The 125,741-nt window shown below is 43.1% G+C and overlaps 3 protein-coding genes, 1 long non-coding RNA gene and 1 other non-coding gene across 9 annotated transcripts; 2 read left to right on the top strand and 3 right to left on the bottom strand.

Moving 5' to 3' along the window:
- Positions 1-4,291: 4,291 nt before the first annotated feature.
- On the top strand, positions 4,292-26,611 carry LOC124871465 (glycerol kinase-like). Of its 4 annotated transcripts, XM_047370778.1 has the most exons (20): positions 4,292-4,472; positions 10,905-10,978; positions 12,709-12,815; positions 12,912-12,989; positions 14,505-14,584; positions 14,685-14,822; positions 14,900-15,009; positions 16,091-16,157; positions 20,568-20,603; positions 20,740-20,807; positions 20,896-20,938; positions 21,023-21,103; positions 22,029-22,107; positions 22,210-22,306; positions 22,418-22,502; positions 22,577-22,697; positions 24,113-24,256; positions 24,500-24,586; positions 24,681-24,755; positions 25,626-26,611. In XM_047370778.1, exons 1-19 carry the CDS (start codon positions 4,419-4,421, stop codon positions 24,752-24,754), a joined length of 1,623 nt encoding a protein of 540 aa, XP_047226734.1. In that variant the 5' UTR covers positions 4,292-4,418; the 3' UTR covers position 24,755; positions 25,626-26,611. The 4 variants fall into 4 exon arrangements, with proteins under 4 accessions (XP_047226734.1, XP_047226735.1, XP_047226736.1 ...); XM_047370779.1 differs by lacking the exon at positions 24,681-24,755 and having other exon boundaries at positions 24,500-24,600; XM_047370780.1 differs by lacking the exon at positions 24,681-24,755 and having other exon boundaries at positions 4,295-4,472.
- A 1,750-nt stretch (positions 26,612-28,361) lies between these two features.
- On the bottom strand, positions 28,362-43,915 carry ddx18 (DEAD (Asp-Glu-Ala-Asp) box polypeptide 18). The gene is made up of 14 exons (XM_047370777.1): positions 43,762-43,915; positions 33,163-33,333; positions 32,956-33,078; positions 32,498-32,633; positions 31,802-31,902; positions 31,518-31,717; positions 31,295-31,409; positions 31,045-31,184; positions 30,809-30,970; positions 30,571-30,723; positions 30,376-30,489; positions 30,246-30,302; positions 29,998-30,175; positions 28,362-28,663 (listed from the first exon to the last, which is right to left on the bottom strand). Exons 1-14 carry the CDS (start codon positions 43,865-43,867, stop codon positions 28,518-28,520), a joined length of 1,902 nt encoding a protein of 633 aa, XP_047226733.1. The 5' UTR covers positions 43,868-43,915; the 3' UTR covers positions 28,362-28,517.
- Positions 32,717-32,852, bottom strand: LOC124872007. Its single transcript, XR_007039180.1, has one exon. It is a non-coding gene; the product is annotated as a small nucleolar RNA SNORA13 (small nucleolar RNA).
- Positions 43,916-52,219: 8,304 nt separating the features above from the next.
- Positions 52,220-67,772, top strand: LOC124871349 (actin-related protein 3-like). The gene is made up of 12 exons (XM_047370610.1): positions 52,220-52,434; positions 56,392-56,447; positions 56,519-56,643; positions 57,992-58,102; positions 59,219-59,314; positions 59,411-59,518; positions 61,157-61,300; positions 62,095-62,268; positions 62,654-62,746; positions 62,904-63,029; positions 65,569-65,652; positions 67,127-67,772. Exons 1-12 carry the CDS (start codon positions 52,391-52,393, stop codon positions 67,220-67,222), a joined length of 1,257 nt encoding a protein of 418 aa, XP_047226566.1. The 5' UTR covers positions 52,220-52,390; the 3' UTR covers positions 67,223-67,772.
- Positions 67,773-103,291: 35,519 nt separating this feature from the next.
- LOC124871687 lies at positions 103,292-109,654 on the bottom strand. Of its 2 annotated transcripts, XR_007039082.1 has the most exons (5): positions 109,634-109,654; positions 105,330-105,390; positions 104,598-104,674; positions 104,348-104,509; positions 103,292-104,238 (listed from the first exon to the last, which is right to left on the bottom strand). It is a non-coding gene; the product is annotated as an uncharacterized LOC124871687 (long non-coding RNA). The 2 variants fall into 2 exon arrangements; XR_007039081.1 differs by lacking the exon at positions 109,634-109,654 and having other exon boundaries at positions 105,330-105,422.
- Positions 109,655-125,741: the final 16,087 nt, after the last annotated feature.

Raw genomic sequence — 125,741 nt, 5'->3', positions numbered from 1 at the left:
AGAGAGGAGACAGGTGTGGCAAGCAGGTGAGACTGTAGAACAGCTGAGGAAGAGGAAGGCAGAACAGTTGAGGACAGGAGACTAATTAACACACAGGAGCTGAATGGAGATAAATAAAACCCAGGGAAAATCTAACAGATGACCCACTTGACATGTCCAGATAGCACCAGCTAACTGGACACCCAAACAAACTACAGACAGGAACAGAAAACAGAAGGACCAAAGGATCTAGAGATGCTGCTGCTGCTGCTGTGGATGGAGTAAAACAACATGGCCGGTGCATCCACCAGGGTAACATCCAGCTGCAAGCCTCAGACAAAGAGGTATCACAGCCAGGTTGAGCACCACAGTTCTAGTCATCCCAACATTGCGGTTGGAACCGCAGAAGAACACCGACCTTCCCAGCAGAGCTCATAGCAGCAGCAGAAGACCCACTGCAAGAGCACAGGCAAGGTATGGGGAAAAGCAGGATCCTAGACAGGCTGCAGAGAGACATCTCTGCTGTGGGACCTCCACCTCGAGATGTTCTTACAATGTTATATGACAGATCAACCAACCAGCTCATAACTGTGAAGTGGAAAGAAAACTATTTTAATAATTATATCCTGACCTGCATTTTATAGTCTGAAAACACTAAATAAAATTCAGAGAAACCACCTGCCTCCAGAGGTCACCCAGTCAGTAACCAGAGAGACCAGCTGCGTGTGATTTAACCTGAGACTAACTGCAGATGTTCTGCTTCTGGCCTCAGAGGTTCCTCAGAGAACAACCAGCATCATGAAGACCAAGGAACACAGCAGAGAGGTCAGGGAGAAAGTTCTGGTTCAGTTTAAAACAGGGTTGGGCTCTACAACAACATCCCAAGCTCTGAACATCTCCCAGAGTTCTGTTCAATCCATCTTCTGAACCACCTGCAGACCTACCAAGACATGAAGGTCCACCTAAACTGGTAGGCTGGGCAAGGAGAGCATTAATCAGAGAAACAACCAAGAGACCCAAGATAACTCTGGAGGAGCTACAAAGAACACAGCTCAGGTGTGAGAATCTGCCCTCAGAACAGCTGCTAGAATGCAAGAGATGTGAAACAAAAGCCGAAAAGTTGAAAGAAAGCTACAAAAAGTCAGAGATGTGGGGAAGATGGATGGAGCTAAATCCAGGACAACCCTGGAAGAAAACCTGGGACTGAGGTGGAGGTTCAGCTTCCAGCAGGATGACTGCCCTGAACATACAGCAGAGATACAATGGATGGTTTAGATTAAAGCACATTCATGTGTTTGAATGGCCGAGTCAAAGTCCACGCTTAAATCCAACTGAGAATGTGTGGTAGGACTTGATAACTGATCTTCACAGATGTTCTCCATCTGGTCTGACTGAGCTCTAGCTGTTTGACAAATAAGAATGAAGAAACCTTCAGTCTGTAGCTGTTCAAAGCTGATAGAGAAAAAAACCCTGCAGTTGGACCTGCAGCCACCAATGGTTTCACAAAGTTCTGACTCAGGGGGCTAAGACATGAGAAATTTCAGATTTAAATTTGTAGAAAGTAATGAGAACTAGGTTCTCTAATAACCCTCTGAGTCCTTCACAGAACAGTTTCATTGCAAGGCTGGGGATGATTGTAATACTCTTTGCTTCAGCATATCTGACTCCCTGTTTTCTAGATACAATTCTCATACTTTTGTACAAAATACCCACGTGTTTAACTACAAATGGTACTGACTGAAAACCCTGCAAGTCACAGACTTGGTGAGTAAATGTCAAAGACACAGTCCACCTTTGTTCCAACTTACCGGGGTGAGTTCTAACAATAAGACACAAACAGCAGAAACAAGTGACAGGCTGCGGTTCTGCTCCATAAAGGAGGTGAACCGGTCAGGTCCTGCCATCTGCTTCTCATCTACCTAGAAGAAAGTGGAATAATACTTGATTACATGCACACACAACGTTTTTCAGCTTGTCAAAGACCTATTTTAGTCTCTCACCTGCCTGACTTGTCAGTTCTCACCTGATGTGGAGACCCTCCACAATAGATACCTGCAAAGACCAGTAGATGTCTGCTGCCCAGCTCAAATATTCAACGACCATCTTTTCTTGTGTTTCAGAGAAAACTTTGTTGCTGCTTCTGTAACCGACTCTGGGAAGATGACTGAATCCCTGTTTCCTCTGCAGAGTCTGCAGAGATTTACAACATTAAAGCAAATCTCAAGTTCCTCTGCAGACCTGACTCATCAGAAGCTGTTTCTGGTTTGGTTTTGCAATCATCTCTGGTCTCTCCTGCTCATAATACAGGTCCTTCTAAAAAGATTAGCATATTGTGATAAAGTTCATTATTTTCCATAATGTCATGATGAAAATTTAACATTTATATATTTTAGATTCATTGCACACTAACTGAAATATTTCAGGTCTTTTATTGTCTTAATACGGATGATTTTGGCATACAGCTCATGAAAACCCAAAATTCCTATCTCACAAAATTAGCATATCATTAAAAGGGTCTCTAAACGAGCTATGAACCTAATCATCTGAATCAACGAGTTAACTCTAAACACCTGCAAAAGATTCCTGAGGCCTTTAAAACTCCCAGCCTGGTTCATCACTCAAAACCCCAATCATGGGTAAGACTGCCGACCTGACTGCTGTCCAGAAGGCCACTATTGACACCCTCAAGCAAGAGGGTAAGACACAGAAAGAAATTTCTGAACGAATAGGCTGTTCCCAGAGTGCTGTATCAAGGTACCTCAGTGGGAAGTCTGTGGGAAGGAAAAAGTGTGGCAGAAAACGCTGCACAACGAGAAGAGGTGACCGGACCCTGAGGAAGATTGTGGAGAAGGGCCGATTCCAGACCTCGGGGGACCTGCGGAAGCAGTGGACTGAGTCTGGAGTAGAAACATCCAGAGCCACCGTGCACAGGCGTGTGCAGGAAATGGGCTACAGGTGCCGCATTCCCCAGGTCAAGCCACTTTTGAACCAGAAACAGCAGCAGAAGCACCTGACCTGGGCTACAGAGAAGCAGCACTGGACTGTTGCTCAGTGGTCCAAAGTACTTTTTTCGGATGAAAGCAAATTCTGCATGTCATTCGGAAATCAAGGTGCCAGAGTCTGGAGGAAGACTGGGGAGAAGGAAATGCCAAAATGCCAGAAGTCCAGTGTCAAGTACCCACAGTCAGTGATGGTCTGGGGTGCCGTGTCAGCTGCTGGTGTTGGTCCACTGTGTTTTATCAAGGGCAGGGTCAATGCAGCTAGCTATCAGGAGATTTTGGAGCACTTCATGCTTCCATCTGCTGAAAAGCTTTATGGAGATGAAGATTTCATTTTTCAGCACGACCTGGCACCTGCTCACAGTGCCAAAACCACTGGTAAATGGTTTACTGACCATGGTATCACTGTGCTCAATTGGCCTGCCAACTCTCCTGACCTGAACCCCATAGAGAATCTGTGGGATATTGTGAAGAGAACGTTGAGAGACTCAAGACCCAACACTCTGGATGAGCTAAAGGCCGCTATCGAAGCATCCTGGGCCTCCATAAGACCTCAGCAGTGCCACAGGCTGATTGCCTCCATGCCACGCCGCATTGAAGCAGTCATTTCTGCCAAAGGATTCCCGACCAAGTATTGAGTGCATAACTGTACATGATTATTTGAAGGTTGACGTTTTTTGTATTAAAAACACTTTTATTTTATTGGTCGGATGAAATATGCTAATTTTGTGAGATAGGAATTTTGGGTTTTCATGAGCTGTATGCCAAAATCATCCGTATTAAGACAATAAAAGACCTGAAATATTTCAGTTAGTGTGCAATGAATCTAAAATATATGAATGTTAAATTTTCATCATGACATTATGGAAAATAATGAACTTCATCACAATATGCTAATATTTTGAGAAGGACCTGTAAATTACAAACAGTTCATGGATAGTTCTGCTCTACTCCTTGGTCTGTCACATAAAATTCCAGTAAATACATTAAAGTTTGTGTCAGGGTGTGAATATTTTTGTTCCTGAGCTGCAGACGTTAATCAGGGTCTCATCTTTTAAAGATAAACTGTATTTTTTAATTTAAAAAAGAATTTGGTTTATTTCCATCAGTGATAAAATATAAAAACATAAATTTGGAAAAATAAAAGCCTGAATAATTGTGACTAAACTACAGATTCATTTGTGCTTTTTAACATTTGTCAACCAGATCAGGTGATCTGAAGTCCACCTGCAGGAGGAGGAGGAAGGGGCGTACTTTCCTCCCTGCAATATCATTGGTCGTCGTCAGAGGGTTGAGCAAACAATGGTTCGGTGATCTTCGGCCGGTTCCGGAGCACCGCGGCCCCGGTGGTCCCGCCCCTTCTCTTGAGGGGCCCTGCTCGGTATTACAGGAAAATCAGAAAGAGGTTCGAGTCCCGGATCCTCCAGAAGAGCAGCAGAAATGGACCCGCTGGTGGCTGCTATTGACCAGGGAACCAGCTCCACCAGGTTTCTGGTGAGTGGACCGAACCGAACCACTAACTTAACTCTTGGTTTTACCACACAGGGTCGCTAAACCGCTAGAAAGAGTCAGAAATACAGAAATAGTTTGACCCGAAACTACTGATCAGGAGGATTTTAGTCACTGATTTCATGACCAACACTTTCCTCTGTCTAAAAGTTTTTACTCAAACCTCGTTTTTAAAAATATTTTCCCCAAGCAGATTTTCCTGGAAACCTTCAAAGTGATTTTATTCTTCAGGTTTTCTTTGGACTTCTCCGCCTTCGTTTTTTATTCTTTTTATTGGTCATATAACTTAGTGAGGGTGGGGTGCTGCTGAGGCACTTTATGAATTATTCATGATCATAGAGAGCATCTCTATTAAAGCAGGACCTTTGGCACTTTGCTGCTCTGGAGCACAATGTCAGGGTGGAAAGATATCAGCAATGACCTTAGTTCAAACTGATTGAACTAAATTGTTCAATCAGTTTGAACTGTTTGTGAAGCAGGAGAACAGAATGAGTTTGAAGATGAATAAACATCTTTGTCCAGAAGGTCAGTCCAGGTCCATGTCAACGTAGTGGCCTGATGACCCTCAGAGCAGCCGACACACGTTCAATGTTTCATCTACTCATCGCTTAGTCGGAAATATATCCATCCATCATCCATCCATCATCCATCCATCCATCCATCATCCATCCATCCATCCATCATCCATCCATCATCCATCCATCATCCATCCATCATCCATCCATCATCCATCCATCCATCATCCATCCATCATCCATCCATCCATCCATCCATCCTCCATCATCCATCCATCATCCATCCATCCATCATCCATCCATCCATCCATCCATCCATCATCCATCCATCCATCATCCATCATCCATCCATCCATCATCCATCATCCATCCATCCATCCATCCATCATCCATCCATCCATCCATCATCCATCCATCATCCATCCATCCATCCATCCATCATCCATCCATCATCCATCCATCATCCATTCATCCATCCATCCATCATCCATCCATCATCCATCCATCATCCATCCATCCATCCATCCATCATTCATCCATCCATCATCCATCCATCCATCCATCATCCATCATCCATCCATCATCCATCCATCCATCCATCATCCATCCATCCATCCATCCATCCATCCATCCATCCATCATCCATCCATCATCCATCCATCCATCCATCCATCCATCCATCCATCCATCATCCATCCATCATCCATCCATCCATCCATCCATCCATCCATCCATCCATCATCCATCCATCATCCATCCATCCATCCATCATCCATCCATCCATCCATCCATCCATCCATCCATCCATCCATCATCCATCCATCATCCATCCATCCATCCATCCATCATCCATCCATCATCCATCCATCCATCCATCCATCCATCCATCCATCATCCATCCATCATCCATCCATCCATCCATCCATCATTCATCCATCCATCATCCATCCATCCATCCATCATTCATCCATCCATCATCCATCCATCCATCCATCATCCATCATCCATCCATCATCCATCCATCCATCCATCATCCATCCATCCATCCATCCATCCATCCATCCATCCATCATCCATCCATCATCCATCCATCCATCCATCCATCATCCATCCATCCATCCATCCATCATTCATCCATCCATCATCCATCCATCCATCCATCCATCATTCATCCATCCATCATCCATCCATCCATCCATCATCCATCATCCATCCATCATCCATCCATCCATCCATCATCCATCCATCCATCCATCCATCCATCCATCCATCCATCATCCATCCATCATCCATCCATCCATCCATCCATCCATCCATCCATCCATCATCCATCCATCATCCATCCATCCATCCATCCATCATCCATCCATCCATCTACCTACACATGTAGGTGGACACTTTCCAGTTTATTCTTGATGAGTTTTTGGTTCTGCGTTTGTTCACTGGGATAAATAAAATAATAGGTGAAGGTAGCTTCTCCGAGCACAGGGGGAGGTTGAGGGTCCTCACATTGGCAGCATGACCCCAGCGTGTGCGGCACACCATCACTCTCAGTCCTTTCTCCTGGGATGCTGCTGAATAACTGAGAACTGGACTTCATGTTTGTCACTAAAACCTGGAATCGTGACATGTTTCCATTTTCTGAACTTAGTCTCCATGAACTTCCCTCGGACCACTGGCAGAGAACATTTAAATCCTGTTTCCACTGTCAGGAAATACTATTTGAATCCTACTCCACCTGTGAACCATCTGCCTTCCCTCCTGTGTCGTCCTCCTAAGGACCATTTATTAGTTGGGTTTTCTGCCACGGCCCAGTGCTCCTCAGTTCAAACTCCAGCTTTATTACATCACACCAGAATAATTCAACTACCTCACAGTTTTTACTGCTTTTAATGGCAGTGGACTTTGAATCCTGGATGAAGGTGATTTAGGTGCTGAGGAGCTTCCTCATAGATTTACCTGGACCTGCACAGGCAGTTTGGACTCAGTGGACCAATTCAAGTGAGAAATGAATCTGTTCACACACTGAGGTGTGAATCTAGAAGAGCAGAAGAAAAGTGGAAAAGGGACAAGCGTCACGTGTCTTCATCTGATCTTTAAAGAAGACAGTCAAGGGTTTAGACAGTGTTTATCCAGTCCAATCCAATCAAGCTTTATTTATAAAGCACTTAAAAACAAACACAGATGCAAGATGCTGTACAGATAAAAACAAAATATAGATAACACTTTTAGAAACAGCATAAAACCAGCATAAAAACAACAGAAAACTAACATAAACCAGCATAAAACCAGCATAAAGTCATGATCCAGATCTTTGGTGAACTTGCCACATTCATTTGGTTTAATATGAACCAAGTTCATAAAGTTTTTTGGGGGGAAACTGAATTCAGATCAGATTCCTGTTGATCCTTGAACTCCTTGTAATCCTTGATCGGTGGGAGACTGAAGATAGAGCAGAGTTTGGACAGAGTGTGTTCGAAACCTTGAAGCCCTTTCTGTTTTCCACCCAAGATCCAGATCTCCTAAGAATGTGTGAGGGTTAGAGCAGAACAAAAGTTAGTTGTTACAGAACTGCAGTGAACCGGGTCAGCTGGAAGAACGAGGTGCAAAATGTGGCTCTGCAGAGGTAAAATGTTCTGGTGAATTTCCAAAGAGAAGACAGGAACTAATTGTCCAGTTTTTCCTGAACCAGAATGACTCTTAGTTCACTCCGTCAGACTGACAACGTTCCTGTTGTTGGATCAGAGGGAAGAATCCAGCAGAACCCAACCTGAGCTTGATGTTTAACTTTGTTTCCAACTTGAGAAAAACTGATTTCTATTTTAACGTTTAATCTTATTTTCCATAGGAAGCTAAGAGGGAATGTCTAAAGAATTCCAAAGCATTCCCACTTAGCTCTGGAGTTGGAATGCTTTGGATCGGATTCTGAATTCATGGTTTTCTGATCAAACTGGGGCAAACAGGTTTTTCCAGGAAGGTTTTTAATCAGTGACTCGTTCATTCAGCAGATCTTTAACTTCTAGTGAAGCGACTCGTCTTCGTTACAAAACAATTTTACATGACAGGTTGAAAAGAAAATACCTGCTACATTTTATTTTATTTCGTTTTGTGACTTTTTATTTTCCTGTTCTGGCAGCTTGGTGGGTCAGGTTACCTCTCAGTGTCATGGCAGATTAGGAGTAGGACAGTGGGACATTTTCTGTTAAATTAAAGGTCCGATTAAACTCATCTGGTTCAGATAACATGTGAAAAGAAATTTCTAACTAATATTTGAACAACAATGTCATCGTGATTTCAGGTCAAGTCAGTAACTGTCAGTTATGTATGTATGTATGTATGGATGGATGGATGGATGGATGGATGGATGGATGGTGCAGGAGTCCATGAAGATATAGGACAGTGGTGGAACCACTGATGAGATGTTTGCACGGGCAGAGATGAGGAACATTCAACTTTGCTCTGCACAGCCGCGCTCCAACGTCCACAGTATTAGAACAGCAAGCAGAGCGGTTCAATAACATTCATGCACAAGTTAATACATTTAGACCAACTGGTGGTGATCCTCAGTCTACACCTCACCCTGCCTAGACTAGCAAAAACGCTAAATAATAACGGTAAGAACGAAATTCCTTGAGGTCAGCTTTTCTCTCTTCAGCAGACTTTTAGGTGTAAGAAAAAAAGGGGGGGTCGTGGGAGTAGTCTGCATCCATAAACAACTCAAAACGGTCAACTTCTCCTCCGTTGTCCAAACGGGGAAAATATGATGAACCGTGGCAGTCGACTGGAACAAAGGATGAAAATTTGTCTCCTTGGAACAGAAACCTCTCTGGTTTACTTTTTAACTTCACCATGGGTCGCAGTGCAGTTGTCGATCAGGATATAAATCTTCTGATCTTTTTATATCTGACAGATTTCAGCTTTATCAAGCTCTTCCAGGAAAGCCATTGTGAAGAGCAAAGTGAACCCGCCCGCGAGCTTCTGTGTCTCCAGAGATTCCATCCTGGCGCCGTATCAACAGGACACTACGGCTGGAAATGGCACTTAGTGTTAGCTTCAGCTGGTATTTATCACCTCTGGTGGTGAGGTCAGAGCTGCAACGTATGCTGAGGAGTAGTAGTTCGTTTACCTCACACAATGGCCAATGGCCCAACACTTCCATCTTCTATCTCACCTGTTCCTTCCTGGAGAAGGTTGAGTGGTGCTGACCTCCAGAAGTCATTGGGCGAGAGGTGGGGCGCCTCCTGGTCAGATCACCAGGTTATCACACAACTTTTATTGTTGATTTATTGTTGTTTGTATATTGTAATAGTTTCCAGGTCAACAGTCTTAATGTGCAGAATATAATGTGTTGTATTTCATTCTGCTCTTCATAGAGTGACAACAGGAGCATGAGAGGCTTATATTAGCTGATCGGTAGCTCCGCTGTAGTTGGAAAAACTGTGTTGCCTAAATAAGACGATGGGGCTCCTTTAGTTTCCACATCTGGATTGCTCATGTTTGTTGCAACCAGAAGAAATTTTTCAGATATCCAGTAATGAATAAAAAAGTGCAGGAAGTCTTTTGTCAGCCAGCTGACCAGCAGTTATCACTCTGTGTTCCCTCAGGCTGTTTTCTCTGATGGCTTTTTAAAATGGTTTTAACCTTAAGAAACCTTAGGATGGAAAACTGTAGTTGTTTTAAAACCAAAACTTATGAAATCTGAGTATTCCTTGACACCAGAAACCGGCTCATGCCCATTCAGGGCTGTTGATGGAGATGTTTTGGAGAAGTCAGGAGGAGGTGCTTTGTGTCTTTATGGATCTAGATCAAGTGGATGATAGAGGCCAAAAGAGCTGCGGGAGTGTATAAAGAAGTCAGGAGTGGCAGGGGAGTATGTGAGGGAGGTGCAGTGAGACAGCGGTGAGGTGAGAGGTAGGAGTGATGAATGTATTCAAGGTGCGAGTGGGCAGGGAGCATCCAGGGAGGAGGAAACATGGAAGAGCCCAGGGAAAGATCATGGAAGTACTGCAGAGGACTGGAGGTGGACGTTAGGGAGAGCAGTGACCAGAGGAGAATGATTCACTGTAGAAGGGAAAAGCTGATAAACCTTGTTGTGAAAGCTTGTATTTTTCTTTTGTTACATCAGACGCCTTCGTCTCTCCTTCTCTGCAGCTCCTGAATCAAAGCAACTTACTTCCTGTTTGACTGTTGGCTCATTGACTTAAGGGTGAGGTGTTTTTCTGCCCAGTTATCCCCACGGAGAAACTGGTTTTATTCTTACTGATTGGTACTCTGAGATGACTTGTATCAGCAGTTGGTTCTGTACACATATGACTGTAAAATGTTTAGGTGTTTAATTTAATTCAAGGTTCCTATGCAGTTCAGGTCCGAGGTCTGGATAAATATGGAAAAACGAACGTGGTGGATTGGTTTTAAAATACATTTCACGAACTAATCAAGCAGAATTGTTGTTAAATTGATTATTGAGGAAAGGAACTTCTCACAGATGTTCCTTCAGTTCATCTGCATTTTATCTGCAGGTCCTAACTGAAGTCTTAACAAAACTGGTCAAATTAATCTGCTGAGATTGTAGAAATGTAAAAATACTAAATATTAAACAATGTGCAGGAGGTCCATTACCTGGTCTCACTGTGTGAGTGTGTCTACAGCTGAGCTGTTGGGAGGTCGGGTTCTGTTCGGGTTCTGAGCAAATCTTCACCTTCATGTCTGAAGCTGAACTAAATCCAAGTTATGATAATAATCGTGTTTCCAACCATCTCCTCTTGTGCTTGTCTTCTCATCTTCCAGCTCAGTCTGGTTTCATTCAGACCCAAGCAGCAGCTCAGATGTTTAGTTGTTGGATGAAGATATTTCAGCTTTGTTGCTGCTGTGCTGGTCTCTGATCAGCTGCTTTTCTCTGCAGGTTTTCAACACAAAAACAGCTGAACTGATTAGTCACCACCAAGTGGAGATCAAGCAGTGCTTCCCAAAGGAAGGGTGAGACATTGGTCATTTACATCCGTTTGCTTTTATGATTCACTGAAAAACTCCACTGAAACTGTCAAGATTTCCACTCCTTCAGATAAAACACAGAAGTCTGCATAACTTTGCTTCTGAAGTTCACAGAGACTCTCAAAAAGTCCAAAAAGCTGTCAGAGTTAACATTCAGAACATTGTTCAGGAATCCTTCTGTAATCCGTCTGCAAGGTGACACTCATTCAGAACACATCTTTTAGGGTAGGAAACCCCAGCTCTGTTTGGATGACACCATGTGGAAGGTTCGATTCCAGGACAAGATGTAGACAACCAAACCTGGACATCAGCTAAAGCAGATGAAAGCAGTGTGTGTTTAGCTGTTGTGAAACTGACTGTCATCTGCAAACATCTACAGTCGGACATACACTGAGTGTATTGATGAATGAAGAAACACCTACAGAACATCTGAGGCAGAAATGTTACTGTGCTTTTTAAGAGAATGGGTCGAAAAGTTAAAGTGGGTTAGCTGAGACAGACATGATTTATGGGATGGAGAACTTTCTTTGCTGCACCAACCCAACTCTGTCTACCCAGCATAGCTTAGATTTGTTTGGCAACCAGAAAGGCTGCATGTTATTAGCATGTTTAAAAAGCTAAACATACATTTCCTGTTTAAGTTGGAAATGATTTAGTCTTAAAAACCTGGAATTTTACGTTTTTAGTTTGTTTCCAGTTTCATCCGGACATTTTGAACAGACATCAGGAAGTGGAGAAGTTCTAATTTTGTTCTGATCTTAGCTGGTTTGATCCAAACTGTTTCGACCTGTTTTCAAAGTCGGATCTCTTTCCTCTCTGCTGTTGTCAGTTTAGAATTGGACCAGTTTTTATAGTCTTCCAGACTTTATTGAGTCAAAGGTCAGGTGTTTTTTATTTCATTGCTGCTGCTCTGTTCAACATGCTGTACATCCAGGACCCGGTCTCTCTCTAAAAAAGTTATTTTCTAAATGAACCAGAACCTTAAATCTGTGAACAAATTCAGAATCTGGTGCAGGAACAACCACCAGAAAAAGCCTGGATGGAGGTTTGTCCAAGGAATCTGCTTTCATTGTCACTGAAAAGAGGACAGCTGATGTTTCTTCTTCTTCTGTGAAGACCTATAAACAGTTGTTAACATGTTCATGGAGGAAGGAGGAACCTTCAAGCTGATTTTGGATATTCTAGTTTCTCTTCAACTGATTGGATGTTTTATTGTATCTTGTATGTTGGAAGGTTTTTCAGGGTTCTGAAGCAGAAATGATGATGATTGCAAATAAACCGGGTCATTTCATCCTTAATGTGATGATTGTCGGGCCGGCTCCTCGGCAGAACGTTACTGACAATAATGACACACTGGCTGGAAGGACATGGCAAATGTGGCCATGAAGGGTGTTTAAATCCTGAATATTCAGAATATTTCACTGGGTCAGAACCATCATCTCACTCTAAGCTGAAAATTCTGTGGTGAAATCTGAAATAATCCTCAAACTTAAACTGTGATTGTGGAGAAGCTGGAAAAGGGATCAAGATGATAACTGGGTCAGGAAAAGTCCAACTTCATGTGACCCGTTTAAACTTTGAATGATGGTTCTGATGAAAAGGATGGTCATGGAACTCCAAACAGGCCTGGGTTTTCTCACTTCTTCCCAGTTTTGTGCAAAACTGTTGAACGTATTTTAACCAAACATCCTGGCTGTTTGCTGCGTTTGGCCCAGATGGGTGGAGGAGGACCCCAGAGAGATCATGCAGACCGTCTATGAGTGCATGGAGAAGACCTGCCAGAAACTCAGGCAGCTCAACGTGGACATCTCCAACATAAAAGGTGGGACACTCATGCTGCATTTTTAGATTGTGAAGGCGAAGCTGGAAGCAAGTATTGTTTGAGTTTCATTGGGTTCATGTTGTGGTCGGTCTGCAGCTGTGGGAGTGACCAATCAGAGAGAAACCACCCTGGTTTGGGACAAAGAGACCGGAGAACCGCTCTTCAACGCCATCGGTGAGTTCAGCCAAAACCCAGTAAGAACTGGTTTCAGTAAAAGCTCCAGGTGCTTGGAAGGAAGCTTCTCCAGCAACCTGCTCAGTGTGACAAAAAATAAAATGTAAATGGACTGAACTTATATAGCGCCTTTCTGCTCAAAGCACTTTACACTAGAGCCACATTCACCCAATCGCACTCACTAACGCTCACACATTCATACACCGATACGCAGATCGGTAGGCAACTTGAGGTTAAGTGCCTTGCCATGGGGCACATCGACATATGGCAGGAGGGAGCTGGAATCAAACCCACAACCTTCCGATTGCAAGACGACTACTCTTCCTACTGAGCCACAGTGTGTTCATGGTCTGGTCCGAGTGATCTGGTTTGAAGGTTTGCAGCTGGCTTCAGGGAAAACATGGACTTTATAAAATGAAGTTCTTCAGATTCCAGCAGGTTTGGTTTGTTTCACGCTTTTCATCAGTTTTTCCCATGACTGGACTATTTATTTGAAGGCTGCAGTGTGGCTTGGTTCTGCTGCTCTTCACTTCACGGCTCTTGTTAACCTTTGGGCCCAAACATACTGTAGTGTAAACAGACAGGTTTATTTATTTGAACGAACCTTAATTTAACCAGGTGAGTTAACTAGTCCTTATTTTCAACACCGCCTGGATGTTTAGGACCAAATGCTGGAAACCTCAGGATGAAATCAGCTGGAAGCATCTTTTAATCAGGTGTGTCTGAATCATTTGATTCTTCGCCAAATCCCCTTCAAATATACGGCTACAGAACGGAACAGAGACAGGTGTTTATATTTTTATTAATCAGATCCATCCTAAACTTCATCAAGACCTCCAGCTCTGGACCTGCTTAAGGAGCTCCAACTCAACTGAGGTGTCCTAAGGAGAAACTGTTCATTAGTGAGAGTAGAACGGAGCTGGAGATTGGTAGCCAGACCCACACCTATGGTCATTTACCTGAATAATGACCTGCACTCACTGATAGAAACAGGGTGAGGAGCCCAGAGTCACTGCTTCTCTGCATCGAAAGAAGGATGTGGTTTAGGCTTCTGGTAAAGAATCTTCTGCAAGCTCTGTTGGTTAGGGGTTTCAGACATGTGACACTGGAGGGAGATCTCAGGCCAGAGCAGGACTCACTGGAGAGTCTATGGATGGGTGGATGGATGGATGAAGAACAGTGAACAAGGGTGCAGAAGGCCACCTAAACACCATTTGTCCAGCTTTTCTCCAAGATGAAATCTGCTGAGGTTTGCAACATCATCAAAAATCTGTTATTTATGCTTCTTTTGTTTCTGTCCCATGTCCTCATGTGTTCAACCTCAGGTTCATCTAAAATATGTTCAAGCTACTGTTGTACTTTCTGTAGGACCATATGTGGTCTCCTGGTAACATACTGACTACATGCTTATTGACATAGTGGACAGTTAGCTAACATCCACCCAGGAGAGGTTTGGTATTCCTAAATGTGGATGTTTAATTTCCTCTCTGTTCCTTTCTTTGCTTCGTACTGCAGTTTGGCTCGACCTGAGGACACAGTCCACGGTAGAGAGACTCATCTGCAAAACTCCAGGCAGAAGCAAGAACCACCTGAAGGTAGTAGATGCTGTTAGGATGTTTAAACTAGAGGTCAGGGAACCACTTAGGTTAAACTGTTGTTGTTCCTCCTCTGGGTTTGACTGGACTCGCCTTGCAGCATAAAACTGGACTCCCCATCAGTACCTACTTCAGCGCCGTAAAGCTGCGCTGGCTGCTGGACAACGTGGATGATGTAAACAAAGCGGTGCTGAGTAAACGAGCCATGTTTGGGACTGTGGACTCCTGGATCATCTGGGTAGGAGCAGTAGGAAAGCTGCCTCTGGCTCCAGGTTTCTAGTCCCGACGTTTAAAAACACTTTTTATTTCTTTCAGTGTCTGACGGGCGGCAGAGACGGAGGGGTCCACATCACAGACGTTTCCAACGCCAGTCGCACCATGCTCTTCAACATCCACACCATGGACTGGGATCCTGAACTTTGCAGGTAAACCGATGAAACATGAAGGTAGCATGTCCTCAGCTGGACAGCTCCATTACAACCAGCGCAGCCTTCTTCATATGGACTCCAGAACCTGGATGACCTTCCCACAATTGTTCATGTTTTAACTTCTGGAGGTTGGACTAAGCTGTTGTCATGATATGACATCCTGGGACTTGGTTTGTGTTTTTGTGTTAACTGTATTTAGGTTTATGTTTTCCTTTATTGTTAATTAGTTCCACCTGTCCCCTCTGCCTCCCTGCCAGCTTGTCACACCTGTTCTTAGTTTCTGTGATTACCTGCCTTTGTTTCCTCCCTGTATATTAGTTGGTCTGTGGTCTTTGTTCCCCGCTGGTTTCTCCATCACTATTCCTCGTCACTACCCTTGTTGATGTTCAGTTTTGCTACGTTGGAGAACTGAGTACTCATGTAGGTTTTTTGGCTCTGAACTCGGTTATGTACCTGCAGTGATTTTTGTGACGCTTTTGACGGTTTTGGAATAAAACCTCAAGATTAACTCATCATGCGGCTGCCAAGCTCGTTTCTGCACTTTGGTCCGATTCAAACACATAACGTGATAGCTGTAAAGCTTATTAGTGTTTCCCATGAATGTTTTGGTGGCTTTTGGTATTTTAAAGGTCACAGGAGACTTCCAAGTGTCTGGAATACGTTCCCAGAAGTGTTTGGAAAGGGAGAAGATACACAGCATTACTGAACAAACGCTGAAGACTCTGTACCCTTGATCTTTTTCATCTATATTTTTGGGTTTATTTTGGATTTGATCCTTTCTTTGTAGCAAATTAGTGCATGTTGGGTAACATGTTGGGTAACATGTTGGGTAACTGTGCATCTCCAGGTCTGTGATACAGTCCAGACCTCCATGTTCTGATATTCTGCTTTCAAGCAGCTTTGATCAGTAGTTCTTGAGGCTTACTGCAGATTTTTATTGGTAGAATCATCTGGAAGCTCCAGACCTCAGTGATTCTCCAATGTTCCAACTTTTTAAGGCTCCAGCTGGCAGTTTGCAGGTTTGATGTGGCTTCAATGATTCGTTTTGACTCGGCTCCCCTGTTCTGTGTTTTTCCAGTTTTTTTGATGTCCCGATGGAAATCCTGCCCAAAGTCAGAAGCTCCTCTGAAATCTACGGCCAGATGGTGAGCTCTGTCTAAGTTCAGAACCTCCTTCGAGTTTGGGTATGGATCAGAACCACCTTATGCTGTAAATACAGGTCCTTCTCAAAATATGAGCATATTGTGATAAAGTTCATTATTTTCCATAATGTCATGATGAAAATGTAACATTCATATATTTTAGATTCATTGCACACTAACTGAAATATTTCAGGTCTTTTATTGTCTTAATACGGATGATTTTGGCATACAGCTCATGAAAACCCAAAATTCCTATCTCACAAAATTAGCATATCATTAAAAGGGTCTCTAAACGAGCTATGAACCTAATCATCTGAATCAACGAGTTAACTCTAAACACCTGCAAAGATTCCTGAGGCCTTTAAAACTCCCAGCCTGGTTCATCACTCAAAACCCCATTCATGGGTAAGACTGCCGACCTGACTGCTGTCCAGAAGGCCACTATTGACACCCTCAAGCAAGAGGGTAAGACACAGAAAGAAATTTCTGAACAAATAGGCTGTTCCCAGAGTGCTGTATCAAGGCACCTCAGTGGGAAGTCTGTGGGAAGGAAAAAGTGTGGCAGAAAACGCTGCACAACGAGAAGAGGTGACCGGACCCTGAGGAAGATTGTGGAGAAGGGCCGATTCCAGACCTTGGGGGACCTGCGGAAGCAGTGGACTGAGTCTGGAGTAGAAACATCCAGAGCCACCGTGCACAGGCGTGAGCAGGAAATGGGCCACAGGTGCCGCATTCCCCAGGTCAAGCCACTTTTGAACCAGAAACAGCGGCAGAAGCGCCTGACCTGGGCTACAGAGAAGCAGCACTGGACTGTTGCTCAGTGGTCCAAAGTACTTTTTTTGGATGAAAGCAAATTCTGCATGTCATTCGGAAATCAAGGTGCCAGAGTCTGGAGGAAGACTGGGGAGAAGGAAATGCCAAAATGCCAGAAGTCCAGTGTCAAGTACCCACAGTCAGTGATGGTCTGGGGTGCCGTGTCAGCTGCTGGTGTTGGTCCACTGTGTTTTATCAAGGGCAGGGTCAATGCAGCTAGCTATCAGGAGATTTTGGAGCACTTCATGCTTCCATCTGCTGAAAAGCTTTATGGAGATGAAGATTTCATTTTTCAGCACGACCTGGCACCTGCTCACAGTGCCAAAACCACTGGTAAATGGTTTACTGACCATGGTATCACTGTGCTCAATTGGCCTGCCAACTCTCCTGACCTGAACCCCATAGAGAATCTGTGGGATATTGTGAAGAGAACGTTGAGAGACTCAAGACCCAACACTCTGGATGAGCTAAAGGCCGCTATCGAAGCATCCTGGGCCTCCATAAGACCTCAGCAGTGCCACAGGCTGATTGCCTCCATGCCACGCCGCATTGAAGCAGTCATTTCTGCCAAAGGATTCCTGACCAAGTATTGAGTGCATAACTGTACATGATTATTTGAAGGTTGACGTTTTTTGTATTAAAAACACTTTTCTTTTATTGGTCGGATGAAATATGCTAATTTTGTGAGATAGGAATTTTGGGTTTTCATGAGCTGTATGCCAAAATCATCCGTATTAAGACAATAAAAGACCTGAAATATTTCAGTTAGTGTGCAATGAATCTAAAATATATGAATGTTAAATTTTCATCATGACATTATGGAAAATAATGAACTTTATCACAATATGCTAATATTTTGAGAAGGACCTGTACTAGCATTAAATCTAGCTTGTACGCTAACAGACATGGCGAGTTCAGGTTTAGTTTCAGCTCCGGTTCTAGTTGTTTGAGCAAAGGTTTGATCCTTAAATCTGGGCTTTAAGGGTTCAGTAAACATCCAGGACCGGGTCACAGGGGCAGCAGACTCAGTAGACACCCAGACATCCCTCTCCCCAGACACCTCCTCCAGCTCCTCCGGGAGGAGCCCAAGGCGTTCCCAGGCCAGCCGAGAAACATAGTCCCATTTTCCACTGGCTCGATTTGGCCCTACTCAACTCCACTCAGCTCGCTTTGCAAGCGTTTCCATTACAGTTTTTTCTATACCACCACCTACTATTTTGGTCCCTGCTCCTAAGCAGGTCCGACCGAGGCTGAGTAGGGACTAGATGTGACGTGACCAGACTGCTTTCCACTGATTGGCCGCGGGAGGAGGAGAAACGAGAAGGTTTTTGTTTAGACAGTGCAGGGAAAATCTAATAAAACTCAAGAGCAGCTACAATGATATTAAGGACCACAGTGGCCGGAGCAGGTCATACATGTAATTTGACCATTTACGGGTCATAAACCAGCCTGAAGGCTGACAGAAAAGAAAAAGGACAAATCACCTTTCTGAATTACATGCAGGCAGAGCGCTGCATGTAATAACATCCTAAACCAGCTGATCACACATAAAATCAGCTGTTCAGAGGCACAAACATTTCCCCCAAAACACACAAAACTAAACCACCACAAAACAAGGTTTTTGGTTCAGAAATGTATTTACAATCCTTAAGTGGACCATCGTCTGCAGGAGGGAGCAGTCAGAGAGCAGCTGCCCGTAATCAGACTGCCTGCATCGGATCAAACGGGAGAAAAGCCCCGGTGAATCCGCGGAGCACGAATATCCAGCCTAAAACTAACTTCACGCAGTTTTGCTCTTTAAAGACCTCGTCCTCGTTATTGCCATGGCTGAAACTTCCTCATAAAGCCCAAAGTTGTAACTTCTTCAGGCAAACGTTGGAGCTTCACCATCCAGACAGCAGCATCTCTCCTCTCTGCTCCTCCTGCCACCCCCTCACATCAGAACCCCTCAGCCTTATTTTATAAGTTCTGGCTGGGATGTGGTCCAGATAATTATCCCAGTGGATCATTTTAGACATAAAAACAGAAATAAGGCATTCTTGCATATACATTAATACAAACGTTATTAGTATTTAGTTTATTTATGCTTTTGTTTTTATTTATTTATTATCATTTCATGCAGATTACTTTAATGTGACAACATAACACAGTAACGTTAATAGCAGCACAGCTACACTCATGGCTGGAGGCGGGGCTTCAGTCGCCATAGCTTCAGCCGTTGGGAGGTCAGTGGAAACACAACAGTTACCGTACCAAGAAGAGCGAAACCGAGTGGTGCAGAGCCACGCCGGCTAAAACGAGCCTGTGGAAAAGGGGCAATAGTCCCTCCAGCGTGTCCTGGGCCTCCTCCCGGTGGGACGTGCCTGGAACACCTCCCGGGGAAGGCGTCCAGGAGGCATCTGATAGATGCCCCAAGCCACCTCAACTGGCTCCTCTCGATGTGGAGGAGCAGCGGCTCTACTTCGAGCTCCTCCCGGATGGCCAAGGTCCCCGAGCACGCCAGCAGGACTACATCATCTGCAAAAAGATGAAATCCTCTGGTCCCCAAACCAGACCCCCTCCGGCCCTTGGCTGCGTCTAGAAATCCTGTCCATAAAAGTTATGAACAGGACCGGTGACAAAGGGCAGTTCTGCCGGAGTCCAACATGCACCGGGAACAGGTCCGACTAAGTGCCGGCAATGTGGACCAAACTCCTGCTCCGCTTCTACAGGGACCGGATGGGCCCTAATAAAGGGCCCCCGATTCCATACTCCTGGAGCACCCCCACAGGGCATCACGAGGGACACAGTCGAATGCTTTCTCCAAGTCCACAAAACACATGTGGACCGGTTGGGCAAACTCCCATGAACCCTCAAGCACCCTGTAGAGGGTATAGAGCTGGTCCAGTGTTCCACGGCCGGGACGAAAACCACACTGCTCCTCCTGAAGCTGAGGTTTGACTATCGGTCGGACTCTCCTCTCCAATACCCTGGCGTAGGCCTTACCAGGGAGGCTGAGGAGTGTGATCCCCCTGTAGTTGGAACACACCCTCCGGTCTCCCTTCTTATAAAGGGGGAACACCACCCCAGTCTGCCAGTCCAGAGGCACTGTCCCCGACCGCCACGCAATGTTGAAGAGGCGTGTCAACCATGACAGCCCTACAACATCCAGAGATTTGAGGTACTCAGGGCGGATCTCATCCAACCCCGAAGCCCTGCCACCACGGAGCTTTTTAACCACCTCGGTGACTTCAGCCTGGGTGATGAAAGAGTCCAACCCCGAGTCCCCAGCCTCTGCTTCCACCAGGAAATATGTGATGGCAGGATTGAGGATAAGCCAGACTTATCACTAAAAAACAAAAAATATTTTTCTCTTAGAGTTGTTGGTAAAAAGAACTGGACAGAGCATTAGTATAAAAAGCAGCCAAAGTCCAAAGAAACACTCTGACAGGCCTACAGAAAGCCCAGAAAACTGTGTATAAAGCCCAGAAAACTGTGTATCCGGAGCATTTTACAAGAATGTCTAGATGATTGGAAGGATGACTCAAATTTTTGCACAATTATGCATTTGAAATTGAATGTGATGCTGTCCAGAACTAAATCATTTTCCTGTTTCTCTAGAAATCTGGCTCGCTTGCAGGGGTTCCAATATCAGGGGTAAGGAATATCATGTTGACTTGTCAGGAGTTCTGTCAAAGTGCTGCAGGTTCTCACACTTGGAACGGTTCCTCTGACATTTATCACATGTTGTGGAGAAGCAGGAAGAAACTTAACAGTCTCATTTTCCTGTCAGTGCCTCGGTGACCAGTCGGCAGCTCTGGTTGGTCAGATGTGTTTTGAGGAAGGTCAGGCCAAAAACACGTGAGTCATGATTTCAGCAGCAACCTTTCATCACATTCTGTTTAGAAACAAACTTTGATTTTTCTTTGCATTGAATTCCTGTATAAAGGTACGGGACTGGATGCTTTTTGCTCAGGAACACAGGAACAAAGGTAAGATGTTTAAAGATCTGTGGAAGCAGCAGTTAAAACGTGATTCCTAACGGTGGTTTCTGTCTCCTGGGGTGATTCTGTCAGCCGGTGATGTCCGACCATGGCCTGCTCACCACTGTCGCCTACAAACTGGGGAGAGACAAACCTGCCTGTTACGCACTAGAGGTGCGAGATCTTTGTTTTTCACTCAACGTGTCTTAACATTATGACCAGAGACGGTAGACCCAGTTGGCATCCGAGAAACTTCATGTCCTTAAAGTTTATGTTAAGTCATTTATTCAGCAGCTCTGAATAAGGGACTGATTGATCAGAGCATCCCAAAGTTGTAGCTCCGGGATGTTCTTGTCTGCAGTGATCAGGACCAACCTACCCACTGCAGGGGCTGGAGCTGTACAGTGTCATGGATGACCATTGATCACTGAAGGCTGGCCCGTGTTGAGGATCTCTGGGAAGAACGTGAACCTGTGGAGGCAGTGTGTTACAACGCTCTGCAGGGAATCCCCACCAACCAATCTTCCAACTAATTGATCAGCAACTAACCAAGCAACCCGCTAACCAACCAAATCACCCCTTAACTAAGCCCCCCAACCAATCAACAAATCAATTCTTGAATCCTTCTTCACCTCGACAGACTGGAGCATTGCCCTCATTACTGACCAATGGACCAATGGGTGTATCCCACCTTTTCCAGCTGGGAAACCTGTCGTTCATGTGGGTGGTGTTTTGCCATGTAGAACCTTTCCAATCATTGGTGCTGCCCGAGTCCAGTCCTTCATGACAACAGTGGTCTTGGATGGCAGTGGCTTCTTAAAGTAGGATTAAACTCTGAGCAGAAATGTTGAAGGAGTGGTTTGACAAACCCAACAACCAGTCCGAGATGTTGAAGGAACCTCCAAATTCGCCATATCCCAATCTAATAAATAAAGGCTCCGCTCCTGTCAGCCAGATACCACAGCACACTTTCAGAGATCCAGACGACTCTACAAGGAGATAAGTCAGAAGAACCTGCTGAGTTAGGTGGTCATGATGTAATGGCTGATATAATTTCTCTGCATGGTCAGTTCTGATTGGGCCTGATATCTCTCTGCAGGGTTCAGTTGCCATAGCAGGAGCAGTGGTTCGCTGGTTGAAAGACAACATGTGTATCGTGAAGTCGTCCTCAGAGATCGGTAAGTCCATCTTCCATGAACCCAGAACCCAGGAACCGTCTGAGTGTAACAAGTTCTGTGTCATGGAGATTTCGGTGTTTAAACATCATCTTGTGGTTTCAGAGCAGTTAGCAGCTGCAGCAGGGACGTCTTATGGCTGTTACTTTGTTCCAGCTTTTTCTGGGCTATATGCTCCCTATTGGGAGCCAAGTGCCAGAGGGTGAGACAGTCTGCTGTTCCAACACATTTTAACTCTCAGCTGCTGGTTTAAGAATCTCTGGAACTATGAGTCCAAAGTTTCTAAAAGCATTTAACCTCATGTTCTTTCCAGTATCATCTGTGGCCTCACACAGTTCACCAACAGGAAGCACTTAGCCTTCGCTGCCCTGGAGGCCGTCTGCTTTCAGACCAGAGAGGTGAGCAGTGATTAAAAGCCTTCAGCTCTGCAGAGATCCAAACAAGCACTCATGCTCCATGTGATGTCTGTCAGATCCTTGATGCCATGAACCAGGACTGTTGCATCCCTCTCTCGGTGCTGGGCGTGGACGGAGGCATGACGGGGAACAGGTTGCTGATGCAGCTGCAGGCCGACATCCTCTGCATTCCTGTTGGTAAGAATCACAAACATCTGGCTGTGAAGACGTGTGGGGAATCTGCATTATGTTCCAAACTGAAAAATGGTGCAATGGTGCCTCCACATCATGGATGAGTCTGTCGTTGTAAACACAGGACCCCTCCTACATTATGGAGCTGGTCTTCATCAGGTTCTACAGATTCCACACTGTCAGTATTCAGTAAACAAAGATGGAGCCAGAATGGAAACGCAGTCTGTGAAAAAGTGAACCTCAATCAATATGGAATTTATACTGGGTGTACTTTCTTCTTACAATGAATGTACAGTATCTCAGTGTCACATTCCTAAGTGAAGGTAGGATGGAGGGACGGACAAACAGTTGGATGGATTGATGGATGGATGGGTGAATAAATGGATGGATGGATGAATAAATGGATGGATGGATGAATAAATGGATGGATGGATGGATGAATAAATGGATGGATGGATGAATAAATGGATGGATGGATGAATAAATGGATGGTTGGATGAATAAATGGATGGATGGATGGATGAATAAATGGATGGATGGATGGATGAATAAATGGATGGATGGATGAATAAATGGATGGATGGATGAATAAATGGATGGTTGGATGAATAAATTGATGGATGGATGGATGAATAAATGGATGGTTGGATGAATAAATGGATGGATGGATGAATAAATGGATGGATGGATGGATGAATAAATGGATGGATGGATGGATGAATAAATGGATGGATGGATGAATAAATGGATGGATGGATGAATAAATGGATGGATGGATGAATAAATGGATGGATGGATGGATGGATGAATAAATGGATGGATGGATGGATGAATAAATGGATGGTTGGATGAATAAATGGATGGATGGATGAATAAATGGATGGATGGATGAATAAATGGATGGATGGATGGATGGATGAATAAATGGATGGATGGATGAATAAATGGATGGATGGATGAATAAATGGATGGATGGATGAATAAATGGATGGATGGATGAATAAATGGATGGATGGATGGATGGATGAATAAATGGATGGATGGATGAATAAATGGATGGATGGATGAATAAATGGATGGATGGATGAATAAATGGATGGATGGATGGATGAATAAATGGATGGTTGGACGAACGGATTCAAAGCTGTTGTATTAAATTTCTTTTTTATGGACTTTATCTCCAATGAAAAAGATAAAAGCTGAATGATTTAAAGAGTTACCTTGGATCTTAAAACCGGTTCTGTCAAGAACAGTACCCGGTCTCAATCTGGACTTTACTCCTAACTTTTGACCCAGCCACTGTTTACCTGCTGTGTCAAAAAACAACAAAGTTAAATAAAAGTCAAATGATTTTAAGTAGTGTGTCTGATGTACAGTTTCACATGCGCTGGGTTCGTTTCTCCTGTCGTTGCTGCTTTCAGTGCGACCCACCATGGCAGAGACCACAGCTCTGGGTGCCGCCATGGCAGCGGGGGCCGCTCAGGGGGTGGATGTCTGGAATCTGAATCCAGATCAGCTCCCACATGTCACATCTGAGAAATATGAACCTCAAATCAACACCGAGGGTAAGACAACGCAAGCACCTCAGAACACAAGGTAGAAATCATGATCTCTGAGGATGGATTTACTTTGTTTTTTCATCATGAACGTATTTTATGTGATCTCAGTAATTATGTATTTTGTAGACTATATGTTCATATAAGAAATGCAATAATAATAGCTCTGTTATAGTAAAGGGAATTTGCTGCCATCTAGTGGCTGCTTGTGTAATGACAGAGAATCCAAAAGGATTTTCTTTTTCTCCACAGAGAGCGAGTTCCGCTTCGCTCGTTGGAAGAAGGCTGTCCAGAAGGCCATGAACTGGGAGACCACAGAGACCAGTTGCACCAGTGATGGTATGCAGCTCAGGGTTGGTAATATTCGCCTGAAGCCATTGCAGGAGTCTCACTGAGATCATGCTGGATGCTCTCTCTCATTGGCTGAAAACAGGTGTAGAGAAGAAGACGAACGGCGCCCCCTGCTGGATCCCTCCCACCCTTGTCCCCATCAGAGTGGACCCCTAAGGTCCGACCGATATGCTGCATGTTGTCAGGAGTTCTGACATTAACGTGTTGGAGTTGTGATGGGTCGATGCTGCATGAGAACTTTCACTAACAGAGTTCTGATGAGTCTCGCATCACAGACGTTTTTAAAACCAGCAAGATTCTGCTGATCCGGTCTGATCCAGTGCTTTAAAGGCGAACTGATCCAACTTAAATCTTTGTGCAGAACACACACATGACATCAGGCTTTATGTAAAGAGCTGAACCAGCCGTGTTTGGCTGCAACTGTGCTTCATCTTGTTTATGTTTGCATGTTTCCGTTATTAATAATTCTTTGCCGACCTGTTGCTGATGTTCCGTCATTGTTGCAGCTGCAAACTGAAGCTTGAAGCCCAATTTGTTGTTATCGGAACCTTTAAAACCTGTCCTGATCTAAACAAAGAGCTCCTGCTCCACTCAGCAGGTGGTTTGAGGCATCTCATCAGTTTCCATCCTGGACACCTCCCTTTTTAAGCAGGGGTCTCCAACTCCGGTCCAGCAACATTTAGATGCATCCATGATCCAACACACCTGCATCAAATGATTGGCTTATTACCAGGCCCCTGCAAACCTGCAAGACATTCTGAGGACCAGGGTAGCTCTCAGGGACTGAAGCTGGAGACTCCTGCTTTAGAGGTTTTTAGGCACTTCCAACTAGAAGATCTCAAGGTAGGCCTACAACTTGCTGGACGGCAGTCGTTTAGAAACCCTTTAAACAGCAGCTGAGATGTTCAATGACAGACCAACAGCAGGTCAAGGTTTAGAGGTTTCTCTTGTCTTTAACCATCAGGAACCAGGTGTCAGGTTGTCAGTCTGTTGTCCTCATTGAAACTTCTCCTTTTTCCCTTCACAGGTCAGCAGCAGGGATTAAACTGAGAGCTTGAAGATTTTGGTGTGACCAAAGGAAGACGACTGAGCAGGAGAACAACTGGAGGAAAATTCAGAGGGAATTCAGGACTTTAGTTCAGGATGTGGCCTTCCTCTAATCCGGTCAAAGATGGATTTACAAACCAACCTTGGAGCTTCTGAAGGCAGCCAGAGGACATTTTATTGAAGGTTTACTGAGACCATCCAGTCAAAGGGACATTGTTTTGCTTTGAGTTCTAATCAAAGGTTAATGTTGAACCCTGAGCAGAATCTCAGTCATTTCAGAGCGAGCAGAACCACCAGAATCTTTTCCAACTCAACTTTACACTTTTATTTGCCAACCTATCATCCTGGACATTTGATTACCCTTCTTGGTGGAGGTAATTTGGTTTTCAAGGTTAGATCACACCTTTTGCTTGTTTCAGAACCTTAATGTTAGTCAGCTTTTCCAGAACCAGTTCGGATCTGTGTTTGGGATCATTGTCCTTTTGGAACAACCAACTGGGTCCAAATTTCAATCATCTAGCTGCTAAAGTTGACTTTGGAGGTAGTCCTCGTTCTTCATTATTCCATCCACTTTGTGCAATGCACCATGACCACTGGCAGTAAAACAGCCCCATAGCATGGTGCTGCCACCACCATGCTAAACAGTTGATACACTTTTCAATGGTTTGAAGCTTAATCCTGACTCCACCAAACAAACGTCTTGTCATTGTGTTCAAACAGCTCATCGGTTGTCTCCTCTCAATTAGCCAGACTGTAGCGAGGCTTTAACAGGCTGGGGCATCCGGTCTGTTTTACTAATTATTTTTAAGTTTAAGACAATGAATTTTTAAGTTTCCAAAAAAAGTACAAACCCATCTATCTGTTTGCTTTTAATCCTTTTCATAGTCTGATGTATTTCATTTCCTGAGTTATATCGCCACACAAAGGCCTGGCATAGCTACTGCAACAGACTGGATCATACTTGAACATGTTTTCACTGAAAGCCCGGGTAATAAGAATCCCTCATAGCCCGGACCATTTATTTAAATCAGAAAACACCTTCATTCCAGCAGATACTACATTACTCCATCAGTCAGTCAGTCATTTTCTACCACTTCTTCCATAGTGGGTCGCAGAGGAGCTGGTGCCCATCTCCAGCAGTCTATGGGCGAGAGGCAAGTTGATAAGATTATTAGCTAATAAATGTTTTTGTTCTGCCGATAAATAATAGATGATGAGCAGCTTTAGAGTCATACAGTTGATTCATTCCTTCCATTATTCCTTAAGCTGCTCTGGATCCATAAGCAGAAAAAGTTTAAATCATTATTTTACATTGAATTTTTTAGCAACCTGCATCAGGCCAGAGTTGTTGCTTTATGTCTCCATTACAATAACTACTAAACACTGATGAACACACTAATTTTTCTTTTATTATCATCAGACTCAGATGGTTGAAACCTGGAAATGGTTGGGGTCAAACGATGGTTCTAAACATATCATTTCAATCCCTATTTAGGAACCAAATTAGGTCCAATTTCCTTCTGGGTGACACAGCGCCCACTGCTGGTTGACATTGTTTTATTACTTCTTGAGCTGGACAGATTAGAAAATGCAACCAGGTTTAAATGTTCTCAGCAACTTTCATAATGTTTTAGTCTAGATGAAAAAGGAACCAGCTGGACCTTCAGTTTGGACCTCATCTGGTCACCGAGGGGAAATAAAACAAATGTTCAGACATGACTGAAACATCATTGGAGCCCATCTTCATGATCTTTGTGGTGTCATCCTGGATTGTGGTTCTAAGGCCCACTGGACCTCCCTCCTTCCCCTTAGCATACATCCTCAGGGTGCTGGACGTCCGTGGTCCTGCAGGGTACCTGATGACTGGCAGGACCTAGGCATAGACAGGTTGGACTTTGTTTTTACTGTTCAGCTGGTGCCTTCTGGTAGTTCAACCACTTTGGTAGCAATCATCGTTATAACATAGATATATATACAGTGGGTCGTCTTTTACACAGATAACGAGTTCAAACAGGTGCAGTTAATCCAGGTAATAACTGGAGACCTGGAGGACTTCTTGAAGAAGAACCAACAGGCCTGAGAGAGCTGGGATTCTTACTGGTTGTTAGGGGATCCATTACTGAGGTCATGCAATAAAATGATCATTAATTACTTAATAATCACACAATGTAATTTTCTGGATTTTAGTTTTAGATTCTGTTGCTCACAGTTGAAGAGCATCTATGATAAAAAATGAAAGACTTCTAGAAACTTTGGAGGTGGAAAACCTGCAGAATGAGCAGCGTATCAAATACTTGTTCTCCACACTGTATATATAGATATCTCTATAGCTACATTTTACTGTGAGGGGAAATATTTGAAGGAAAATGAAATTTAATTTCTATTTTCAGTGTTAAATAATTATGCAACGATTCACTGGTGATCATTTATTTATCGTCATATTTTAAACACTGAACATAAATGTGAAATAAATGAGCAGTTTAGCAGATTTAGAGGAGAAATGCGTCCTTGTTGTGATACAGTGATAATCTGAGGTAATCTTTACTGATTTTATGATGATGGACCAGATCAGACATCTTCTTGTTCTAATCCAAGTTTGAAGTCATTCTGTGGTTTCTATGTTTGAGGTGTAAAGGTCCTTCAGAGCTGCAGGAACATGAAGATGCTGCATCCTTCTGTGTCTGTGGAGCAATAAAGTTCAGAAACAAACAGCTGCTGATTTTCAGGTCATTTATTATAAATGTTTAACAGACGTGGATTTACAGGATAGGATCAGAGGAAGCTGCATCAGGAGCTTCTTTACTACAATGTTTATGTGATGAAGGTGCATGGATCAGCGAGGAGGAGAAGGAATCCACCCAGAAGGTGGAGCTCAGCGAGAAAACTGTCTCCTGTCACTCTTTCCTTTGTTGACATGCTTGAAGATTCTGGATTTCTTCACGTTCTTGGACTTCTGGTATCCAAACCCGCCTCCACCACCTCGTTTCTGCAGCTTCACACCTTTGCTGCTGTGGACATCTGGAGGAGGTGGTCAAGAACAATGATGGTTTTCTCATGCATGCTGTGGTGGCCCCTACTGTATGAAACGTTTATTGCCCAGAGGTATCTCAGCCTCCAACGACGGTTTCCACCCGGGTCCTCAAGCCCCAACCTGCATGTTTTTCCCTGCTGCTCAACACCTGATTTTAGAAATGGGTCATTTGTCAGGTTTCTGCAGAACTTCACACCACGCCAAGATCTGAATCAGGTGTTGGAGCAGGGACACACCTGAAGCCTCCAGGAGGTTCGAGTTTTTGGGACCACTGAAGTCCAGTTGCATGATTTATTAAAGACTTTGTTCTATAAAGGACCTTTCTTTCTGGAATATAACATTTTCTGGATCCCAGATTTAAAACCATTCAGGTCCTTTTCTTCAAAGTTTCTAAATCGGTTTAATTTATGAACATATGAATTATTCTTTCGAATTGTATCTGCTGAGCATCAGATCTGTTCAGGTTTTTAACTGGTCTTCATCTCCAACAGCTCTTCTGGTTTAACCGTTTACATTCTGGAACTGAAGCAGGTTCTATGAATGCTTCTGGGCTGTCTGGTGTTTCCACTGTGGCCCGTTTAGATAAGGTTCTCCTGCTGCCTGCAGAAAAATAACTAACCGACCCAACAGCAGAACTACCCCCTCTATGAGGCACCTCCGGCCCATAACATTTAGCTGAACAGCCCATTCAATGAGCTTCAAGCAGCTGAGGTCGGGTCAGAACCAGTCAGAAACCAGAGCTATGAGCATCAACCTGAGATGCTTTCACAGCAGCCTCAAACATCTAGAGCTGGCCACGCTGCATCTGTGCTGGAGATAAATGGAGCTTTGTCTCCAACTACCAGCTGCTGGGCAACACATGGGTCGGTACCGCTGCAGGGGCCGGATGACCTGGGGAGACCCAAGCTTCCAACTGGGTCCAACTGGTTGAGTATTTCTACCATTTTAATTACACCTTCAGCTTAAAATAAGGGCCCAGCAGAACCAGTCATTACAGATCTGACTCAGTTTGGATCAGCAGACATTCACCATGAGCTGACAGAGTCCAGTTCGCTCTAATCAGAACCTGAGAACTGTTCAACTTTCATATCCGACTGTTTAACATGGACCAGGCTCTAACTAACAGAAGCATCACCAAAGCCCAATAGTTTCTTTAAAGGTACCGGTACCAGGGAGCTGTAGAAGTTCTAGCAGGTTAAAAAGAATTTCCCATCCTTTGTAGAAATTAAAGGAGCAGGTCTCAGAAGAACAAACCGGACCACCTGTTTCTCATGATCTTCACGCCGACAAACACCAGGAACTCCAGCAGAGCAAAGGATACTGAGATCCACGTATGGGGGGACATGGAAGCCGAAGGACAGCGCCACCATGGGGAGGTTCAGGGTGTTGACGCTGTAGATCTGTTTGAGCGAGTGCGAGTCGTACGCCCTCACGTAGGACTTGTAGGCCTCCTGGGCCGACTTGTGGAGGTAGTAGTTCTTCTCGATCAGTTTCTCCAGCTGAGGAACAGGACAGAGAGTCAAAACCAGGTTCTCCTGCAGTGGAACATCTAACAGTCAGGGACCTTACCTGGGACTGGATATCAGAGATTTTACTCCAGGAGAACTCGAACTCGCTCAGTGGGACCTAAACCAGGTAAACAGAGGTAAACCAGACTGAAGCAACAGGAAACTGGACACAAGCTGGTCTGAGGCGTCACCTTGGCATGTTTCAGGAACCGGAGGAAGCCGAGCTCTTCGGGTTGCAGGATGAGGAGCGCGTGGCCTCTGCCGTCGATGCCTCGGGCGGTTCTGCCAACCCGGTGGATGTATTCCTGAGGATAGAGAGAAAAACATCAACCTTCACAAACCAAGTCCACTCTGAAATATTCTGCTCTGTGCAACAGCTTAGAGACCTTGGGATCATCAGGCGGGTCGTACTGGACGATCCAGTCCACTTCAGGAATGTCGAGTCCTCGAGCCGCCACGTCCGTGCAGAGCAGGATGCCGGAGTCGGCGTTGCAGAACTGGAAGAATGTGGTGGTTCGTTTGGTCTGCTTTTGTTTGCCCTGTGAGGAGAAACATGAGGATCAGAACTGATCCGAGAAGCCCAAACCTGCTGGCCGCGTCTAACTGGGAACACTGGGAGCTCACATGGATAGCCATGACAGGCAGGTCGATGTAGTTCAGCAGCTCATAGTGGAACTTCACAGACATGCAGGAGGAGAAGAACACCATCAGCTTCTTCTTGCGGTTCTTCTTGAGGAAGGTGAAGAGCAGCAGGAAGCGTTTCTCAGACGGACACACGACGTATCCCTGGAACACGACGGATTGATGCATGGATGAATCAGTGGGATTCAGGAAGCACATCCTTCCCGGAGGAGACTTACCTGCTCCAGGCCGTCCACGGTGGCGCTGTCTTTGTTGTCGTCCACTCCCACATACAGCGGCTCCTTCTTCAGGGAGATCCGAGCCAGATCCTCCACCCTCCGGGTCTGAGTGGCGGAAAACAGCATGGTCTGTCTCTTCTCTGCAGGAACACAGAAAAGCATACCATATAGACCTAATTTGTAGGAAACCAGGAGAACCAGAATCACTGCTGCACAACGAAAAGAAGGAAGCTCTGAGGTCCAAACGCACTGGGCAGCAGCTTGATGATCTGCTTCAGTTCCTCCTCGAAGCCCACCTCTAGGATCCGGTCGGCCTCGTCGATAATCAGACACTGGAGGTTCTTGAACATGAATCCTGGGGTGTTCTGAGACAAAACGAGCAGGTTAGGAAGAACAATCATTTAAACATGAGGAAAACTGGGAGTATAAGGAGATTGATCACAAGATCTCATGGATTGTCTTCAGCATCTCACCTGCAGGTGGTCCAGCAGGCGGCCCGGCGTGGCCACCAGGATGTTGACTCCGTTGGCCAGTCTCTGGGCCTCGGCTGAGCGGTTGCTGCCCCCCATAATCAGACCGTACGTGTGGACGTGGTGAACCATCAGCTCCTTCATCACTCCATACGTCTGCATGGCCAGCTCACGCGTGGGAGAAAGGATCACCACTCCAGTGCCTGGAGGGAGGAGGGACAGATGGGAGTTTATGGAGCAAAGAGATCCGAAGCTGAGAGAGACGAAGCATCGGGAGGAAAACTCACCGTTTCTGGGCATGAACTTGAGTTTGTTAATCAGCTCAATAGATGGGATGAGGAAGGCTAAAGTTTTACCGCTGCCGGTTTTAGCAGCAGCCAGAATGTCCCTGCAGAGAAACATCTCAACGTTAATCTGATCTGACGATGTCATCATGAGGACGATGAGTCCACCACTGGCCTAAAGTTCAGTTCACTCACATGAAAACTGGACAGTTCATGTTCATAGTTCAATTATTTCACCTCACAGCTTCTAGTATGAACTACTTCATGTTCATTTATCAACTGTTCACAGATCACTTTAAAATAACTTGTTTAAGGAGTATTGATGACATCATGCCACGTGCCCCCCCCAACCCATCTAAACAGGCTGGATTTATTACTGGCCAACAAAGCTGGAATGAACACCAGCTGAGATGTTCCTGTTTAGATGTTACACACGCTGGTACTGAGATGATGTGTTATGAACCAACATGTCCTCCAAGCGAACTCAGCCTAATGATTGAGCTCATTCTCACGACTCTTTGCATAACAACTCGAAGAAAAATGTTCCTCATCGGTTCTACAAAGATCTTCTATTTTTACTGAATCAGTCTGATTTGCAGCCTGTGCCACAGCGCCTCCTCATGTTCAGTGGGTGTAACCAGATGATGCCACGATCAACTCTCCATTGTTGGTCTGGTGAAAGGAAACATTGTGGTATACCTTCCGTCCAGCAGGGGGCGGATGGTTTTGTGCTGGATCTCGGTCATGTGCTCGAAGCCCATCTCCTTCACTCCTCTCAGGGTGTTGTTGCTGACCAGCCCGGCGAGGGAAGCAAACGATGTGTCCTCAAACGCTCCTGAACAGAAACAGACAGCTGGAGTCACTTCCACAGTTAGACTTCCTGCTTGATGACAGAAGGTCTGAAAACATCTGACCTTAAGGTGTCGCTGCTGTTTTATCTGTTAGGAGAGTCACTGCCGACTCCTCCCAGAAAATAAAACCCCAGCTTTCTCTGTTTGCCTTCGCTGACACCTGCTTCATCACAGAAACGATGAAGAGGCAACACATGAAGGCAACATGACCCACAGTTTCTGTTCCAGAGCTGATGGTGTGTTTAAGGACCAGCGCTGAGATGTTAATGAGGTAAAGATCAAACCCACTGGTCCATCAGCAAGTACCTGTTAATCCTGCAGGCAGCTCAGGCTGATTTTCCTCTGCAGCTTCAGCTTCTTCCTCCTCTTCATCTTCCACTGAATCATCATTAATGTCCCCTTCTTCCTCAGTCCTGATTTTCTTCTCAGCTGAAATTGAACACACCCATAAAACCAGTGAAACAACAAACTCCATCATCCTGCTTCCAGCAGCTAAACTGGTGCTTATTTTACCTGCTTGTTTCTCTGTTTCTGGAAACTTTCTTTTCTTCTTTTTCGTCTGTTTCCTCAGGGGAGTTTGTTCTGCGCTGCAGTCCTCTGCTGGTTCCTCAGCCTGGTTCTTCTTGGGTTCCCTGTCTGCAGCAGGTTCCTCGCCGCCTTCATCTTCCAGCCCATTGGACCTCACTGCAAGTAAGTGCACACGGACCAACAGGTGAGACAGGTGAAGACATCAGAAATATTCTCCACTTCTGTCCTTATAACAAACTGCTGAGGTCCGCTGCTTTAACAGGATCCAGATGTTTGAAACAAGACTGGATTCCAACAAAATCATCTTTAAAAGCAGAGCAGTTCATCTGTCTTTGGTGCGTTGGTCTTGACAGACTCCAGGAGGGAGCAAGAGAAGATCTGTGGATTGGAGGTTGTCTGCAGTAGTGCACTTTTATGTGAATTGGTACTCTATAGTACGCAGTAGTACCGACTGAATTCCGTCGGTACTTCAGAGGACCGATTCACATAACATCAAACAGTACCATGCTTTGGTACCTAAACGCATCATTGAGACACTGAGGGAGTGAAGAGTGGGCGATTTTCCATGCTGGACATGAACACAACATTGCACACACAAGAGGGTAATGAGGTCAACAAGGCAAGCATGGCTGAAAGTACGGCTCCACTTTTAAAATGTGATGCAGATTACACTTGCTGCAATATTAGTACAAGGCCAGCGGCGGGAATACTTCTAATCTGAGGAAGCACCAGATTTGAAAAATGCACAATTTCCATCAGCCTCAGATCTACGGCTCCAGCTCCAGCATTCGACGCCGTTAGCGGCACGTCGTCTGCAGCCAGCAAGAAATGTTCCAAACAACTGAGATGTTCCAATAAAAAAGGCTGGAAGTTGTTTTGATACATTCATTAAAGTTTATATATTGAGAAATAAATATGTTAAATTGAAACATTTTAAGATTTTATTTTTAAACGAATTAAAAAATGATTACCACATGCACCGTGACACCAACGCTGACACGCTGAGTTGCGAGAGCTCAGGTGAACATAAACTCCTGAAAGTGAACAGAAGAACATGCCGCTGAAACCCAGAGAGCAGGCAAGGATATCCGCGGTTCTTAAAAGCCAGTTCTGATGGCAGCACTTCCTCTCCTCCTCCTGGTACATATGGAGAAGGTAGAAGTACACAACATAGACCAAGTGTTTCATGGACTGCCCCTGACATGCAGCTAAAGTCCAGTCACCACCAAATAAAAGGTTCTGATCCGGCTTGGCTGTTGGAGGCAAAGTTACTCCCCGGATCAATAAGGCTGAGCTTATATATATACACACACACACACACACTCATCTTCTATACCACTTATTCCATAGTGGGTCACGGGGGGAGCTGGTGCTCATCTTCAGCAGTCTACAGCCAAGAGGCAGGGTTCACCCTGGACAGGTCGCCAGTTCATCGCAGGAAAGATCTATCCATCAATCCATCAAACGCTGTAAGCCAAATTCAATTCCCTCCTTCATGCTCTTGGCCAATAAATCTAGTTCTCATTCTCCAATCTGTGGTGGTGAAGCAGCTGAGCTGAACAGTGAAGCTCTCCACTGCTCCATCTACATTACAACCTCCACATACAGCCAGGAGATAAGTCCATGACCCTGTTCCTCTGTAGGTTGTGCGGGATCAGCCTCAATCAAAGAGGAGCTCGGAGCAGAGCTGCAGCTCCTCCACACCATTTTCCACTGGGAAAAGACCCAGAAACCTCCAAGGTTAAACTGGAAAGTACTGATGAGGAGAGGGTTATCTGGGCTCCCATCATGGAATTAATACCACCAAGACCCAATCTGACCTAATCCACAGATTGAATGGACTGATGGAAGGAATGAATGGACTGATGGAAGGATTGAATGGATTGATGGAAGGATTGAATGGACTGATGGAAGGAATGAATGGACTGATGGAAGGATTGAATGGATTGATGGAAGGATTGAATGGACTGATGGAAGGAATGAATGGGCTGATGGAAGGAATGAATGGACTGATGGAAGGATTGAATGGACTGATGGAAGGATTGAATGGACTGATGGAAGGAATGAATGGACTGATGGAAGGATTGAATGGGCTGATGGAAGGATTGAATGGGCTGATGGAAGGATTGAATGGACTGATGGAAGGATTGAATGGACTGATGGAAGGATTGAATGGACTGATGGAAGGAATGAATGGATTGATGGAAGGAATGAATGGACTGATGGAAGGAATGAATGGACTGATGGAAGGATTGAATGGATTGATGGAAGGATTGAATGGACTGATGGAAGGATTGAAGGGACTGATGGAAGGAATGAATGGACTGATGGAAGGATTGAAGGGATTGATGGAAGGATTGAATGGACTGATGGAAGGATTGAATGGACTGATGGAAGGAATGAATGGACTGATGGAAGGAATGAATGGATTGATGGAAGGAATGAATGGACTGATGGAAGGATTGAATGGACTGATGGAAGGAATGAATGGATTGATGGAAGGAATGAATGGATTGATGGAAGGAATGAATGGGCTGATGGAAGGATTGAATGGACTGATGGAAGGAATGAATGGATTGATGGAAGGATTGAATGGACTGATGGAAGGAATGAATGGACTGATGGAAGGATTGAATGGATTGATGGAAGGATTGAATGGACTGATGGAAGGATTGAATGGACTGATGGAAGGAATGAATGGATTGATGGAAGGAATGAATGGACTGATGGAAGGAATGAATGGATTGATGGAAGGAATGAATGGACTGATGGAAGGATTGAATGGACTGATGGAAGGAATGAATGGACTGATGGAAGGAATGAATGGACTGATGGAAGGAATGAATGGACTGATGGAAGGATTGAATGGACTGATGGAAGGAATGAATGGACTGATGGAAGGAATGAATGGACTGATGGAAGGATTGAATGGACTGATGGAAGGATTGAATGGACTGATGGAAGGATTGAATGGACTGATGGAAGGAATGAATGGACTGATGGAAGGAATGAATGGATTGATGGAAGGATTGAATGGACTGATGGAAGGATTGAATGGACTGATGGAAGGAATGAATGGGCTGATGGAAGGAATGAATGGACTGATGGAAGGATTGAATGGATTGATGGAAGGATTGAATGGACTGATGGAAGGAATGAATGGACTGATGGAAGGATTGAATGGATTGATGGAAGGAATGAATGGGCTGATGGAAGGATTGAATGGACTGATGGAAGGATTGAATGGACTGATGGAAGGATTGAATGGATTGATGGAAGGATTGAATGGACTGATGGAAGGAATGAATGGACTGATGGAAGGAATGAATGGATTGATGGAAGGATTGAATGGACTGATGGAAGGATTGAATGGACTGATGGAAGGAATGAATGGATTGATGGAAGGAATGAATGGACTGATGGAAGGAATGAATGGATTGATGGAAGGAATGAATGGACTGATGGAAGGATTGAATGGACTGATGGAAGGATTGAATGGACTGATGGAAGGAATGAATGGACTGATGGAAGGAATGAATGGATTGATGGAAGGATTGAATGGACTGATGGAAGGATTGAATGGACTGATGGAAGGAATGAATGGATTGATGGAAGGAATGAATGGACTGATGGAAGGAATGAATGGACTGATGGAAGGAATGAATGGACTGATGGAAGGATTGAATGGACTGATGGAAGGATTGAATGGACTGATGGAAGGAATGAATGGACTGATGGAAGGAATGAATGGACTGATGGAAGGAATGAATGGACTGATGGAAGGATTGAATGGACTGATGGAAGGAATGAATGGACTGATGGAAGGAATGAATGGACTGATGGAAGGATTGAATGGACTGATGGAAGGATTGAATGGACTGATGGAAGGATTGAATGGACTGATGGAAGGAATGAATGGACTGATGGAAGGAATGAATGGATTGATGGAAGGATTGAATGGATTGATGGAAGGATTGAATGGACTGATGGAAGGAATGAATGGGCTGATGGAAGGAATGAATGGACTGATGGAAGGATTGAATGGATTGATGGAAGGATTGAATGGACTGATGGAAGGAATGAATGGACTGATGGAAGGAATGAATGGGCTGATGGAAGGATTGAATGGACTGATGGAAGGAATGAATGGACTGATGGAAGGATTGAATGGACTGATGGAAGGATTGAATGGACTGATGGAAGGATTGAATGGACTGATGGAAGGATTGAATGGACTGATGGAAGGAATGAATGGATTGATGGAAGGAATGAATGGACTGATGGAAGGAATGAATGGACTGATGGAAGGAATGAATGGATTGATGGAAGGATTGAATGGACTGATGGAAGGATTGAATGGACTGATGGAAGGATTGAATGGACTGATGGAAGGAATGAATGGACTGATGGAAGGATTGAATGGATTGATGGAAGGATTGAATGGACTGATGGAAGGAATGAATGGACTGATGGAAGGAATGAATGGATTGATGGAAGGAATGAATGGACTGATGGAAGGATTGAATGGACTGATGGAAGGAATGAATGGATTGATGGAAGGAATGAATGGGCTGATGGAAGGAATGAATGGACTGATGGAAGGAATGAATGGATTGATGGAAGGATTGAATGGACTGATGGAAGGAATGAATGGACTGATGGAAGGAATGAATGGACTGATGGAAGGATTGAATGGACTGATGGAAGGATTGAATGGACTGATGGAAGGAATGAATGGATTGATGGAAGGAATGAATGGACTGATGGAAGGAATGAATGGACTGATGGAAGGAATGAATGGATTGATGGAAGGAATGAATGGACTGATGGAAGGAATGAATGGACTGATGGAAGGAATGAATGGACTGATGGAAGGATTGAATGGACTGATGGAAGGATTGAATGGACTGATGGAAGGATTGAATGGACTGATGGAAGGAATGAATGGACTGATGGAAGGAATGAATGGGCTGATGGAAGGATTGAATGGGCTGATGGAAGGAATGAATGGACTGATGGAAGGATTGAATGGACTGATGGAAGGAATGAATGGATTGATGGAAGGAATGAATGGACTGATGGAAGGAATGAATGGACTGATGGAAGGAATGAATGGATTGATGGAAGGATTGAATGGACTGATGGAAGGATTGAATGGACTGATGGAAGGATTGAATGGACTGATGGAAGGAATGAATGGACTGATGGAAGGAATGAATGGACTGATGGAAGGAATGAATGGACTGATGGAAGGAATGAATGGATTGATGGAAGGATTGAATGGACTGATGGAAGGATTGAATGGACTGATGGAAGGATTGAATGGACTGATGGAAGGAATGAATGGACTGATGGAAGGATTGAATGGATTGATGGAAGGATTGAATGGACTGATGGAAGGAATGAATGGACTGATGGAAGGAATGAATGGATTGATGGAAGGAATGAATGGACTGATGGAAGGATTGAATGGACTGATGGAAGGAATGAATGGATTGATGGAAGGAATGAATGGGCTGATGGAAGGAATGAATGGACTGATGGAAGGAATGAATGGATTGATGGAAGGATTGAATGGACTGATGGAAGGAATGAATGGACTGATGGAAGGAATGAATGGATTGATGGAAGGATTGAATGGACTGATGGAAGGATTGAATGGACTGATGGAAGGAATGAATGGATTGATGGAAGGAATGAATGGACTGATGGAAGGATTGAATGGACTGATGGAAGGATTGAATGGACTGATGGAAGGAATGAATGGACTGATGGAAGGAATGAATGGATTGATGGAAGGAATGAATGGACTGATGGAAGGATTGAATGGACTGATGGAAGGAATGAATGGATTGATGGAAGGAATGAATGGATTGATGGAAGGAATGAATGGGCTGATGGAAGGATTGAATGGACTGATGGAAGGAATGAATGGATTGATGGAAGGATTGAATGGACTGATGGAAGGAATGAATGGACTGATGGAAGGATTGAATGGATTGATGGAAGGATTGAATGGACTGATGGAAGGATTGAATGGACTGATGGAAGGAATGAATGGATTGATGGAAGGAATGAATGGACTGATGGAAGGAATGAATGGATTGATGGAAGGAATGAATGGACTGATGGAAGGATTGAATGGACTGATGGAAGGAATGAATGGACTGATGGAAGGAATGAATGGACTGATGGAAGGAATGAATGGACTGATGGAAGGATTGAATGGACTGATGGAAGGAATGAATGGACTGATGGAAGGAATGAATGGACTGATGGAAGGATTGAATGGACTGATGGAAGGATTGAATGGACTGATGGAAGGATTGAATGGACTGATGGAAGGAATGAATGGACTGATGGAAGGAATGAATGGATTGATGGAAGGATTGAATGGACTGATGGAAGGATTGAATGGACTGATGGAAGGAATGAATGGACTGATGGAAGGAATGAATGGACTGATGGAAGGATTGAATGGATTGATGGAAGGATTGAATGGACTGATGGAAGGAATGAATGGACTGATGGAAGGATTGAATGGATTGATGGAAGGAATGAATGGGCTGATGGAAGGATTGAATGGACTGATGGAAGGATTGAATGGACTGATGGAAGGATTGAATGGATTGATGGAAGGATTGAATGGACTGATGGAAGGAATGAATGGACTGATGGAAGGAATGAATGGATTGATGGAAGGATTGAATGGACTGATGGAAGGATTGAATGGACTGATGGAAGGAATGAATGGATTGATGGAAGGAATGAATGGACTGATGGAAGGAATGAATGGATTGATGGAAGGAATGAATGGACTGATGGAAGGATTGAATGGACTGATGGAAGGATTGAATGGACTGATGGAAGGAATGAATGGACTGATGGAAGGAATGAATGGATTGATGGAAGGATTGAATGGACTGATGGAAGGATTGAATGGACTGATGGAAGGAATGAATGGATTGATGGAAGGAATGAATGGACTGATGGAAGGAATGAATGGATTGATGGAAGGAATGAATGGACTGATGGAAGGATTGAATGGACTGATGGAAGGATTGAATGGACTGATGGAAGGAATGAATGGACTGATGGAAGGAATGAATGGACTGATGGAAGGAATGAATGGACTGATGGAAGGATTGAATGGACTGATGGAAGGAATGAATGGACTGATGGAAGGAATGAATGGACTGATGGAAGGATTGAATGGACTGATGGAAGGATTGAATGGACTGATGGAAGGATTGAATGGACTGATGGAAGGAATGAATGGACTGATGGAAGGAATGAATGGATTGATGGAAGGATTGAATGGATTGATGGAAGGATTGAATGGACTGATGGAAGGAATGAATGGGCTGATGGAAGGAATGAATGGACTGATGGAAGGATTGAATGGATTGATGGAAGGATTGAATGGACTGATGGAAGGAATGAATGGACTGATGGAAGGATTGAATGGATTGATGGAAGGAATGAATGGGCTGATGGAAGGATTGAATGGACTGATGGAAGGAATGAATGGACTGATGGAAGGATTGAATGGACTGATGGAAGGATTGAATGGACTGATGGAAGGAATGAATGGATTGATGGAAGGAATGAATGGACTGATGGAAGGAATGAATGGACTGATGGAAGGAATGAATGGATTGATGGAAGGATTGAATGGACTGATGGAAGGATTGAATGGACTGATGGAAGGATTGAATGGACTGATGGAAGGAATGAATGGACTGATGGAAGGATTGAATGGATTGATGGAAGGATTGAATGGACTGATGGAAGGAATGAATGGACTGATGGAAGGAATGAATGGATTGATGGAAGGAATGAATGGACTGATGGAAGGATTGAATGGACTGATGGAAGGAATGAATGGATTGATGGAAGGAATGAATGGGCTGATGGAAGGAATGAATGGACTGATGGAAGGAATGAATGGATTGATGGAAGGATTGAATGGACTGATGGAAGGAATGAATGGACTGATGGAAGGAATGAATGGATTGATGGAAGGATTGAATGGACTGATGGAAGGATTGAATGGACTGATGGAAGGAATGAATGGATTGATGGAAGGAATGAATGGACTGATGGAAGGAATGAATGGACTGATGGAAGGAATGAATGGATTGATGGAAGGAATGAATGGACTGATGGAAGGAATGAATGGACTGATGGAAGGATTGAATGGACTGATGGAAGGAATGAATGGACTGATGGAAGGATTGAATGGACTGATGGAAGGATTGAATGGACTGATGGAAGGATTGAATGGACTGATGGAAGGAATGAATGGACTGATGGAAGGAATGAATGGGCTGATGGAAGGATTGAATGGGCTGATGGAAGGAATGAATGGACTGATGGAAGGATTGAATGGACTGATGGAAGGAATGAATGGATTGATGGAAGGAATGAATGGACTGATGGAAGGAATGAATGGACTGATGGAAGGAATGAATGGATTGATGGAAGGATTGAATGGACTGATGGAAGGATTGAATGGACTGATGGAAGGATTGAATGGACTGATGGAAGGAATGAATGGACTGATGGAAGGAATGAATGGACTGATGGAAGGAATGAATGGACTGATGGAAGGAATGAATGGATTGATGGAAGGATTGAATGGACTGATGGAAGGATTGAATGGACTGATGGAAGGATTGAATGGACTGATGGAAGGAATGAATGGACTGATGGAAGGATTGAATGGATTGATGGAAGGATTGAATGGACTGATGGAAGGAATGAATGGACTGATGGAAGGAATGAATGGATTGATGGAAGGAATGAATGGACTGATGGAAGGATTGAATGGACTGATGGAAGGAATGAATGGATTGATGGAAGGAATGAATGGGCTGATGGAAGGAATGAATGGACTGATGGAAGGAATGAATGGATTGATGGAAGGATTGAATGGACTGATGGAAGGAATGAATGGACTGATGGAAGGAATGAATGGATTGATGGAAGGATTGAATGGACTGATGGAAGGATTGAATGGACTGATGGAAGGAATGAATGGATTGATGGAAGGAATGAATGGACTGATGGAAGGATTGAATGGACTGATGGAAGGAATGAATGGATTGATGGAAGGAATGAATGGACTGATGGAAGGAATGAATGGACTGATGGAAGGATTGAATGGACTGATGGAAGGAATGAATGGATTGATGGAAGGAATGAATGGACTGATGGAAGGAATGAATGGACTGATGGAAGGATTGAATGGACTGATGGAAGGAATGAATGGACTGATGGAAGGATTGAATGGACTGATGGAAGGATTGAATGGACTGATGGAAGGATTGAATGGACTGATGGAAGGAATGAATGGACTGATGGAAGGAATGAATGGGCTGATGGAAGGATTGAATGGGCTGATGGAAGGATTGAATGGACTGATGGAAGGATTGAATGGACTGATGGAAGGAATGAATGGACTGATGGAAGGATTGAATGGACTGATGGAAGGAATGAATGGACTGATGGAAGGATTGAATGGACTGATGGAAGGAATGAATGGACTGATGGAAGGAATGAATGGACTGATGGAAGGAATGAATGGATTGATGGAAGGAATGAATGGACTGATGGAAGGAATGAATGGACTGATGGAAGGATTGAATGGACTGATGGAAGGAATGAATGGACTGATGGAAGGATTGAATGGACTGATGGAAGGATTGAATGGACTGATGGAAGGATTGAATGGACTGATGGAAGGAATGAATGGACTGATGGAAGGAATGAATGGGCTGATGGAAGGATTGAATGGGCTGATGGAAGGATTGAATGGACTGATGGAAGGATTGAATGGACTGATGGAAGGAATGAATGGACTGATGGAAGGATTGAATGGACTGATGGAAGGAATGAATGGACTGATGGAAGGATTGAATGGACTGATGGAAGGAATGAATGGACTGATGGAAGGATTGAATGGACTGATGGATGTTTTGCTGAATGAAGGAGGAATCGTAAAAAAGATTACAGCTTGTTTTGGTTTAGATGTGTTTTACATGAGGGAACAAGTAATAATGAAAGCAAATGCATTTCCATAATGAACTGTTTCCCAGGCCAGAAGGAACAAATCTAATCCCATTGGTTTTTCTTCTTTTAGGGATTATGTCAGAAACGTGGCTCCAGAATGACTGAAACCGGTTTGATCCCAGACCTCCATAAAACATCTGAGACTGATCCTAATGAAGAAGAAGATGCTGAGGTTCAGACGATTGTGAAACAGGAGGGCTCCTTCCTACGGAGACAAGGCCTCAACATGATCCAGACTGTGTGAGAACAATTTCAAGCAGCATCCCGAGAAACGCGTCCCAGAAGAAACCAACAGCCTGTAGATTAACCACCTAAGATCCACCAGCACTAAACTGGTTTGATGTTCCAGAATGAAGAGTCAACTTCAACGTGTTTATGCTAACAGATACTTCTACACCACAATCAACTCGTTTTTATGTTTCTCAATTCGTTTCAGGCAAACGCAAATTGATGAATTTTGTCCCGGTACCGGTTCGGCTTTGAATAATCAGTTAGTTCCGGATCACTCACCAGCCTCCTCTTCTTCTGTCTGTCTCTTCTTCAGTTTTCTCTCTCGGTTCTTTTCGGTTCTTTTCTGGATTTTCTTACGGAGAAGCTTCATCTGTAGGTCCGCCATGGTTGTACAACACGTGTGTAAAAATGTGACGATCAGGACCCCTCAGGATACCCGCCGCTGTGCCTGAGTGAAAAAAGACGCAGCCATCAAAAATTGTGCAAGGAGCCCGAAAGACTGCCTGACTAAAAAGATTGACCCTGTAGCTCTGCTGAAATAACATTATTTTCGTGTAAATTATTTGTTAAACACATAAAATCTCGACGTGCTTTAATACGTAAAAAACGACACACGGTAATTTTAGAAACAGAACAAGCTAACATGCTAAAGTTTAGTTCCAGCTTGCGTAAACTAGACATGTTAAGGTGTCCGCCATAGTGGATGGAAAACACCTAGGATGGAAACTGGTTGTAACAGGATTAAAAATGGTTCTCAAACTGTGGTGTAAGGGCCTCTGATGGACTGATTTTAACTACTGCTATTAAACATGGGATGTTTTTAAGCACACTGACCTTTGCTCCCAACAGAAACTGCACGGCAGAAAAGCAGTGGAGAAAATTTCCAGAACTCCCAGTGTAAACTGAAGTGGTAAACAAGGAACCAGGAAAAAGTAGAGCTGGTGGTAATTTATTTACATCTGAAGTTGGAAACTTGTATCTGGGGAATGACATTTAATCCAACCTAAAGATTTTAAAGGAGTCTATTAAATGATTTTGTCGGTGACCAGGTTAACTACTGTTAGCAATGTGAACATACATAACTCTACACAATTCAGCCACATCATTATGGCCTCTGACAGGCACAGGGAATAACACTGATTACGTCTTTATCATGGCAACTGTTAGTGGGTGAGAAATACCAGGAGTTAAGTGAACCTTTGTCCTGAAAATAAATTCGCTAAAAGCAGTAAAATTAGCGAGTTTTTGTTTCTTGTCCACTGTGGTCTACATCTATAAAAGTGGTCCAAGGAAGGAACAGTGGAGAACCAGCGACCTGGGTGGCCAAGGCTCACTGGCCACCCAGGACCTACTCATCACACTCATCATAATTATAAAACAATGCAGTCAAATTCAGTTTATTATTCAAATTGGATAAAAAGTTTTTCTATCTAAGGAAACCCAGCAGATTGCATCCAGACAGTGACTTGCAGCATTCACTCCTCCTGGATGAGCATGTAGAGACAGTGGACAGTCACTGGTGTTGACTTTGCAGCAATCCCTCATACTGAGCATGCATGTAGCGACAGTGGAGAGGAAAAACTCCCTTTTAACAGGAAGAAACTTCCAGCAGAACCAGAACCAGGCTCAGTGTGAGCGGCCATCTGCCACGACCGACTGGAGGTTTGAGAGAACAGAGCAGAGACACAAAAAGAACCCAGAAGTACTGATCCAGGAGTACTTTCTATGGGAAAGAATAGTAAAGCGTTAGAGGCAGCAGTAGTTCCTTTAGCAGCTTCATCTAGCAGAGTTCATCAGCTTAGCACAGCTATATGCTACTAAAAGAATCTGTCACTAAGGTTCTGATGCCAGATGCCACAGAACACAATCAGGGGCCTTCATGGAGTCCATACTTCAGTGGGTCAGGGCTGGTTTTCAGCAAAGGGAAATCAACACACTAAAGCAGTTGGTCATAATGTTATGCCAGATCAGTGTATGTTTCTTTGTTTTGCACAGTCAAGAATTGTATGAAAATCATCTGGTACGATACGAAAGATTTATTTTAGATAAAAATCCTCAGAAATTTAAATTATTTTTGTTTATCACAAAGTTTTATGTGTAAGGCAGCCATATTGGATTTTGATGTCAGGGATAGTGAGAAACTTCCTTCTTCTTCCCACTCTGAGCTCTGTCTTCTAGGTACTTTTCTCTTATGTTTTCAGCAACTAGCTAAAACGTTATACATTTTAATTCATGAGTAAAAATAGAATGAAAAACTAAATAGCATCTTTCAACCAATAAATGGATGAAAATGATTTGTTCTTAGTATTTACTAAAGTGTTATTTAATCTTTTTTAACCTTATAAATAATTGAACATTATTTGTTTAGGGCTGATAGTTCTTCACATTTCAGTTAATTTAGGTGCAGCAAACATGTTTTGTCTCTACTGACTGAATATAAGAAATTAAGCAATAAAAGCCAAATGTGCTCCAAATAGAGTTTCATAGTTTGAAACAACGTGAATTAATCACATGTGTATAGAAATTAACAGGAAGCTGTAAAACAAAACACACATTTGATGTGTATATTTAAATTTTCTTTTTTACTAATTTTCCCATGAAGATGTGGATCTTCCCAGAGAATAAATCTAAACCTTAATTAGTTAGTAAGTAAGTAAAGTTTATTAGTTAAATGCCTTTCTCAGACAAAACCATCACAAAGCACTGTACAGAAAACTGATAAAATAACTATTAGAAATAAGTGCCATAAAGGAGATAAAGTAACATACAATAATTGGACCTTTGAGATGAGAAAGCGGTGATTGAACAGAATGATATTTATATTTGTCATCAGTTCAGTGTTGTCACATTTAGTCCAATAACCAGGTTCATCATGTATCACAAGAATAATTGGTCAGAAATGTTGTTGTGAAAGTGACTTTACTTAATTCCTCTGAATACTGCAGCTCCAACAAAATAAAGTATGGCTGAATGCACCATCTCTTAATTTCTTCCTGATTTTGGTCTCCTCAGAAAATGGGAACAATAAAAGTTAAACATTTACAGTTTATTGGTCCCTATTCTGCAATATATCTTTATTCACAATCTCTGCAGAATCCATAAATCCCTGAATATAAACATGAAGCCACCGTTCCCATGCAGTGATCCTGGGGTGGGTGTGTGTCTCTGTGTTTTCTCCCTTTATCTCTCCTTCTTCCTTCCTTCCTGCTGGTCTCCACCTTGGGGAAGGCTCTTCTTGTGGGAGGACCTGCAAGACTCCATACTGCTGCCAGATTATACTGCTTTGGTTCCCACTAAAGCTCTAAAGGGGTTCCAAATGACGTACTCTTGGTTTCCTTGTTTCCTAGATCTTTTGGATCTTTTGACCTAGAACCTGCCTTGGTGTACCCGCCGGGGCTTCCATCGAATCTTCTAATCACCTCTGTTCTAGACCAACCTTATAATACCCACCTGGAATAACTGTTCCTCTGTTAAACCCACCTTAACTCACCTGTCTGGATATTTTTGTCCTCAAACATCTTCTGGAGATGAGCCAACCTGTAAGACAGAACACAGAACATCAACTCTCTGAAACTTAGCAGTCTTCCATCACATCCAACTGGACCAGGATCATCTGAATTTCCTGTGTGACAGTAACCACCTAAGTAAGGTTTACTGAATTTACTGAAGATATGCTGTGGTATCTGACACCAGCAGATCTTTTAAGTCCTGTAGGTTGTTAGATGGGGGCCTCATGGATCTGAGTAGTCTGTGCAGTTCATCCCAAAGATGCTCAGTGGGTCAGGATCTGAATCATTTAGAGTTCAAGTGAAAACCTCAGATTGGCTGTTGACCTCCATTCCTGAAACACCTTGGTGATTTGGAGCATTACCTTGTCCTCCTCAAACTTTCAGAAATCCTCCTTCTTGCCTAATTTCCTGCTTTTAACACCTCATCTCCGATGCCTAATATGTCCAGATGTTTAAGAGACAGGAGTCAAACATCACTCCCTGTCCTTGGAACCATGATGAGGATGTGCCTCATCTCCTGCAGCTGCAGATTCACAGAGTATTTATGCTCCAATATGAGGGGTTCATCTCTAGTGGTCACCTTGAAAAGGTATATAGTCCGTTACAGAGAGACCCACTAACACCGGACAATTTAGAGAGACCAACTAACCTACCTAACAGTCATGTTTTTGGGCTGCGGGAGGAAGCTGGTGTACCAGGAGAGAACACACACATGCACAGGGAGAATATTGCAGAAAGATCCCAGGCTGGGATTTAAACCCAGGACCTGCTAACTAATGTGAACAACAAATGTCTGCATCTCAATTAATCCAAATATTATCAAAACATTTTTTGATTTCAGTATTTCAACTTAAAAGTAAAACTCAGATATATTATGTATTCATTCTATAGAAACTGATATATTTCAAGTGTTTATTAATTTGGAAGATTTTGGTGCAGATCTAATGAAAACCTGAAATTCTTTTTCCCAGAAAAGTTGAATATTAAATCAGACCAATAAAGAAGGATTTTAACAGAAATTTTCTGTTATGGCCTACATCATCATTAGGAAGACAGCTGTTAGCAGAAGTGAAAGCCATAAGGTCATTGCTGTAGGAGCACAGTGTTCACAGAGTGTTGTACCCTAGTACATTAAATGAAAGTCGAGTAGAAGGAAAAAGTGTGGTGGAACAAGCTGCACAAGCAACAGTGATATCTGCAGCTCGGAGAGCAAGTCTGTGAAAGAGTTTGTTGGAGATTCACAAAGCAGCTGGAGATAGAACCTTAAAATGTACCACATGCAGATGTATCCAGGACATGGGCTACAACTGTCACAGTATCAGAAGGTTCTTACCTGGGCTAAGGACAAAGGGAAATGGACTGTTGCTCAGTGGTCCATAGTCCTCTTTTTACAATAAAGTAAATTTTACATTTCATTTGGAAATCAAGGTCCCATAGTCTGGAGGAAGAATGGAAAGGGCCAGAATCCAAGCTGCTGAAGGTCCAATCTAACGTTTCCACAGTCAGTGCTGATTTAGGGAGCCGTGCCATCTGCCGGTGTTGGTCCACTGGGTTTTATCTGGAAGCAAACTGGTCTGACCTACCAGAGAATATATGGACTGTTGTTCAGAGGAAGATGAGAAACACCAGAACCAACAATGCAGACGAGCTGAAGGTCAGTATAAAAGCAACCTGGGCTTTCTGAACACCTAAGCAGAACCACAGACTGATCTCCTCCATGTCATGCTGTACTGATGCAGTAATTCATGCAAAGGGAGCCCAGACCCAGTACTGAGTGCAGATACTGAACAGTACGTGGACATACACGTGATATTCTAATGTTTTGGGTTTGGATCAGCTGGAAGCCAGAATCATCAACATTAACAAAAATAAGTGTCTGAACTCTATCACTGTGTGGAATGAACCTGATATATTACATTTTCAATCATGTTCTGATTTATTGAGATGCTCCTCTATGTGACCCACTTAGGAAGTTCAGTTCTGTGAAGTACTGGAAGCCTTTTCTTCTTCACTGACAAAGATGAGAAATCAAGCTGGGACCATTGTTCAGAAACCAGTAGAAGTCTTTGTAGTCCCAACATTAAACACCTGTGATATGATGGAAAATGTTCTAATTAAACAAGCAGAGATAAAATATTGAGACGTCTCTACTGTTTCATGTGTCCTGGAAGCAAATCCACCAAGAACAGGAACAAAACGTAATCACATCATCATTCCAGTTCAGAAATGTTTGTCTACCTAAAAGAGGAACATAAAGGAATATCAGAGCTGAATCAAGACTTTTGCTCAGAAGTATACGTGATCCATTCCGATGTTCAGATGTTTGGTATGCTTTGGAGCTTAGTGGATTTCCTAAATACTTTATAAACACAAAGATATGCTGAATAATGTTAAAAAACATCAAAATGTGACATTAACCCATCAGTTTGCCCACAGAGGTCTTCTTCAGTGAGGTTTTCTCCTACTGGGTCTGCACCATTTGCATGCCAGAGAGGCAAGAGGTGCGCTGGGTGGGTGGAGCTCCCCCCCCCCACCAACATTTTATACTTGTAAACAAACTATTTGTTCGTATGAGCTCATGTTGTATCAGGTATTTTGATTCATTATGGGAATAAATAATGCTAAATATATTTTAATCTCATTTAGAATTTTATTTACTGGAAGAATATTTTCTGAAGATTTCATATTAGTATTATATGTTACAATAATGCTACATCCTAGTTTGCCTGTTGAGTCTTATTAAATATGACAGATTATGAAACCTGATCAAACCATAATAACTTCCTGCGAGTGGAAAGAATTTTCTCATAACTCCATTTCCACATAGTAAATTATGAGTAGAACATAGAAACTAAATCCTGTCCCCAATGGAACAGATCCGACTTAGTGCCGGCAATGCAGACCAAACTCCTGCTCCGCTTGTACAGAGACCGGATGGCCCCTAATAAAGGGCCCCTGACTCCTGGAGCACCCCCCACAGGGCATCACCAGGGACACGGTCGAATGCCTTCTCCAGGTCCACAAAACACATGTGGACCGGTTGGGAAAACTCCCATGAACCCTCGAGTACCCTGTAGAGGGTATAGAGCTGGTCCAGTGTTCCAATTAAATACATTTATTACAAACAATATTGACCTTAACATAATAAACACAACATTAGTCAGACAAACATCACAGGTAACAAATTAAATACATGGACTTCAATTAAAAACGATTTAATGCTCTTTAAAATCATGTATACCTTTTATTTCTGTAAAATCTTTAGGTAATTTATTCCATTCTTGAGATGATCTGTCAATTACATTTTTTTGTAAAATGTTTGTTTTAACTCAATTTAAAATGAATCTTGTTTCACTAGCATATCGGGTGAAATGATTATGTCTCTAATCAGAATAAAAAAACTTTTCACAGAAGGATTCTGGTCTGCCTGTTAAAATGATTTTCTTTATAAAATGAAGCAAGTTACACTGCAGTTTAACCTTAGGTAGGCCACAATAAACTGTGGTGCATTTCAATAACACTAGCAGAGTATGGACATCTCAATACTAAGCGAGCAGCCTTGTTTTTGGACTACCTGCAGCTTTGAGAACTCTGATTGTTTGCAATCACCACAAGTAATTACAGAATTTAGCTTTTGCATTTTTTTATTATAAAAAGAATGAAAATAATTAGCATTGTCCTGTGGTTTGGTGACGAATCCATCAACCGTTTCGATGTGTGTTCACGCCCCATTAGACCGTTAAAGGTTTTTCCACATTACTTTGCTATTATTGCCAGCGTCTTTTAATTTTTGTTGATAATATAGTTTCTTTTTATGCCTGTTAAATGTAGAGGCTGTGTTCTGTAACTTGCGGTATCTAACAGTGTGATATAGCAGCATCCCTCTCTGACATTAAGGCTCTTATTTCTTTTAGCATGCTTGTCTATAAGATGACAAAAATATCATTGAACACAATTAAAGCAGGTTCTGGGTCAAATTCAGAATAAACATCCTCCCGCTCGAATCGCTAAGATAGTCCTTAGTATTGTTCTCTTTCTATAACCTTTTATAAATAATCTTCTAATCATCTTACTTGGAGGTATGAGTTGAACCACTTAGGATCTGTGCCACCACCACCTACTCGCTGTTCAGGAGGCCAAGGAGGATTTTATGGTCTAATAGAAGGAGCACACAGGTCTAGTAGTGTCAGTGCTGCACTGTCACCAGAATCAGGGGGATCAACACATCATTTGCTTTCACCAGAGAGGTGTTGGTGCTATGATATACCATAGAAGCTCCCAGGACCGTGTTGGAGTGAAAATACAAAAGCATACAGTATGAAGAGGCAGGTTGGAGATGGGGCGTTAATTCTTTACAATCCTACTGTCAAGGGTAGACGATTTTAGGAGGGGCTGGAAAGCTGCTGATCCTGGTTAGCCTGGTCACTGACCACAACAATTAGATGTTTTCTGACTCGTAGTTGGAATGCGCTGAACTTGGGTGTGGCATCGTTCCTGCATCTGATTTGGGAGAGAAACTGGGTGGAGTGTTGCAGATGTCCAGTTTTTAAGGTTTATCAAACTCAAACCTAAAAATAAGAGACAAGACAACTCCCTGTCCTTCTTTCCTTCACTTAGTTTAATGAAGATGAATTCAGTTCAATTTTCTACAAACAAACAAGACAATTATTTACAAATTAACATATTTAACGTTGGGTTTATTCTGGTATTTGTTAATTAAAATCATTTGCAAGATATTTATTTGTTATGAAGATTTTACTAGTGGCCTTTATTCACAGTAATCAAGCAGGAAATGGGCAGAAAGAAAAGGGGGAAGACCTGCAGCAAAGGTCCCAAGGTCAGGGACTGATGGTCTCTATATTAGGGGCTACCTCTAAGCCACGCGCCGACCCACAAAACATATTAATTTCAATCAAACATGACTGTAATACATCAAATCAAGGGGTGAATTCAAATAATTCTTCAACGTTTAGAACAGATCCTTATTCATTATCCATATTTAAAAAAGAATGTGGGCATGAACAAACTCAGAAAATGTTTGAATCTGTTTAAAAACGCTCTTCCTCAGTATAAGAGCTTCTCTTTTAGGAACCTTTGAGATTTTTATCTCACAGTGAACCTGGATTGCTTTAGCAGGTCCTGTCTGATTCCTCCTCCCTCGCCCCTGATTTATTGCCGGCTGCCTGGTATGGAGCGGATCCCGCTGACTGACAGCTGCTCCGCCCCGCCCCCGTCCTCCGCCATCTTGCCTCTCCCTGGCTGCCAGAAGCCGAGCGCGGAAGAGGAAGCGGTTCTGTGCGGGCTCATCAGCGGTTCCGCCTGCGTACGGCTCGTCTCATCCTCCTCCAGCCTCCATCATAAACCCAGCGCTTCTCCGACAGCAAAGACCCGGGGCAGAGATGGCTGCACGGCTACCGGCGTGTGTGGTCGACTGCGGCACAGGGTAAGCTGCTGGAGCCGGGGAACCGAGCGATGAAGCGGGGATCCGGGGGTCATCAGTAGCAGCTGTCGGGGTTCTGTTTACCGAGCGTGAGCTGGACGCTCGGGTTCTGTCTGATATGTAATGAGAGAAAATTGTGCCTAAACATTTGAATTATTGTGATAATATCTGAAACTGCTCTCATTCATTTTCTCAGCAGTTCTCCTGAAACCAAACAGACATAAAGCTGTTGACCTGCGCATGCGCATTGCTACTTCCTATAACAAGCTGTACTTCCTCATTCAGCCTTTTTACTCCATATATGGTTGTAACTCTGCACCAGAACCCGACTATTACACGACTTCTCTAATTTCTCACCTTTACCGGGATGTGAATTTAAATGACAGGCAGCCGGTTCTGGTCCTGGACGTTGGTTCTTCAAACAGAAGATGTTCTGTAACTGGATCCTGCGGCCCAGTTTTCATTGACCTGCATATGTTTGTGCAGCTCTGCAGACAGGATGGTCCACCTGCAAGAGATGGATCCAAGAAACACGAACCTTTCATTCCTTATTGTCTGCATGTGGAGACTCGGTCCCTCCGGTCCAGTTACCCGGGCTAGACTAATTCCCCCCAGTTAATCAGATGGCCTCTAAACGGTCTGGCTCGGTTAGATCTAATGCAATACTGTGCAAAAGTCTTGGTCCATCTCTCGTTTCCTTCCAAACACCCAGGCTTCCTTGTCCTCCTTTAAGGTGGTTCTGATCAGCTTTCTAAAGAACCTTCAATTTTTGTTTTGACTCATTTTCAGTCCATTCCAGCAGAACATAAAGGGTCAACCTAAATTGTGAGTGAAGGTCAGCAGACAGAACATGTGTCCTAAATATATTTACCAGCACTTGATGGAGTTCTTGCCTTAGACTGGGAGGGGGGGGGGGGGTCCAGCATGCTGGGCCCGCAGAAGGTCCGATGTTGGTGTGAGAACTGAGGCCAGCACTTTACAAATAAAATGATGAGCTCACCCATCACTGATCTGCCTCTGAACCATAGTTTTAGTCAGTGAATGAACGACTGTAAGGCTTAAATCAACTTCTAAAAGTGTCATGGCTTCATTCTTCAGCAGAACATTTACCAGGTTTCATCTAATAAACCTTCTGGAATCACCTTGTTGGAGCTAAGTTGCTTCTTTGCTGATTTATGTATAATAGGTTCTGGTTCATCCATTAAAACGATGGAAAAAGCAGCCAAAGCCCAAAGAAAAACCTGCAGAACTATTCATGACCCCTTTGAGAGATTACAGAGAGGAGCAGAACAGCTGCGCTTCCTGGGTTTGATGTAAAATGAGGTCATGTTTGGATGGGATGGATATGAACTGGAATGCTGAAAGACTTGGAGGTGGAGTTCTTCATCGTGAAGATCCATGAAATCTCCATCATGTTTCAGCTTGGCAGCCTTCTCCAGGGAGTCCTTTTAAAGAGATGGTCCAATAAAATGACCTTCTGGAATATGATCTGAGGTTTCTGCTCCGCTAATCTCTCCTGGATTGGTCTCTTTGTTCCACCTACATGTTCCTCTACATCACCTCTCATCAGATAAAGAGATTCAGGTTAAAATCTGTTTTCATTTGCTCCTCCTTGGTGCAGTGGTCACATCTGTAGACTTTGGTTTTTCACCTTGTTATGTTTTGTTGCTATTTGGTTGAGGAAGATCTCCTGAGGTTCTGTGCAGCCTTGGTCCTGTTACAGATGCGGTCCAGACCACTGCAAGGAAAATAGAAAATGCAGAAAGGCCCAAAAACTGAGTACAGAAGTCCAATGCAAGAATTTCAGTCCTAACCTTGGATCTGGGTCCCCACAGCAACCACTTCACTCCTACTCATCAACTTGGCTCCTTAGACCTTGGGTCAATCCTGCAGTCTCTGTCTTCTTAGGAGACACATTAAGAAGGCTAAAGATGGATCTCAGACCCAGCTTCAAGGTATCTGGAGATTAGCTGCTGATGGCCACAGAGCCAGGAAGGGCTGGATGGTTTCAGCAGCTGTCAGTGAGTCAAGCTTCTGGTACCCAGAAGAGGAGAAGTGCACTTCCTGTTGCGTGCTCTAGCGGTTGTGGCTGGTTTTGGGTTCGATCGGGACGTATTTGGGCGACGTCTCTTTGCAGAATTAGGGTTGCATTGCTAGAACCTGGCTTCTCCTGAAGCAGAGAAAATGTGAGACCTTTTAGGTGTTGCAGCTGAAAGGTTGGGTGGAGTTACTTTCTAACACATGGCAGTCAGTCAGTATTTAGGTGTAGGATGACATAAATCAATTGTAAAAACAACTATTGTTATGAAAGAAGCAGCTTCTAGAGTCCTGTACGCTTCCAGAAACATTCCCTGGGTTCTGAGCCCGGTTCTCCCAGCTCCAGCTGACCTTCTCTGCTCGTCTTTGGATGTGCAGAACATTTCCAGCTTGTCCAGGCAGGTTGAGGCAGACATGTCAGGACGTTTCTGTGGAATGTGCAGCTTTGTGCTGTTGTTCCTGATGTTGCACAGCTGTTCACAACCCAGACAGAACCAATCAGTGAAGAAACACCACTCATCATCTTCAAGGCTCTACTACTTTCCTGCTTGGATTTCAGTTTTTTTCTAGTTGTTTTTTGTGGTGATGTGAAGGACATAATTAAATGAAACCATCTGTACCTGCTGCTCTGATCTAGCTTCTTTGGCATCTTGCTGTTTATCTGCAGTGGAGGATAAAACTAAGTTTAGTTTAAATCAAAACGGACCGGGCTGGTGTTCTGTCTAAATCTCTCCACGTTATTTCCTGGCACTGCTTGGTTCTTCTGGTAGGTAGAACTGAAAGGAGCAGAACCCGTCTGGTTGGCGTGTGTCATCCACAGGAAACAACTTGGGAAGCAGAGCTGAACATGTGGTGTTTCTGTTTAATAAGAACTTCAGTTTCAGGTTTAATAAAAGTTCTCTGCTCTGGAGAACATGTCTGTATTAACACAATGCCAGGGCGGGAAGGCCACAGCAACAATCTGAGAAGCAACTCAGAGCTCCATGTCAGACTCTGTAGACCTCAGTTAGCAGGTTAAAGGTTAAAGGTCATGACTGGACAAGTAGGGAAAACACTGAACCAGTCTGGCTGATTGGAAGGGTTGAAGGAGGAAGCCTCTTCTCTCCAAACACAAGATGGTAGCAGGACTTGGGTTAGCAAAGCTGCATCTGGATGAAGGACAAGACGTCTGGGACGATGTCCTCTGGACAGATGAGACCAAAGTGAAGATGTGTGGCCATGAAGCACAGAACCATGTTTGGAGGAAACCAACACAGAATATCAGAACAAACACCTCATACCAACTGTCAAGCATGGTGGTGGAGGGATGATGGTTTGGGATGTTCTACAGCAACAGATCCTGGGCACCTTGTTGTCACTGAGTGGACCATGATCTCCTCTGTAGACCAAATTATTCGAGAGTCAGATGTGACTCCATCTGTCTAACAGCTGAAGCTTGGACCAAACAGGGTCATCAACAGAACCTCGATGTCAAACACAGCAGTAGATCTACAACAGACTAGACAAGAATCAGGATGCTGCAGTGGCCTAGTTCAAGTCCAGAGCTCAACCTGATTGAAATGCTGTGGAGGGACCTTCAGAGAGCTGAGGAGAAACTTCAATGAAGCAACGTTTGAGATGAGTGGACCAGAACATCTCCATAACTGTTGATGACAAACAGACCTTTAGACTGAAAGAGGATTTCTGTTCATTAGAACAAGTTAAATAAAATAAGTAGATTCTAATAATTGTTCTGTTTTTCTAAAGCAACATGAAGAAGTCTTTCATTGACTTCCTGTTTGGTAAGACCCAGAGCTGCTGCTGCTGCCCCCCCCACCCCACCAGACACAGGGATACCATTGGTTAAAGCGATCGGACCAATCAGGGAGAAGAATTGCAGAGTCGGGTTCTTTGTAATGATGGTGGACTCCTTTCTTCTCACAGTTACACCAAACTGGGATACGCAGGAAACACGGAGCCGCAGTTCATCGTTCCATCATGTGAGTAACCGCATCTTCTAGGAAGCCCCCACCATGAAGCCGGTCCTGAATATCACTTCCCGCTTTGTCAGGTATCGCCATCAAAGAGTCGGCCAAGGTGGGAGACCAGGCCCAGCGGAGGATGATGAAGGGGGTGGATGACTTGGATTTCTACATCGGTGACGAAGCAGTCGACAAACCCACCTATTCCACCAAGGTAAGCCGTCATGAATGCAGGTTAAAGCTGAACATCTTGGAAGGTCAGAGGTTGATGTGTTCGTTGGATCCCACTGGGACGTTCAACAGAACCTTTCTCCATGTTCAGCACAACTTGAGGATGGTACCATTATCCACACCAACTATTATTAAGTTTAGAACATTTGACCCATAATGTTTGTCTAGTTCAGCTACTGCTTGGAGCTCTGACAGCTGAGTCCTGGTCGGGTCGGACTCAGGAACCGAACAGGATCATTAGAAGGAAGAAGCTGCTGCTGACCCATTTCCAACCACACAAACAGATGTTGCTGAGTCACTGGTTGCTAGATATGACAGGGTAAACAGAACCTTCTGGTCCAGTTCCTACAGAAGGATTTAGAGCTAGGCTCTAATTGGACAGAGAGCTGTAAACTGGACATGCGGAGATGGAGCTGGGCCCAGAAGTTTCTGAGAGGGACATCATCACAGTCATGAACATTCTGTTGGAAATAAAAACCTGCATGTTTTTAAATGTAAAAGGGAGTCGGGTCCAACTTTCTGTGACCCTTTTTAACTTTGAATGATGGTTCTGCTAGAAAGGATGGCTGAGATCTAAGGTCCAAACAGGACTGGGTTCTTCAGCCAGGATTCTTGTAGACTAGGGGAAGGAATTGATTGATTGATGAGGATCATAGTCAGAGCAGATTTTATTTTAATTGGACTCTGAGAAGTTCTGGTGCATCATCCATAGATTCTAGGATGTTTATCTGACACTGTTCCATGGATCTACTCTTACAGGCTCATCGTAGTGTGCTTAATGGACGGGTTCAGTTCTGGACCTGTAATGTCATCCAGAAATGTGGCATCATGGTATCTGCTCATTTAGGACTTCTCTGAAAGCAGGTCAGGATGTGATCTTCTGAGTTCCTGGCTGTGTGTGGATGTTGATTCCCAATGACCCTGCAGGTCAGTAGGACCAGGTGGTTCTTCGCTGATCGGTCAGAGACCTTCACCTGCAGGTCAGTAGGACCAGGTGGTTCTTCGCTGATCGGTCAGAGACCTTCACCTGCAGGTCAGTAGGACCAGGTGGTTCTTCGCTGATCGGTCAGAGACATTCACCTGTTAAACCATCGTCCAGAACTTTGTTTTGTGAATTGAAGGTGTCTCATCCCTTTAAGGCTTCAGTTGTTTCTTATTTTTGCAAAAATAATTTTATTAATTATTTTTGACTCTGTCGGATCTCCTGAAGACCTTCTAGCAGCGTTCATTGCTCCAACCAGCTGTAGTTCTGTCCTCATTAGAGGACTTCCTGCTGGTATCTTCTTGATCATCAGAATGCTGTTTTAGTATCTGACCTCTCCTGACAACAGTGGCCCATCCGCCATGGAATCGTGGAGGACTGGGACCTGATGGAGCGCTTCATGGAGCAGGTCATCTTCAAGTACCTGAGGGCGGAGCCGGAGGACCACTACTTTCTCCTGGTAAGAGTTCAGGATAATAAAGTCAGCTAAGAGTTAGTAATGTCTTTATTTAACATCTGTCCCCTGACTGTTTCATTTTCCTCTGTGCAAAAGTCTTAAATCACCCCACATGTCTTTCTGGCCCAAATACTCGCACCTCCACCCTTGTGTCCCTGAATTACGCGTTCCAGTTGAAGGGTTCGAGTGCGTAGTGTGACCCAATTCTCCAGAGTGGTCCTTAGCCTCTGTTTCCCTTCCTGTGATCCACACTTATTTATCAAACTGGGAGATTTCTGGACAACTCCAGCAGAGAAACGGAAATGAATCCATCAAAGAACAGAAACAGGACCAGGTTCCATTCTGGATAATTGTCTTGATCATGAATCCACCAAACAGCTGTTAATAGCTTCAGGAACCTGGTGTCTGCCATCAAGAAAATGAGTGATTTGCCCTTTAAGGCTCACAGGTTCTGTGCTTGCATGGAGAAAATCTTGTATGAAGTCAGCTTAAATCTGGAAAAGTAAATTGCCTCGTGTCCAGTTATCCAGACTTAGGATCTTAATCTTCACCTACTTGAACATCTGAACATCTGCTCAGATGTTCACCTACTTGAACATCTGAGCAGAAGGTTTTCAGGTTATTTAGAGGGATGATGGTACATCTCAGATCAGAATCAGCTTTGTTATAATGTGGGATCAGTCCAAGTCTGCCTGGTGTTGTTCTGGAGCTCTGACTGTCAAGAGTTCATCAGAGAAACATCCTGGAGGAAGAAACTGTCTCTGTGGCGGCTGGTTTTAGCAGACAGAGCTCTGTAGCGCCACCTGAAGGTAGAAGCCTAAAAGGTTTGTGTGCAGGGTGTGTGGGGTCTGCAGAGATGTTAGCAGCTCTTTTCCTGACCCTTGACCTGTATAAGTCCTGGATGGAGGGAAGGTCAGCTCTGATTATTCTCTCTGCAGTCCTGATTATTCGTTGCAGTCTGGACCTGTCCTGTTTTGTGGATGATCCAAACCACACTGAGATGGATGAAGACAGGACAGACTGAATGATGGCAGTGTAGAAGATGACCAGCAGGTGGAAGGTTGAACTTCCTGTATCAGTCTCTTCTGGTGAAGCAGTAACTGTGTCTCATGTTTGCAGACGGAGCCTCCTTTGAACACACCAGAGAACCGAGAGTACACAGCTGAGATCATGTTTGAGTCCTTCAACGTCCCGGGGCTTTACATCGCCGTGCAGGTCGCTCTCAGAAATGTTTGGTATGCTCAGAGACATGTTGGTTCCTATGCATGTGTGGGATATTTAAGTGTGTGTGTGTGTGTGTATGCGACGCAGGCTGTGCTGGCCCTCGCAGCCTCATGGACATCCAGACAGGTTGGAGAACGGACGCTGACGGGCACCGTCATCGACAGTGGAGATGGTGTCACTCACGTCATTCCTGTGGTGAGTTCCAGCGTTCCTTCTCCGTCTTTTAGCAAACAGCTGGGCATGGAAGGCTGCAGATGTTTTAGATTTAAAAGTGCAGAGAGGAGGCCTTCTGAGATGGTATCTGTCTGCCCAACATGTAGGAAATCAGACAGGATGAGATGAATGTGTTCCTCTGCAGACTCACAGCAGCAGAGATCCATGACAGTCTCAGAAGGTCCTGTAGTTTGACTTAAAAACAGTGAAGACATGTTTCTGCAGCCCAGGTGGGAATAAAGCAACTCGTACCATTTGGGCTTTAAACCGGTCAGAACAGAAGGACTGAAAATCCTCCAAACTCGTTCATCTAAACTCTGTTTTAGTTCAGCAACAAATGGATCAAACAAGGTGGCGCTATGGAGCCATGAGCCAAAACAGACTCTGGATGTTCCAGGTCTGCACAGAGCAAGCCAAACCAACTAAAACATTTGATTTTAGTGGGTTTGACCCACAATTATTTCAACAATAACTGAACATCCTGAAGATCTGAACCGAAGAGGCTGGAAGCAAAGAGACCAAGCAGAGAAGGTAAGTCTGAGCCCTGAGGACTAAAGAGTGAAAACTGCAGCTGGAAACAACTTCTTTCCTTCACTCAAAGATGGAAACAACTGGCCCACTAAAGACCTCATGAATATGGAGGAGGACGCTTTTGGTTTTCATGCTGTTGAACACTGATGGTAAAGAACCTGCTTGGTGTGTACACACCTGTGATCGTTGGCGCACAGCTGCTCCTCATGGAACTTCTCAAAATAAGATAAAAGTAAAGAATATGATTAGTGAAACTAATTGTGACCTTCAGCTGGTGCACTACTGCCACCTTGTGGTAGCTGCAGCTCATTTATTTTCACCTAAAATTAGTAAAATGACCCACAGATGGACCACATCAGATTGGCTTAGGGACTGGTTAGACTGAACATGTTCCTCATGGGAGGTGAGCAAGGAGGTCAGAGTGAAGTTTGCTACTGAGAAAGTAGACAAAGAACAGAGTTTCTGGAATGATGTTCTTGGGACAGATGAATCTAAACCTAAATTATTTGGACAGCAGACCTGAGGACATGTTTTAGTTAAACCAGATAAAGTATTCCAGAACCTCATAATAACTGTGAAGCATGGAGGCGGCAGTGTCATGTTTTGATGCAGCAGGACCTGTCCAGCTCCCCGTCATAGAATCCACCAAGATGTCCATCAGAGGGTGTTTGAGGAAAATTTGAGAAATCTGTAAAATCTCTGAAGCAGAACTGGACCCTGCAACATGCCAGTAAATCCCCCAAGAACCGGCTGAGGACCGAAGAACGGAAAGTGTGTGGCCTAGTCAAAGCCCAGGTCTCTTTGAGATGCTGTGAGGTCCCTTGAAACGGGCGTTCCTCAGACTGATGTCAGAGATTGTAGATGAAGACAACAAGCTTCTCAAACAAGATATTTCAGACAAACAGGGTAAGACTAGTTGTTTGGGGTTAGGGTGTACTAACTTTTTCCTAAGGTAGAAAACACATTTTTGTTGCTAATATTTGCTGAGTAAATCAAGGTTTATTTTGGTGTTTATGTGAAATGAAATCCTTTTTTACCCAGACATGAATAAGACCTCATATTGTCCGGGTCTCTGTCTCTGTGTCCCAGGCTGAAGGGTATGTGATCGGCAGCTGCATCAAGCACATCCCCATCGCAGGAAGAGACATCACCTACTTCACCCAGCAGCTCCTCAGGGAGAGGGAGGTGGGCATCCCTCCGGAGCAGTCCCTGGAGACGGCCAAGGCGGTGAAGGTGGGGCCTGAGCTACCACTTAGTGTCTGTAAAACATATTCAAATATAAACTCATAGAATCCCATCTTAGTAACCAGCATCGGCCCACTGATGACGGGTTCTGGTGATTAACCGCGAAAAGGAAGGAAATGATTCATGTCTTTTCAAATGTTTTATAGAAACTAACATCTGAAAAGTGTGGTATGTATTTGTATTCAGACCACCTGAGTCAGAACTCTGTAGAACCTACTCTGGCTGCAGGTCTTTTAGGGCTTGTCTCTACCAGCTGTGAATGTCTACGGACTAAAAGGCTTTTAGTTGAGTAGAGGTTCTGATCTACAGCGATGTACGGTTTGACACCAGGTGAGTTTTCTGCTGTTCTTCATGTGGACACCAGATGGCGCTGTTGTTCTTGCTGTGGTTTTAGTTTGAGATGAGGTGGAGCAAACAGCAGCTCAGGTTTAAAAAGCTGAGAGGAAGCTAAACCATGACATGAAATAAACACCAGAGGTCCCAGAAATGTTCCTTCAGTGTCGGGTCCAACACCGGTTTAGATCCAGAGGTCTTCAGCCTAACAGAGGGAGACGACTCGCTCATATCCTGCTTCAGACCATCTCCTCCCCTGCATGGTAAACATCTTGTTATCCATCGCTTCAGGATCCTGAGACAAACAGGACCTGCAGTGTCCTGCAGACTGACGTTAATTCAGCTCGTCTCCTGCAGGAATCAGATGGATGAAACGTCTTCATTCTCCGTCACTTCCTGGTTCATCTCCGTCCTCATAGTTCCTCACGGTTTGTCTGTTTCCCTCACAGGAACGCTTCAGCTACGTGTGTCCGGATCTGGTTAAAGAGTTCAACAAGTACGACACGGACGGCTCCAAGTGGATCAAGCAGTACACCGGCATCAACGCCATCAGCAAGAAGGAGTTCACCATTGATGTGGGCTATGAGCGCTTCCTGGGGCCCGAGATCTTCTTCCACCCAGAGGTCAGTCAGTGTGCTGGAAACATCTATCTGCTGATTATTGGACAATAAACCAGTCTTTCCTGATTCAGTTCTGATCAGGTTCTGATCAGTAAATACATGCATGTAGCAATAATTATTGATCAGCTGTCAGATGCTGTGTATCATTCAGTTATATTCATGTATATGAGGAGAGGACTAAGTTCCTTTTAACAGTACGAAGCCTCCAACAGAACCAGAACCAAGCTTAGTGTAAACAGCTATCTCCTGTAACTGGCTGGGGGCTAAATGGACAGGAAGTAGAGTCAGGTGTACCTTCTATGCTGCATTAGGCAGGCGACCAACAGGAAAACCTGAACAAACCATCAGAACTCTGTGACTCTCTCTCTGTGATTCCTCCTGATCCCAGTTTGCCAACCCGGACTTCACCCAGCCCATCTCAGAGGTTGTGGACGAGGTCATTCAGAACTGTCCGATTGATGTCAGACGTCCTCTCTACAAGGTGACCACAGCCTCACATCTCAGCACAAACAGCTTTCTGTGACTTTTAGTCGTTTAAAACCGATCTTTCAGGTGGCTTTTGTCAGTTCCCCGTAGAACCGCCACCAGATGTTCTGTCCAGTTGCAGGTCTGGAATACTAACGTCTTTCCTTCCTCAGAACGTTGTTTTGTCCGGAGGCTCCACCATGTTCAGGGACTTTGGGCGGCGCCTGCAGAGAGACCTGAAGAGGATGGTGGACGCTCGGTTGAAGCTCAGCGAGGAGCTGAGTGGAGGAAAACTCAAGGTTAGATCCAATGAATCGGTTCTGGTTGATACCTGTAATAGCTGCTTCTGTAGATACTGTAGCTAACAGGAGAACGAGGTTTGATCCTTTCAGATGAGTAACCAACAATCTACTGAGATCTTCTTTATTTTAGCTTAAAGCGAAAGAAGTTTGATCTGTCTTCAGCAGCCCATAGAACCTCCTTCAGCAGACGGTAGAACTTCCTTCAGAAGACGGTAGAACCTCCTTCAGAAGATGGTAGAACCTCCTTCAGAAGATGGTAGAACCTCCTTCAGCAGCCCGTAGAACCTCCTTCAGCAGCCCGTAGAACTTCCTTCAGAAGACGGTAGAACCTCCTTCAGAAGACGGTAGAACCTTCTTCAGAAGACGGTAGAACCTCCTTCAGAAGACGGTAGAACTTCCTTCAGAAGACGGTAGAACTTCCTTCAGAAGACGGTAGAACTTCCTTCAGAAGACGGTAGAACTTCCTTCAGAAGACGGTAGAACTTCCTTCAGAAGACGGTAGAACTTCCTTCAGCAGCCCGTAGAACCTCCTTCAGCAGCCCGTAGAACCTTCTTCAGAAGACGGTAGAACCTTCTTCAGAAGACGGTAGAACCTCCTTCAGAAGACGGTAGAACTTCCTTCAGAAGACGGTAGAACTTCCTTCAGAAGACGGTAGAACTTCCTTCAGAAGACGGTAGAACTTCCTTCAGAAGACGGTAGAACTTCCTTCAGAAGACGGTAGAACTTCCTTCAGCAGCCCGTAGAACCTCCTTCAGCAGCCCGTAGAACCTTCTTCAGAAGACGGTAGAACCTTCTTCAGAAGACGGTAGAACCTCCTTCAGAAGACGGTAGAACCTCCTTCAGAAGACGGTAGAACTTCCTTCAGAAGACGGTAGAACTTCCTTCAGAAGACGGTAGAACTTCCTTCAGAAGACGGTAGAACTTCCTTCAGAAGACGGTAGAACTTCCTTCAGAAGACGGTAGAACTTCCTTCAGCAGCCCGTAGAACCTCCTTCAGCAGACGGTAGAACTTCCTTCAGCAGACGGTAGAACTTCCTTCAGAAGACGGTAGAACTTCCTTCAGAAGACGGTAGAACTTCCTTCAGAAGACGGTAGAACTTCCTTCAGAAGATGGTAGAACCTCCTTCAGCAGCCCGTAGAACCTCCTTCAGCAGACGGTAGAACTTCCTTCAGAAGACGGTAGAACCTTCTTCAGAAGACGGTAGAACCTTCTTCAGAAGACGGTAGAACCTCCTTCAGAAGACGGTAGAACTTCCTTCAGAAGACGGTAGAACCTCATTCAGCAGCCCGTAGAACCTCCTTCAGCAGATGGTAGAACTTCCTTCAGAAGACGGTAGAACCTCCTTCAGAAGACGGTAGAACCTCCTTCAGAAGACGGTAGAACTTACTTCAGAAGACGGTAGAACCTCCTTCAGAAGACGGTAGAACCTCCTTCAGAAGACGGTAGAACTTACTTCAGAAGACGGTAGAACTTCCTTCAGAAGACGGTAGAACTTCCTTCAGAAGACGGTAGAACTTCCTTCAGAAGACGGTAGAACTTCCTTCAGAAGACGGTAGAACTTCCTTCAGCAGCCCGTAGAACCTCCTTCAGCAGACGGTAGAACTTCCTTCAGAAGACGGTAGAACCTCCTTCAGAAGACGGTAGAACCTCCTTCAGAAGACGGTAGAACTTACTTCAGAAGACGGTAGAACTTCCTTCAGAAGACGGTAGAACTTCCTTCAGAAGACGGTAGAACCTCCTTCAGAAGATGGTAGAACCTCCTTCAGCAGCCTGTAGAACCTCCTTCAGCAGACGGTAGAACTTCCTTCAGAAGACGGTAGAACCTCCTTCAGAAGACGGTAGAACTTCCTTCAGAAGACGGTAGAACTTCCTTCAGCAGGAGGTCATGGTTCACTCAGTGACTGCAAAACAAGCCCACTTCATGAGTCCTCCACCACTGGGCTTTCTCCTTGAACCCTTCCAACAGTCAGACTGGTTCAGTGTCATGACCCTTAACCTTTAACCTTCTAACTGAGGCCTGTAGACTCCGATGGAGCTCTTAGGTCTTTGGCCATTTCTCCGAGCTTCACGCTCTGACCTTGGGCTGAATCTGTTGGGATATCCCCTCCTAGGAAGACTGGCAGCTGTCTCAGATGTTTTCGTCTTGGGAATCTTTCTCTCTGATGGACTTCAGATGGGTTGGAGATGACTATCTAACCCTTCCCAGGTTGAAGGGGAGCAACAGTTGCTGCTCTGAGGTCATTGCTGATGCTTTTCCATCTTGGCATTGTGTTAACACACAGCAGGGCTCTATGTGTCATTTCTGAATTGACCTCATTTTAAGATCCAGAAAGAACCAAATATGTTTTCTGTGGAAACCTCATGAAGTTCTGTGTTCTGTTTTTATCACAGGTTTAATCTGAAGTATAATTTCTTTTCAAAAGCTGATGGATGATTTCAGACTCTGTTACTGTTGTTTCAAAAGTTTATATCCTTTATTAAAGTGATTCGGCATCAGCTCAGTCTGGACCTGTGTTCTCTGTTCTGCCCTGCAGCCCAAACCCATCGACGTACAGGTCGTGACCCATCATATGCAGAGATATGCTGTGTGGTTTGGTGGATCAATGCTGGCATCGACTGTAAGTAGTCCAAACACGTCATCAACATGTGCTTATTATTCTGTGACAGCAGAACCCGGTCTGCTTCTATTCCTCACAGTCTCTGAAACTGTTTGGGTCCAGTTGGGACCTTTACCAGCTTCCAGCTGCTCTTTGGTATCTGTAAGGAGACGCTGGGAGGGAAAAGCACAACTGATCCGGTCCTTTATTCAAAGAGCAAAACAAAAAAAGAATCCAGGAAATCTCTTTCTTACATGTGAAGTACCACTCACACAGAACCAGCACCAAACTAAGGAGTGACCGAGTGAAAGGAGCCACCGATGAAGTCTGTTGAGGATCATTATGTCTAGAACCTCCAGAACCGGCCCAGGGATTCTCAGTAACTTTAACCAGACATGTTACGCAAGTGTTTTTATGGACGGAGGCAACCAGGAAGGCCTGCTTTGATATTTGTCCTGATTTTGAATATCTGCATTAAAACGTCCCTAGCAGAACCGTTCTGGTAGATCAATTTTGTCTCTGGGTTGGAAACAAATCTGAGCTAACTTCTGTCAACTTTCACAGTTTCTTTTCTTTCATTTAAAAGCTGAAAGTAGAAATAAACCAGAGCAGGCTGGTTGGATCTAGCTGAAGCGGCTCTAGACTAATATGCTGTAAAGGCTGCTGAGCCCTCAGATGCTGGACATCATAGTGTGTTGTTTCCACCTCATAAAACAGATGATACACCAGAGATATTTATCCAACACCAAGTCACTGTCCTCCATCATTTACTCCTCTGTGATTGGTGAGAGGTAAGGTCAGGGTTCATTGGGGCTGCTGGATGAGAAAACGGATTTATGTCCCTTTAGTTTCAGGTTTCTCACAGACATGTTTGGTTTTCATCATCTGCCTTCATCACATAAATAATAAATGTAATTAATCGGTTTTAAACGTAACCAGACCAGAATACACATCGTTACCATTTTAATTAGATTTGAATGAATATGTTTGTTTGGGAATTTTCTCAGAGCCATAGATGTCGCCCCCTGCTGGTCATGGGCTAGCATCTGTTTTCAGACGGGAGGCTTAATCTTTTCTGTCTGCTGTTTGTGGTCATCAAGGTGTTTTCCTCTACAGGAACCTTATTTAGGATACTAAACGTTATGATTCAGTGATATCAGTTTAAAATAGCTTAAAACTCCTCCTTTCTTTACTTGACAGCGATCTTCTTTAAGGGATTGAAGTCTGTTTCCAGACATTAGGAGAACCCAGAGGATCAGGAGAGTTTCAGCTGAAATCAGTGAAGGAACTTGATCCCCATAAAAACTTAGACTGAGAGGAACTTACAGATAAATATCTTTTATAAGTTTAATATTGAAAACTTTTTGTGTTTATTTTAACTGACATAACGAGAGCTGAAATGTATTTATGTCTTTCTGAACAAACTGAAAACCAGTTTCTACTGAATCCAAACTGGGAACGGTTCGGGGTGTGACGATGTTCTCTCTGTCTTCAGCCTGAGTTCTACCAGGTCTGTCACACCAAAAAGGACTACGAGGAGATCGGACCGAGCATCTGTCGCCACAACCCCGTGTTCGGAGTTATGTCCTAACCCGTGGACCTGGCCGGATTCTGACAGCGAAAGTCGGGTTTCATGAGACCAGACCAAACAGATGCGTTGGGAATTTTATTGTGAAATTTCCTTTTGTTTCTTTTCTGTTTTTCTTCTGAAAAAAGGGAAAACTGTTTGCCAGCCAAACCTGGTTCTGTTGGACCTTCCAGCAACATATTTATGTTAATAGATCAGGACTTCAGGCTCTGTTTTCCGTACATAGAACATATTGTTGTTGAGTTTATTTCCAGCTTCTCATTTCTGCTCCAGCTCATGTCTGTGGACCCGTTTAGAACTTGTTTATATTTCATACTAAAGCTTTTTATGTTTAAGTCTATGATTTTAAGCCGGTACCAGGAAGAACCTGCAGCAGCTTTTATCGCACTGTTTAGTTCTGTCAGTTTGGTTCTGATGTCACCTTTTAAGATGCAGCTCAGAACATTATTGTTGGACAATAATGTTTAAAATAATAAAAATCATATTGTTTAAAGGGTGAATTATGTATTTAATGCCTTGCAACATTCCAATAAAGGCTTCACGTTCTTTCTAAGAGCTTCTGTCTCATTTCAGTTTACAGATACTTTTTGGTTTTATTCTTTCAGAAATTTGATTGATTATTAATCCGTTATGAACCGGATAATTTTTTTTACTCTAACCCTCAGATTTATGACCCGCTGCTCAAATGAAGTCCTTCCTAAACAAGAACCAGCGTATCCAGCAGCTGTTGATTTTCAGGCCAGTTTCTCCCCTGTTCCTCGTGGTTCCTTCAGCGGCACCATGTTTGCACAGAAGCTCACCACAGAACTGGACTTGGTTCCTGAAAGGCTTTGCTCTGATTCCAGGGGAACATGTTGTTCACCGTTCACTGTTCAAAATGCTCCACTTTGTAAACCATCCCAGTAAAAGACAAGGGTTTTGGTTGGAACATGGTGGAACCAGTAAAGGGTGTGAATACTTTTGGGTTTATGAAGTAAACTTCAGCGATAAATCACCATGTTGCCCTGAATCTTTGGGTGGTTCATGGGTGAAGTTCCTTAGGTGTCCAACAGATGTCCCTCTCTTCATCTCCTGCTTCACTTGTCAGAGGTTTAGGGTTTCAGATTCAGATGGACAGACTAATGAATGGCAATTTATTTAGTGATGAAGATATCCTCGGAGCATTTCTTAAGCTTTTCATTTTCATGCAGCAGCAGAGGTGAAAGGTCAGACAGGGAAAAAATGATGCACAGAGCAGCTTTATGTGCCAAATGATGTGCAGACACCATTCAGAGGACCCACAGGAAGGTTAAATACTGATATGTCAGAGCAGGCAGATCAGTCTGATGGAAAATCTCCTGCTGCTGCTTCCTCTTCACAAAAAGTCATTGTCCTGATTCATCTGAGTCCTAATGACGGATAGCGCTGCAGTGATTGCTCATCCTTGTGCTTCATGAAAGAAAGTAATATCTTTTTATCTTCAGCACCAGACAGAAATCAGATGGTGGCTCACTTCAGCGAGTGTCAGTCACAGGAAAGAGGCTGATGGTTTCTGAATACTTGACCATCAGGATTAATATGATGTGACAGCGAGGCAGCCGATCTGACGGCTTTATACTGATGCAGACTGAAGAAACCAAAGCTGGACCAGATGCCTTCTGACTAATGAAGGTCAGCAACAACATCACTTTATGAAATGCTTTCATACAGCTATAGAGGCAGAATAAAACAATTTACAAAGTGCACATCCTTCTTAGAACATGGAAATTAGAAAACAGGGTTGCAAGAAAGTACACCCTCCTGATCAGGACCTAATAAAAATGATCACGTCTGTGTATTTTTCTAAAATTATTAACTCTAACCTCTGAACAACAATTAAATATGATGAAGGCAAAATGGGAAATTTTGAAAAATTAGTACACCCTCACTAGTTTTACAGGATATAAGATAAAAAGTATGACCCAGGAGCTGCAGATCAGATGTGCTGATTTCTTGACCATCGTTAGAATGAGCACCTCTATAATAGTTTGGGCAGTCTGCTGCTCTGGAGTACACAAGTGTGCATAAACACAACTCCAAGGCAGAAAGATTTCAGCAATGCCCTCCTGGTTCCACAAGAGAGGAGCTTGATAACTAAAGAGATGTCTCCCATTCTACTTTTAGAAACCCTGGGAACCACCAGTAAACCTATTAAGATTTACTATGAAATTTTCTCTCAGTGGCAGATTACTTTGTTTAATAACCTTGGGGTTTAATTTAACCATGTTCAGACAGGACAGGGTTATGAGGAAAGAAAATATTTGTTCACACTTAATTCCATATCTCGGCACAAGCTCCAGAGTATAAGGACAGGAGTGGGTGGGTCTGCAGATGTTTTGAACAAAGCCAGTTGAGTCTAAGATAGCATTAAACGCTATATTTAGGCTATCACTTTCAGTGTCAACATGAATGTTAAAATCCCCCACTATAATAACCTTTTCTGTATTTAACACTAAATCAGATAAAAGGTGTGAAAACTGATCTAAAAATTGAGAGTAAGGGCCTGGTGGACGGTACAAAACAACAAACAGAAGTGGTTTTAGTGCTTTGCAATTTGGATGAGGAAAACTAAGGATTAAATATTCAAAAGAGTTGTAGCTATTGATTGGTCTGGGACTAGTCAATAAATTGGACTGAAAGATGAAAGATGGTTGCTACTCCTCCTCCTCGCTCAGTATTTCCAGGAATGTGAAAATTTAAATAATTAGTAGGAGTTGACTCATTTATAGTAACATAATCCTCTTGCTGCAACCAGGTTTCTGTGAGGCAAAATAAATCAATCTGATTGTCAGTAAACATCATGTAATCACTTAATTTTTTGTTCAGTTATATTTATTTTTTTCATTATTTGCTCCATTTAGATTAATTTTTAATCTATTTGATTTTGGCCATGGGCAAGACGCTGTTTCAACAGGGGAATGGATGGACGGACAAAGCGGAAACATCTCCTCCATCACCTCCACACCTCTCTCTCTGCTCCACCTGGTGGATCTTTGGCACATTTAAAAGATTTGTTATTTCCATTTGTCAGACCTCTTCTCCAACTCACAGCAACACAAAGTCCTTGTGTGTAAATGCAGAATCAAAAAGTTGATGTGTTAATGTTGTAGTTTTCACTGCATGCAGAATGTTGCAATAAAATTCTAAAGAATCCCTAATTTCTAAATATAATTTCCTTAGGGTTTTGGGCTTTTCATAAAAGCCAAGATGAGGAGTTTTTGTACTATCAGCAGCTGTGAAGCTGTTGCTGCATGTTTCATGCACATGTAAAATCATCTCTTGATCGATTCTGTTTAAATGAGAGAATGATTCATTATTTCAGTTTACAGTCACAGATTAGGTTTTGCTGTAATATTGGAAGTGCAGTTCCTTCACCTTTCTGTTGCAGATCCACAGAGAGAATCAGTTCAAATTAAAGCTGGATCAACACAAAAGGCCTGTCTTCATTCTGATCTTCCTTTCTGTCGATTTCACCTCAGTAAACTACAAAGAGCATGGTCAAACTGAAACGTGGAAAAAACACAAGGAGAACATCAAGGATTCTTGTTTTTTCTATTGCAGAGTTTGGGGCTTAAACTCTGAGGAGGGAGGAGGAGAAGAGTGGAGATAAAAGCAGCCGGGTTTGTGTAGAAATGGATCAGATAGTCCAGGAGGACATATCAAGTAGACGGACTGAGATGTGGAGGGTGATGGGAGTTTGAAGTGGTGACAGATCCACTCCTCCTGCAGTTCGGAACAATCAGGAGATGGAAAGGAAGGAGACGACTCCAAGCCCGGCTGTCATATTCTCTCCATCAGGGCCTCTTTCATCTGTGTGAAGATCTTCTCTTTGTAAAAGTCACAAATAACACTGATGCTGAAAGATAAGCAAAGATTAAACGCTGCATAACGCGACCTGAATGATGTGTTAACCATCCAGAGCCAAAACTGACAATAAAGCCTTAAAAATGAATCCAAAATAAAGGGTGATATCTGACTCCTCTTGAGGGAATATTTGAGGCATCAGGATTTCAGCAGCAGGAGAAAGGGCAGAGGCAGGTTTTAAACATCTCTAGGAGGCAGAGCGTCTGCAGGGCGAGCAGATGGTCAAACTGACTCTAGCAAACAAGTCCAAAAGCCAAAGCTGCATTTTCCAAACAGAGGGAATTATGGGATATCACATTTTGACTGTACTGTTGCCAGTTATCCAAATATTCTTCAGCCGGTGCTGAAAGGATGCAGGCTGGACATTCATAAAGGCCAGGTGGAGACTGCTTGAAGGTTTTCTGTTAGTGTTTATAGTCCAACAGGAACTCAGCCATGAGATTCCCTCTGTTGTCATGGTTTCCAGCTCTATACACCTGTTGCTTGTGTGCAATTAGTACACCTGTCTTTATTCAGAAATCACCCTTTCTCTACCTACACAGTGTCTTGCAAAAGTATCCATACTGCTTCAACTTTTCCACATTTTGTTCTGTTCCTACCACAAACCTCAGTGTGTTTTAGACCAACACTAAGTGGAGCTACATTGTGAAGTGGAAGATAAAAGTTTCATGTTTTGTTAAGGTTTTATACAAATAAGAATCTGAAAAGTGTGGCGTACATTTGTTTCATGATCCAGAGAAACACACAGATTACATTACATGCAAGTGGAGAGATTGAGAGCTTTAAATGGAAATTAAAAATCCATCCATCCATCCACCCATCCGTCCGTCCGTGTGTAATGTAATCTATTAATGCAGCTGCTCTGTTTCTGGCCTCAGAAGTTCCTTAGAGAACATTAGAGAACAACCAGCCTCATGAAGACCAAGGAATTCAGCAGACAGCTCAGGGAGAAAATGTATGGACGAGTGGTAACAAAAACACCAGAAGAAGTCTTGGTTGCTGTCTGCCATAAGCCATGTAGGAGACACAGCAGAACACTATATGTGGAGGAAAGCTGACACTGAATACACCAGACCCACTGTGAAACATAGTGATGGCACCATCAAGGTGTCGGGATGCTTTTCTTCAGCAGAGACAGGGAAGCTGGTCAGAGTTGATGTGAAGATGAATGGAGCTAAATCCAGGACACTCCTGGAGGCTGCAGAGGACCTGATACTGGGGTGGAGGTTCACCTTCCAGCAGGACAACCCCTGAACATCCAACAACCAGACTTACAATGGATGGCTTAGATCAAAGCATATCCAGTTGTTAGAAAGTCCTAGTCAAAGTCTAGACTTAAATCCAATGGAAAATCTTTTGCTAGACTTGAAAACTGCCAGGTGCTTTCCATCCAGTCTGGCTGTGCTTGAGATGTTTCACAAAGAGGAATGGAGAAACCTTCAGCCTGTAGATGTTCAAAGCTGGTAGAGAAAAACCCCAAAAGACCTGCAGCCAGTGGAGGTTCTACTGGGTTCTGACTCAAAGGGACTGAGATAGCTAATAAATGTGAAATAGCTTATAAATAACTAGTGGTGCTTTTGACTAGTGTGCATCGAAATTAATGATCAGAAATGCAGGCTAGCGATATGCATTTCCTTTTAACTGCCACGTGCGCATCCAGTTAAACCCAATGGTAAATAAAAATGTCATAAATTCTGCAGAATAAGGTTTTTGTTTGTTTTTTACTAAGAGTAAATAAAGATATTTTGATTAATCTTGCAGAAGAGTTGCTGATGTAAACATATTTCCTGTTTCCAGACAAATAAACAACCTCATGGATTTTCTGCTTCTGCAGGCTGACTAATACATCTAAGAAAACTGGAGCCCCAATAGAACGCTTGCTGTTTTCAGGACATCTGGTGATCAAAGTTGGAGCTTCCACAACAAAAGCCTTTGAGCTAGGTGACAGGTGAGGTAAGTAACTGTGTCCGTGACCTCAGGGATTCCTTTGTTGGTGCTGCTAACAGCTAATCAGCTGTGAATGTTGGTGTCAGGGTTGCAAGAAGAGTCCTGTCAGGCTTTTAAAGCCCGTGTATCTCTGGATCAGACTTGGTTTGGGTTCTGATGGTGTCACTGGTTGAAAGGCTTGCTTTGTAACCTGGGAGGTGGGAGTAAGACTGCAGAACCTGGGAGCTGATGGTACGTGGTGTGAAGAAAAAGATGATGTGCTTTTTGCACAACTGATTGTTCTGTTAAACTATTTTAACTGTTTTAATCTAAAAACGGCTGCAGAGTCATGGCTTTCTGCCTGTAAGGATATGGATATGAACTGGATGTTGGCCACAACTTATTAGATAAATGATGATAAAACTCATGAAAACCTACCTGCAAAGCAATTGTGACTCTGTCAGGTGTATGTATCTAATAGATATGAGGACCAGGTTCTTTTTCTATTTGCTTTAGATTTTTTACACAAATGATAAACTTGAGGTCATGATTTTTTGCCAGAAAACACTGAACCCTCAGTGATCCTGAGATATGGGTCAGGACCAAATGAATGAGACTCTGGGTACAAGCAGCTGAACTGAGCATTGGACATTTCTATTTGCTACCCTCGATAGAACTGGATTTGGACATCATTTCCTGACATGGATCATAGTATTGTACAGTTCATCAAATGTATGTGTAAAAACAAATGACTGAATTCAGCTTTAATTGAACTTTAATCTTAAAAGATGCACCAGACAGGTTGTCCACTGAAGTAAATAGATAATAGATGATATGGTGAAATATTATCTTTTACTTTACTGTACTGTATCTCAGATATTTAATTTATCAGCCCTTTAATTAAGCAGCACCTCTGTTTTAAAAGCATCAATATCAGTACATCTGTGGAAGCCTGGTGGAAATATCTAAAAATTAATGAGTCTTCAATTCTCCTATGCAGATGAACACCATCTGGAACAACCCAGACATCCTGCAAAATAAAAGGGCTCTTATTTCATACCCTTTAATGTTTAGAAGAATCATATGTATGGTGGCCAACAGGTGAAACATGCAGCAAACAGTGTGTGATGACCAGTTGTGTCATGACCAGGTGTGTAATAGCCAGGTGTGTGATGACCAGGTGTGTCATGACCAGCTGTGCGATGCCCAGGTGTGTCATGACCAGGTGTGCGATGACCAAGTGTGTCATGACCAGGTGTGTCATGACCAGGTATGTGATGACCAAGTGTGTGATAGCCAAGTGTATGATGACCAGGTGTTTGATGACCAGGTGTGTGATACCAAGGTCTGTGATGACCAGGTGTGTGATGACCAGCTGTGTAATAGCCAAGTGTGTGATGACCAGGTGTGTCATGACCAGGTATGTGATGACCAAGTGTGTGATAGCCAAGTCTATGATGACCAGGTGTTTGATGACCAGGTGTGTGATACCTAGGTCTGTGATGACCAGCTGTGCGATGACCAGGTGTGTCATGACCAGGTGTGTGATGACCAGGTGTGTGATAGCCAGGTGTGTGATGACCAGGTGTGCGATGACCAAGTGTGTCATGACCAGGTGTGCAATAGCCAGGTGTGTGACGACCAGGTGTGCGATGACCAAGTGTGTCGTGACCAGGTGTGTCATGACCAGGTATGTGATGACCAAGTGTGTGATAGCCAAGTGTATGATGACCAGGTGTTTGATGACCAGGTGTGTGATACCAAGGTCTGTGATGACCAGGTGTGTGATGACCAGCTGTGCGATGACCAGCTGTGCGATGACCAGGTGTGTCATGACCAGGTGTGTCATGACCAGGTATGTGATGACCAAGTGTGTGATAGCCAAGTGTATGATGACCAGGTGTTTGATGACCAGGTGTGTGATACCTAGGTCTGTGATGACCAGCTGTGCGATGACCAGGTGTGTCATGACCAGGTGTGTGATGACCAGGTGTGTGATGACCAGCTGTGCGATGACCAGGTGTGTCATGACCAGGTGTGTGATGACCAGGTGTGTGATGACCAGCTGTGCGATGACCAGGTGTGTGATAGCCAGCTGTGCGATGACCAGGTGTGTAATAGCCAGGTGTGTGATGACCAGGTGTGTGATAGCCAGGTGTGTGATGACCAGGTGTGTCATGACCAGGTGTGTCATGACCAGGTGTGTGATGACCAGGTGTGTAATAGCCAGGTGTGTGATGACCAGGTGTGTGATAGCCAGGTGTGTGATGACCAGGTGTGTCATGACCAGGTGTGTCATGACCAGGTGTGTAATAGCCAGGTGTGTGATGACCAGGTGTGTGATAGCCAGGTGTGTGATGACCAGGTGTGTCATGACTAGGTGTGTGATGATCAGGTGTGTGATGACCAGGTGAGTGGTAGCCAGGTGTGTCATGACCAGGTGTGTGATAGCCATGTGTGTGATGACCAGGTGTGTGATAGCCAGGTGTGTGATGACCAGGTGTGTCATGACCAGGTGTGCGATGACCAGGTGTGTCATGACCAGGTGTGTGATGACCAGGTGTGTGATAGCCGAGTGTGTGATGACCAGGTGTTTGGTGACCAGGTGCGTCATGACAAGGTGTGTGATACCTAGGTCTGTGATGACCAGCTGTGTGATGACCAGGTGTGTAAACACTGAACCCTCAGTGATCCTGAGATATGGGTCAGGACCAAATGAATGAGACTCTGGGTACAAGCAGCTGAACTGAGCATTGGACATTTCTATTTGCTACCCTCGATAGAACTGGATTTGGACATCATTTCCTGACATGGATCATAGTATTGTACAGTTCATCAAATGTATGTGTAAAAACAAATGACTGAATTCAGCTTTAATTGAACTTTAATCTTAAAAGATGCACCAGACAGGTTGTCCACTGAAGTAAATAGATAATAGATGATATGGTGAAATATTATCTTTTACTTTACTGTACTGTATCTCAGATATTTAATTTATCAGCCCTTTAATTAAGCAGCACCTCTGTTTTAAAAGCATCAATATCAGTACATCTGTGGAAGCCTGGTGGAAATATCTAAAAATTAATGAGTCTTCAATTCTCCTATGCAGATGAACACCATCTGGAACAACCCAGACATCCTGCAAAATAAAAGGGCTCTTATTTCATACCCTTTAATGTTTAGAAGAATCATATGTATGGTGGCCAACAGGTGAAACATGCAGCAAACAGTGTGTGATGACCAGTTGTGTCATGACCAGGTGTGTAATAGCCAGGTGTGTGATGACCAGGTGTGTCATGACCAGCTGTGCGATGCCCAGGTGTGTCATGACCAGGTGTGCGATGACCAAGTGTGTCATGACCAGGTGTGTCATGACCAGGTATGTGATGACCAAGTGTGTGATAGCCAAGTGTATGATGACCAGGTGTTTGATGACCAGGTGTGTGATACCAAGGTCTGTGATGACCAGGTGTGTGATGACCAGCTGTGTAATAGCCAAGTGTGTGATGACCAGGTGTGTCATGACCAGGTATGTGATGACCAAGTGTGTGATAGCCAAGTCTATGATGACCAGGTGTTTGATGACCAGGTGTGTGATACCTAGGTCTGTGATGACCAGCTGTGCGATGACCAGGTGTGTCATGACCAGGTGTGTGATGACCAGGTGTGTGATAGCCAGGTGTGTGATGACCAGGTGTGCGATGACCAAGTGTGTCATGACCAGGTGTGCAATAGCCAGGTGTGTGACGACCAGGTGTGCGATGACCAAGTGTGTCGTGACCAGGTGTGTCATGACCAGGTATGTGATGACCAAGTGTGTGATAGCCAAGTGTATGATGACCAGGTGTTTGATGACCAGGTGTGTGATACCAAGGTCTGTGATGACCAGGTGTGTGATGACCAGCTGTGCGATGACCAGCTGTGCGATGACCAGGTGTGTCATGACCAGGTGTGTCATGACCAGGTATGTGATGACCAAGTGTGTGATAGCCAAGTGTATGATGACCAGGTGTTTGATGACCAGGTGTGTGATACCTAGGTCTGTGATGACCAGCTGTGCGATGACCAGGTGTGTCATGACCAGGTGTGTGATGACCAGGTGTGTGATGACCAGCTGTGCGATGACCAGGTGTGTCATGACCAGGTGTGTGATGACCAGGTGTGTGATGACCAGCTGTGCGATGACCAGGTGTGTGATAGCCAGCTGTGCGATGACCAGGTGTGTAATAGCCAGGTGTGTGATGACCAGGTGTGTGATAGCCAGGTGTGTGATGACCAGGTGTGTCATGACCAGGTGTGTCATGACCAGGTGTGTGATGACCAGGTGTGTAATAGCCAGGTGTGTGATGACCAGGTGTGTGATAGCCAGGTGTGTGATGACCAGGTGTGTCATGACCAGGTGTGTCATGACCAGGTGTGTAATAGCCAGGTGTGTGATGACCAGGTGTGTGATAGCCAGGTGTGTGATGACCAGGTGTGTCATGACTAGGTGTGTGATGATCAGGTGTGTGATGACCAGGTGAGTGGTAGCCAGGTGTGTCATGACCAGGTGTGTGATAGCCATGTGTGTGATGACCAGGTGTGTGATAGCCAGGTGTGTGATGACCAGGTGTGTCATGACCAGGTGTGCGATGACCAGGTGTGTCATGACCAGGTGTGTGATGACCAGGTGTGTGATAGCCGAGTGTGTGATGACCAGGTGTTTGGTGACCAGGTGCGTCATGACAAGGTGTGTGATACCTAGGTCTGTGATGACTAGCTGTGTGATGACCAGGTGTGTAATAGCCAGGTGTGTCATGACCAGGTTTGTGATGACCTGGTGTGTGATGACCGGGTGAGTTGTAGCCAGGTGTGTCATGACCAGGTGTGTCGTGACAAGGTGTGTGATGGCCAAGTGTGTGATGATCAGTTGTGTCATGAACAAGTGTGTGATGACCAAGTGTGTGATAGCCAAGTGTATGATGACCAGGTGTTTGATGACCAGGTGTGTCATACCAAGGTCTGTGATGACCAGGTGTGTGATGACCAGCTGTGCGATGACCAGCTGTGCGATGACCAGGTGTGTCATGACCAGGTGTGTCATGACCAGGTATGTGATGACCAAGTGTGTGATAGCCAAGTGTATGATGACCAGGTGTTTGATGACCAGGTGTGTGATACCTAGGTCTGTGATGACCAGCTGTGCGATGACCAGGTGTGTGATAGCCAGCTGTGCGATGACCAGGTGTGTCATGACCAGGTGTGTCATGACCAGGAGTGTGATGACCAGGTGTGTAATAGCCAGGTGTGCGATGACCAGGTGTGTGATAGCCAGGTGTGTGATGACCAGGTGTGTCATGACTAGGTGTGTGATGATCAGGTGTGTGATGACCAGGTGAGTGGTAGCCAGGTGTGTCATGACCAGGTGTGTGATAGCCATGTGTGTGATGACCAGGTGTGTGATAGCCAGGTGTGTGATGACCAGGTGTGTCATGACCAGGTGTGTCATGACCAGGAGTGTGATGACCAGGTGTGTAATAGCCAGGTGTGCGATGACCAGGTGTGTGATAGCCAGGTGTGTGATGACCAGGTGTGTCATGACTAGGTGTGTGATGATCAGGTGTGTGATGACCAGGTGAGTGGTAGCCAGGTGTGTCATGACCAGGTGTGTGATAGCCATGTGTGTGATGACCAGGTGTGTGATAGCCAGGTGTGTGATGACCAGGTGTGTCATGACCAGGTGTGTCATGACCAGGTGTGTGATGACCAGGTGTGTGATAGCCGAGTGTGTGATGACCAGGTGTTTGGTGACCAGGTGCGTCATGACAAGGTGTGTGATGACCAGGTGTGCGATGACCAGGTGTGTCATGACCAGGTGTGTGATGACCGGGTGTGTGATGACCAGGTGTGCGATGACCAGGTGTGTCATGACCAGGTGTGTGATGACCAGGTGTGTCATGACCAGGTGTGTCATGACCAGGTGTGTGATGACCAGGTGTGTAATAGCCAGGTGTGCGATGACCAGGTGTGTGATAGCCAGGTGTGTGATGACCAGGTGTGTCATGACTAGGTGTGTGATGATCAGGTGTGTGATGACCAGGTGAGTGGTAGCCAGGTGTGTCATGACCAGGTGTGTGATAGCCATGTGTGTGATGACCAGGTGTGTGATAGCCAGGTGTGTGATGACCAGGTGTGTCATGACCAGGTGTGTGATGACCAGGTGTGCGATGACCAGGTGTGTCATGACCAGGTGTGTGATGACCAGGTGTGTGATAGCCGAGTGTGTGATGACCAGGTGTTTGGTGACCAGGTGCGTCATGACAAGGTGTGTGATGACCAGGTGTGCGATGACCAGGTGTGTCATGACCAGGTGTGTGATGACCGGGTGTGTAATAGCCATGTGTGTGATGACTAGGTGAGTGGTAGCCAGGTATGTCATGACCAGGTGTGTGATAGCTAGGTCTGTGATGACCAGCTGTGTGATGACCAGGTGTGTCATGACTAGGTGTGTCATGACCAGGTGTGTGATGACCAGGTGTGTCATGACTAGGTGTGTGATGACGAGGTGTGTGATGACCAGGTGTGTGATGACCAGGTGTGTGGTGACCAGGTGTGTGATGGCCAAGTGTGTGACGACCAGGTGTGTGATGACCAGCTGTGCGATGACCAGGTGTGTCATGACCAGGTGTGTGATGACCAGGTGTGTAATAGCCAGGTGTGTGGTGACCAGGTGAGTGGTAGCCAGGTATGTCATGACCAGGTGTGTGATAGCTAGGTCTGTGATGACCAGCTGTGTGATGACCAGGTGTGTAATAGCCAGGTGTGTCATGACCAGGTTTGTCATGACCTGGTGTGTGATGACCAGGTGTGTAATAGCCAGGTGTGTGATGACTAGGTGAGTGGTAGCCAGGTATGTCATGACCAGGTGTGTGATAGCTAGGTCTGTGATGACCAGCTGTGTGATGACCGGGTGAGTTGTAGCCAGGTGTGTCATGACCAGGTGTGTAATAGCCAGGTGTGTGATGACTAGGTGAGTGGTAGCCAGGTGTGTCATGACCAGGTGTGTGATAGCCAGGTGTGTCATGACCAAGTGTGTGATAGCGAGGTGTGTGATGACCAGGTGTGTGATAGCCAGGTGTGTGATGACCAGGTGTGTCATGACTAGGTGTGTCATGACCAGGTGTGTAATAGCCAGGTGTGTGATGACTAGGTGAGTGGTAGCCAGGTGTGTCATGACCAGGTGTGTGATAGCCAGGTGTGTCATGACCAAGTGTGTGATAGCGAGGTGTGTGATGACCAGGTGTGTGATAGCCAGGTGTGTGATGACCAGGTGTGTCATGACTAGGTGTGTCATGACCAGGTGTGTGATGACCAGGTGTGTCATGACTAGGTGTGTGATGACCAGGTGTGTGATGACCAGGTGTGTGATGACCAGGTGTGTGATGACCAGGTGTGTGATGGCCAAGTGTGTGATGACCAGGTGTGTCATGACTAGGTGTGTGATAGTCAGATGTGTGATGACCACACACCTGTTGTGGCTCATTTTGGACAGTCTGAACAACACAAACCTAGTTTTTTCAATCTGAACTCAGGCCACTTTCATATTTGCTTCTTGGCCAGACAACGTTTGTCAAAGCAACTTCAACCTGAACAATTGTGATGTATTTCATCCTTTCTTTGGACTTTTTAAATCACAGAAGTATGACAGATTCATAAGTGTAGCACTAAAAGAAGTAGGAAGATTTTAGATTGAATGTAAGAATGGATTAAATGAGCCTGGTTACCCATCAAACAAGCCTCAGTCCTTCAAATAGTGCAACAGAGACTCAAAGACAGGTTTACCTTTGGGGTGACGTGGAAGTTTCAGGCTACCCTCATGCTTATTGTTTAACAGAATGGCAGTAATCAATGATCCGATTTTATATTATTATACAGACAAACTGTGTATTCAAGGTGTAGATTTATCTGTTGGGTGGATTTGTTGACATCCAACCAACCCATCCCCTAAAAACGTAACACTTCTGAGATCCATTTTCCTTTTCTCAGAAATGGTGCTCAGTTATGTTGCCGCATGACTCTGCAGTCTTTTTTCTAAGCTCTACCTGACATTCAGTTTTAACCTCCAACAAGCATTATCCATTATTTATTTTCTGGATGCCGAAAGAATAAATGCAAGAACCAGATATCTCCATTTCTACCATTTCAGCAAGATAGAAACAGACCGGGTAAATCAGACTACATCACAAAAAGTATGTAACTTTCTCAAAAAGCATAAACAAAAGCTCATTTAATATATTCATGTCTGGTTTAGCAAACATTGTTTCTGTTTACAAAAAATTTTCCACAGAAAATAATTTACCAGTTGGACCAAAGTGTGAAGTCTGATGCAGTTTTACTGCGGATGGATTTTTCCAACTATCTTTTTATTGTTATTGGTTCTCAATAATCTGATCAATGAATCATTTCAACACAAACAATAAAAGACAGGGTCTTCATCTCTCTTTCAGTTTTCTGCTGGTTAGAGGACCTGTCAGATGTATCAGAATAGACTTATATACTGGGGGGGGATGTGGCTCCTCACAGCTCCTCAGAGATATCGGCCGTTTATTTAGACTGAAGGAAAGGAGATAGCTGCTGAGACATGGAGATATGCAGAGATGATCACATTTTGATAAAGAAAAACACAGTCAGCTTGTAGCTTTGATTTGACAATGATAGTTGAATCTGAGATGAAAAAGAAGAGTTTCAAACATATTGTTTTCAATCAGTTCATAAAAATAACCTACTATAACTTTGGGGTGGTTTGATTCCCTCTTTGTTCTGATATTGAGGACACCAAATCATGAAAGGTTTCAGGTGTTACTTTGTCCCTGCTTTCTCCTTGTCCATAGATCCTAAGCTGCCAGGCAGTGCAGGTCACACCATTATCCGTACTCTCCTCTTCCTCAGCCAGGCCTTCGGAATGTTGTATTTCATTGTCTTTGTGAAAAAGATGGAGGTCTCTTGTGAATGTGGTTCTGAAGGCAGCAGGTGCTGCTCTAAATCTCTGCTGGACTCTTCTGTGTCAATGCTGCCACCACAGAAGAAGAAATGATACGAGCCCATTCAATGATACAACCTCCTCCCACCACAGAGGCCCACCATTTGAGGTCCACCTCACATCTTCCAGAGGTGAAAAGATCTGCCACTAACATCTTGGTGCCAGAAACCACAGCACACTATCAGGGTTCTACTAAGGTTCATGATAGGCAAGTGGTCATGTTATTGCCTGATGAGTGTAAATAGTTCATCAGTTTACAAACTGCTGCATGAAGAAGGGTTTGGTTGACCAGCCCAGTGAATGGGCTCACTGTGTTGCCCCCACTTTTCCTCCATTACCTCCATTAACAGAGCTGGTTTAAACCGGACCTACAGAATCAAGGACAAAATTAAATTGGTAAAACACATCTCCCAGAATGCGCTGGGGTGCCATTACATCAGGGCATGAGGAGCAATCCGTCCTAGTAACCACTCGCCCTAGCTGCCAACCAAGAGCAGCAGCTAAGTTTCTATAGTAGAATCCATCATTCCAGAACCCCATGTGCCTTACAATTAATCCGAACTGTCCAAGTAAGAGGTTTCTTCTGGGCACAGATCATTTTAATATTTTTATTTACTGTGCTTTGTTTTTCTGCTTAAATTATTCGGGCCAGGGCAGGCCCAGAGCAAGCTGGAACCGAGGCTATCAGCGTTGCAGGTTCATGAATGCCAGCAGACCGACAGCATGAGCTTGTTCCATTTTGCCTATGTTCTGTCTTCCTCTCTTCTCACTAACCCGGATCTTTGTCAGCATGGTAGGGTTAGGGTTAGGGTTTCTGCCACATTTTTTTCTTCCCACAGACTTCCCACTGAGGTGCCTTGATACAGCACTCTGGGAACAGCCTATTCGTTCAGAAATGTCTTTCTGTGTCTTACCCTCTTGCTTGAGGGTGTCAATAGTGGCCTTCTGGACAGCAGTCAGGTCGGCAGTCTTACCCATGATTGGGGTTTTGAGTGATGAACCAGGCTGGGAGTTTTAAAGGCCTCAGGAATCTTTTGCAGGTGTTTAGAGTTAACTCGTTGATTCAGATGATTAGGTTCATAGCTCGTTTAGAGACCCTTTTAATGATATGCTAATTTTGTGAGATAGGAATTTTGGGTTTTCATGAGCTGTATGCCAAAATCATCCGTATTAAGACAATAAAAGACCTGAAATATTTCAGTTAGTGTGCAATGAATCTAAAATATATGAATGTTAAATTTTCATCATGACATTATGGAAAATAATGAACTTTATCACAATATGCTGATATTTTGAGAAGGACCTGTATTCCTCCTCTCTAAGCTTGTTGGCCAGGTTCCCTTGGGTTAAATCCTGCTCCGTCTGAGAGAGTTGTTATGTTCTAAATGCACCAAAACACCATGTTTGGAATACATCCTTTTTAGCTACACCAGCTGTGTATGACAGGAAAATGTTGTTTCTCCTTCACACAACCTCAAGGAGGAGATCCACACATCTCTGGTGCTTTCTTCATGTGTTTGAGTTTCCTGTCGTTCCTGTCTTTGTGGGGACCTCCTGGTCTGGATGCAGTAAAGATCTGAAGACTGACAGTTTATCGTCCAGTGTGTTGAGTTCAGAAGCAGCTTCTGGTCTGTGTGTTTTAAGTTACTACATACATTCAGTGGTACAACCAAAAAATGGTTGTACTTGCAGTAATGAGGGTTTCTTTCTGCTGCTGATGTGATGGATGTCCATCCAAGTTCTGTCACTTATTGATATTAGATAAAATCATTTCCACAGACACTAATAAAGGATTAGAAGAGGTGATATCAGATAGTTTTGTGTAGCACATATTGGCTTTGTTGGGCATATTGTATTCAACAAAGAGTTAAAGGTAAAGGAAGAAGTCCCCACAACCCTGTCATGTAACAACCAAAAGGCTCAATTAACCCAGAGTTACAGTAATTCATCATGTTTGGTTGCAGTTTGTTCTCCACATCCTGATATGGTCAATGTAAGAAGAGCAAATTTTTCGGTTAAATAAAAAAAGTAAAATGTAATGAAACTAGAAAGAGAAAAACAATATCGACAAAGAAATAAATAAACAATGAAAGATCTGCTCGGTTGAAGTGTTACTACCTCCAGGAGATTCCCTGTTAATAGGAAGGCGTGTGCAATTTTTACATTCATGTGTGTCCTGCATGACAGTTGTTTGCATATATTTGGCATTAATATAGTTCGGCCCTACAGAACAACAACATGTAGGTTTTACTGTTTTAGAGAAGATGAGTCTAATGACTTTGGGTGGATTTGTGGAGAAATGAGCTCAGGTTTAATAACCCAACAGGTCCAAGTTGACCTTATCAAGGTTAAGAGTTTCATAATTCTACAAGAAATGTCTGTTCATTATAATTTTAATTTAACACTCCAGCGGTGTATGTCCTGCTGAACCTCTCATTAAAGAATCATAATTAATCATAGTGTGTGAGCGGACGGCTGAATGTGCCTGTAATAATACCTCACAAATAGCGTCATGTTTTATTCATCCAAACAAAGCCGTTAGCAGGCAGGAGTAACATATCTGAGGAGAGCAGTCCGACCCACCTGACATGAGCTGAAGGCAGCTTCAGGAGATACAGTTTCATTGGTTTGATGGTGAGATGAAGAAGAACTGCAGTTGCTGAGGTTTTCCCTCAGCTGCATTCATTCATTCATTCATTCATCCATCCATCCTTCCATCCATCCATCCATCCATGAATTAGACCCTGAGGTTCTCTCCTCTCCTCTCCTCTCCTCTCCTCTCCTCTCCTCTCCTCTCCTCTCCTCTCCTCTCCTCTCCTCTCCTCTCCTCTCCTCTCCTCTCCTCTCCTCTCCTCTCCTCTCCTCTCCTCTCCTCTCCTCTCCTCTCCTCCTTTTCTGTGTGTAACTGCTGACTGTACAGCAAATTATCCTTTGGGGACAATAAAACTGAACTGAACTGAACTACTCCTGCAGGTGCTCCTCCTCCTCCTGCTCCTCCATCCCGTCCTCCTCCTCTTCCTGCTCCTCCTCATCCTCATCTCCTTCTTTTTCTGTGTGTAACTTCTCACCGTACAGCAAATTACCCTTTGGGGACAATAAAATTTAACTGAACTGAACTCCTGCAGGTGCTCCTCCTCCTCCTGCTCCTCCTTCTCCTGCCTAATGATACATGCTAATTGTTTTTAAATGGGGTTTTCTGTGAACTGCTGCGTTTTCTCTCGCTTCACATCTATTATCTTCACTGGACCATGAAAAAGAAGAAATGAGCCAGCGGTTGGTCAGGTGAACCAATCAATATGTCTGAATACAACTGCAGGGTAACTATATGGGCTCTAGCCTTGGTTCCTCCAACCTTTCATATGAAACACAGAAGTAAGCTGACTGTAGGCCTACAGTAGTGCTGCTGCTGCTGCATTATTCTCAGCTTAAAGGAAAAACAATCCACCTATTTTTCTGCAAACTTTGGCTGGATGGTGAAATAAATCTGTATTAAATCTCGATTTTTAGCCATTTGCTGTAAAATTTGCACCTGTTGGCCACCATGAATCTGAACCACTTTAAGAAATTTGTGAATAATTCAGCCAGTCAGTCATTTTCTATACCTTCTTCCATAGTGGGCCACGGGGAAGCTGGTGGTACACCCTGGGCAGGTCGCCAGTCCATCGCAGGGCAACACACAAACAACCACGCACACATTTAGAAAGACCAATTAACCTAACAGGCATATCTTTGGATTGTGGGAGGAAGCCGGAGTACCCGGAGAGAATCCATACATTCATGGGGAGAACATGCAAACTCCATGCAGAACTTCATGCCGGGAGCCAAACCCAGGACCTTCATGCTACAAGGCAACAGTGCAACCGACTGCGCCCCTGTGCAGCCCATTGATTAATTCATTGAAATATTTACTTTTAAGGCAAACCACAGACTGCTTTCACTGAGGTAGGCTAAGATAAGATAGACTTTACTAATCTCACAATGGAGAAATTAACTTGTTGCAGCAGCTCTTAGTAACACACAAGTAGGGTGCAGATAGTTAGGAAAATGTGCAATCAAAGAAGAACAAAGTAGATGTGTAAAAACAAGTAGTAATAATAAAATAAAATAAAATAAAATAAAATAAAAATAAAATAATGGGTTGATGCTGCAAAACTCATTTAACCTTTTAACAAACTTCTAGACACATTCTTAGGCAACAAAGCACATGTTTGCATGTATCTGCACCTTCTGAGATGTGTTGACCTTTGGCCTCTGAACAGGGCCAAAGGTCAACACGGTCAAAGCACACATGTCAAAAATAAACAATTAAAAATTGGTTCAGGGTCACTGGTTGAATAGAGATTCACATCAACTACAGACAGACACCATCCAAGATGTTAGAGATGGGACACTAGGAGGAAGAGGAGGGGGATGAAGACAGAGTGAGAAGAGTGATGAAGCTCAGTCACAAATCACTTTTGAACACTCCTTTGATGCAGTGTGATTTCCCATTCCTGAGGTCACAAAGAGCAATTTTTTGTGTATTTACCTATCCATCTCACGTTTTATCCTATATTTTTAACTTTTTGTTTAATTTCTCTTTATTATTATTTTATTGTTTTCGGGTATTTATTGAGTGTTTCATTTCAAACATTTTGTGACATTGCTGGCATGTTAACAAAGCTTCCATTAATATCACATTTTGAAAGGCATTTTAGTAAACTTGTAAAACTAGTCTCTCTTGCAAAAATGATATTATTTAATATAATGTAATATATAGAGTCATATTCATTACATTAGAATCTGCCTTCCAATGAAATTAAAACTGCCTTTTGAAGATAACCTTTAAGCAGGTATTAAATGCACTTTTCATTAAGCCTACATTTCTGTATTAAAAATGTTTTTTATTGGTCTGATATAATTTATTAGCTGTAAGCTAAAAGGCACCATCAGGGTGTAGAAAGGATGCCTGGACATAAGAAAATGAAAGGAACAAGTAAAATATGAAAAGAAGAAGACAGATAAAATAAGAACATGTGCTCTTGTTTTCTGCAGTTGTTCACAGCTTTTTAATCTCATTTCAGATTACTGAGCATGATGAGTTTAGTTATTATGAATCTCCAGCGGTTCCTCTCGCTCCAATAGACCTCCTTGAATTCTCCTTATTGCTGTTTAATGGAGATGGGTCCCCAAACAAATGATCCGCCTTCATCTGGCTCAGCGCCGCAGCTTCTCATTAATCTGGGCACCGAGGCACTGATGCTGCTAATGTTTCAAACTGTCGGGAATTCACTGCTTCATGGCGCTTCTACAAAAAGAGAGGATCAGTTCAATCAGACTCGACCTGATCTGTTCCTGTGGGAAAACCATGCGAGTCAAAGGGATGCTCTGGATAAAATCATCTGCAGATCATAAAACAACTGAATTGTTTCCCAACAGCAGCCCTTTACTAGTGAAGATCCAAACCAGTTAGTAAGTGTCATTTAAACAGGTTCTGGAGTAGAAGTCTTTGAATCACTGATGCTTAGTAATTAGATGATGTTTATAACATTGAACAAAAAAGAAACATATTGCTTCAGTAAATGGGCTACAGGTGCCGCATTCCCCAGGTCAAGCCACTTTTGAACCAGAAACAGCGGCAGAAGCGCCTGACCTGGTCTACAGAGAAGCAGCACTGGACTGTTGCTCAGTGGTCCAAAGTGCTTTTTTCGGATGAAAGCAAATTCTGCATGTCATTCGGAAATCAAGGTGCCAGAGTCTGGAGGAAGACTGGGGAGAAGGAAATGCCAAAATGCCAGAAGTCCAGTGTCAAGTACCCACAGTCAGTGATGGTCTGGGGTGCCGTGTCAGCTGCTGGTGTTGGTCCACTGTGTTTTATCAAGGGCAGGGTCAATGCAGCTAGCTATCAGGAGATTTTGGAGCACTTCATGCTTCCATCTGCTGAAAAGCTTTATGGAGATGAAGATTTCATTTTTCAGCACGACCTGGCACCTGCTCACAGTGCCAAAACCACTGGTAAATGGTTTACTGACCATGGTATCACTGTGCTCAATTGGCCTGCCAACTCTCCTGACCTGAACCCCATAGAGAATCTGTGGGATATTGTGAAGAGAACGTTGAGAGACTCAAGACCCAACACTCTGGATGAGCTAAAGGCCGCTATCGAAGCATCCTGGGCCTCCATAAGACCTCAGCATTGCCACAGGCTGATTGCCTCCATGCCACGCCGCATTGAAGCAGTCATTTCTGCCAAAGGATTCCCGATCAAGTATTGAGTGCATAACTGTACATGATTATTTGAAGGTTGATGTTTTTTGTATTAAAAACACTTTTCTTTTATTGGTCGGATGAAATATGCTAATTTTATGAGATAGGAATTTTGGGTTTTCATGAGCTGTATGCCAAAATCATCCGTATTAAGACAATAAAAGACCTGAAATATTTCAGTTAGTGTGCAATGAATCTAAAATATATGAATGTTAAATTTTCATCATGACATTATGGAAAATAATGAACTTTATCACAATATGCTAATATTTTGAGAAGGACCTGTATATACTTTCTTTTGATGCAGAAACAAACACAGAACCTTGCAAAAATATTCCAATCTCTTGAACTTTGTCACATGTGTATTTTAATGTGATTTTATGTGACAGATCAAAGCAAATTAGTGCATTAATGTGAAGTGGTTGGAAAATAACTCATAGTTTTTATAATTTTTTACATATAAAAATCTGAACACATCCCCCTAAATTAAATCAGGTGCAACCAACTGCTTTAAGAAGGGCTTAACTGGCTTAACTGGCTTGATGATCTACAGGTGAAGAATCTTCTATAGTCCGATCAGAACCCCTGGAGCTGGGCCACTGTTGCAAGAAACTTTGTCTAAACATGTTGATGTCAGCGGGTGTGATCCAAGATGGCTGCTCCCGAGGAGAATGCTGAGATCACAGAAGATGAAATATGGCCCAAAACAAAAAGACGTGAAGCAGAAGAAGACATTTCTTTCCTAGAAACTGCTCCACCATGATGAGATGTAGGTGCAGATCGTAACTAAGGTGAAAATGGCCATCTAATGTTAGATAGTGTATGAAAAAAAATATTCTGAATTAACAAGAAATGTTTTGTCCTTTAATGTAAAACGTTTACTGTTTAATTCAGCTATGACCCTACTCCATTGTTGTTATTTAGTCTCCCATCTCATCCTGAAGTGTCATTTATCACATTTAGTAATTTACTGCCTCTTTGCTACTGTAGGTGTTAAAGGTATGATGCTAAGACCATAACAATACCTCTCAAATTAATGATGACCTTGCCCTTTCAAAAAATAAATAAATAATGGATCTACAACAGTATCCCAAGTTCTGAACATCTCATAGAGCTCTGTTCAATCCATCATCTGAACTGCAGACCTACCAAGACATGGAGGTCAGTCTGTAGATGTTCAAAGCTGGTAGTGACATAACCCAGACCTGCAGCTGGACCTGTAGCTAGAGGTGGTAGTTCTGACTCAAGGGGGTAAATACAAATGCACACCACACTTTTCGGATTTTTACCAGTAAAAACTGTTGAAAACAATTAATCATTTTCCTTCTGCAATGTTATGTGTTTGTCTATCATATAAAATCATAATAAATAAATTGACATTTGTGGTTCATTGGTGACAAAATGTGAGAAGGGTGTTAATACTTTTGGAGTGCTCTGTGTTGATAGTCAGATATGTCATGGTGTGTGTGGGAGCCAATTTTAGTTCATATGTGTTTAAGACTATAAATAGTTCAATGTGTGTGTGGTTTGTATAAGTTGTATTTCAAATGAATTATCAAGATGTAATTTCATTTAGTTTGTTAAACTGAAAACTATTTAATTTATCTTAACATTGATTTAAGGGCGCTATTCTGTAAAATAAGTCATATTTGGTAAATTCATCACAGAGCAGCAAATAGATTACTGTCTCTTTAAGAGAAGAGCAGTAAGGTCTGGGGGGTTTTTGGTAAAGTGGCCGGCAGTTGAGTTTTATTTTTATTAATAATTTCAGATGACAAGTTTTGTGAATACATTTGTGAATGTACAAGCTCTAGAATAAATTTTTGTTTTCTTTCATCGGAGTCTTGTGGAAGTTTTTTCAATTTTGAACAAGACTGATGCACGAGTAAAACCAGGATCAACAGTTTCAACTCAACAGTGTAAGACTAATTTTCCATCAGATTCAGCTAAAAATATTTTGTAGATCTACATTAAACTCAAAGCATTGTGATTAGCAGTGGTGGTGCTGCTAGCTAACATTCACACAGCAAACAGCAAACATATGGAGACTTCTTTAAACAGATGTTCAAGATCTTAAGCGGATCTCTCTGTTTTCTGTTCATGCATGCTAGCATCATCAAAATGCATGCATCAAGTCCTGTGTATGCGTCACTTTTGATGCTTTGGCTTTGTGAATAGTGCGTCTATACTGGGATCAAGAGTGTGGAATTCACAATTTTCTTCAGGGCAAGTTACTTTTCCTTGAGGCCAAGGTCTGTTTCATTCAATTTTTATAATAAAAACATTAACTGTTCTTCTGGGAATGAGACGTCACTGTTCTATGAGTGCCAAAATAACAATTAGATAGATTGGATGAACTGATCGGACAGTAAGTGTTGTTATTAGTTTCACTTTTAGTTTTTAAGAATCCCAAGGTGAGTGTAAGTAACCCAGTAAAAAATATATACTCTAATTACAGTAGATGTGTATTTTCTGGAACAAGTCAGTCATTAAACATCAGGGCCCGTATTCACAAAAAATCCTAAGACCAAAAGTAGCTGCTAAAGACATCTTTCTTAGGATTTTACCTTGATATAATAAAAATTATTGAGGAAGCATCTGAGTCCTTTAGAGAGCTCCTAACATGAGGAGATGTTCAGAGCAGTGAGGAGGACCTTTAGTGAGTGTCTGAAGCAGAGAAGATGGAGGAAAGACAGAGAGAAAGGAGAGATCTTCTCCTCCAATGAACAACAGTGAATAAATAAAACGCTACCAGCTCCATGGTGCAGAGATCCACCTCCTAAACAGTCGAGTCAATGAGAACAGAAACTTCTAGAACAATCATATAATTATTAATATAGAGATACGATTAACTTTATCATCCCTCTAGGGGGAAATTAAATGGTTTCAGCAGCAGGACAGGTTAAAGGTCAACCTCTAGTAAGGTGATATTAGGAAGGATCAATAAATAATAGAAACAATGATAAATAACCATGAATAAAAAGTGAACAAAATTACAGACAATATAGAAGAGAATTATTTACAGGTTAAATACCTCAATTCCCTGACCTCAAGTCTCGACCCAGATCCACCTGTTCCCAGCTCTGTGGCGGTCATTGTTCTTGTTGTTAGACGTTTTTATAATGTCTTCTTGTTTTATTAGGTCGCCAATTAAACATGACCCTACCTACCTCCTGTTTGTGATTAGGTTCTCCACATTTACAGTTTATGCCTCATTGGGCAATAAGTGGTACCCACCTCCAAGGAAACACAATATTCTGGGAAGCTGCTTAACTTGGACTTATAGAGCCATTGAGTTGTTTGTCATATTTATCTGTGGCAGATAATGCTGCTAATATGCTTACTGCTGCACAGAAACTGAAACACATCGTGTGTTTTGCCCATTGGTTGGATGTTGATCCTCAGCGAGCTCTAAAGTAAAGACTGTGGCATGACCTCTTGGCAAGATCAGCAGAATCTCTTCATTTTTCCACCCCAGTCTGCTTGCAAGTCATGTGCTGCAGGATAAACAAAAGCCTTTGGGAATGCCACCACACAAACTAAAATCTGATGTTGCTCCAAGATGTTATGTGATGCCTGAACGATTTCTGGAGCAGCAGCCTGCAATTTACAGCATTATCAGTGACAATGGTGAAGTCAGTGATGTTTAGCCCCCATTCTTCTGCTACAGAGTGAAACATGGCGTTCAGGTTTACTGCAGTGTGGCCTTCGCTTATTATTTGTTTCTGCAAAACACACGACTTCAGGTGAACTATCATTTGTAATAAAATGTGCCTTAAATGTGACAAATGACTCAGTGGCTCTATAAGTCCAGGAGTTACAAATAAGTGCAACTCTAGTGGCAATAATCAGAGCTTCTCTACCTTTATTTTTTGTGTCATGATAGAGTTATGGTGCTGCTTTATCGCGAAAACAGATATGTGAAGGTATAAAGAACCTTGGGTCCAGCGGATTAACCATAAACCTAAACGGCTCGTTTTTCACTGAGTGGTATGGTTGTAAATCTTTTGTGATATCACAAGCGATGGAGTAGGAAATCTTCACGGCCCTTGGGGAATTAGCTGGAAGTTTATTGCACTGCTCCTTTTCATCTTCTTTTAGCTCGGGGTGATGCCATGCCAAGTGGGCTGAGGCATCTTCCATATTTCGGAAGTGTTTCAATTTCATTTTACGCTGCAAGCAATCAATTGTGCTCATGTCAAGGTCTCTCTTCCCTGGAGCATCCAAAGTGTGCCCAGACGCTGGCTTTTAGCAATGACTGTGTGGGTTGAATCACGCTCTCCTCCAGCTCTATGCTAGCGGACTCCATTCAGACAAAGGGAGCTGGCTAACTAGCTTGCTGTACGCTGGACAATTTCTTCTACGGTGACCAAGTGGACATCTAATGTGATATGGAGTACGCTCGGGAGTAAAAGCAGCAAATAAATAAAACAAAACCAATTTTTAGGCATTTTGAATCGATCCAGAATCATCAGGACTCTGAATCCTTTAAAAAATTTATTATTTTCAGCACTCTTACTGGCACATGTAGGCAACCAGAATCAGAATCAGAATCCAGCTTCTTCTTATGGTATGCCTGGAGGAACAGCAGACCTTTACTCTCAACCTTGGGTCACCTCTTAACCTCCGGTACTGAACGTCCCATTCCTCAGCTCAGGAGGACGGAGAATCACCGCACAACATTTGGTCAACCCGGTCTCAAGGTTTTCTCTCCAGGGAGGCATCTTGGTTCAGGTCTAAAAGGTTCTGCAGTTCCTCTCAATGGATTTAAGAACCAGATTGTAAGCAAAAAACTGTCTTGCTGAGAGATTAGATCATTGATGTAAATAAACTATAACGCAATCAAATTTTATTCAGGTTGATCCAGGCTTGGTTAGTCCGATCACGCCCAACCAACTTCTTGGTTCTGTGCGTCGGCTGGTCAGTCCATCATTGTCATCCATTTCTTTCTCTCTGGTTCTGTCCACAATCTGTGTTTTAGCCACATCTCCTTCGGTCGCTGTAAAAAAGTAGATTTTCCTGTCATGTTCAGACCCACTCTCTTCCTTCATTGGCTCTTCGGTTTGAGCAATCTGCTTCAACCTGCAATGAATCATGGGATAGGGTGGGCAGCTGTGGTTATGATGTTCACCAGGCAATTGAGGCTATACTTCCCCCTTTGTGAATTGCAGGTGAAATATACCGCTCACAACAGAGACTGAAATATTCTGACCAGTGTTTGTTTACATTTGTTTAAAAGACGTTCCGACGCATAAAAATTAGCTTCAGCTATTTTCAGAATTGATTACGACAAGTTTTCTCTGGTAAATAGATGGTGAGGTGGTGAGATCGAAAGACTACGACTAAGTTGTTTTAATGCCAATCAGAAGTCAGTCAGGTTTAGTTTCTACTAAATCTGGATAGACTCATTATCTAAGGTCTGTTCTAGCCAGGAACCCATGGTTGAAAGACATCAACACATTTCAAATATTAGCCCTATAGCAGCATTCACTAATTTCATCACGTTTTCTTAATATCATGCAGCCCCAATAAATATCTTCAGAGTCTGTTTTTGTGTGAATTATGCACAAAAGTTCATTCATATATTTATTTAAAAACTGCTATCAGACAGCTGGTCTCTGTTCAAAGACTGTCAATCAATCTTTATTCATAGAGCACTTTACACACAGGTCCAAAAATAAAAATAAAACAAAACATAAAAATAGTAGTCTAGAGGTAATTAAAGCAGGTTTCACCCTTTCAATGCCACTAGAGAGCGGATTGGGTTTCATTTTGCTGATTAACCTCGAATGATAAAAATCTAGACTGGACTACTGCACTGACCTGTTGATTGAATTTAAACCAGTTATCAAAAACCCTTCAAGATTCCTCACAGCAGGACAATTAAAATAAGACCAATATTCCTGCTGCATCCTGAAAGCAGATTAGTTTTTCCAAAAACAATCACCTCTGCCTTATTTTCATTTAAATGTGAGAAGTTCATCTCCATCCAAGTTTTAATGTCTTTTAAACAGAAGGACTTCCTCTTGTTCTCAATGGGAGATAAATATGCAGATCATTTGCAAAACAATGAAAAGGCATACCATATTTCCTAAGAACTGACACAAAGGAAGCATAATGTAGGAAAAGAATAGATCCTAAGATGGAGCCTTCAGGTACCCCACAACTCAAAGGGTCCTCAGATGAGGAAAACTGACCCAAATGAACAGAAAAACTTCTGCCAGACACGGTCGGAGTGAAACCAATTAAGAAATGTGCCTTTAAAACCAACAGACTGGTTCAGATATGACAGTAAAACATCATGGTCCAGCATGTCAAAAGCAGCAGTCAAATCAAATCAAGCAAGATTAAAACAGCAGAATCTCCAGAGTCTGCAGTTAAAAGCAGATCATTAAAAACTCTGAGAGGAGCCGTTTTTGTGCAGTGATACGATTTAAAACCAGACTGAAATCTCTCAGTGATCCCATAAAGCTATAGATGATCCTGTAGTTGGAGATATACCACTTTCTTTAAATGTTTGGGAAGAAATGGCTTAACCCTAACTTAGAAATAGGCCTATTAGGATCTATAATAATAAAGTAAAATGGCTTGGCTGGTCTGTGCTCAGTCTTATGAACGGGTCCCTGCATGATGAGTCCAGTGGTTAGCACTGTTTCCTCACAGCTGGAAGGTAGCTGCTTTTAATAATCTGTGTTGTCTCTGGGGACTCTAGTTTAGTTCTGCAGTCTAAATAAATAATGAAATAAAGGGAAATTAATCAAATAAACCGCAGGAAACTGTGCCTCTTGATTATCTATAGAAGTGTCTCTTTCTGCAGAGTGTGATTGACTGGTGACCTCTCCGGGGTTTAAAACATCTAAATATTTTAGTAAACATGAATGAATGTAAAAACAGACTTGCTTCAAACATTATGGCAACTTAGATAAAATCTGCAGAGAGGGAAGTCTTATTATTGGCATATTTCCCCTCCTGCCCCTCCAAAGGAATTCCAAATTTCTAGTGTGATGTTAAAGTGCTGGGTGGTCCAGAAACGACCCCAGAACATCCTGATTATTGCTCACTCCATCTTCAGCTCCGGACACGTGGGTAATTAGCCGTGATCCCCAGCGGCGTTGTGGTAGTCATGCAGCGTGGGATTCCTCCAGGGACATACTGATGTGCAGAGAGTCAGCAGATCTCATCCTGCTCTCTGAATTTGCAGAGACTTCAGGATGAAGTAGGAGCAGGAAGGAGTCAAGTGGTGCTTTCTTTTGCAGTGAGAATAAACAGTCCTGTAAGAAAAAGTATTTACCCCCCTCGCATATTTCTGCTGTTTTTGCTTGTTTGTCACCTAAATGTTTCAGATCATTAAACTAACGTTAATATTAAGAGAAAGAGGAAATATAGAAAGCAGTTTTTAAATGATGATTTAATTTATCAAAAGAAAAAAATTATCCAACCTAACTCTGTGTGAAAAAGTAAGTAACCCCTAACTCTTAACAGCTGGTTGTTTCACCCTTGGCAGCAGCAGCTGCCGTCCAGTGTTTGTGTTAATTGGTGATGAGTGTTTAACATCACTGTGGATGAATTTAAACCCACTCTGCTTTGCTAAATTGCTTTAATTCAGAAACATCAGAGGGATTTCCAGCAGGAATGGCCTTTTTAAGGTCACATCACTGCATCTCATTCTCACTTAAGTCTGGACTTTGAATAGGCCACCCCAAGACTTTCACTTTGTTTCTTTGAGCCATTCAGAGGTGAACTTGCTGGTGACCTTCAGGACCTAAAGTCTCAGACCATCACACCGCCACCACCATGCTTGACTGTATGATGTCCTGTGGCTGAAATGCTGTTAGTTTAACACCAGATGTAACGGGTTGCAACCTTCCAATATCGATATCTGATATCAATATTGCTGGATGGAAATAACCAGTGCTCTTTACCGGGCACTTTGTAGAGGTTCTGATGCTGGGGGACTAAATAATGAATCGTGTGGGTTAATACACCCAACAACCCAACTTTTAGACTCATTCACTTTCTTTAGCTTGAACTGCAACAGTGACAAATAAAAATGGTGGATACGCAAAATTGGTAGCTGGAAGTCCATGACTTTGCTTAGCTGTTGTGCAGCAAATACTGTGATGTAACAGTTGGAAAAACGTAACAGAGGATAGAGAAAACTGAACGGATAGAAAAATACGACCTCAACAGAACATAAAGATATCTTACACAGAACCTGGAGAGACTAAATTCAACTTTTCTGCACACCTACAGACTCCTAGTACACAAAAACATGCATTTAAAGGCTAAAAACCTTTTTAGCATAAAATGTCCCCTTTAAGTGATTTCTTGATTGTATGGATCAGACAGTGATCAGGCAGGGAGTTGATAGAGAAGCTGCACTCGGGTTTCCAAAGAATCCGGTTAATCACAAACCAGTGAAGCAGTTTGATTCTTTTTAGTTTTTCCATTAATGAATGAAATCGTCATTTGAAACAGCTTCTTGTATTTTCTCAGGTTATCTTAGTCTGATATTAACACATTTTTGATGATCTGGAAATTTCAGGCAGATAGAAAAGGAAAAACTTAAGAAATCTGTATGGGAGAAATATGTTTTCACAGCACTGGAGCTTAGTATAAGTAGGATGCATTCCCTTTCCTGGTTTATTTTCAGTCGACCAGATGACATGAGTAATTATTAAGACCTATCAGCTCTCTGGGATAATTACCAGCAGAGAATCACACAGGATGAAACAAAAGACACGTCACCAAAACTCATGTTGCTGTTCAGACAGAACATACAAGTCAGAAATTCTGCTGCAGAAGACCTTTCTAAAACAAACTGATTTGCATCTTTTTATGGCTCTCTGATGGATGTTTCATATCTGCTCATTTAGACAAGATGATTTCTCAGCATGAGCTATCGTGCTGCGTTGCTCCCACTGTCTTTTACAGATGAGGCAGGCTGTTCCGTTAGCATATTTATTGGATGCAAACACCATCCCTGCAAATAAATTCATGTTTTGTTGATTAGTATTTTAATATTCTTGGATTGTGAATGCTAAGTACTGTGCAGTACTCAAGCGCATATATGGTAACCATTTCTTTGACAGAAAAGCTGTTTTGTGTTTAATATATATGAAACTCATTTGGAAGAGGGAGATTTCTCGTAGCTTGGATTTCATTAAAGAGGCAGGTTTTTAAACTCCTGCAGGATGAATGTGTTCGATGATCGGGGTTATTTTATGCCAGTTAAAACTTTAAAGATCTGTTCTCCCAGACTCACAGAATGCTTTACCTCCTTGGTTCAAATTCCAGACGTCTGCTTTCAGTTCTAAACCAACCAAATATTGATGCTTTTGTTTTCCCAAGCCTAAGAACAGGACAGAATTGTAATATTTTGCCAAGAAGCATGTGTTGTGCTCACTGTTGGAGGAGCGCTTGAAGGTAATGATATAGAGAAAAGACTCAGCTGTGCTGGTTGCTGGGAGACTAAAAGATGTAGAGAGTTTTTCAGTCGGCCCTGGGATTATATAGTCTATTTGTGAGGCTGTCAAAGAAAACCTCGTATTGCATTTAGAGATGCTCCAATCGGGTTTTACTAATGAGGAGGACGAGAACTAGGGCTGAAACAATCAGATTAATCATGATTAATCGATTATTGAAATAATCATCAACTCATTTAGTAATCGAATAATCATTAACTGGAGTATACAGACTATAAAACATGCCAGCTGAAAGAATTTAAGATGAAAAACTTTCTTTGGCCTGCACTGTCTAGTCGGAGGACCCCAAAGCACTTTACACTACAATGAGTCATGCACACATTCACATGCTGACAGTGATAGACTACATAGCTGCCCTGAGGTACACTGACAGAAGTGAGGTTGCCATAAGGTCAGCACCACTGGGTCCTCTGACCAACATCAGCAGGCAGGGCAGGTGAAGTGTCTTGCCCAAGGTCTTGCCTAAGTGGTCTTGCTAAGACAGACGGAGCAGAGGTTCGAACTAGCAACCCACTGGTTACAAGACAGACACCTACCACCTGAGCCACAGTCATTCCTCTGTGTCTCCTATTAAGCACCTTTTGCTCTCTGATTATTAATCACTTAATGATTAGTAATAATAATATTTATTAGTTGCAGCCCTATTGAGAGAAAAAATGATTGAGCCAGGGGTTTCTAACAGTGTTTGAGCACTGAGACTCATAAAGAACCAACCTAATGTTCAGTGTTCAGAACTATTACCAGTTCACTTTAATCAGTTCTCTGTGACCAGTTCACTGGGACCAGTTCTCTGTGACCAGTTCCCTGTAATTGGTTCACTGTAATCAGTTGTACCTTGGGCCTGTGATTGTATTCATTTTGACTTTTTATAGTAGTGTTTTACTGAAACCTTTCCCAAAAAACCTGCCTTCAATGTCCATTACTACAATTTACTGAACTGCATTAAAACACTGTTTAATGGTAGCGCTTGTTACTGTGTAAATGTAATATTTCTGTCTCAATGACCTTTAACAAACTTAATTTCCTGCTCGGCCTCCAGTGCCGAGGATAAATGTCAGCTCGGAGTGATTGGCCTTTAAAAACCTGCGGATGGACGTGGCTCTAAGATGAAAACCGATAAATTATTAAAAACAGAAGTGTTTCATTAGTCTGCAGCACACAGGGTCATGGACGCACTTGGATATGTGAGAATCATCAGTAATCATCAGTAGAAGTTTGTCAGGTCTTCTAAAAGACATTTTGCTGCTAATCTTTGAACTTGTGTTGCTTAGATGTGGGACTGATGCCTTTTTGAAGGATCTCATGGATCTGTTCCTTTGAGAGACGGGCTCATTTTTATCTTATTTTATATGAACCTTCCAAAGTGAAACATCATACTTCCTGTTCTCAGTGGGTGGGGCCTCGACAACGTCAGCTTTTGACCACTGAATACTGTTCCAAGGCCTGATGTGGACCGGGCCCAGAAGATTTTTTGTCCGTGTGACTATCCTTGTAAGAGCCATAACAATTTCGTCTTTTATGGTGAAAAGTCAGATTTTGAGGCTTGGCCACGCCCACATGCTTTTGTGTAGCAAAACGCTTTTGACAAATTTTAACCCCCAATGCCTTGAGAGTATGTGGTGTGATTTTGAAGTCTGTAAGTCAAAAGCTGTAGGAGGAGGTTGATCAGATGTAAACAAGACAAAATGGTGGATTTGATCCACTTCCTGTGGGGTTTGGACGATGGTTCCAGACTTTTTTACTGGTCTTGAGGAGTTACATATGTTTACCAAAATTCTTAAAGCATGGCTTGGCTGCTGGTTGTTTTAGTGCTTCTAGGGGGCGCTGTGGAGGAATGAAGCCACCCCCACCTAATTTTTTAGTGAATATTAATTGGGGGCTTGACTAAGATCAGTCATATTGAATTTTGCATCGACCAGATGAAAAATGTGGAAATTAGAGCAAATTGTAAGGCCATGGCATGACATTGGACTTCGCCTTGCTCCCATGGCCACACCCTCCAGCCAAACCTCAGTACTGGAGACTAACATAGACCATCTTATTATCGGTCACTGAAGACAGTTTTTTTTTTTTTTTTTTTACCGTGTCCTGTCCGGCAGAGTATCGCTCAGAACTGTTGTCTGAGTGCCAAGAAATTACCCAACAGATTTACTTTCACAAGCAGAACATCACAGCTAATGCTTTAAAGCTCTGCTTGATATTTATAGAAGAAACGTTTTTATAAACTTCTTTGGGAATATTTCAATTGTTACGGACACGGAGACTGAAATGAAAAGGAAAAATGAAGCTCAAAAAAGAGAGAGATGGGGAAAAAGGGGAGAAAAGGAGGAAAGAGTGGAGGAGAGAAAGAAGGATAAAAAGAATACAAGATTACACCCTGCTTGCTTATACACCTACAGCTGTTTTTTTTGTTTTTTGTTTAACAAAATAGTACACGGTATTTATGAATGTAAAATGTACTTAGTGAGAGGTGCAGCCCAAAATAGAACATATGTGTATCTGTCAACACCTGAAGCTTAACACCTGTGAGTATGGGTGTGGACGCGCTTTTGTATACAAGGTTTCTCCACAAAAATATGCAATAGCGAGTGTGAGGACCCACAGGCCTGCCCCATGGTCCCTGGACGGACACTGAGGATATCTGAGTCACAGACATCTAAAGGCCCCCCAAAGCACAGGAACCCCAGGAGAACCACCGCCGGGACTACCGCAACCCCCCCAGAGAAGAGCAGTGGAGAGTCCCAGGGGAACCACCCAGCAGCGACAGTGCAGAAGCCTCAGGGAGCCGCAGCGACGAGTCCACAGGCCACGCCGGCAGCCGTCCACGCCCGAGCAGATCCGGCCATGGACCCGAAGACCCAAGACCCCGGGACACACCTCCCCCCAAGCAGAGGCCCGACAAAGCCCAGGGGGCCAGGCCCCGGCAAGCAGCCACCGGGAGTGAGCCAGCACACACCAAAGCACCCGGCCGCGGACACCGAGAACCACAAGTACACCAGCGGGCAGAGACTCCAACCACCAGCAGGCGGTGTGGCGGGGAGGAAGCTGATCCAGGAGAGGGAGCAGTTCAAGACCCAACCTGTCGCAAAAAAAACAAAAAAAAAGAAACAGGCACACACAGTCACAATCACCCACACCCACCCTCATGCATACACATAAAATCACTCACACCCAATGAAGAAGACAGTTTCATGTTGGGTGAAAGGGGTGAAATATGGACCTTCCAAAGTAAAACAATACACTTCCTGTCTTCAGGGGCCGGCACTTCAATGATGTATGGATTTGATCACTGAATATTGTTAAGTCCAAAGGTGGATCAGTTTTAGAAGGTTCGTGTCCCTGCAACTTTCCTTATTGGGAGCAATTTCTTTTTTTTGGTGAGACGTCAAACTTGAGATCTGGCTCCGCCCCTTCAACATGCTCAAAAACTCACGATTTTGATAACTTTTAACCTGCCATCCCTCCTGACGAAACTGACCCAATTTCAAGGTGATCCATCAAAATTTCTTGGAGGAGTTCGATCAAATACAGAGGCTATAAACGACAACAATTAGGTCAAAATTGCAAATTCAATCCAAGATGGCCAAGTGTACCAAATTTCAAATCTCTACGATAAAGTAAGGTAAATGAGTAGGGTGTTTTAAAAACTTCATGCACAAATTTGGTGAGTTTTTAAACATGTTACAGCAAGAAGCAATGTTAAAAACGAGATGGCGAGCATCTCACAAGATGGCGAACGGACAGTCGACGCGGTGATGTCACCTCCAGATCAACGGTTCAGCTAACACAACCTAAATAGCTTGTTTAACAACCCTTTAAGTTCTTCATGCACCTTCAAGTATCATTATTACAAATATTAATGTACTGTATGTGTGAGTAAGGCAACACTTTACAGCTGATCTGTGTTTAAACCTTTCATTGAAGTAAAGTTTGTTGTAACTTTAAAACAAACCCAAACCAATAAGCAAGCCCCAAGGTTTAGAAACCTGTTAGCACTCAGGCCCAATGGCTGTTAGCTTAGCAGATAACAGATATCAACAAATCAAAACACAATGAAATCAACAACATTTAGATTGTTTTATCCTTAAATATTTTTCTCTGCCCAGACACCACCTCTTTTGTGAACCGTTCTGAAGGACAAGAGGTCCAAAGAGCCTAAGAGAAGCTGGGGCCAGGTTCTGATTCTAGGACTGGATCTGATTCTAGGCTTGCAAGGCTGCAGTTCCTACACTGTGCTCTCTCAGTGTAGTGAAGGTGGAGGCCGTGATTCTCTGGCTCAGATTATTTTCTGCAGAAGCAGAAAGGTTTTAGACAACCAGTCTTAATTCCAACGGGGTTACGAATGCTAGATACATTGACAGCAGATTGTACTTAACTTTGGAACCTGGATGTAGGATCCAAAGTGAAATCAGGACATTCATGTGTGTTCTCTCTCCGATGTCACTCTATGAGGAGTTGTGGCTAAGTTGGTTTTGTAATATGATGTCATGGGGATTCTAGCTGTGACTCCTCTTTCCTGGGCAGTCCTAAAAGTAGGTTAAAGCTGTGCATGCTGGGATTTAGAGTTTTACCAATTTCCTTGTTTGTTTAGTTCAGATGTTTTCCACCCAAAGCTGGCCCAATCAAGCACAACAAAGACATCCAAAAGTCTAATATGGTCCAGATCCAGACTACTGATTGGTCAGTGGATGGTTCAATCCAGGCGAGCTTTCCATGCGGTTGGACAGAGAAAGAACTGTTGGGAAGGTCCTTTTGATCAAGTAACGTCATCCTAGCTCTGCCTCTAATAAATGTAGTTTGACTTTGAACTTTTTACCCTGTTTACTTTCTTACAAAAACCTTAAACTGAAGTTTTTATGCTTGTCCAATTCCAATGGGGTCCTAATGCCAAACATAGAAAATTATCCTTTCAGGGTTTTAACAAATAGAATAAAGTTTAGAAATGCTTGATTTCTATATAAAGTCTTTGAAAGTGCTTGATATTCTAACTGCACAGTTCTGTGAGAAAGAGCTCTCTAACAGTTCGATTAAAAACATTAATTTGATATTTTTATGTTAAACGTACAAAACAGAGAATGATCATTTTGCCTCAGAAAGCCCCTCAGAGAGGGTTTGCTCTTTTTCTTAATACCAGCGTGTGACCAGCAGACATCACCTGATAAAAAGAGCTGCTGCTGGACCGGCAGCGTCCTCTGGCATAGCTATGAAGCAGACCTACTTTGAGCAGTAGTTGTGTCTTGCTAGTCGCACGCGTCTCTGGTGAGCGGGAGAAAACAGCACGCCGTTGTAGTGACTGCTGGCTCAAGAAAAACATAAACAAAGCATGGTTTAAACGAGGACTAAACCCTCGAGCAGCTTCCTGCAACATATGCAAAAAGGACCTGGAGCTTTTCATGATGGGAGAGTCGATGCTCTCGAGTGGTAAGCCATAGTAGTGGGAGGGATCCTAAATGTAACCTAGCTTACCCCTTTACAGGTAACTTGCAAATTGATTGTTTGAAGAATGGATCGAGCTGAGGTTTTTTGTCATCTACTGTACTTTAAATGTACAACAAATCATTTTATTGAAAACGCTTGTAAAGGTGGTTAGCTAATGGTTTAATTACACAAAAAGAAGTGGTGGCAAAGTTGTGTCATGCGTGCTGTTCCACAGATGTCTTTTGGGCTCCTCCTGCCGACATGTCCATTTCATATTAATACCATAACTTTACTCAGTTAAACAGTATTTTAGATTGTTCATACTCTGCCTTCATATAGAAAATGCTGTGTGTGCTGTGGTTATAAAGTCCAATGAAGAAAAGGCACACAGAGATACAGACTGCTCCAAAGTTTGGTCATGAAAAAGTTTGAATATTTTCCTTGGAAATGCTTGAAAAGTTTTTGAAGTTTACTGTGGGAAACGTGTACAAACCCTGGCTTAAAGAAACTTTCTAAATTGGCCCAAGTATTTCAGCTAATGAATCAGAGCAGATGAAATGCTGTTATGATTAAAAGCTGGGAAATAACACTTTAGTGTCATGCTGATTGGAAGCTGTGAAGCAGATGCTTTAGAGCTACTGGTGGCCAATAGCTGGCCAATGACTGAAGTTAATGAGAGCAAAGAAAAGCTCATGGCTGATGATAGAAAATAGATCCTAAGTTTCCACACATGATCACGTTCATCCTGAAGAATGGACTTAATCTGGTGGGACTTAGGAGTGAGTAGTAGTAGAGAAGGAATATCCTCCATGGTTCAGAATCCCTTCATGACGATAGGTATTCCAGGTGAGTTTCTTGGCTTGGGAAGAATCCAGGAAGTGTCCCGAATGTTGTGGTTTTTACAGAGAAGTACTTGAACTGAGTCAAGGTTCTCTAAACACACTGACTGGAAGGAGACCAACGGTGAGGGGCGAGGGAGGCTTCAGGTGAGTAATTCCACACCCAGCTTTGGTGGATCCTGAGACAAAGACTGAGAGAGAATCCTGGAAAAGGGAGGACACAGCTCAGGTCAAAACTGGACAGAAAACTTGAAGACAGAGAGTAACAGAGGCCTGGTTACCACATACTGAACGTGAATGGTCTGGTGTCTACCTCTGGAATCTTCTATATGACACTGTGACCTTAGCTTTCTTCAGGTATTGAACTGATGAGTGAAAAAGCTGTCGAGGTCCAAAGAAAAATTCTGACATATACAGAAAGCCTGGAGAATCGCTGATGAAGAGCACTTTTAGGATAACAAGGACATATGGGTGCCTAGATGAAAACAGAAACAATAGAGATTTCTGTACAACTGGTTAGAATATTGATCTGACTTCACATTAAGATGGCGCTCATGAGAAACCTTTCCACCGTTTTGCTTCAGCAGTTCGTCACAGAAGAGGAGCTGAAAGGTTGACATGCAGATAAATGTCTCATCACCTAGGGACATATTTAATAAACATTTTATTAGCTCCAGATAACAGCCCAGACACCATCAGAGATGAGCTTGTTCGACATTTGGGTGTATTTGGCTAATTGGCAATTCATCATCTGGGTTAACAGTGAACACGACTGCCCTTTCATTCATAATTCATCCTCCTGTTTACTGAACGTCTCCTATTCGATGCATTAGGAGTGAAACTTCTTCAATAAAACCATAAAGTAAATTAAAAACTAGTTGGGCTTTAAAATCTTGATAAAGATAATAATCGGATGTTTTGTCAACCTGTAGCACAAAGTTGGTTCATGTGGGTGAAAAACAATAAAACTCTTTATCTGCCACACAAACAAATAATTTGACTGTGGTTCCACATTGCTCTTATTAAAGACAGTTCAAATATTTATATATGTACATTTTTGGTGGGAAATAAAAATGTATTTCTTTGAAAAAAGAAGAAATAATTTGTGGGATCAAATGGTAAAGTATGGTGGATAGAAAATCATAAAAATGACTCAGAGGTTGTTGGGAAGTAAGAATTACGTTTTGTTAAGTCACTTAAGCCTTTAAATATTGTGTCATTTTTATATTATTAAATATTCACCACATGGGAGCCACATGGTGAGTAGATGTTTAAGAAAATAACTAGTAACTTACAGGTAGTGGTTGGTTACCTGGGTAACAATTATGGAGCAGGTAGACAGCAGTTCAGGACAGACTGGCAGGACAATCAGGAGGATCCAGTGGCGAGCAAAAAAAAAAAACAGAGAGAGTATAAATACAGAGGTAGGGTGGAGAATGGACCAATGAACAAGAGGGGCTAATCAGGAGAAATATGGAACACCTGGTGAGGATACATACTGCAAGGCAAAAGGAGGGAGGCTAATTAACACAGATGAGCAGGGAGTCCAGGGAAGTAACTGAAACATCTAAACACAAGAATGAATCATGAACCTGAACTACAATGAATGAAGTTAGGTATCAGCAAGTGAAGAACGTAAACAGGAAAGTGCAGAGAAAACAGAGAACTGAAACCTAACAGGCAGATCATGACAACGTATTTGATATGAAGTGTGTATGTATATATTTGAGCCTGTGTGAATTAAATAATAAAGTTATTAAAAATAACTGCAGGAAACAGAACAGTTCAGAAAAATCTTTAAAAGCCCAGAAAAGACTATAAAGTTCTGACGGGACCTGTTTATTGTTCACTAGACACACACATTTTTTCATTTGTTTCATTTTTATTTCTGCTCGTAGAACCAACAAAAACATATAAATAATCTAAACTGGTAATTAAAAGTGCTTATTGGATGGAAGACGAGGCAACTATAAATACTCCAGTCACACCCACCCACACTCCAACACAAACGTTCTCTACCTTCACCACTGCTCTTCTATTTTAGCTCTGACTGAGTAGGTTGATGCAGAACCTCAGATTGTCCCTGCAGAGATACTTCCAAAGTGTAACCACACAGCTCCTGAACAGAACCTTTATGTCTCATAGAGATAATGACAGAGGGGGTTGTTAGGTAAGACTTGCTGCGGGGTGGAAGAAGATGTGACTTCCACTGTCATATGTCCAATTTGCCTCCATTTAACTGGGTTTTCTTCCCAGTCCTCTCACCTCCCACACATTGGATCCTGCTTTCTCCTCAACACACTTTCTCCTCAACACACTTTCTCCTCAACACACTTTCTCCTGAACACGCTTTCTTTTCAACATGCTTTCTCCTGAACACGCTTTCTCCTCAACATGCTTTCTCCTGAACACGCTTTCTCCTCAACACACTTTCTCCTCAACACACTTTCTCCTGAACACGCTTTCTTTTCAACATGCTTTCTCCTGAACACGCTTTCTCCTCAACATGCTTTCTCCTGAACACGCTTTCTCCTCAACACACTTTCTCCTCAACACACTTTCTCCTGAACACGCTTTCTTTTCAACATGCTTTCTCTTCAACATGCTTTCTCCTCAACATGCTTTCTCTTCAACATGCTTTCTCCTGAACATGCTTTATCCTCAACATGCTTTCTCCTCAACATGCTTTCTCTTCAACATGCTTTCTCCTCAACATGCTTTCTCCTCAACATGCTTTCTCTTCAACATGCTTTCTCCTGAACATGCTTTCTCCTCAACACACTTTCTCCTCAACACACTTTCTCCTCAACACACTTTCTCCTGAACACGCTTTCTCCTCAACACACTTTCTCCTCAACACACTTTCTCCTGAACACGCTTTCTTTTCAACATGCTTTCTCCTCAACATGCTTTCTCCTCAACATGCTTTCTCCTCAACATGCTTTCTCTTCAACATGCTTTCTCCTGAACACGCTTTCTCTTCAACACACTTTCTCCTGAACACGCTTTCTCCTCAACACACTTTCTCCTCAACACACTTTCTCCTGAACACGCTTTCTTTTCAACATGCTTTCTCCTCAACATGCTTTCTCTTCAACATGCTTTCTCCTCAACATGCTTTCTCCTCAACATGCTTTCTCCTGAACACGCTTTCTCCTCAACATGCTTTCTCCTGAACACGCTTTCTTTTCAACATGCTTTCTCCTGAACACGCTTTCTCCTCAACATGCTTTCTCTTCAACATGCTTTCTCCTGAACATGCTTTATCCTCAACATGCTTTCTCCTGAACACGCTTTCTCCTCAACATGCTTTCTCCTGAACACGCTTTCTTTTCAACATGCTTTCTCCTGAACACGCTTTCTTTTCAACATGCTTTCTCCTGAACACGCTTTCTCCTCAACATGCTTTCTCTTCAACATGCTTTCTCCTCAACATGCTTTCTCCTCAACATGCTTTCTCTTCAACATGCTTTCTCCTGAACATGCTTTATCCTCAACATGCTTTCTCCTGAACACGCTTTCTCCTCAACATGCTTTCTCCTCAACATGCTTTCTCTTCAACATGCTTTCTCATCAACATGCTTTATCCTCAACATGCTTTCTCCTGAACACACTTTATCCTCAACATGCTTCTTCCTCAGCACACTATCTCCTCAATATACTTCTTCCTCAACACACTTTCTCCTCAACACACTTTTTCCTCAACATGCTTTCTCTTCAACATGCTTTTTCCTCAACACATTTTCTCCTCAACATGCTTTCTCCTGAACACGCTTTCTCCTCAACATGCTTCTTCCTCAGCAAACTTTCTCCTCAACATACTTCTTCCTCAACAGGCTTTCTCCTGAACACGCTTTCTCCTCAACATGCTTCTTCCTCAACATGCTTTATCCTCAACACGCTTTCTCCTCAACACACTTTCTCCTGTGAAGGTTCAATTAGCAGGGTAAGAGCACAGTTTTGCTCAAAATATTGAAATGCACACAACATTATGGGTGACATACCAGAGTTCAAAAGAGGACAAATTGTTGGTGCACGTCTTGCTGGCGCATCTGTGACCAAGACAGCAAGTCTTTGTGATGTATCAAGAGCCACGGTATCCAGGGTAATGTCAGCATACCACCAAGAAGGACGAACCACATCCAACAGGATTAACTGTGGACGCAAGAGGAAGCTGTCTGAAAGGGGTGTTCTGGTGCTAACCCGGATTGAATCCAAAAAACATAAAACCACGGCTGCCCAAATCACGGCAGAAATAAATGTGCACCTCAACTCTCCTGTTTCCACCAGAACTGTCCGTCAGGAGCTCCACAGGGTCAATATACACGGCCGGGCTGCTATAGCCAAACCTTTGGTCACTCATGCCAATGCCAAACGTTGGTTTCAATGGTGCAAAGAGCGCAAATCTTGGGCTGTGGACAATGTGAAACATGTATTGTTCTCTGATGAGTCCACCTTTACTGTTTTCCCCACATCCAGGAGAGTTACGGTGTGGAGAAGCCCCAAAGAAGCGTACCACCCAGACTGTTGCATGCCCAGAGTGAAGCATGGGGGTGGATCAGTGATGGTTTGGGCTGTCATATCATGGCATTCCCTTGGCCCAATACTTGTGCTAGATGGGCACGTCACTGCCAAGGACTACCGAACCATTCTAGAGGACCATGTGCATCCAATGGTTCAAACATTGTATCCTGAAGGCGGTGCCGTGTATCAGGATGACAATGCAGCAATACACAGCAAGACTGGTGAAAGATTGGTTTGATGAACATGAAAGTGAAGTTGAACATCTCCCATGGCCTGCACAGTCACCAGATCTAAATATTATTGAGCCACTTTGGGGTGTTTTGGAGGAGCGAGTCAGGAAACGTTTTCCTCCACCAGTATCATGTAGTGACCTGGCCACTATCCTGCAAGAAGAATGGCTTAAAATCCCTCTGACCACTGTGCAGGACTTGTATATGTCATTCCCAAGATGAACTGATGCTGTATTGGCTGCAAAAGGAGGCCCTACACCATACTAATAAATTATTGTGGTCTAAAATCAGGTGTTTCAGTTTCATTGTCCAACCCCTGTATGTAGAAGGGAAAACAACCAAACACAGCAAAAATCCACATCTCAAGTGGTGTCTGAGGTCAGAGCAAAGAGATGTGGTAGGTAATTCCATTTCTGAGGAGCTACAACCAAAAAGGTAACCATTTTTGTTGGTTTTATTTTAGTCAACTGCCTCAAATGATAAAAGCTGGATCTGACGACCCCCCTGATCTGAGCATCAAGTTTAAACTCTTTGTAGACTTTACCCCAAGATTAGTGATGGTTCTCTGAGTGCAGTTAGCCAGGGGTCTGTATCCATGGGGAGGGTTTCACCTGGGCTAAGCTGTAAAAACTCATGTTTACTGGTTGCTGACAATACTTTAGATGGTGAATGGTTTGTACTTGTATAGCACTTTATCAAGACCTGAGGACACCAAAGCACTTCACACTACAATCAGTCATATACACATTCACACACTGACAGTGTTGAGCTACATTGTTGCTGCCATACAATCAGCTCCACCGAGCCCTCTGACCACCATCAGTCCGACCAGGACTAGTTTATACCTGTTTTCATTCACGGTTCCAGCACTGCTCGGTTTCGCTCCAATCAACGTCGCTCCACTTGGCCTAAAACCTGTTGTGCTTCCATTGTTCCAGCGTCGAGTGCTGTGCAAAGTAAAATAAAAACACTCACCGTCACACATCATGTAATACCATGAGACATCATGTGATGTTGTGGAGTCCAGACTACCCTCCGGTCCACAACTCGCAGGACAATGTCAGGAATCCTTGGCATCCATGATTTTGAACCACTACCACGGCTTTCAGTTTGACCCTCTTCAAACATTGTAGTCCTCAATATTTCTGTAGTCAAGTTTTCTGAGCTTTTCAAGGTTTTTCCAAGAAGAGATGGTCAATAGCCAAAAATGAGTGTTTTTGTTTGCCAAAAATCCCCCGCGGCAGCTGCTCGATTAGTTTTTGAAAGACAAAAAACACCAATTTTTGCCTGTTGAGCATTTTTTAGTGTGGGACTATGTTCAGTAAGATCTGTAAAATATATTTCCTCTGAGTGAAATACAGTCATTTTAACGCCCCAACAAGCTTTCGCCTCAACAAGCTTTCGCCCCAACAAGCTTTCGCCTCAACACGCTTTCGCCCCAACAAGCTTTCTCCTCAACACGCTTTCTCCTCAACTTGCTTTCTCCTCAACATGCTTTCTCCTCAACACGCTTTCTCCTCAACATGCTTTCTCCTCAACATGCTTTATCCTCAACATGCTTTCTCGTCAACACGCTTTCACCTCAACATGCTTTCTTGTCAACATGCTTTATCCTCAACATGCTTTCTCCTCAACATGCTTTATCCTCAACATGCTTTCTCCTCAACATGCTTTATCCTCAACATGCTTTCTCGTCAACACGCTTTCACCTCAACACGCTTTCTCTTCAACATGCTTTCTTGTCAACATGCTTTATCCTCAACACATTTTCTTCTCAACATGCTTTCTCTTCAACATGCTTTCTCCTCAACATGCTTTCTCCTGAACACGCTTTCTCCTCAACATGCTTTCTCGTCAACACACTTTCTCCTCAACATACTTCTTCCTCAACATGCTTTCTCCTGAACACTCTTTCTCCTCAACATGCTTTCTCCTGAACACACTTTGTACTCAACATGCTTTCTTCTCAACATCCTTTCTACTCAACAGGCTTTCACCTGAACACACTTTCTCCTCAACACGCTTTCTCTTCAAAATGCTTTCTCCTCAACACGCTTTCTCATGAACAGGCTTTCTCCTCAACATGCTTTCTCCTCAACATGCTTTCTCCTCAACATGCTTTATCCTCAACACGCTTTCTCCTCAACATGCTTTCTCTTCAACATGCTTTCTCCTCAACATGCTTTATCTTCAACATGTTTTCTCTTCAACATGCTTTCTCCTCAACATACTTGTTCCTCAACATGCTTTCTCCTGAACACGCTTTCACCTCAACATGCTTCTTCCTCAGCAAGTTTTCTCCTCAACAGGCTTTCCCCTGAACACACTTTCTCCTCAACACGCTTTCTCCTCAACATGCTTTCTCCTCAACATGCTTTCTCGTCAACATGCTTTCTCCTCAACATGCTTTATCCTCAACATTCTTTCTTGTCAACATGCTTTCTCCTCAACATGCTTTCTCCTCAACATGCTTTCTCGTCAACATGCTTTCTCGTCAACACGCTTTATCCTCAACATGCTTTCTCCTCAACATGCTTTATCCTCAACATTCTTTCTCGTCAACATGCTTTCTCCTCAACATGCTTTCTCCTCAACATGCTTTCTCGTCAACATGCTTTCTCCTCAACATGCTTTATCCTCAACATTCTTTCTCGTCAACACGCTTTCTCCTCAACATGCTTTCTCCTCAACATGCTTTCTCGTCAACATGCTTTCTCCTCAACATGCTTTATCCTCAACATTCTTTCTCGTCAACACGCTTTCTCCTCAACAGGCTTTATCCTCAACACGCTTTCTCCTCAACATGCTTTATCCTCAACATGCTTTCTCCTCAACATGCTTTCTCCTCAACATGCTTTCTCCTCAACATGCTTTCTCGTCAACACGCTTTCTCCTCAACATGCTTTATCCTCAACACGCTTTCTCCTCAACATGCTTTCTCGTCAACATGCTTTCTCCTCAACATGCTTTATCCTCAACACGCTTTCTCCTCAACATGCTTTATCCTCAACACGCTTTCTCCTCAACATGCTTTCTCGTCAACATGCTTTCTCCTCAACATGCTTTATCCTCAACACGCTTTCTCCTCAACATGCTTTATCCTCAACACGCTTTCTCCTCAACATGCTTTCTCGTCAACACGCTTTCTCCTCAACATGCTTTATCCTCAACACGCTTTCTCCTCAACATGCTTTCTTGTCAACATGCTTTCTCCTCAACATGCTTTATCCTCAACACGCTTTCTCCTCAACATGCTTTCTCTTCAACATGCTTTATCCTCAACACGCTTTCTCCTCAACATGCTTTCTCCTCAACATGCTTTATCCTCAACACGCTTTCTCCTCAACATGCTTTATCTTCAACATGTTTTCTCTTCAACATGCTTTCTCCTCAACATGCTTTCTCCTCAACATGCTTTCTCCTCAACATTCTTTCTCCTCAACATGCTTTCTCCTCAACATGCTTTATCCTCAACACGCTTTCTCCTCAACATGCTTTCTCCTCAACATGCTTTCTCCTCAACATGCTTTCTCCTCAACATGCTTTCTCCTCAACATGCTTTCTCCTCAACATGCTTTCTCCTCAACATGCTTTATCCTCAACACGCTTTCTCCTCAACATGCTTTCTCGTCAACATGCTTTCTCCTCAACATGCTTTATCCTCAACACGCTTTCTCCTCAACATGCTTTATCCTCAACACGCTTTCTCCTCAACATGCTTTCTCGTCAACACGCTTTCTCCTCAACATGCTTTATCCTCAACACGCTTTCTCCTCAACATGCTTTCTTGTCAACATGCTTTCTCCTCAACATGCTTTATCCTCAACACGCTTTCTCCTCAACATGCTTTCTCTTCAACATGCTTTATCCTCAACACGCTTTCTCCTCAACATGCTTTCTCCTCAACATGCTTTATCCTCAACACGCTTTCTCCTCAACATGCTTTATCTTCAACATGTTTTCTCTTCAACATGCTTTCTCCTCAACAAGCTTTCTCCTCAACATGCTTTATCTTCAACATGTTTTCTCTTCAACATGCTTTCTCCTCAACATGCTTTCTCCTCAACATGCTTTCTCCTCAACATTCTTTCTCCTCAACATGCTTTCTCCTCAACATGCTTTCTCCTCAACACGCTTTCTCCTCAACATGCTTTCTCCTCAACATGCTTTCTCCTCAACATGCTTTCTCCTCAACATGCTTTATCCTCAACATGCTTTCTCCTCAACATGCTTTCTCCTCAACATGCTTTATCCTCAACACGCTTTCTCCTCAACATGCTTTATCCTCAACACGCTTTCTCCTCAACATGCTTTCTCCTCAACATGCTTTCTCCTCAACATGCTTTCTCCTCAACAAGCTTTCTCCTCAACATGCTTTATCTTCAACATGTTTTCTCTTCAACATGCTTTCTCCTCAACATGCTTTCTCCTCAACATGCTTTCTCCTCAACATGCTTTCTCTTCAACATGCTTTCTCCTGAACATGCTTTATCCTCAACATGCTTTATCCTCAACACGCTTTCTCCTCAACATGCTTTCTCGTCAACATGCTTTCTCGTCAACATGCTTTATCCTCAACACGCTTTCTCCTCAACATGCTTTCTCGTCAACATGCTTTCTCCTCAACATGCTTTCTCCTCAACATGCTTTCTCGTCAACATGCTTTCTCGTCAACATGCTTTCTCCTCAACATGCTTTACATAGCCATGTAATTTCAATTAGTTTAACAGAACAATGAAATAAAAGGACCATGGGGGAACCATCATGGTCTTCTTGGAGAAGTTGGTTTAGTCTGAAAATCGGTGTCATGTCCTCAGAAGAAGAATTCACTCACATCAACTCTTCACCCATGTTTGTTTAATCATCTCACACCATTTAACGGTGCTGCTTTATGCGCTCCACCAACTGGACTCAGTACAAAGCTAAGTGGAGTTCTGTTTTGTGTTCACTTGCACATGGAAATCTGATGTTTACAGTATAAACACAGTTTGAGACATCTAAGAAGAGAAAATCTTCTTAATTAGCTGTTTTTGTTTGGATTATGTATATATTCATATGGAGTTATGTAGCAGTGTGAAGCTTTGGCTCTACAGATTTACAGAACGCATCATGAACAAAGAAAACTACCATGACCCCATGGTCCCTCAGCCTTACGGCTGCAGCTGGAGAACCCTGACCCGCCCTTTTAAGAACCTTCTGGGTTTTCTCTTGGTGCTCTTGGACAGTTTCTTCCTCCAGGATGTTTCTCTGATGAACTCTTGACAGTCAGAGCTCCAGAACAACACCATGCTTACTTGGACTGATCTCACATTATATTCTATTGTAAAATCAATTAAAAAAGATATTCTTTATTATTGAGAGCAAATTGTACCGGAGTCAAATTCCTTGCTTTACTGCACAAACACAATAAAGCTGGTTCTGACTCTGATTGTGATGTAGAGCTGAACAGAACCAGCCTTATTTGGTTTTCAGTGTTGGGACCACACAGCCATGGGTGTTCCACACTAAAACTCCGGTACATACTTTCCTGGAGTTTTTCAAAATAAAGTGCATTAACCTTCTTCCAGCACAGCCAGGAAATGGGGTAACTGCGGACTTCCTGTGGCGCCAATACCCAAATAAAAGCCCCACCTTTCCACAAGTCTTTCTCTTCCACACCGATGACCATCGGGTCAGGAGGGAACACAGCGCGCTGAATGTCTTTTGCTGGCAAAAGGACATAAATTCAACTGGATCCAAGGACCGATCATTTGCAAAAGTTAAGTAGAATGAAATACTGTCTGTGTATCCGGTATTTTCATTCATGAACGGAGAAATTAAGGTGTAAGAGTTGCTTACATTTTCTCTTCGAGGCCCCACAGAAGCAAACGGTGTTCCGAGAGAAGCTGTTTCGACAAGCCGAGTCTGGAGGAAAGACGACGGCCGCAACCGTGTTTACGGTAACGAACAGCTGGTCACCTTCTGATCGGGAGAAACTGAGGAAGTTAGCGGGAAGCTAACTCTTTGTTCACGACGGATATCTTCTTCAAACTTCGCCTTGGGACGACATTCCATCAACAGCTTCAGAGGTTGGGTTTTGGGCAGATTAACAGATTGGTTTAGGATGAAATGATCTAAACGTTTTCATGTTATGAAGTTTGTTTTGTGGAACTCGGCTATCTTGGTGCTAGCATGCTACCTGTAGCACCGAGGCCGGTTCGGGTTCTTTGTATGTTTTAAAGCTAAGATAAACTTTATTTAAAGGGTGGTTTTAACCAGAACATTGCTCATAACGCGCCATCAGCGCTTATGCATTTTAACCCTTTTATTAACCTGGTATTTTAAAGGTATGTGTTGATTCTGGCGCTAAGCTATCTTCTAGCTTAGCACTTTAGCTAGCTTCTTTGTTAGCCCAACGGCCAGCCGGTAAGAACACGTGTGCTAGCATTAAGGCTAGTCAACAGAAAGGTTGTTAGTTTTCAAGCTAGTGAATAATAGTCCCTGAACATCATTTACTAAAGTTGATAACTAAGTAAACACCATTAAGCCCCATTTCTCCAGAAAGATTTGGCTCTTTTCCAAAATACTCAATAATATTTCTTTAAATATTTCAATAACTAAAGGCAGCTAATTAGACACCGTTGAGAATTAGTCATCCAGGAGGTTGGTTTTATTCAGCAGATCATTATTTAAAACATTATTTTATTAAAATAATATTTTATCTGATCTTACATTGTGAATGGTTGTCTAAATGTTTGCTGATTATTGTCTAAGTTGGTTCCAAGACTAACTTAACTTCACTTCCAGATTCTTCAAGATAATCCTTGGTTCTCAAACATAAACATTTCATGGTAATGTTGCATCACTCTTTTTGGTCATAATTATCAATCATCTTTAATCAACTTGTTTATATTGTATATAGTCCATTAGTCTTCATTATTCTTTAATTCTGCTTGGTAGTTTAGTTGGATTGTTTTAGCAAAGTAAAGAGTTTGTTGATTGAAATATGTTTGACTTTGAGTTGACTTATTTTTGTTAATAAATTCTTGTATTTTTAAGAAATTGTGTGAATTCATTCCATATATGTGCAGAGTTTATGCTGTTCAATAATGTCAGAGCTCGTCTCACACTTTTCTATTTTGTCCTAATACCATCGCCTTACTGGGCTGGTATTCACAGGACAACCCTTAATAGACCGAAATATTATTTGGTACAATATTAATATTAAATAATATTCTCAGATTCATATTTACAACATCAGTTAGACTGAACTGGACTACATGGATCTGCAATACATTGGACTGGATTGTGCTCTGACTGATTTCAACAGAGCCTACATTATATAATACATACTGAATAAACTGGACTGATTGGACCGGGGTTCTGCAACCTGCGTCTGAGAAACTCTTAATAATTTAGACTAAAACTGATAAATAAATGGACTGAACTTATATAACACTTTTCCAGTCATACAGACCAGTCAAAGCACTTTACACTAGAGCCACATTCACCCAATCGCCCTCACTAACGCTCACACATTCATACACCGATACGCAAATCAGGAGGCAACTTGAGGTTAAGTGCCTTGCCCAGGGGCACATTGACATATGGCAGGAGGAAGCTGGAATCAAACCCACAACCTTCTCATTGCAAGACGACTACTCTTCCTACTGAGCCACAGTCGTAGTAGTGGTTCTCCAACAGAATAACACTAACAGTACCAGTAATATAATGTAGATTTATTGTTTGTTTTTTACATAATTTTCCACAAATAGCAACAACCCATAGAAGAAAATGGATCCAGCCTGTTTTTGCTAAAGTTTTTGCTTTATTTTAAAACAGAATCAGATTTACTAAAGTATATATTTATCAAAAATGATAAGTTGTCTGCTTTCGAAGCCGTACAATTAGCGGCTCTAAACGAGCCTATTAACCTGGACCTGGGGCAGAAATGGTTCTTTGGGTCATAAAGGTTGTTGACCCAGGACTGGACTATATGCAGGTGGTTTCCAAGATGGATTTGAACTGGGATTCACTGGACTGGATTCATTCTGGACAAACTGGTCAGATTTAGATGCTGACTTCAGTTGGACTGGAGTTGTTTTCTTTCATATCATAAATGATTATGTTATTTTGCTGTAATTAGATGGACTGAATCTGGAACTGGTCTAAATTGGATTTTTTTAAAACTGGGTTTATTGGACATCCCTGCATTAGAACTCAGTTGAACTGGATTCAATTGGTATAAACTGGGAGTAGCTCGTTCCTAGTATGACCAGTTTGGGTGAACTGGAGTGAATTGGATTTAATGAGCTTAAACCTGTATGGATTAATTTGGAATAAATGGACTGAAACTGGGTTACAGCTGATTTGGACCAGGGTGGTACTGTTGGCCATAATGGGATGAACTGGTATGATTGTTTAAATCAGGAGTGTTCTTTATAATCAGTCAGTCAGTCATTTTCTGTACCGCTTATTCCATAGTGGGTTGCGGGGAAGCTGGTGCCTATCTCCAGCAGTCTATGGGCGAGAGGTGGGGTTCACCCTGGATAGGTCACCAGTCCATCACAGGTTCTTTATAATAATTGGATTAAATTGGACTGGCTTTATTTGAACATGAATGTTCTGGGTGTTCCGTGTAAAGTGCACAATGACTCTGGGGTCATTTCAGTTAGTGATCAGTCAAAGAAAGAAAGCTGAAGATGGTTTTTGGCACAAGAAACATCTCAACAGTCCATAAACTCAAACTAATGGAGTCATGATGATGTGATTTTATGGCTGATGGGATTCATAATTGCTTCAATCGATTTAACCTCATCAGACAATTATGAGCACCAGAAAGATAAGGAGAAACCCTGCATGGATGGATGGATGATTTCAGCATTAAATGTGATGAACTTTGTGTCTGCAAACCTTCAAGAGTTTGTCAATGAAACCAATGAGGTGTAGAAGAAAACACAGAAGAAGAACTTTATAGTTTTAGCGCTCATCAGATCTGCAGGCCTAAACCTTAACTGAACACACCCATTCTTACTTCCAAATCAGCCAATGAACCATAACATTATGACCACAAACAGGGACTTAACAGAGAAACCAAGAATGATGCTGTTTCTTGGCTTAATCACCCTTTTACCTTATGGATTTTTTGAGTTATTTAAAGCTCTCATCACTGGTTCTGTTTTTGATGCTAATTCATCTTTACAAATATAAATGTCAACTGTTTACTGTTTTGAGGTCTGTTTATAAGTGCAAACTGACATTTGGAGGGAACAATGGTTTAATGACACATTTGTTGATCAAGCTTGAGCTGATTAGCAGAACAACTGTTTTGTAAATCTGGCTAACTTTGTTCTTGTTGCCAGATGTTGCCATGTAGAACATACATACATTGCCAGTTTTGTGCAGGAACACATCCTAAAACTAAAACCTCCTGAAACTAAAGCACGTTGAACACATACAGGTCCTTCTCAAAATATTAGCATATTGTGATAAAGTTCATTATTTTCTATAATGTAATGATGAAAATTTAACATTCATATATTTTAGATTCATTGCACACTAACTGAAATATTTCAGGTCTTTTATTGTCTTAATACGGATGATTTTGGCATACAGCTCATGAAAACCCAAAATTCCTATCTCACAAAATTAGCATATTTCATCCGACCAATAAAAGAAAAGTGTTTTTAATACAAAAAACGTCAACCTTCAAATAATCATGTACAGTTATGCACTCAATACTTGGTCGGGAATCCTTTGGCAGAAATGACTGCTTCAATGCGGCGTGGCATGGAGGCAATCAGCCTGTGGCACTGCTGAGGTCTTATGGAGGCCCAGGATGCTTCGATAGCGGCCTTTAGCTCATCCAGAGTGTTGGGTCTTGAGTCTCTCAACGTTCTCTTCACAATATCCCACAGATTCTCTATGGGGTTCAGGTCAGGAGAGTTGGCAGGCCAATTGAGCACAGTGATACCATGGTCAGTAAACCATTTACCAGTGGTTTTGGCACTGTGAGAAGGTGCCAGGTCGTGCTGAAAAATGAAATCTTCATCTCCATAAAGCTTTTCAGCAGATGGAAGCATGAAGTGCTCCAAAATCTCCTGATAGCTAGCTGCATTGACCCTGCCCTTGATAAAACACAGTGGACCAACAACAGCAGCTGACACGGCACCCCAGACCATCACTGACTGTGGGTACTTGACACTGGACTTCTGGCATTTTGGCATTTCCTTCTCCCCAGTCTTCCTCCAGACTCTGGCACCTTGATTTCCGAATGACATGCAGAATTTGCTTTCATCCGAAAAAAGTACTTTGGACCACTGAGCAACAGTCCAGTGCTGCTTCTCTGTAGCCCAGGTCAGGCGCTTCTGCCGCTGTTTCTGGTTCAAAAGTGGCTTGACCTGGGGAATGCAGCACCTGTAGCCCATTTCCTGCACACGCCTGTGCACGGTGGCTCTGGATGTTTCTACTCCAGACTCAGTCCACTGCTTCCGCAGGTCCCCCAAGGTCTGGAATCGGCCCTTCTCCACAATCTTCCTCAGGGTCCGGTCACCTCTTCTCGTTGTGCAGCGTTTACTGCCACACTTTTTCCTTCCCACAGACTTCCCACTGAGGTGCCTTGATACAGCACTCTGGGAACAGCCTATTCGTTCAGAAATTTCTTTCTGTGTCTTACCCTCTTGCTTGAGGGTGTCAATAGTGGCCTTCTGGACAGCAGTCAGGTCGGCAGTCTTACCCATGATTGGGGTTTTGAGTGATGAACCAGGCTGGGAGTTTTAAAGGCCTCAGGAATCTTTTGCAGGTGTTTAGAGTTAACTCGTTGATTCAGATGATTAGGTTCATAGCTCGTTTAGAGACCCTTTTAATGATATGCTAATTTTGTGAGATAGGAATTTTGGGTTTTCATGAGCTGTATGCCAAAATCATCTGTATTAAGACAATAAAAGACTTGAAATATTTCAGTTAGTGTGCAATGAATCTAAAATATATGAATGTTAAATTTTCATCATGACATTATGGAAAATAATGAACTTTATCACAATATGCTAATATTTTGAGAAGGACCTGTATTGTTAAACTGATAAGTTAAACCAACAGAAATTTAATTAACAATAATCTTTATTGGTCATTGCACATGTACATTACAATGAAATTTGTCCTCTGCATTCATTTAACCCATCCCTTATAGGGGCTGCCACTGTGCGGCGCCCGGGGAGCATTCTGAGGCTAAGGTTCTTGTTCAGGGAGCCAGAGTGGCAATCTGTGGGATACAAACCTGGCCCCTTGTGTTGCCTCTGGAACACAAACCTCCTGTTCAAACCACTAGGCCACCACTCACCCATAATTGATAGTTGATAACTGAGCAGCATTCTCTTTATACAGGCAGGATTGTCAGTTCCACAAGAATGTCTAAAAATGTATAATCTGCAATACAGAGCTGCAATAACTCAACTATTAGGTCTGTAGCTGAATAATTTCATGAGGAAATTAACCTCCTGGTCATCATTACACTGGTGAAGGTTCTACAAGCTGTTGAAGGAGATTCTATAGGAGGCTGCAGGAGGTTATGTGGGTCGCTGGATCATGATGTGGACTTGTACCCTATGATTGTGTTTTAAACAGATGGCAGTGAACATGTTGGACAAGAGACACGGTAAGGACATTCAAACGGAGACAAGAGAGAGAGAGAGACAAATGGATCTAAACCAGAACCTGCCACAGAGTTAACCAAGAGTTAACAGGACATGTGGTGACAGGAAAGCACAGTACAAAGCCCCAGAACAGAACCATATAGGTCCATGTAATGATTCTAAATCCAGATTATAAACATCCCGTCTGATTACAGTGAACGTTAGGAAACCTGATGTAAACCTTCCTGCTCAGTCTGAAGGGTAACCAGAGACAGCTGAGATACATGAGAAGCACTCAGGGGTCTCCCATTGAAAAGTGTGAGGGTTGGTGAGGGTGGGAGCTCACCTGCTGTCTGATGGAGTATTGGATAAGGTCCATTTATCAGCTGCAGCTTGCTGAGAGATGGGCCTGCCAGCATATCCAGCGCTCACAACGGGCTGGCTTGAATAAATAATGGGAGTCAGGGAGAAGCCCCAACGCTGACTGCCACTGTCAGCTCCATGATGAATCAGTCTGGATGGGATGAAGCTTCTTTGTCTCCGTTCTGGATAAAGTGACAGCCATGGCTTCTCCATGGAGGTTACGGCATTGTTCTCCAGATTATCCTCTTTAGTTCTTACAATGCTGGATAAAAACACACATTCAGCTTAAAGGTTTTTCTTATTTACTTTTCAGGTTTACTAGAAAAAATACATAAATGTCTAAATAATTGTGGAAAACATCCAGCAAATAAAGTCTAAATTACGTGATTTAATTAGGCCAACTTAAATGTGGACTTCAATCTATCCATCATCTAACTGAAGACTCTGCATGCTGCCAATTTTTAAACCCATAAATTGATCCATCAGAAAAGTAGATTAGAATCAGAGCAATGAAGATCCTCGGTCCAGCTGGTTAGAGGTGTGAAGCATCCTTGCTTTGGTAACATGTTGCATCTACTGAACAGTAAGAGTTAGCCAAGGATACAAAGTGGAAGAGATGTCTGTGAAAGCAAGTCCAGCCCAGGATCCATCAGCTTGTAGAACCTTCTTCAGCAGCAGTGAGTCCTGTTGTGTTAACACACCCCTGTAGGCTCCTGCTTTTATTGAAAAGAAGCATTTGGTGGGTTTACTGAACAACTCCTTACATCCTCTGGAAGCCTCTTGGGTGTACTTACTTTTTTACACTTAGGTTTTCTATCTTGGCTTATTGTAATGATTATTAAAAGTTTGTTCTGTGTTTTCATAAATGTGATTTGGAGTTCTTTTAGAACCTAAAATCAGAATGTCTTCATGAGGTTCTGATATGTCAAACAGTAGAATTTAAAGATGATGTATTTTGAGATGATTTGTGTTGACCCTGATTACTTGGTCTAATCTGTATTGAGACGAGATTTGATTGATTCTTGGTGTGAAGAGCTGTTAGATGGAACCTCGTTGAGCCTGAAGGTGGTTGCAGACATGCAGGGATCAGTGGTTACAGCTTCCTTCAGTGTTTTCTCGGCTCTCAGGAATGTGCGCAGCTTGGTGCTGCTGATGGAGTTTATGACGGTTCAGCTCTTCCAGGTTTGTGTGACGATGACAACCACAGCAGCTGCAGAGAAGAAAATGCTGCTTTTTAGGGACCGAGTTCTCCAGATGACATGCTTCCTCACCTACAGCACTCTGATGAAGAAACCTGCTGCTGAAGAAACATCAGCTGGTTTTAAACTTTGTGAACCTCTCTCCTGTTTTTTTTTTCCCATTTCCTCTTTATTTACCCTCCTAGTGAGATCAGAAGTAGATGATATCGAGCAGGTGTGCAGACATGAGCAGTAGTTGCATCAGTGGTGTCTTAAAACGATGAAGTATTAGCGACTAACAGCAAAATTAACTACAGACTAAAGAAGCTGAATCTTTATAATGTTATACAACATTGTAAATATGGATCAGGTACTTTACAACTAAGCTTTACAACTTTGCACATCTATTTAATAAACTGGTAATGACAGAAGGATTTACATATTTAAAGTTACAAAACAAGGTCCTGCACAGTTTAAGTTTCACAAAACAGATTTTTTCCTGTAATATGTTGGTGATTAGACCTTCATCAGGCTAAAAATGTGTCACCACTTTTTAGCCTGAAGAACCAAACTGTCTCCCTCAGGTGAAATGAAACTGATTAGGAGGTTCAAGAGCAAACCAGGAACAACCACATCTCAAGCCTGCCATGAACTGAAGGCTGTGGACCAGTGTCTCTGTCCACAGTGAAGCCAGTTAGAATCACCATGGACTAAGTGGATGCTAGTCATGAAAGAAAAGAATCAACACCTTTAATCTGGACTGAAGTCTGCATCTGTCCATATGGAGAAGTCAAATGTCTTCTGGAGAAATCTTTGATGATGACTGTGCTTTATCAAGTGTCTTTCAGCTTCACCTCAGATGCGCTCTGGTGGGTCTCCCCTGCTTGGTGCCGGGTGGGGTTGGTGCAGAACCAGGGCCGCTGTGCAGGGGGTGGCGGTGTGGCTGGGTTTGGGGGGCTCTGTGCCCTGCGTCTTGCTCTGTGCCTCTTTGACCTGGGGGCTGCTGGTCCTGAGCCTTCATGGCGACCCAGTTCTATGCGGGGCGTATGTCTGCCCTGGGACGATGCTTTATGTCTGGCTGTCTGGGACTGCTGTGGCCTTCCAGAGCCGGGTCTACCTAACCTTTGCTGCTCTTAGGTGCTGTGGATTGCAGGCCTTGTGCTGCTCTTATCACATTTACAAATGTGCACTTACAGGGGTTGGACAATGAAACTGAAACACCTGTCATTTTAGTGTGGGAGGTTTCATGGCTAAATTGGACCAGCCTGGTAGCCAGTCTTCATTGATTGCACATTGCACCAGTAAGAGCAGAGTGTGAAGGTTCAATTAGCAGGGTAAGAGCACAGTTTTGCTCAAAATATTGAAATGCACACAACATTATGGGTGACATACCAGAGTTCAAAAGAGGACAAATTGTTGGTGCACGTCTTGCTGGCGCATCTGTGACTAAGACAGCAAGTCTTTGTGATGTATCAAGAGCCACGGTATCCAGGGTAATGTCAGCATACCACCAAGAAGGACGAACCACATCCAACAGGATTAACTGTGGACGCAAGAGGAAGCTGTCTGAAAGGGATGTTCGGGTGCTAACCCGGATTGTATCCAAAAAACATAAAGCCACGGCTGTCCAAATTACGGCAGAATTAAATGTGCACCTCAACTCTCCTGTTTCCACCAGAACTGTCCGTCAGGAGCTCCACAGGGTCAATATACACGGCCGGGCTGCTATAGCCAAACCTTTGGTCACGCATGCCAATGCCAAACGTCGGTTTCAATGGTGCAAAGAGCGCAAATCTTGGGCTGTGGACAATGTGAAACATGTATTGTTCTCTGATGAGTCCACCTTTACTGTTTTCCCCACATCCAGGAGAGTTACGGTGTGGAGAAGCCCCAAAGAAGCGTACCACCCAGACTGTTGCATGCCCAGAGTGAAGCATGGGGGTGGATCAGTGATGGTTTGGGCTGTCATATCATGGCATTCCCTTGGCCCAATACTTGTGCTAGATGGGCACGTCACTGCCAAGGACTACCGAACCATTCTTGAGGACCATGTGCATCCAATGGTTCAAACATTGTATCCTGAAGGCGGTGCCTTGTATCAGGATGACAATGCACCAATACACACAGCAAGACTGGTGAAAGATTGGTTTGATGAACATGAAAGTGAAGTTGAACATCTCCCATGTCCTGCACAGTCACCAGATCTAAATATTATTGAGCCACTTTGGGGTGTTTTGGAGGAGCGAGTCAGGAAACGTTTTCCTCCACCAGTATCATGTAGTGACCTGGCCACTATCCTGCAAGAAGAATGGCTTAAAATCCCTCTGACCACTGTGCAGGACTTGTATATGTCATTCCCAAGATGAACTGATGCTGTATTGGCTGCAAAAGGAGGCCCTACACCATACTAATAAATTATTGAGGTCTAAAACCAGGTGTTTCAGTTTCATTGTCCAACCCCTGTATGTAGAAGGGAAAACAACCAAACACAGCAAAAATCCACATCTCAAGTGGTGTCTAAGGTCAGAGCAAAGAGATGTGGTAGGTAATTCCATTTCTGAGGAGCTACAACCAAAAAGGTAACCATTTTTGTTGGTTTTATTTTAGTCAACTGCCTCAAATGATAAAAGCTGGATCTGACGACCCCCCTGATCTGAGCATCAAGTTTAAACTCTTTGTAGACTTTACCCCAAGATTAGTGATGGTTCTCTGAGTGCAGTTAGCCAGGGGTCTGTATCCATGGGGAGGGTTTCACCTGGGCTAAGCTGTAAAAACTCATGTTTACTGGTTGCTGACAATACTTTAGATGGTGAATGGTTTGTACTTGTATAGCACTTTATCAAGACCTGAGGACACCAAAGCACTTCACACTACAATCAGTCATATACACATTCACACACTGACAGTGTTGAGCTACATTGTTGCTGCCATACAATCAGCTCCACCGAGCCCTCTGACCACCATCAGTCCGACCAGGACTAGTTTATACCTGTTTTCATTCACAGTTCCAGCACTGCTCGGTTTCGCTCCAATCGACGTCGCTCCACTTGGCCTAAAACCTGTTGTGCTTCCATTGTTCCAGCGTCGAGTGCTGTGCAAAGTAAAATAAAAACACTCACCGTCACACATCATGTAATACCATGAGACATCATGTGATGTTGTGGAGTCCAGACTACCCTCCGGTCCACAACTCGCAGGACAATGTCAGGAATCCTTGGCATCCATGATTTTGAACCACTACCACGGCTTTCAGTTTGACCCTCTTCAAACATTGTAGTCCTCAATATTTCTGTAGTCAAGTTTTCTGAGCTTTTCAAGGTTTTTCCAAGAAGAGATGGTCAATAGCCAAAAATGAGTGTTTTTGTTTGCCAAAAATCCCCCGCGGCAGCTGCTCGATTAGTTTTTGAAAGACAAAAAACATCAATTTTTGCCTGTTGAGCATTTTTTAGTGTGGGACTATGTTCAGTAAGATCTGTAAAATATATTTCCTCTGAGTGAAATACAGTCATTTTAACGTAGATATCTGTCAGTTTGGCTGAGAAGTTATCTTTTTAGTTACTTTGTACTGAGCACAGGACTATCTGTGCTATACGTTTTAAAATATGATATTTCAACCCCCATTTATTGAGTTAAATCGATCACATTACAGTTAAGTCACAGATTGGTGCCAATTCTAACAAGCTTATTGCAAACAAATGGCCCAAACTTTATTTTTATTGCCATATTCCTGTTCAGAATTAAAATTTGAGGATATTTCCGACACATCTTTGTTGTAACCTTAGGCATACAACAGTTTTAGTGTC

The sequence above is a fragment of the Girardinichthys multiradiatus genome, chromosome 7 (genome assembly GCF_021462225.1).
Source record: "Girardinichthys multiradiatus isolate DD_20200921_A chromosome 7, DD_fGirMul_XY1, whole genome shotgun sequence".
NCBI lineage: Eukaryota > Metazoa > Chordata > Actinopteri > Cyprinodontiformes > Goodeidae > Girardinichthys > Girardinichthys multiradiatus.
Note: the sequence above shows the minus strand (reverse complement) of the source record. Positions and strands in the feature narration are given on the sequence as shown.

Excerpts from the sequence above, each read along its gene's own strand:
- LOC124871349 (XM_047370610.1), top strand. The coding sequence starts at position 52,391 with ATGGCTGCACGGCTACCGGCGTGTGTGGTCGACTGCGGCACAGG. Across the intron at positions 56,448-56,518 it reads GCAGTTCATCGTTCCATCAT|GTATCGCCATCAAAGAGTCG; the intron begins GTGAGTAACCGC and ends CCGCTTTGTCAG. Across the intron at positions 62,747-62,903 it reads TCAGACGTCCTCTCTACAAG|AACGTTGTTTTGTCCGGAGG; the intron begins GTGACCACAGCC and ends TTCCTTCCTCAG.
- LOC124871465 (XM_047370778.1), top strand. The coding sequence starts at position 4,419 with ATGGACCCGCTGGTGGCTGCTATTGACCAGGGAACCAGCTCCACCAGG. Across the intron at positions 12,816-12,911 it reads GGACATCTCCAACATAAAAG|CTGTGGGAGTGACCAATCAG; the intron begins GTGGGACACTCA and ends GTCGGTCTGCAG. Across the intron at positions 20,939-21,022 it reads TCAGGAACACAGGAACAAAG|CCGGTGATGTCCGACCATGG; the intron begins GTAAGATGTTTA and ends TGATTCTGTCAG.
- ddx18 (XM_047370777.1), bottom strand. The coding sequence starts at position 43,867 with ATGGCGGACCTACAGATGAAGCTTCTCCGTAAGAAAATCCAGAAAAGA. Across the intron at positions 31,185-31,294 it reads GATCATCAAGCTGCTGCCCA|AGAAGAGACAGACCATGCTG; the intron begins GTGCGTTTGGAC and ends GTGTTCCTGCAG. Across the intron at positions 30,303-30,375 it reads GGTTCCTGAAACATGCCAAG|GTCCCACTGAGCGAGTTCGA; the intron begins GTGACGCCTCAG and ends TACCTGGTTTAG.